Source organism: Pelecanus crispus, chromosome 1 (assembly GCF_030463565.1).
Source record: "Pelecanus crispus isolate bPelCri1 chromosome 1, bPelCri1.pri, whole genome shotgun sequence".
Lineage (NCBI taxonomy): Eukaryota > Metazoa > Chordata > Aves > Pelecaniformes > Pelecanidae > Pelecanus > Pelecanus crispus.
Genome location: NC_134643.1, coordinates 152,444,141 through 152,588,319, shown reverse-complemented (window position 1 = coordinate 152,588,319; position 144,179 = coordinate 152,444,141). Strand labels below are relative to the sequence as shown.

The following is a 144,179-nucleotide window of genomic DNA, read 5'->3' as shown; positions in this document are numbered from 1 at the left end:
AGAGCAGAAATAGGAGAAAAATGCGTCCTTGAGCGCATGTTCAGTGCTCAAATTCAGCTGCAGCACCAGATTTGAATGAGACAGCAAAGTAGGACAATCACCTTTTACTCCTGAATGCTCTTGAGGTCAAAAGGGAGAAAATGCACCATTCAGCTATAGAGATTTCCAGTTTCTGAGGCAATCACTTATTTTTTTGCTGTTATCAGCTACTTGTACGACCGTATGTTATAAAAAATGACTCCCCCACCCTTTATATCCTTGTATTGTGCTTGTTTATGCAATTCTGCTGAAGCACTTATGAAACAACCAGAGGAAGTTTGAAACTAAGCTTCCTATAACATTACACACAGCCGACGTGTGAGTGTATGTGTTTATGTGTGAATACATATGTATTTCTCTGGAGGCTGGTATAGTCAGGCATCCTTGGATACATTTATATATGCCCTAAGTAGAACAGTGTATCTTATAAAAAAAGGCAACCTTGTGGGTTTATATCTATCTATATATCCACATGCAAAGAAAAATAGAAATATACTTGTGTGAAAGGAACAAAAATACAATGTTTATTCCTGGATTTGAAACTAAATCATGTATCAAGGGCTCTGCTTCACCCATGCATTGCAACGGTGGGATCCTTACCTAAGGCACTCTTACATGGACTCAAGCCCTCTGCAGCTTAGAAATGCTCAGAGGGAGACTGCGTGCCCAGTCTATCCCCCTTGTCACGGACGTGTCCATGAAGGTGTGTTACGCAGTGTAGCCTTCTGGCTACCTGCACCGCAAATGTACGTGGTACGTAGGTCTATGAGTACCCCAGAAGGAAGAAGGTGTGTATGTCTTGTCACTAGCTTTCTAGTCCTTATGGGAAACATTATTTCCAGCTTAAAATATACTAAGGTTTAGTAGCCTTGAATTTCTTTTGGGAAGAGGAAGGCTTTTAATCTTCAGAAAGGAGGGTTGACCAGACAACAAGTTTGGTTTGTATTTTTTGGGGAAAAGAAATTGACATTTTTATTATGTGCAAGGACAACACTAACCCCTTCCCATTTTTTTGTGAGTGGTAGGGAAAGCATATTTTGTGAAACATGCTTTAACTGTCTTTGTGCTTTGATGTGCATGACACCCAGCACACCGAATGAATGCGCTTGGTGAAAACAATGGGCAAGAAGACCAGGTGCCAGACTTGGTAGTCTGGCAATGAAAGCACTTTTCTCACCTGTAGTAAAAGCAGAGGTGCAAGTCACAAAGTGCACTGCCTGCTTTCCTCCAATATGTGGGACTCACCTCGGGGGCCACTCAGTTGGATGCAGCATGGGATGTTTGGGGAGGGAAAGTGCTGCAGTGATGGTTATGAAAAGCGAAGGAAAGGCAGGGAGCAGGCGTTGCGGTGCAATTTCTGTTTGCCTGCTTTGGCCAGTTCACTCTGCTGTTACGAAGTGGTCCCTTCTTCCCCCATTTGCAGCAGAGTGCTCCCCCACTGTAATACAAGCCAGGGGATGCAACCTCCAGCCCAGCTAGCAGGATCAGCTCACCAGCCAGCGCCGGTGTATGAAGATAAAATGCCAGGAGGAAGTTGCATGAGAAATACTAATTCCCTCTAATGGTCAAGAGCAGAGGCACAAGCATCAGTTTGATTTGATGCTTTTTCTTCAGTAGTGAAGCAGGTCATCTTGGATCTGCTCCAGACAGCTTATTCTTGGCTTGTAATACAGTGAATAAATATCACTCCTTGCTTGTAATGCTGGGTCCAAGTAGGTGACTTTCCCCTGAGGAAGCTCTGTCAACCCCTTTTCAGCTCTACCATGTTCCTATGATTAGGCTGAGTGCATTATATAGTAATAACCCTCTTCAGTACTTTGAAAATCTATATTAGAGTCAGCAAATAGGGGCTCGCATGACAGTATGGATGGATGGACAGCCTGGGTCTGGTGACAGCAGCAACATCAACAACAGTGGCAGGGTATCATCTCTTGGCAAAGGCTGCGGCAGGCAGAAAACAAGAATGAGTTCAAGGAACCTTAAAAAACATGTCCCTGGAGGTCGTTGTCATAGCTCAAGTCCTTATGTCTGTAGCCACGGGCCATGTAACCGAGCTGTGGGAGCGATCACCCCCTAAGGAAGCTGCTGCTCACCTGCTTGCCCCTTACGCCTGCGCTGGGGCTGCCTCTGCCTACAAATGTCCCTTGTGTGCAAATGACCACAGCGGCCGTATCCATAACTATGTAATTTGCTAATGAACTCTGCACGGGTAAAGCAGGACAGCTCCTCCTGTGGTGATGTAGCCGTGCCAGTAGGAAAAAGTCCTTGTGCTGGAGTTTATTTTTATTTGGTGTAAAAAATCCCTAAGCCACTGCTGGATGGAGGGATGTACAGCAGCAACGCTGCTATACTGCTGCTCCAGCTTAACTATGTCAACCATGAGAAGAGTACATCACATCTCCTGTGCAACCATTCGTTGCACTGGCAAAGCTTCCACGCACCAGGTGCCGCAGAAAAACTGCGAAGGCCCCTGATTGCAGAGCCATCAGACCCTGTGCACGGCTCTCCTCTACATGGCCACCATGTGCTTGCAATGCCTGGGCTGGGGCCAAGCAAAGCCGCAAGGGAAGAGCTGCTGCCACCACTCATGGCTGCATGTACTCCGCTGCCTGCTACCTGTCACCACGGCAAGGGTGGCTGCAGCCATCACATTCTGACATTAATTAGAGACTCTTGTGCACATACTCCTGGGAGAGCAGTTGCTAAGCTGATTACATTTTGAAATTAGCCCTGTGGAGGAGGGGGCACTTCAGTTCTCCTTTCATCATTTGTTCCCCTCCTCATGTTAACAGGCAAAAAAAAAAAAAAGAAAAAGAAAAAGAAAAAAGTAAGGTAGAAAAAATAAGCAAAAATTCCATCCTTCGCTCTCAGAACAGTTCTGCAGCATGAATGCAAAAAAGCCACCAAAATGCCCAAGGCTGCAGGTGAAGATCCTCACTCTGAGGGTGTTGCAGCCAAGCGCACGCCCAGCAAGAGGGAGGAACTGTTCCTGTCACTTGTGCGGTGACAGCGAGTGTGGTGCCACAGCACAATTGCTGCAGCAGTAATACTATTGCTGTTGTGTTTTACAGGGCAAGGAAGCACTTGCCAAGAGGGTAAGATGCGGGGTCAAAGCCCACATTGTGGCTTCTGGCCAGAAAGCTGTGTTCTTGCTGGTATTAAGTACAACCAAGTGGGACCAGGGTGAAGGATGGCAGCCATTACACTGAGTCACATGCGGCTACCTCAAAAAAAAAAAAAAAGGGCATTTCTGACTGTCTTTTTTCCAAGCCTGTTGCAGGTGTGTGATATACACAAGAGTTCAGACACTCCAGGATAGACACACTGACCTCTGCAATTCCCGAGCGCAGCCAGATTGCTCTGGGCTGTTGGCCTTGTGTTACCAACTTCTCAAATGAAGGTAAAAATCTTAGGAAAATACAGAGTTTTCCTCAAAGCCTCACTTTATCCTTCTACAAGACTGGTGGAGGTTTCCTCTATAATGAAGGGAGAAATGTCTACTTCTTTCCAATAAGTGTACCGCCTGCCAAACGCCAGACACCTCTGTTGGAAACAGTTGCATGGAGCAATTTGCACATCCAAGAACAGGCGGGAGCCAAACTGCTGCTGTGGTGGTCTCCTGGGGGTGCAGCATTTTCCTTGAGAGCTCTTCAGGGACTCTTGATAGCCCTCCGGGGCAGAGCCTGAAAGAGTCTCTGAGCCAGCCCAAGGGACATCCTCCAGCCTCAGACGGCCTGTCACCATCTTGTTTCCCTAACAAGGAAACCCTCTCCAGGAAAATCTCTGATCTCACTGTGAGGAGTAATACTCATCACGTAGACCTTGCTACAAAGGATGAAGAGCTCTGTACAGGACTGGGATGGGTACACTTGTAATAACAAACCCTGGTCCTATTGAGCGAGTGCTTTAGGTTTGCTTTTGGTTGCTCAGCCAGGAGGTCCAGCCAGCAGAGTACTGAAGGCTGGATATTTGCAGCCCTTCAGGAAACTCCCAGGGCTGAGAACCCATGCCCTGACCACCCGTGCTTGCTCCTCAAGAGCAGGCTGCTTTCTCATGTCTCCTCTTGCCCGCCTTCTAGATTATGGCACAACGAAAGCTGCAGTGAGTTAAAATCTATCTAATAGAGCTTCGTCTGCAAACAAGGCAGGCTGGGGAGGTCTGGTTGGTCCTGAGAGCATCACATGATATTCAGGTCCAGTTTTAATTTTTTTTTAATCTGCAAGAGCAAGTGTCCCTAGTTTAAACCATGTAAAAAGCCTCTGAATTACGTGCATGAACAAAATAGGTACCAAAAGGAATTCCTGCTGGGCTTTTACACAAAAGCTTTCTGCTGCTCATTGCTAAAGGCAATCATCTCTCCAGCTTTACAGGACTTGTAACCTCAAAGCTCAAAAAAAAAAAAAAAAGAAACCCACAAAACTCTTAGTCATATTTTTGTCCCTGAAAGAGTTCATTACTGAAATCCAGTATCCTGCTTTTTACCTTTTACCAGCAAAAGTCTGTGATTTCAGACTGCAGCTGGTAGCCCCTGTACTTCTCAGGGCTCAGCCCCTTTCTTCTCCTTTCTTTTGTGTACGTGTTTCTTCCAGTTTACCAGCTCCATCAAATAAATAGATGGCTGTTATGATTATGCTCCATGCTGAGTTAAATGTTACTAACAGTGTTAAAGGATTGCTATAGAACAAAATGCCCCCTGGGTGAAAATACAGTAGTTAAATGTGGAAAACGTGGGTGTCTCCACGCAGTCAAAACACAATTTAAAGCAGCCGGGTTTCAAAAGTGCTTTAGTTGGGCAAACATAATGCATACTTCTGTTATCAAAATATATCTAGATCAATATTGCTCTTTGAAATCACACGGTGTCTCTGCTGGAAGATGGCTGTAATGAAAATTACTCTGCCTAGGATTTCACATTGGGCTTTGTTTGCTCTCTGAGAGAGAGGTTAGAGAAATGCTGATGCTGAGGGTCCTGGGCTACCTCTGAAAGTCCTTCAGCTTTTCTTTGGTGTTTGGTGGCCCAGGATATAAGACAATGGAAGTCAGGCATAGCATTTGCTTCAGGTCCTGCTAAGTCTCAAGACACAGGATTATAAAGTCAAGACATTATTGAGCCCTAAAAGCAGGTTGGTTTTGAAAACAACTTTTATTAATTATGATTTTTTTCTCTCCTTGGGATACTTGCACTTGGATTTGTGGTACAATGATACCAACTCTTCACAAAGAAAAAAAAAAGGAAAGAAATGTTTAACAGTACTTTAACACTGTGAACTTCTAAGATTTTTTATTTTTTTGGGGGGAAGGGTTCTTCTGACAGATGTGCATGGTTTGCAAAAATCTAGTAGGAACAGGTGGATATTGAAAAAAAAACCATGCCGTTTCCAACTGTTAATGTCCCATCTGCATCCCTAACCCTCCAGACCCTCTGCAGTTTCTTATCTCATCTCAGCCTTGATGTGGCTTTTTATATTATTGCCCCTGCAGGGATGAAAACAAGCCCCACTGATAAATAACTGTAAGTACCAAAAAAGTGCAGCTTCTGGACCAGCCTCCCCATCTGTACCCTGGGCCAAGGGCCAGGTGCTGGGAGATGGGAGAATTCCCTGAAGGACCCTGATTTATTGTTTATCTATACACCTGTGTGCAATCGGTTGCAGAATTTCCTTGTCGCAGTGATGCAACTGCACACGTTGTCAAGTAATATGAAGGATGGATAATAACTTCCGAACTGTGTTTTTAAGGGAAGTGCATATGTTTTGCAATGCCTGCTAACAAGCTGTAGAGCAGTAGCATGGAAATCAGCATCCCCCTGCCCCCGCTGAGCCTAGCAAATGCTATTCAGAGCAGTTTGGTTTAATTTTAGTGGAGAGAATTCCTTTAAAAGCTTATACTCTCTATAGTATTATGAAACGTATGCCCTGAAAGGTGTGTTATTTAATCTGTTTTCTTGCTTGTGTGCCATTTAATGCAAAAGGGGGAAAAAAAGGGGAAAAGGAACTGCAGAGGTTTTCCAGTGTCCTCTCCTTAGCAGCTTTTTGAAGATGGTTGATGTGTGAAAGCAAGAGACACGGTGTTGCCACTGTGGTAGAGATGGCAAAAGGGGGACGCACTTGGGACGAGCAGGGATGAAACGTGAAGGTGAGGAGCTGAGCTCTGCCCGGCTCCACACTGGGAAGGGGAATTTGTGCTGCCACTTAACACAAACAGCAAAGGGGTCGAGCTTTTTGGCGTTACACAAACACTTCAGCCATTTCAGGGTATGGCAACAGCCTTACAGAGAAATTGCTACCTTGTACCACTGATAGCAGCAATATGGTTAGAGCTGGATCTCCTCACATCTAAGTGATGGGCTCAGTCCAAAACCTCAACCAGAAATTTCCAAAATTTAGAAAAAAATCTGCTTTTTTTTAGCCCGAGCTTTTCAGCGCGGGATTGTTTCTATTCCTAACTTGCCTGCAGAATAAATGGCTCAATAAGCCCTCTCTGGACTGCTTAGTGAAAAGAAATCCAGGGCAATTTCTGCCAGAAAGAGAGGGTCATTTTGGGGGGCCTGCAGAAAGCACGTCTTCCTTTCTTGGTTCAGCTGCCGGCTTTCCGCCCGTTGTACGGCTTCTGGCCTCATCCTGCACTGCTCCCACGGGCTGAACGGAGATGATCGTATTGGCACAGCGCTCTGGGGAGCACCCTCAGCCCCTGCGTTCAGGCATGGCTCCTGAACCATTGCTGGGGTGATATTTTGGGGTTTAAAAATACCCTTGTTGTTCAGGAAGAGCAGCTCCATTTTCCCACCTTTCGCTAGCAGAAAGACAGCAATTCCCGGAATGGCTCCGATGGGGCCCTGAGTGATTCCGGGTGCGGATGGGGCAGCCAGGTCCCTGTTCTCGCTGGAGAGCGGTGGGCACAGGCAGCTGGGTGGACACCGCAGGGAAGCCAAATCTCTTGGAAAGCTTCAGAAATACTGCAAGCAACAGACAGGGTTAATTTTCCTCTTTCTCTTCCCTGTGCTTTCCACTTGACTTTTTCCAAAGGCAGAGCATAAAAGTTCTCACAGTCCATATTGATACCAAGGATGTATCTGATCGCTGTCTCTAGATGCACTTAATCCCTCCAGTACACCTTATAGCTAGGTGAAGATGAATTAAGTCTGGATGCAAAAAGAAAATACATGAAATAAAGGCTGAGACAGTTGGGGTTGTTCAGCCTGGAGAAGAGAAGGCTGCAGGGAGACCTTATTCAGGCCTTCCAGTACTTAAAGGGAGCTTATAAGAAACATGGGGACAGACTTTTTAGCAGGGCCTGTAGTGACAGGACAAGGGGTAATGGTTTTAAATGAAAAGAGGGTAGATTTAGACTAGATATAAGGAAGAAATTCTTTACAATGAGGGTGATGAAGCACTGGAACAGGTTGCCCAGAGAGGTGGTAGATGCCCCATCCCTGGCAACATTCAAGGTCAGGTTGGACGGGGCTCTGAGCACCCTGATCTGGTTAAAGCTGTCCCTGCTCACTGCAGGGGGGTTGGGCTGGATGACCTTAAAAGTCCCTTCCAACCCAAACCATTCTGGTTCTATGACTATGATTCTATGATTCAGGAAAGAAAATACATTAAAACCCTGTTGGTGGAGGAGGTATTTTCCCAGGGTGAGACTGGGAGGGTGCAGGGGTGAAGGAAGGTGAAGAGGAAAAAGGCTTTATGCAGTTTCTTGACAAGTAATACACAGAAAAAATTTCCCATGCCATCATCGGTCTCCTCAGCAGCTGGCTCTATGCCAAGGCGTGACCTAAGCCTCCAGGGCAGGACTAACCTGGGTGAAGCCCAGGGGGCCAGCAGGTTCCCCACCGCTGGCCTTATCTTCATCCAGACCAAGTAGTTCTCCACCTTGAAAAAGCACAGAAAAATGAAACCCCAAACTTCTGCCGACCCCCAGGCCTTTGTGGCAAGTTCATGGTTGTGCAAGCAGGCACAGGTCTAGGCCCTTCGACATTGCTGGTCACCGCAGGACTTTCCCTCAGGTGCAGAGCAGACACCCTCCCAGGTTTCCTAACATGGGACGTGCTTTTGCACCAGGACAACCTGGTGCATCCCTTGCCCTTCCAAATTCCCCAAAGTCCCGCTGTGTCTCAGGCTGCTACTCTCATGGAAAAAAAGCAATACAATGTGATTACTCAGCCGGTGTAGATGCTTTTTTGAGGCACATCAGGTTCAGGAGGAGGGAAGGAAAGAGACTTCTCAGTCTGGATGTGGGAGTCCCAGCACCCCTCACTCCTCAGCTGGGTGGGCACAGACCCTGCCCTTTCTCCAGAAAGGAGATTTTTTTTGGTGAGGTTTCTTCAAGGCTGTGCAACCTCTCTGCTCTTATGGCCCACAGTGGCTTTGCAGGTGGCAAAGACAAGGGACTTCACCTCCCTCCTGCAGCCCTGGAGCTGCACTGGCTCCCCATGGGATGGGAGCACTTCTCAGCCCATCCCAGCATCCCACCCTGCCGGCAAGGGGAATTCCTGGCTGTATTGTGTCACCAGCATATTGTAAAAAAAAAAAAAAAGCAAAAAGCTGTGTTTCCTACAGATTTCCCCAGCTGCATGACGTAGTTGTGATCAAAATACCCATGGCAGCATTTTCAGAGCTTCCAGTAAGCGCATGGGCTTTTTTCTTGGCACACAGGATGCTCCTCTGACGGTGCCTGAAGGAAATAGTCCAAACCCAGACATCAGGCTGGCAGCACTTCAGCTTGAGCCTCCTAAATCCTTTATTGGTTGTCAGTCGGATGGTCCACCTGCCACAAGTGACCATACTCTGAAAAACCCTCGTCAAAATTACTGACAGCAAAATACCTCTTTAATCAACCCAGCATCAGGCGATGCTGGACTTCATCATGCTTCCAGGGCATCCCCCAATAGTGACGGTCCCCAAAAAGATGTGAGATGCCTAGGAGTAACAGCAGCTCTGGTGAGGGAATGCAAAAAAAGATCCCAAATTTTAGTAAAGACTTCCCCAGATATGCAGAGTGCTGCCCAGAGGGATGGGAATTTGCCTGTGGAGCAAGGCTTGGACTACAGCTTCCTACCATGAGAAGAGAGAATAAAACAGGGCCCTAGTTTTCTGAGAGCATGAGGAGGGACCTACTCATCAGGCAGAGATTTTCCTTTAATAACTGAGTCTGAGAACAGACCCAAAACAAAATAAAAAAGGGAAGAAGAAGGGAGTGGCCAGGATTAAAAGCAATATTCAGGGTAGGCTGCCTTGCAGTCATACACAGCTGTGTTCTGGGTTCTTGATCTACATTCCAGGTGTTTTATAGCTGGTAACTCTAGAAGTACCTCAGCTAGAAAATAATAATAAAAAATGCATGGAAATCAGCAGGTGCCTTCCTAAATCAATACAGCTGGCAGCAATCAAATTATGGGAAAGAGAAAGTACTCGATTTTGCCTTAATTGCTTTTTCATATTTTTTAGGGAAACAAACGCTTTAAAAACTTGATGGTCTTTTACTGAGTAGATGAATAAATAAAAAAGAAACCTGGCTTGTTCCTAGACAAACCGACTGCATTCCTGAATTAACGAACGCACTCGAGGAGAGGCGAATTAAAGTGCTGCTAGTTTAATAACAAAAGTCAGATGACTTTTTATGATTTATGGAAGAAAATTGTGGAGTGCCCCCAAGTGAAGGCAGCCTGTGGAGTAACAGGAAAAAGAAGTGTTGAGCTTTTCCCAGCTGGCTTTACCCTTAGATATGTCATTTGAGAAATGCCCCTTCTCAGGCTGGTAGAAAGAGGTGGATGGCTGTGGAAACAGGGTGAAAACAGGGGTGTAAAAATAGGTGGGGTGAGTGTCTCCACAGATACAGAGAGTGGATGCTGAGCATAAAAACTTCAATTTTAGGGTAGTCTTAGTCTGTGTGTCTAGTCCAGCCTTCCATTTTTTTTTATTTGTGCCAAATCGCAAGATGACAGTGAGCGGCAGGTCCAGGATCTGCTTTGATACCAAGCTTGTCACCTTCTCGAAGCAAGCACGTGTGGAAGAAACAAGAAGGGGCCAGCAGCGGGTGCTTCCGGGGGAGGAATTTCTGGCTGCAGAGGTGGTTGGGGCTTTTTGGTGGTGGGGTGGGAGGCAGCACGAAAGCCGGGAGAGCTGCTCTGTGCCCGCTGGATTTAATTTCATGGTTTGAACGGGAGTCCTCAGATGATTTTCCTCCTGGGCCAGCAGCTGAAACAAGCAGGGAGCCTCCATCCTGGTAGTCTGATGGATGATCAGTTCAGTCTGTAATTCTTACATGGCCCTTGAGGCAATTTGCCCAGCCTGCGAATACAAGATACAGACACACTTGGTGCCAAAATGAGATGTCAAGTTGCTCTGCCCTTGTGAGTGAGATGAGAAATACACCTCGGACATTATCGCATTCATCTCGGAGGCCTGCCTGCAAATCCCTCAGGTTTTCCTATGAGGGAATAAATCTGACGGCTGCACATTGAGCAGACTCTCAAACACAGGCATGCCCAGCTCCTCTGCACGTACGCTGGGTTTTTACCTGTGCACCAGGAATTTGCATGGGGAAGCTGGCAGCTGCCTCCGCACGGGTGACCTCCCGTCCCCTGCCAGCAGCCCAGCGAGCCCATGGCAGCATCTGTGGCACAAGCACATCTTGTGCCCTGCCAGGTCCTGCTGCATGCCATGGCATCCCGCAGCATCCTGCAGCATCCCACTGCAGCCCACCACATCCCTTTGCATCCCACTGCCCTGTCACCGAAGAAGAGCTCATTTACTCTTTCGAGCTGTGCTGGTCCACGGAAAAGATACTGCCTTCGTGACCAGCCTTCCCTGGCTTGTAAAGAGATGGCACCTAAATGTAAGCCATGTGGTTTATTCAGTTTTGATTGAATATAGGTCATTGAGGTAATTTAGGCCAGGGAGGTGGCTTGCTCCCCAGCCAGTCTATAAAGGCGTCTCCATTTTGGTTGCAAAGGACCGGAGAGAGGGATGCTGAATGCCAATATTTATGGAACCACATGTGTTATCAAGGAAAGGAAAAGAGAGAAAACGCCTTACTAAAACTAAGCAGCACCCTGGCAGGCAGAGCAAGCTGCCGCTCTCACCGCCCACGCAGCAACATCTGCAGCCCAGCAGGGCTCCGGGGATGGGCCCGGCGGGACCCTACGGCAGCCCTGTGCCGATGGACACCCCCTCGTCCGGCTGCACCCCACACTGTGGCACAGGCAAGTGTGTCATGCAGTTGCCACATTGCCTCACTCTGCTCGTGCAAGACCACTTCATCAGCCAGGCTGCTTTTCCTGCCCGGCTTGCAGCTCTGCGTTAGACTGGGGGGTTTATTTTTTATTAGTTAATTAACCTGGCCCCAGTCTGTGGTTTTGTCGCTGTGACCTGTTACGGCAATTGCTTGGTCCTTGAGTCTGTGGTTTCGCCCATCTGCTCCCCATCCTGGAGCTCCCAAGGTGAACACCTCTGAAGTACGGAATAGCTTAACTTTGATCAATTTTATTTAAATCTCACAGTAGGCATGCACACACCAACACACATACATGCGCCTTTTTATTTTTTATACCTACTAACAAAACTAATTCCCTCCATAATAATACTTTCTCTGCTAGCTTATGTGTTGTTTCTTTATTGGCTTGAAAGCCCGGCTGCTTACCCTGCACTGCCTGGGAAAAGCTCTAGAAAAGACCAGCCCTGCATGGGAAACTGTTAGTCACAGGAGGGAGGGAGCAGACAAGTTTGCTTTGTTGGATGGTTTGTTTTGGAGGGTTGTCACAGCCTGACACACAAGCACCCACCTTGTCCGGGCACCAGCCGGCCCCCGCTGCACTCGTGTATCCTGCGGGGACCCTGGGGACCCTCGGTGCCTTCGGGGTGGGGACGGCTTTCCCAGAAACTCACTCCCTTTAAAACTGGGGAGGAAAAAGTAGCAATTAGGTATAGGGTTAGCTAGCAGTGTCTGTGCTTTTTTGCAAGGCATGAAAAACAATTTTCAATATGGTAGGGGCGTTCCTCCAGATTAATGGTGGTTTAAAAATATCCTGACCTTTTAAAATGTCTTCATAAACCTGTCTCAAATGGGTTTCTTAAGGATAAGCCTCACATAAATCTGAACAAATATAATTGAAAATATTCCAGATTTTTGTTCATGCTTTCTTTTTCAGTTTTGCAAGGAGCAAAATGTGGTTCTTCCAGTTGGAGACTGTTGAAGATGAGCTTTCATCTCAAGGCACCTTGTTACAGGTTTAAAACCTCCTTGTTGTTTTCAAACAGTGTGCCCAGGCAGCCAGGAGGGCAAACCACATCCCGGGGTGCATGAAACACAGCACAACCAGCCAGTCAAGAGAGGTGATTATCCCGCTGTATTCAGTGCTGGTGCGGCCTCCCCTGGCGTCCTGTGTGCAGTTCTGGGCCCCACAATTGAAGAAGGATGTTCAGGTCATAGAATCCCAGAATGCTTTGGGTTGGAAGGGACCTTTAGAGGTCATCCAGCCCAACCCCCCTGCAGCGAGCAGGGACAGCTTTAACCAGATCAGGTTGCTCAGAGCCCCGTCCAACCGGACCTTGAATGTTGCCAGGGATGGGGCCTCCACTACCCCTCGGGGCAACCTGTTCAGTGCTTCACCACCCTCATTGTAAAAAATGTCTTCCTTATATCCAGTCTAAATCTATCCTCCTTTAGTTTAAAACCGTTACTCCTTGTCCTGTCACAACAGGCCTTGCTAAAAAGATTGCCCCCATCTTTCCTACAGGCCCCCTTTAAGTACTGAAAGGCCGCAACAAGGTCTCCTTGCAGCCTTCTCTTCTCCAGGCTGAACAACCCCAACTCTCGCAGCCTGTCCTCGTAGGAGAGGTGCTCAAGGTCCTTGAATGCGTCCAGAGGAGGGCAACAAAGCTGGTGACAGGGCTGGAAGGAATGTCCTATGAGGAGCGGCTAAGGACTCTGGGTTTGTCTAGGTTGGAGAGAAGGAGGCTGAGGGGTGACCTCCGTGCTCTCTACAGCTTCCTGAGGAGGGGACATGGAGAGGGAGGTGCTGAGCTCTTCTCCCTGGTATCCAGTGACAGGACACGTGCGAATGGTTCAAAGCTGCATCAGGGGAGGTTTAGAGTTGGCATTAGGAAGCATTTCTTCACTGAGAGGGTGGTCAAACACTGGAACAGGCTTCCTAGAGAGGTGGTTGATGCCCCAAGCCTGTCAGTGTTTAGGAGGCATTTGGACAGTGCCCTTAGTAACGTGCTTCAGCTTTTGGTCAGCCTTGAAGTAGTCAGGCGGTTGTACTAGATGATCCTTGTAGGTCCCTTCCAACTGAGACAGTTCTGTTCTGTTCTGTTCTGTTCTGTTCTATTCTATTCTATTCTATTCTATTCTATTCTATTCTATTCTATTCTATTCTATTCTATTCTATTCTATTCTATTCTATTCTACCTAAATAAATGATATAGTTTTTGCTTTTAATTAACTTTTTTCCCCTGTGCAGAAGCACTTTCTGCTCATAGCCAGCCTTGATAACAAGTGGCTGAAAATGAAGGCCAGCGCTGGTGAGTGGAGGCAATTTCAAGCATTGGCTGCATTCCCAGCCCTGCTCAGGCCGTAGCGATTGCTCCATGGCCCTGAGCACCCTGTGGCCACTGCAGTACAAAATACTGAAGCATGTATATGAAGACATACAGATGTTGGTGCACGGCCAAGCGGTTATGAAGAGGAAAGCATCTTGAAGCTGACATCCAGCATCCCAGTGCTTCTGGTGGGATGAAGGCTGGTGAAAGGCATTTAAAGTAATTATCTTTTTTTTTTTCTTATTTTCCTCTTTTCTGTCCCATTTCCTGCACCCCCTCAGCTGTTTCTCTGGAGTCAGTCATGGGGCAATAGACAGGTAAAGGCTTACAGAGTTAAAATGCAATGGGCTTCTTTAAGCTGGGGCAGTAGAGAGCTTTGTGGGACTTCAAGTAGTTGATTAAAAGAAAAAGTCCACACTGTGGTAATACAGCCACTCACATTTCTCCTTGTATTTTTTTCCTGCTCCCAACAAACAGCAGAAAACGTAAATTGCTTCTCTCTTCAGACGACACTAAATTACCTCTAAGAAATGTTCAAGAGCCTATTAGTTAAACCTGAAGAAGTCTGCATGCTTCCTGCTGCTTGCTTTGAAAAATAAAAGTTTTCTCCTCTTCAAAACCAGTCGGTGGGCTCTGATGGCTCCCGAGAACAGAGCGGAGCTGCCCCTGGCTTTGCCCAGCCAGAGGCAGTGACCTTTGGGCTGTGCTGGAGGTGCCACCCGCGGACCAGTCCTTGCTGTGTGGCAGAGGATGATGAGCTGAATAGCTGTCCCCAGCACCGAGCTGCCAGGCAGGACAAACCCTGCACTCAGAGAGCAGCAGTGGAAGAGGGAAGGGGACAGGCTGAATTTTAGGGGTTTTTTTTAAGCAGCATTTCTCTCCACCCCATGGTGCCAGGGGATGGAAAATACCGGTTGCGCACCTACGCCTGTAAAATTATTTATGTGGTAAAGCATCTCCTGGTGCACACAGCCTTAGGAGGACTGCTGTCCCAGAGCTGTGACTTGTCAGCTGCCCTCCTGCCTACTAAAATGTGATATTTTGTATTTTATTTTTATAATGGACCTCTGGGACAAAGAATGAACCCTGGCTGCAGTACGTGAGAGGAAACTGTGGTAGTGCTATGCAGAGAAGTAAAATTGGCTGGAGCAAGATCCCAGTGAATGGTTATATCAGACTGAGCAGGGACCAGGGAGCTGGGGGGCAGAGGGGGGTCCATGGGTGCTTGTATGGAAATGTGTGCAGAAATGCATTTCCTCCCCTTGCACTGCTGCTCCTGGAGGGGGGTGCACAGGGGCTGGAGGTGCCCCATGCAGTGAGGAAGCTGCAGATTTGCCAGAGGCTGGGAGAGGGCTGGGACCTCCCTGTCATCCCTTTTCCATGGGGCAGAGGTGTCCACTGAAACCTCTCAGTATTCGATGTGTCCCCAAAACCTTATGGTAGGAAACACTGTTTGACTTCAGGTGAGCAGGAGCCACCCGGCAAGGCAGTCGCTGGTGGGCTACAACAGCAGCCAAATGAATGAGATAAAACCACACAGGTTATTGCTTTAGAAAAGTTGGGGTCTCTCTTTCTCTCTTTAGCACTGAATAATCCAAGAGCCCAGCTTCCTTGCACCATGGGCCCTGGGCTGCTGCTTAAAGCAACACTCAGTGGGCAGAAAATGCTGCCACCTGCATTTGACGGTTGCACACACCACCAGTACGATCAGATATAAATGAATTAATTCATTTTTACGCTTCAAAATTCAGGCAACTTTGGATGAACTGCAGCTCTCAGTGCCTTTGTTCCTTTGTTGATCATGAGCATTTCCATAGGCACCCAGGGGAGAGGAGCCTTTGCCTGCAATGCCTCCCATGGTGTCATCGTTTGCCCTCGGTTTCCAAATGACGCCAACCCAAACTTTCTATTTCCATCATCTTACGTGGAGCTGAAGATTGAACCTCTTTCAGCTGTAACGGTTTTATTGAGTTCTTGGTGGTTTGGCAAAACAAAACAGCTACGAAGTTAATTGTGTCTGCAAAATGACAGGGATCTCACAAACTGCAAACACTCAGCCCACTCGGGATAAAATTGGTTCATGCAGCTCTAACAGTACACACGGCTGATTGAAAGAGTTTGTCAGAAATACTGGTTTTTGGTAAATATAACCCCCACATTTTCATCAGCAATTTGATTAAAAATGAAAGAGCTTTGCATTTTCACGTTTTTAGGGTGAAAAGCTCAATATCCCCCTTCTCGCTCCCAAGTTTTGGAGCATTTGCATGTAAAGAATAGGACAAGAGCAGTGTCAGCTGTTGCTGACCCCCCCCTTCAGCGGGCAGTTGTGCAGGATGCAAAGGATGTATCCGCCAAGACGCTACTTAAACCAGAGCCGTCTCTGCTGTTTTCATTAACACAAGGGCCCTGGAGGCCACACTTTTCTTTTGTTTCCAGGCATATAAATGGTGAGCAGTATCTTTATCGTGGTTTGGGTTTCTGAAGTGGCTCTTTGTGGCCTCCATGTTTTGGGGAGGAAAGCGGGGAAGGGCAGAAAAGCGGGAACTGCATCCACGCAAGCCTGGCCGCAGGGACAGTTTTGTGCCTTCATGCACGTAAAATGGGCCATCTAGGAATAAACTGGAGACCTTAAGACCTACAGCTTTTGGAAAACATGATGAATGAGCACAAGCAATACACCACCGGGAATTTTGAGCCAGGAACTACTAACCTTAGCGACAGCAGTGCAGCATTGGGTTTTAGCACCCAAAGGGCTATGGGGCTGCAGTGAGGCTCCTCGGTCCAGTTCCGAGTCAACACTGCGTCTGGAAACCCACAGCCTGCCCTGGCTTGGGGCAACTGCCCAGATAATAAACAGGAGTTAAAGTCCCAGGACACCTCCCTGAAGAGGGAACCAGGCACTCCACCTGGTCTGAGCAGCTTTTATTCGTCCAGTGCCTATTCTTCATTGACACTTTTACCAGTCTCTCAAAAGGCTCTTTCAAGCGTTTTGTCCTCACTAATGGAGACTATTTCCATGCACGTACTCTGTGTGCTGCAGCAACACTGATGACCACGCTAAATGTTGAAGTCTTTAATCTGCTTTTAACAAAGTTCTTGTTTAGTCACACCTCTCACGAGGCTACATCGCAGACAGGCATTATGCAAGACAAACGGATGGAACAGGACTTGGAGGGCTGACCTAGCTAAAGTCCTTCCAGCAGCAGAGCTGGCTGCAGGACCTGGCTGTCTCTGCCCGCCCTGGCTAGGGTGTGCTAAACCTCCTCTTGGAAGGATTTATGTAGTGCTGCACTTCATGTATCAAGGGAGGCATTATTGCACAGAGCAAACAGCCATACTTAAAACCACATGGAAGCTGCTGCTCAAACCAGAGATAATTCCTCTTGCAGCTATATAGAAAAACCTTCCTTAAAAGTTAGTCCTTTCTTTTAACTGCTCTTTTTCCACGTAAATAAAACAAAATTCTTGTGGCACATTTATCATTTTCAACAGTGGCTTCTCATTCTGGATCTTGGGATTTGGGGGTGGCCAGCCCCCCAGGAAACGCCAGGAAATTTTGAAGATGTAAAGCACCAGAGATCCTTCTGAATGTGTGATGCACTACAGGGTTTCACAGCCTAGGACAGCTGGAAAACACGGTCCCAGTCTGGGTGTCTAGAACTAGAGACATTTGGAAGCCTTTCCCTGCTATGAACCTCTTAAGTCAGGGAGAAAGTATTTTGCTGTTGTCTTTTTTGAACTGAAGATACATGGGCTGTGGCCATGCAGCATCTCCTTCTTCAGCATGAAGGAGCCTCAGCGAGTGGCGCACGCAGTGACTGCTGGAGCTATTGCTAAAAGCGAAGGTGCCCCTCACTCCCAGCACAGCGGTCCCAGGCACGGGCGCTTCAAGGGGCCACTCCTGACGGCAGCAGAGGGCTTCCCAAAGCATCTTTGACAGCAGGAAGCACAGTAATCCCAGAGGCTTTCTGATGGCCAGGATTACTATTGGAAAGCATGGGAGAAACACCAGAGGCATTTATGCAATGGTACAGGAGATTCCTGATGGAGCAGGAAGGATTTCCCCACCACATTATCTGCTGTTTCTCTTCCAGGTCACTAACCACCTAAATTTGTCCTGGACACTGCAAACAAATGTGCAGTCTCAGGCTAGTGAGCAGTGGAGGGCTGCTCGAGTCCTGTGTGCATGGGAGGACACCGGGGTGCCCCTTGTTCTGGCTTCTGCCCTAGTTTTCAACACAAGGAGGATCCCTGGGACTGGTACTGGGACCTGCCCTGGTCACAGGTACTGGTTGGGGAGTGCTCCTGACCATGGCACAGCCAGCACGGTCCTGTTTGCAAAGCAAACACCAACCTACCTCCATATGAGTAAGTACAGCTGTGTTGCTTGACATCAGCCAGGTGTCCGACCCCATTATCCAGGCTCAGCTGCAGACAACAAGCCAAATTCACTCGTGGTGTAGCTCTAGTGAGGTTTAAGGATGGTACAAATAAGCCCACCAGCAGGCAGAGAGGGAGACATGCAGAACCACTTTGCAAACCAACGTGGTTGGAAACCTCTGAAAGTCCCGTCCTACATCTACCCACCTTGGGACTTCCCAATAACATCCAGCAGAGCTTTTCCTTCCCGGCTTTGCTACATCTGCATAACGCTCTCTCTAGTGGCTTCCGCAGTGTCTTTGACACATATCTGCTACCGCTCCATCACAGTGCACGGCCTGTTGTATCCGCATCGCTTTTCTGAACCGCCACGTGCACTCAGTTACAGAAGTCCACTGCTGAATTTAACGTTGGACTGAAAAATGCCTGAGGTGCTGAGCAGTTTGAATGAAGAACTAGATGCTGCAAAAACCTCAGGCTATTTTTTTTTTTAGTTCAGGTGTTGATGCACATTTTATGATTAGGGCAGGAATTGTCACTCCCAGATGATTCAACCACATGCAGTTCTGATGGAGTTTATTTTAAGCTTAACAACTCCATGTACTGCAACCAGTATTCATGCAAAAACCATTTGAGGTAGCATCTCTAATGGATAAACTTCCCCAAATCCTCCATACCTGCTATATGTGGATCGGGTGATTGGCCTACAAAATTTGGGATGTATAAGCCTGGAGCGGAGCCAAATGTGAGCATGACACTAGAAAGCTGGGCCAAGACGTAACGAAGAGGCACTTGTTAATCAAGTGGGTAGAGCTTGCAGAAGTACTGGGAGGAAGCACTGCGGCCGTAAGCAGGATCAGGTATGAATAAATGCAAGTCAAGGCTCATTGCAGGGTAGGTGGGAAAGTCGTATCATGGAAGCAAGAGCAGTTTCTGGTTGAATAATTTGAAAGGGTCTGAGGAAATGTGACTAGCTAAAGGATGAGCTCTCCCCACCAACGAAGCACTTAAATCAATACAGGGTGCCACTGGATTTGGCCACAGTGAGAAGTCAGCACTGTCATCAGCTTTCCGGTTTATGAAAAGCATAAAAGATCATTTAATGGCCATCAGGGGGTAGGGCCGTGGTTCCACAGCTGACTCAGGAGGATGGCGAACAGGTGCACGACTGTCTGGGTGCACCGAGCAGTGATGTATAGCTGGAAAACCTTGGAAAAAATACCAGAATGTTGTTTTGTTCCTGTTTTGACATTTGTATGCTCAGTTCCAGTGCACTGGCATATGTGGGAGATAAAATTTCTCAGACTAGAGTGCTAACCTGATAGAAGAGTTCTGGTTGTTTCTCTAAGACCTTTACGCATCCAAGAGAAATTTATAAAATGGATAAATCATTGGGAAGTTAGTTCACATAAATAAGAGTAAGAAATATAGAATGCTGTTATGTTTAATTCACAACTCTCTTCTTCTCAGTCATTAATTTCAGCCAGGCTGCTTCAGCCAGCAATGTCGAGCAGATGCAGAAATGCTTGCTGAGTTCAGTGCACATATTTGAGTGTACAGGGGGCTGTTGCTGGTAACAGACTGAAACTGGGCATTGTTTTAATTGCCTCGTGGAATCTTTTAATAAACAGTTGCACACTTTTTGAGGATCGGCATCATGAATCTAAAGCTTTGTTTTGTCTGCTATGACAACTGCTCAACTGCACTGACAGGAGTAACTTTAGAAGTTTATTTCTGTTTTATTAAAATCAATGTATACAGCTTCAAAAAGCCATTAGTATTTGCTTAGTTGAAATGTTTCAAATATTAATAGCTGCTTCACAATGTTGACAAGCCCTAAAGCCCAGCAAGTAACATGCTTTGATGTGTTTGTCTTCTGGCAGCTGAAGAGAGAACTTCTGATTTAAAATGAAAAGAATTAGTTTGCTTAATATTTTCTTTCCAAATGCAGAATCTCTTTGGGTTTTTTTTTTTCTCCCAACTGTGGTTTAAATTACATTTTATTTGTATTATTTTACAATTTATTTCCCAAAAGAAAATGGAGACCTCTTGCTTACTGACATCGTACTGACCTGGTTCTGCACCCCTAGCTATCTTGCTGTGTAGTTTTGGCACATGGAGGCCTCGGTGTGGCACATCTTCCTATCTATCTGTAAGCAATGCTGCTGAGGTCACTGCACCATTAAGGTCAGCGGGATAATTTAGTTTATTTAAGATTAAACTCATACACATTTGCAGGATTGCTGCCATAGTAAGATATTTTATCTTTTAGTACGAAGGGAGCATTTACACTTTACACATTTCAAAATATATCTCTCAGGATTTTTTTTTGCAGCAAAATACAGTAGTTATTGAGGCCTGATTCCCAGCTGGGGTAAGTCAGCTTGCAGAAATTGAAGGGGCTACAATGGTTGTAGCAGCTGAGAATCTAGATCTACAGTTTCCCTAAATACATGACACAGATGTACTACTCTCACTCTCACAGTGGCAATTTAACACAACTGTCTGGCAGCGGATGAGCATCTCTCAGTCCCAAAGGAACCCTTTTATCCCTTATCTACAAAAATAGTCTTTGAAACACTGAAAGCACAACTAACCAAATCTTGTACCACAAAGGCATGTCTAGCGAGGAATTTAGGGGTTTTTAGATGAGAATATCATCAAATACAGCTCTGAGCCAAAGCCCAGTGATGTTTCAGCCCTTTCTGCTGCCAGCACCAGGCAGGTCCCATGAAGGCCTGTGGGACACCAAACGTGCTGTCGAAAGATGTGGAGGTGTCAATAAGCTCGAGAGACCCTCACCCGCCTGCTGGGGCTGCTGCAGTAACCGAGAGAGGGCACACACGTGTGACATCCATGGCAAGCTCCTGCTGGGACCCCACGACACTCTTAGACTGAATTTAATGTCTTGCAAACCCATGAACTCTGCCTACCTGGTATCTGACACTGTGTCCTTCCGTGAGATCCTGTTTGACAGGCAGAGGAATGTTTCTAACCAGATGGCAATATTTACACATTTCAAAGTGTCATTTGATTCCCTCTCTGACATTAAAAGACACTGCAACTCCACCCAGGTGAGTTATTTACAATGGCAATCTCTGCACAGTTTGTGTTAAATACAGCCAGCTAACCTTGCAAAAAATTACCTGCAAAGTCATCCCAACAGAGTTACTATCAAGACCAAGGAGGCGGGTAGAGCAAGTAGAGATGTCTAAACTTGGAACTGTCTCACCCAACTACAGACACATGCAAAGGAGGTTTGTCCACCTCAGCAGGGTCCCGCAGGCTCCCTTTCCAGAGAGCAGAGAGAAACAAGTGCTCTGAGGGTGTGGGGCTCTGCCCTGATTTAGGGGCCCGTGTCCGGACACGCACCCCAGCGGCTCCCAGCTCGCATTGGCACCAGCAGTGCAGGTGCCCACCTACCTGCACAGAAACCAAGTGCCCACTCTTACTGCTCTATGTCTATTGTAACAATGTAAAGCAGAGAAATGTCATAAGATTTTCAGCCAGTAACAAGTAAGTCAGTAGGTGTGCTTTCCTCCGCTGAGATCTACATACATAAACCCGTGCTTCTGGTTAACTAGAGGCTAAAAAGAAGAAGTTGTGTTTCAGGTACATTTTCTTTTAATCAATCGTATGCTTAAAGCTGTTCCCAGGAGACTGAAAGTCTTGTGAGTCCCTGAGCGTCTTTGCCCCGTCCCTAGTCAATTCTAATCCCAAAATGTAGTTTAGCTACACGTGTCATGTTTCATGAGGGTAATGTATTTACAGGCTGACAGCTCTTATTTAGATTGCTTGCATCTTTTCCTTTCATTGGCATTTTACAATTTCATATTACCAATTCTGCCTTTGGGGAAGAGGCCTTTTTTTGAAAAAAAAAAAAAAAGATCCCGAGTGGATTAGCAAGTGACACATGGTAGGCACTGTGGCTTAATGGGTTGAGGCGATCCATGCGGGAGCCAAATCGCCTGGCACAGAGTGTGGCACGAACAAGTTCTGGCCTCAACACTGCTGATGGCAAGCAAGGCAAAGGCCGTCTGAAAACCCACAACAAGGAAATGAAGAAGTGCAGCACCTGCTTCATACGTGGTCATGGTGACTAGCTATGAAAGAACCGAGCAGCCCTCCAAGGCTAAATCTCCCTGGGATCCGTCAGGCCGGCGCAGCGCAGCCACACGCCCATCTACCAGTGGCAGTTTGTGATGTACAGCCACGTAGGTCGGCTCAGGCATAACCTCAGAAAGCAGTGCAGCTCCCTGCTTTTGGGACTGCATCTAGCCTGTCCTAGACCAGGCTCAAGTACCTCTGCATAGCACTGCACCCTCACAGCTGGTCATGCCCCTTCCTGATCACCAAGGACTTGATTTAACCTGGCTGAAACAACACCAAAGGTGCCTAAAAAACCACCTCCACTAGCAAGCAGGACCGACTTCTTCAGCAAAACCAGCCCACTCCTGGTAGTGCTCCAGCACAGAAGATCACAGACCCTCCCCGGTCAAACTCTACAGTGGACACAATGCCCCAGCTCTTTGCCACCAAATCATTCCTCACAAACAAGCAGAGCTTTTCTTCAGAAGCTGAACAGCCTGATACAAGGCCATGACCGGCCAAATGCTAGCTACTCCAAGTGAAGGGCTGAACTATTAATGCCAGACTGAGAAGTCACTTTGCAATATGGATGGTCATTTATTTATTGTTCTATCATGACACATAAAATACTATGGCTGCAATATCAAAATACGGTGTCACTTATAAAATACCAGTATTAGTAATACGGTGGTAAGATACTGTTAACATTTACAGAGAGGTGTATAATAATTCGATAGTCTTGCCTATGGTTTGCTCCAGTGACAAAACACCCTGGCAAGCAGATGATGGATGGAATACAGTGCCTATTCATTATCATGGTTTTTCCTCCTTGATTACTGAATGGCCTATAATGATATCAATAATTGTTGCTGAATCTAATCCTTTTGAATATGGTAGATAGGTCCTTTGCTTTTACAGTATGTGTCAGAATAAAAGAGAAGTATCTGAAAAATAAAGAGACGGTATTTCCTTACAAAATGAGATGAAAAAATAAAACAATATAAATGGAACTTTCAAGTGTTTCTTTTTATATTTAAAGCTCTTATTTCAATATACTGTATTTAAACATTCTTAAATAATCATTCTGTACCTTTGATTTTTTGCTTCATCTTTGGAAACAAATAGAGTAATCTCATTAGAAATGTGTGCAAATAGAAAATATATAAATATATTTAAGGCCCATGTCATAAAAAGGTGGTCTCAGAATTGTCATTTGTACAATGGTCAGCTGCGGTCCCTTTCATTTTGTCCTGCAAGTTATTTGAGCTCTGTTCTTTTAAGCCTTTGAAGTCCACATGCAAAGAAGAGCCAAGCACACACATACTGTCCTGTGTTTCATTTTGTAAACTGCTTGATGACACCTGTAAAACAGTCCCAATGCGAGTGAACAGCGGAGTTGATGTGATCCACTTCAACAAACTGAAGTCTGCTTGGTTGACTGCTGAGCTCCATGGGAATGGTGCTCCCACAGGCAATGACTCCATCTCTGAAGTGCCATGTCTAACTTCATGAAATCCCATGGACCTTTCCAGACTACTTGCTGATGAGGAGAGTTTATTTTCCCCATACAGCACCGCACCCTGGGGAGAGGCAGCCAGAGTCTGATCTGTTGTGTGTTCTGCCTTTGTGTGCTCTTGGAAAAGTGACTCACTTGTTTGAGATGCTGGCAAAGGTGTGCTTTGGTTATAAGCTTTATCACAATCACTAGCATTTGAGCCAAGGCTCGGTGAGAAGCCGTCTGCAAAGGGTTGTGCCTGACGTATTGTTTCCTTTACATTCAACTTGGTCAGAAGCTGGGTGCGAATCTCTGGGGATAGTTTACTCAGCTGGCGTCCAAGCTGAAGCTGGGTTGGGAATAGTGTTCCCTGAAGGGTTCTGTACAGAAATCTGCAAGAGGAGAATGTGCACGTGAAAAGAACTGAAAGAAGGAATTACCCAAGGTATTATTAAGAGCAAATATCCAAGACAAAAGTACAACACAGAAAAGTAAGAGAGTTTTATGTGCCTTTCTTATGTTTGACACAAGAAAGCTTGGAGATTAAAAGCTCTGAATGCTGTGCTAATACTTTGATTAATAACAAGTCTGCGCCTTTAGCCAGCGATCCACCTTGTGATTACACACAGTCTTTCACCTTTCCTGATGAGGAATCAAAGACAATGGGGATCAGTCTGCAGGGCAGGCCTCCTACATCCATAAGCAGGCAAGTAAGTCCACAACATACTATCAGAATTTCTGTACTGTGCATGCTGTGGGAGGATGGGCTGAATCTGGAAGCATCATGGAAAACCTCACAGGGTAGCAAATCTCTGCATGGTCAAGAGGTTCGACCAACAGCCTACAATTATGCCACTCCTGTGGCCTACGGCCAGAAGCTGTGGTCTGTTCCTGTGGTCAGGAGCACAGAAAAGGTTAGATGACCTGACTTCATATAATCAGCTGCTAAAAAAACTGACTTGGCTGGTAAAGCAAAAAGAAAGAGAGGGAATAGAAAAATAAATGTTTCTTGCCCTCCCAACCATATGCATAAAGTGCTTTCATACATGAGTAAAGATATGAGAGAAGATACAATACCTGGGTAGCAATGCAACGACTGGTGATATAATGCAAATGAAATAGAACATGGGGTCTCCCATCAGCCTTTCCATAGTCCAGTAGGGATTGGATGGAGGATGGCATACTGGGCAGGAAGCATTGTAAACCAGAGCCACAAAGAAAAATAAAAGGATACTGAAGATGCAAGATGACCAGTGGAGAAAAGTCTAGAACAAAAAACCAACAGAAGAATAATGATTCTTTATATTCTGAGAAATTTGCTGTGATTCTGAATTAATAGTACTTAATTTCTGGAGCCAAATCCATGTACAGCAAAGAGTTTAGAGCCTTGTATTTTCAAAAATTCTTATTATAGATACAACAGTACAAAGCTGTTCACAGATCACTGTTTAAAACCTTTTTCATGTTTGCTTAAAATGCTTGCCAAAAATAGAATGTGCTGAGGGGACGAAACGACCATCTTCTGTTTTTGAAGAATGGCACTAAGAAAAGAATCACGTATATGAGATATGCCAGTGAGTTTCTATGTAGGCTGTGGGTACCTTACCCAAGTTTTGGTTTCTATAGCCAAATGAAGTATGATGGTGAAAAGAGCTATTGTGGTGATGGGAGTTCCCCAGGAGAAGATATCCACCTCTGAATCATAGTAAGTCTGTAAAGAAGATGACAGAATTTAGCCCAAGCTGTGTTGCCAGTTCTCCTCAAAATGCTTGAAATAGAATGGCTTACCCCAAATACTTACGAAATAGGGGATGAAGAAGCAAACCAGGCTTTGATACATAGCATCAATCATGTTCATCCAAAACATGTGTGGTTGGTACTCCTGTGGCACAAAAAAGTTAAGAAAATCAGAGGCTAATGAAAATGCTGTTTGCTGGCATAGATATTTTGAGGCAGATATTCCAATGGGCACTTTTAAGGGCTTGTGCAAATAGCTTAACAACTTTGCCAATCAGTTAGATAACCTTGGGGATGAAGTATGAAGAGTCAACCTGCAAGTCGCTCTGTTCTGGGAAGACACTCTTCTGCTTCCCCCCACCCTGGCCCCCGGCACAGGGTGTAATTTGAATCTGACATTTGGGCCAGCAAACATTTGTGAAGGGGCCAACTTTATGCACTACAGGTAGACCACTGATTTCAGGAGGAGCTCTCTGAGGTGTAAGCACATGAGTAAATGCGCTTTACATCGTGTACATACAAGCACAGAAAATTTATTCACAGGAGAGAAAACAGAAAATGCATGCATAGTTAGAAAAGAAGATCCCCAACAATGATCTTTAGTAAGCAATGCAGCAATGTATGCTATGTTATAAATACATAAATAAACACATATACACACACACACATATATCTGTGTGTCTGGGCACAAAATTGCTTGCTAAGAAACAATATTAAACTAACATTGTGGTTTAAGGAAATATACAATTGCAGAGGTATGGATGGTCATATAAAAGATCTGGATATAAGGAAAAATAGTTTGTAAATGACAAAATACTTTAATTTTGGGATATAGGCTACATCCACAACCACTGGGCTCATCAGGGCTCTTTACCTCTATGGAGAATATAATTGCAGCCCAAAATGAGAATTGAGAGATGCTTAGAAACAATTCTGGTGTTCTTTGGCCTACTGAAATAACATGCGGTTAAGCATTTGAACAGGTTGCTTAGAGGGACTGTGGAATCTCCATTCTTGGAGACATTCAAAACTGGACTAGATAAAGGCCCTAAAGGCCTGAGCAACCTTACCTAGCTTTGAAGCTGCTTTGAGCAGGGGGCTGGATCAGATGGCCTCCAGAGGTCCCTTCCAACCTAAACTATTCTATAATACTATAGGCTTTGAATCGGTGATATCTTTTTGAAAGAGATCCTACCCGAAGCAGGATTTTTGGCAAGTTTTAAAAATGCCTTTTTAGGTAACTATTCAGAGAAAATGCTCACTAGATTTCAAACAAACTTAGAATGGTCCCTGAGCTTGCCTTTGAGAAATATTTGTACTGTGAACCTGGGAGACTTCTCTCCTCAGTTTGCCAGCTGAAGACAGGCAGACACAACTTCCCAACAAGCTTAAGACATTATCAGATTTCTATCACCTTAAAAATGTGCAAGAAAGGAAGGTGTTAATGCTACAGATCTTTAAAGTGCAATGCACTGGAACAGAAGAAATGTAGAAAATGGAAAACAACAGCTGGGTGAAAAAGAGAGAATTTGGACTAAAGCACTAGAAATAAGTTACGCTAAAATTCTCCTTTCATCTTTCCAGGACAGTGTCTAGCAATGTCACTGGATGTGTAGAGTACTAAATGCAGGTGTACAGTTAGAGGCAAAAGACACTCACTGTCTCCTCTCAGAGGGCACAATGTCAGATCCTTTTAAGAAAGGCTTTTGCCTTGGAAGCAATGTCTCCATATAGATAGTCTTGCCAAGCAGAAAGATTTTCCCACAGTACACTGTAGCTGTAATTACCACAAATGGTTTGGCTCGAATCCCTCCTGCAATTCCTTCTATTTTCATTGTACAATTCAAGCAGATGGGGACACGGTGTTTTCAACAGACATTTCAGCTGAATTTGTCATCTGCTGGTGACTACTTGCCTCAGAGTTTAACGACCTCAATGCTTACTCCTAAAGGCATCTTTCTCTTCTGACTGTTGCTAAAGAGCTGGGGCCTGAAGTTTTGATTAAGTACTGTGAGGTTATTCTGTGAAAATCTGCCCTAGTCTACAAGGTATAATCTGCTTTACTTTTGTGGTTATTTGTGAGCCTAGACCATAAGGGAAGTGTTCAGCTTAGGCCGTCTTAAAGCATCCAGCTTCTCTCCTATTACCTATTTAAAAATATAGCTGTTTTTTTTTGTTTTTTGTTTTAAATTTACTTTTGGCATTTAGATACTTTGACTCAGATGAGAAATATAGCAAAACAATAATAGTGACTTCTCAGACTGTTTTTATCAGTCATCCACCCTTTGGGTTGGTTTTCAGTTGAAACGAAAGACATCTAGGAAAAAAGTTACAAAAAGTAAGAAGTTTTTACCTCCATATTCTGGCCACTTTTATAAAGCTGAGGTACAGCAATTAACACTTCAGCTGGCACGTCCTTATCCAGCACACCAGTAATCAGTTGTGGAAGAGAAGAGAAGAGTAAATTAAAGAAGATGAGATACCACTGATCAACCATTGACGAGCCAGAGAACCCACAGTAGAACTGGTACCAGAAGAGAAGGGCCACAAACATCTGAAACAGAATGAGAAATGCTGTCAATATGACAAAATAAGCAGGATCATCATCCATCATCCCTTGTGTTCTCAAAGCATTCTGATTCCAGTTCTGCAAGGACTTATCTATGAATGCTAAACATGTGAGCGATCCTTCTAAGGACACCTAGTCTTCAACTCGCTGTTCCTGATACCCAGACCACTGAGCTAAGCTACACCTCCAAGTCTTTGTGCTGCTGGAACCTCAGATCTCAGATGTCAGGGATGACTTCACACAAAATTAACTTCCAGTTCAAGTGAAACTCTTGAGGTGCAATTTAACTAACTGTAAAAAGCTCTCCAAACCATCACTCTAGGTATCCGAGTACTGATCTTATTTGCACTTACATTACTATTGTAAGAATGTGCATTTCCATAATAATATCCTCTGCTGGCTTGAGATGTTTTGTCCCAGATGTTTGTTTCTGGTCTACAATAGGTAAATGCAGAGCTTCTTTGCAAGACCAACATGAGAATAGAAGCAGCAAGGGCGGTGAAACTGTCCAGCAAAGTTGTCTTAAGTATTCTCTCTCTTTGCTTTGAAATTCAGCAAATTAGTAGTGCTGTAAAGATTCCTCAGTCTCCCTTACTCTTCAGCTGTATAAAGAAATCAGTTGCATACACAGCTGCAGTGGGATTGTTCATGCAGTTGGGTTGGAATCACCCAAAAAGGGACAAACCACACAACTTGTTTCTTCTACAATCTCTACAGCATGGAGAATCCAGAGGTTTTTAGGGCTCAGGAGAGGTGCTGATCTCACCTGTGAGGGGGGATTTGAGGCCCAGAAAAAGACCGGCAGCTTCCTAGGAAAGGAAATAAATTCCTAGGTTTGGTCTTCCTAAAATTGCAATTTTTATTATTCTTTCTAAAGTGATTAAGACTAAACGGAAGGCAACCAGAAAAACCTTGGCAACTGTCCCTTGAGGGTTTTCCCCATTTTCACCAAGAAGGGAAATGACATGACCTCTCCTTTCACTTCCTCCTCTTTTTGTAGTCTGTTCTCAAAAGCTTTCAGCCAGCTGGAGTACGTTAACCCTTCATCGTTTTTAGATATACAGAGGAAAACATAGATCTGTTCTATCTGTACACCAAAATGGGGTTGAAATTTAAACATAGGAGGAAAAAAAAAGCTATCGTCTGCTTAATCAGTGAAAACTGCTATAAGAAGAGTAAGTCTATCTTGTGAAGGGGAATTGCCACAGAATAAGGGGGTCAGTCCTGCTGTACGTAAATGTGTATATATATGTATATAGAGAGATATATTGTATATATATGTTCAGGCAATTTTTGCATACTACATTGAAGTGGCTTGTATATCAGCGGCAACATACGTCTCACTGTTTGTGAGCCCATACTATAAACTAACCTATTAAAAGTTAAATGGTAGTATTTTTTTAAGGACCACTTCTACAAATGTTTCTGTAAATACATTTCAGGAAAAATATCTTCCTCTGGCCAAAACAAGACTGATTTACCAGAGCTTACCCTCTTCAGTACAATTGGCTGGGAGATGGCAATTTCATTTAAAAACTGAACAGATTTTGAAATTTATGTCCTTTGCACACCCAAACCCAAACAAAACTTCCTGAGTCTTTTCTCAAAATGGATTTGCAATAAATATATGAATTTAGATACTTTTCTCTCACCCATTTGAAATAAACAAAATCCAGCTAATCCTGGACCTAAGAAATTTTCCTCTCTAGAACCTTGCTAAAACTAACCTGTCTTGGAAACAGTTTGGCTCTGACAAAAATGGGTAGTTTGATGAAAATGCAGTCGGCTGAAAATTTTTCTACCACTTCTAGCATGGGTCTCAGCCGTGTTGTCAAAGCAAGCTGTACAAATAAATGACATTTCAGTAACGAAGCTTAAATCAGATTTTTTTCCCCTGAAAATTTTATTTTGGATTAAACAAGTGTTTAATTTAATTTCAAATATAATGTTCCCTCTTGCTTCTGTGCATTAACCCCTGAAAAAGTCAAAACAAATTTACATAAAAATTGAATTAGATTTTAAATAAAAGAGATTTCCTTTCTTCCCCCCAGATGAGACTGTTTTATCAATGTGGCCCCAGACGGAATTTCTCAGTGACTGAAGTTTATGTCAAAAAATGTCCAGTGCTGTCTTGCAGAGATAATATAAAAGGGGAAGAAACAGTGCATGCTTGTGCAGGTAGAATTTTGTTTACATGAAATCCCTTTTCATCAAGCTTAGATATATCCAGTCATGCTATGTTTTAGTTTATATTTTACTTGTATTTTTATTATCTACACCAAGCCAAATATCTTCTTGGATAAGTCATCTGAGTTTCCAAATGGCTTTTGCAGCAATTTGTAGTTTAAACTGTGAGTTAGATAGGTTCTATTGGAGAATGGAAAATTTCATAATATGAGCAAATGGGGGAAAAATCACTTGAGGAAACAGAAAACTTGCAAAACATTTGCAGTGTAGCTATCTTGACTCTCTGTGGAGAATCATCCAGAACAGTCTCCTTGCAAAAGGATCAGGTGCTCACATCTTTCATTTTTGAATATTCTTTCCTTAAGGGCAGGCACTGTCAGACATATTCATGTCTGTATGCTGGATACCTCACTACAATTTTAGAGTCAGTAGCAACAAGTATTGCTCAGAAAGCTCTCAAGGCTGCCAAAGCAGAGCCAACACAAAGAGACTTCTTCAGTTATATTCTAGCCTTGAGGCAGCAGCTTCTGAAAATGTCTTACTAAAAATGGCATGAGAAATACTACTCGTAATCAAGGGGAGTTGTACCAAAGGAAATAAAAGATTTTACAAGAGCTGAACAAAAATGTAGATGTATAAACAACATCTCTGGCTGCTGATTGCTGGAATGTCTTATATGTATTACTTCTTTTTTTTTTAATTTTAATGTAAGATGTCTCTGCATACACTTCTTGGAAGTTCAGATTTGATACTGTCAAGCCAAAGGGTATCTTGGAAACATACAGCACTGGGAGTGGGAGTACAGACATTCAGCATCATTCAGGATCAAGCCTTAAAACTCAGGCATTTGAACACCAGCACATATTTCACTGTTGTGCTTCAACAGGTGGCTCTCCACTCAGTGCAGCATTATTTAAATCTGCTTGCTATTTCAGACTCAGGCAGCAGTTCAGACCATCCAAGTCCTGTCTTCCGTGTCTGGAAGGGTGCTTACATGCAGTTTCTGATGAGACCACAGAAGGTATTTTAACACACTTGTGTTAACACAAAGACACTTTATTAATTCCTTAGCTCCCTTAGGTGTTCCTATGATGTTCAAAATTTTGAGCAAGTGATGGTCTTCTCCTGATAAAATACCTACCTGCAGATTGAGATCAGATGGGGATTAGTCAGGCCAAGAGGAATTTGCATTAAAAAGTTGCCACTGATTAAAAAAATTGAGGATTAGATTAAATTTGGAAAGCAACTTTTACAAAACTGACAGCTGCTTTTTTTCTGATATTGAGGGTGAAATCCAGTCTCCTGCTCACAGTTCACACATTGTCCTCTGGAGCAAACAGAGGTTCGAGAGCTCTGGCTCTCCTCTCTTTCCTGCTTCCTCATATCCCTTGCTCCCAAGGTGATTTGTAGGTGTTGCAAGTGAGCAGATCTGTGTGCCTGCCAGTGACTCCCACCCAGCTGATGGAATTCTTAGTCATCTTGTTAGGCAGTTTTCAATCAATCATCTTTGTACTCCAAAATCAATGGAAAGGGCCTTTGTTAGGGCCAAGGAATTGAGCTGCTACTGGCTCAGTGCCCAATACCGGACTAACTCGTGTTTCATACACCAGGGAGGAAATGCAGACCCATAGTCTGTTCTTTACCACAATGTGCTTCCTTTCTAATGAACTCTTTTGGTTAGTTGGGAATAAGATAAATCAAGAAAAAACCTTCCCAATCTCTGCATCCGAGACACAGAGAGGACTCAAATTATCTCAGGTTACCAGGGAATATGTACAGTGATTCATAACCAATGATGAGATAGGGTCAGGAAGAGAAAACACACTCAACTGCTACTTTGGACCAATGCTGGATGGCTTTGGCATTAAAGACTCCTGTGTCTAGCCAGCTAAATTCTGCAAAACTGCTCTACAAAGAAACTTTTCTTAAGCAGTGCTTGTTATTTCTGTTACCTAATTTGCACATTCAGCAGCACACTGTAGCTGTTATGGAATGGGTCCTGTATTTCTGCAAATGGCAGCCAGCTGTATTTCAACTCTGAAAATTTCTTTGCAGCTTATTTATAAACCATTTGAAGGCTGACCTAATGCTCACTTAGCACAAAATAAACCCTGGAAACATGTGGTGGCATAAAGCTGCCAAGTCAAACACTTACTGCGTTTTTGTAGAAGAAATACAGCACCATGTTGGCGAGTCGGGAATAACACCAGTGGCCATGAACAAGCAAGAGCTTCTCCAAATGCCGGAACCTTGGGATTGCAAAGTCGCTTGCCATCACCGCCTTTCATGAAAGAAAAGTTGGAATCATTATTGTAAAGTATCACTTTCAACACCAACAGTGAATCTAGTCATCGTCTCAACTAGTCATCTTCTTAACTCATACAGTCAATGGAAGTTGTACTGATGAAGAATGAAATCCATTACAGTGCATCTGAAATGCAGCTATTGCTGCATTGATTTGGAATACCCGTGAGCAAACCCTGCAGCTTGGCAGAACATGCAAGGCAAACCGGTCTTTGCCCAATGGAGATTACAGTCTACATTCCAGATGGTGACAAGCAGCAGCAAAAAGTGAGAAGTGGGAGAATGGCTGGCAATTGCAGTTGCATGAGCATGAAGGCTCAGGGCCCGCATGTGAACAACTGCATGGCTGTAACATCCTTCTGTGTAAAAACTACAGAGTACTTACAGGACAAAACAAATTTCCAGAGAATAAAATAAGAAAAGCACAATTAAGTGGCTGCATCATAATTACTGGACGTTAAAAGACAAAAAAATAAAAATAATAGTTTTAATTACATTTGCAGTCCTGGCTTATAAAGTTTACTGGGCTGTCCTGAGATATCAGTATTCTGAGGGATTTTTAAAATCGCATGTTTTCTAAAACTGTCTATGAAAAAATCACACTAGATGAGACTCCTCTGGGACTGTGCAGACTGCCAAATCACATTGACAAATTGAATCACCCAGTTTCTCTCTACTTCTGACTAAAATTCAGGGTACTGTACATCTAGATGAGACCTTCTTGTAAATGATGGTGTTATCACAGTTGTTTCATGATTTGCCTTATCCCTAGGATCACATTAAGATTTCATTTAATATTATTTGACATTTCATTTTCTATTTTGGGATCAACTTTCTTCTCACAGTTCAGCAAAAACATGAGGAAAGGTGAAAACCTCCAAAGGAGCAATGTCTTCCTCACTCTCTGCAGGGTATATTTTGGCTGTATTTTTAAATGAGAGACATCTTTCCTTTTAATTTTTCCTAATTCCCTTTCTTGGTAAATCATCAAAAGAGCTTGGTTTTCCCAAGTAAGTGCTTGTAGAAGCTATTAAAATAAACTCTAAAACTATGCAAGAGAAGGTGTAATAATGCATTGTAATTTAAGCAGTAGATGTATATAAGCACTGGGACATTTTTTAATATGTTGACACATCCTGGGATTTCTCAGGTACTGAGATACGCTTGTTATAACCTCCCAGCACAGAACAGTCTGATTTGTCTTGCAGACATACAGCTATCTTGCAGTTTGAGAAGAACAGAGCAGTGCTATGTCTGCTTCCTTGTCCTCCACCCCATCTCAGCCTATTCCAATGTTAAAACTGTTAGCTTTTCATTTGTGCTTCTAACACAGTACTTCACAACACATTGTGAGAAGTGTCAGGGTTTTTTTCTTTTTTATTGCATTTTGATTACAGTGAGGAACACAGTGAGGAAGACAGTGTTATCCAATTACATTTGCAAGTTTATTTCATCTCAAAATATCCCCTTGATTTTCACATTTTTATTTTTTCTTCCAGCTTTTTCACAGGAAGAAGTGATTCATGCTCCACATGCTTCCACAGAATATGGGAAGAAAATAAATCAGAGAGTATTGCTGTTTTAGACATCTCAATGCTCAACGCCTTCTGAGTACCTGCATGTGTAAGATTCTGACAGTTGTTTATAGTAAAGAGGCCTGCATGGTTCCTTAGGACTTTGCAGTAAAGGAAGGGATCCATAAATATTTTCCACTCTGTTGAACTTTCATTTAGAAAAAAACAGGTAGTTTAATGGGTTAATGAGCAAATAGCTTTCAGATTTGAATATACTGCAAAAGCCAGAGGCATTTGAGGACTGGTTATTGTAAGTGTATGAGCTCAAGTGAAAGTGGCATAATGGGGAGAGGAGTAAAAAAAAATGCTATGAGAACTGTATGTCTGCATTAGGGAAAAAAGTGATCTGAATTAATACATAGATGATGGGAGCTAATAAGTTCATAAGAGATGGTAAGAGGAGTTTGGGGCAGACTTCTTTGAACTGATAGGCTTGGAGGGGACCCCACAAAAACAGTCTCCTCTGGGCTCTCTGGAGCCTGGCCTGCCTGCAGAGTGATACTGCAGAAGTTATGCAAAGCTCTCGGAGTCTGGTGAAGGCTGTGGAACAACAAATACACTTGGTATCAGCTTAATCCAAGACTTCCTTTTCTCCTGCCCTCTTTGCCCATCAAAGTCAGACTCATAGGGTCTATGGCTGGCATGCCATACGCGCAATGAATATCTGAGTATTTTTGTGGTACCTTCTTTCCAGTCTAATTTACAGTTGCTAACATGTTTAGAGAAGCATTTTTAATGGATTGCAGGCCTGTAATCTGTCTGTTTGAGAGGCGCTGATGGACATCCATTTGCCCTGGAGATTACTTTGATTGAACCCACTGGATGATTACAAGAAGGAGAACAAGAGTAAGAGCTCCACTGGGTCAGGCTGAAGCCCATCTTCACCAGTATCCAGCCTCCAACAATGTCCAAGAGAGGATGCCTTTGGAAGACTACATGAATAAATAAGAAAAACATCTACTGACTTTTCTCCAGAGTACTGTCCTAGCTTCTGGTGATCTGCATGTCAGAAAATGCACAGGGTTGACATCCAAGTTCACAGCTCAGTTAAATTTTTGTTTCATAAATTTGTGTGTTGACCCAAATAAATTACAGCTTTCATGAAATCCCATGGAATAAAATTCTATAGCCAACTTGCGCACTGTGTGAAGGAGGCCTTTCTTCTCTTTACAGCAAAACATCCTGCCAGTGTTGCAAAAAATGCAATGTGGGTCAAAGAACCACCCACCAGAAACTAAGTTAAGGAGCATGCTCATTTGCTCAGGTCCTCAGGATGGAAACACTTCCCATGTTCTCTGAAGAGCTCTTTGACATATACTCAGATACTCTTATTTTCTCATGCAACCAGTCTGCACCCAGCCCAAATACAACACAGGTTGTGGAAATGAGGTATCTTCCTCATTCTCTGCATCTTATCGCCATGTCTGGTGCTAACACTGCAACTGAACTGCACTAGCAGTAGAGGAGGCAGAAGTAATAGGTAATGCAGTAGGTAATACATCCTGTACATATACATCCTCTCTTCCGGGGATGGGAGAAGTGCCTCTTATACAGTGGTAAATACAGTAATCACAGGCTGAACACATCCAAAAGACTACAGGGCAAGTCCCCTTATCTTGCTGTTCCCTGTGGCAGGAAATGGGGACAAAACCAAGACTTGGAATAGTGTGCAGGGAGCAGTGGTTCTGCAAAGGGCTGCAATTTTCTCTTTCTTCACTGTTCTGCTGTCTGAATAGGCTGAGTGAGTGAGATGTGTGGGTGGCTGGGCTAAGGGCCACCACCACACCATGCAAATAAGCTGCTTCAGCTGGATGAGCTTGTGCAGCTACTCCACAGGAGAAGTATACCCAAGCAGTACAGGAGAGAGAATAAAAGCCAGAATAAAGTGAACCTTTATTTCCTAAATAATGCATAGCTGAGCTTTTTTCCTCCTTTAAACCAGTATTTAATAAATTATTTGTTAAAATATATTGCTTAGATGGATAAGTTGAATTTTCTGAGAAGATAGCATGTTTAAACTCACCACAGATCTGAGAACAAACACAAGCTCAGTCAAGCTGAAAGCAACCTTACGACACACAACTGGCACTCCTGAGCACAACTTGCCACTTCTCCTTTATTTGCGCAGGCTATCCAAAGGCAGCTTGGTCAGGCTGACATATGGGAAGTGCCTTTTTCACTCTTTCATGGGAGTGCTTTTCAGTGAACGAGCAACATTACCTGCATGCCTTCTTGCCCAGAGATCCCCACACCAACATCTGCCACTTGGATCATGCTGACATCATTAGCACCATCACCTAAAGATGACAAGACACAGTTTTGTTGTCAATAGTAGACCAGGAACAGTTAGCAGCAGCAAAGCAAAGGAAAACCAGTTGTTACTGAGTGTTGGCTGAGTATAGTAAGGAAGATGAATATAAGGTTCAAAGCTTGGCAAAGCTGCCAAGCCATTCTGATCTTTGTAGACTTTATTAATCATGGAAAAGCAAAAATAAAACAAATCCCTCTCTTTTTAGTAAGACCGAAAATTCAAGTATCTGGCCTGAACTGCACAAATACTAAAACACTGGAAGGACGAGAATGAGGTTCCCGATACTTCTGCTTCCTGATTAACTGTCTGCCTGCAATCAGGTATGACAAAGAATGAAATGTGCAAGGAGGCCTAAAGCCAGTGAGAATGTCTACACAGTGAAAAATACAATGAAGTTAAAAAGTAGATGAATTCTTGACTTGGGTTGCCCAGTCTGAGATCTTTAATACACCCATCACAAGTAGATTTAACTACAGTGGTTGCACAGTCACCATCCCTTGCTCTGCTTCCAATCATGATACCACAAATGTTAGGTGCCATAGAAAGGATACCAGAATGGGACATGTATCTGCTTCTTAACCTCTTAAATTTACAGGCAGTGTGCTAGTGGAAAATGAAACTCTATTAGCTGATGACACGACACTTGGTTTTAAACTTCAGTGGCTGAGGCATACATTCACATCTTACTCCAGTTTCCCTGCTGTTGGCACATATGTGGTATCTGCTCACCTGACAAAGCTGATGTCTGATGTTTTTGTGACCCCAAGTTAGCTCACATTGGTTAAAAAGGACGATATATACAGCTAGGCCTTTAAGCCAGAGCAGGAGCTTGAGTTCAACTCACAGGCTCAGGATGCTCAGGAAGAATGAAAACACAAGCTGCCCAGTCTCCACTAGTGTTTTTAAGCATTCTGGATAACTCAAGTTAACCAGCCAGATGTTTCTGACAACATATGCAAATGATTATGTCCACAGTCAGTCAGCCAAAGATATAGATTCAGTATGAGGAAGGCATATTTGAGCTAGATATAATATAGTGAGCATGAGGATTATTCTAATCAGCACACATTTGGTGATGTGGATGTTACAGGAGTCTGGCAATTATTGTATGTACTTAGGGTTTCTCAAGGGTAGGTCCAACCCACATGTGTTGCTGCCATGATTAACCAAGACAGATAGATGAAAGCTACTGTGTTTGTGACAATATATGCTGCAATCATATCTTCTAATGCAACACGAGCCTAAACTTGAGATAGGGAAAGAAGAGCTGGTTGACTTTTCTTATGTAAGAATCATGCAAACATTGAAGATACTGCCAGATTTAGAACAGGGTGACTGACAAAATCTCCCCTTTGCCAACTGAGCGATTAGCTGGGAAGAAGTGTAAGCGCTGGCACAATGTCAATCATAAATCCATTCTCTATACCGACAAGGCCAACTCATATCCTATGCTGTATGGCTGACTTGTGATGCAAAACGCAGAATCTTGAGTTTAAATATGATTGGATGAAACAACACTGAGCACAATGTTGTTCTGTGTAATACAGTGATTGCAAAATGGTGTTCTGCACAGCATCAGCTAACCCAACTCTTCACAGCTATGTTCGGACATGCCAAAACCTCATAGCTTACCTGGGTCCCATTTACCTAACTTCTGTAGGAAGAAATCCCTAATACTGCTCCAGAGTTCTATCTTGGTTTTGAATAAATATGTTGGAGTAAGTACGTCAGAGTTGCCCAACACATTTTCATACAAACCTGGAAGGCTATGTGAGTTGTGAGGCAGCTGGAAGGGTGTATTGCAAGTCAAAAAATCAAAATTCTCAAGGCACATCATCAGGTATACATCAAGGCAGGCTAGTTTAAACAGATATTTACCTATTGCCAAGGTCATTGCTTTGAGTTTGTCTCTGACTAGTTTCACTACCATGCTCTTTTGGAGTGGGGTAGAGCGACAACACAGTACTGAACGGCATTGCTTGGCTAGTGCAAGAAATTTATCTTCTAGTGTAGGTTCCAGGGCATAAGCTAGAGTCCTTCCATCAATCACTAGGCCCAAGCTGGAAAGCACAGGGGAAGAGGGCGGATAGAGAGGGGTGAACCCAACAGTCATGTTTCCAGTAGCTTCGTCTATTGTGTTGTTTGAAAATTTAGACTCTACGCATTGCAGACACTGTTCCAGCAAGACAGCACATGTCTCCTGAAAAAAAATTCAAAATAAATATGCTTGAGAGAAAAGAACATGTATTCAAACATTTGTGTTTGCTGTATAGTTAGATAAGGAATATGGCAAATGTGTCATATTTGCTGCACTGTTAAAGTTTTAATTTCTAATAATCTTTTCTATTTGCTCTAAACACACTTAATTCTTGCAGAAGATAGGAGAGCAATGAGGACTTGAAAGGCTTAAAATCTAATTCCTCTTTAACATGCAGTATTGTATGCTAAACTATTTTCTTTTAGCTTCTCAGAATAACAGTGCTGGGAAATGATATAATCAGTATCAGTACCAAGTTAAGTATGGTGATGAACACCATGTACACGCCTACAACTCAGATCAAATAGTTATGCATTGTTAAGGGCCAATTAAAGGTTATTTAAGCTGAATTCTCTCTCCTAGCCATACCCAACTAAAAGATGTTATTGAGAACATATGAACATTTAAAATGCAATGTTATTGGTCTTACAGCAAAGTATGACAAAAAAGAAAGATCATGGAAAATCAATTTACCAGTTCAGTTGATACACTCAAGAACGGAAAATGCTGTTATCTTTTCTTCCTTTTTGAAAGAAATTGGAGCTGGATACTGCTGGCCTACCTCTCCTCTGCTGATTTGAAGTCCAATTTTATCACCCCATTAAAGGACTACAGCACTATCAGTCTGGATCCTTGTATGTTAGACCGTATCAGTAAACTCTTTGTGACTGCTTGCAACAAGTTGAGCACAGGAAAGATCAGTAATTCAGAAGAATTAGAAAAGGTCTGTTAGGAAGCAAGGCATTACTGTAGATGTGGTTTTCTGACTCTCAATGTTAGCATCGAAATTTAAGTATTGCTTCTATCTCCAGAGAAAAAGCCAGCTGAGAAAACACGAATGACTTATCTAAATACTACATTTCAGTGGTGTAAAATAAAGCACAAATTCTCAATAGGCAACCAGTTGTTTTCTTTCTCAACACATGTTTAAGAACAGGTTGCTTTTGGAGGCCCATTAGTGCCAATAAGTAAAACAAGAAACATTTTGAGAATGCATACAAAAGAAAGGCATTTATGCTGCTATGGCATATTTTCATTCATGGTGGAGCCCACTACACAGTTACATGTCTTCAGTAAGTTTATGATACATGACACTATGACTTAGAAGCATGATTCACTGAAAAGTATTCAAAGACATGTCCTACCTGAAAATTACGGATGAAGCAGGAAAAGAAGAAAAAAAAGAGGGAAAGGAAAAAAAAGCCATCAAACGTTTAATTGTACAAGTTGAAAATAAAGCAAAGCTAGTTCACAAGTAAACTTGTGTATTGGATCTGCTTACTGGTGATTCAGCATTCAAAGTGATGATCTCTTCATCGTGATCTAGTAGCTTGCAGGCATATGCAATATTAACAGCTGTTTCTTGCTTGTCTCCAGTAAGAACCCAAATCTGCAACCCAGCTTTGCGCAAGTTTGCAATGGTTTCTGGAACACCGTCCTGTAAACGGTCTTCAATGCCAGTTGCGCCTAAGCACACAGAAAAAGCAAAATATTGCCCATTAAATGAACACCGAGGGTTCACCTCAAATTGTAAGTTTGGATTTTTTAAAAAAAACAGCAGTCACTTTTACTGGGAAATAGCTAAACTACCAATGGTTGTAAGATTCAGGCAGCTTTTTGGGGGTACTAAGAGAGAGGAGCAGAAAGTAGCTGGGGTAATCATCTGCAGCAACGGTCAACAACAAATCCAGAATTCAAAACTTCAAAAGCAATCGGATGCCACTTCTACTCTCAGAGGTTCAGAGGCTGATGTATGTTTGCTTATTGTCTCTCTGCTCTGTATCTTCACCATTTCTTCTGAATGTTGCTAGAGAAGATATTGTTGCTTCTAGGAGATCATTTCAGTTCTTAAGGGTCTTAACTGTCTTTCCTCAACCAGAAGAGGCTGGGTCAGTAGAGATTTCTCCCTTTTGAAGGGGAATGACAGCAGGACTGCAGCTTGGCAACAGCACATTAGGCTGCAGACGTAAACCTTTTCCTGCCTTGTGGCTGCTCTTTGCTCTTGCAGAAAGACACTGGTTGCCAAATGAGATACAGCAGAGAATAAATCATAAATCTGTTGACCATGATGTGAAAGTAAAATGTGGCTTTTCTACACTTTCAGTGTATCTTTCTACCTATTTACAAAACACTGAGTATCTTTCCTACGCTTTCATAAATCAATTGACAGAGACAAGATTTTCAAATACTGTAGCAAAAGCCGCTCAGGACCAAGTTCAGTGTCACTACTCAGGAAATGTAAGCCCTCACTACTAGAGAATGAGGAGATGACAAACATGTAAGTTACCTGGAACAACAGGAAAAGTAAAGTAAACTTTTCTCAGCTGTTATTCCTATTGTTGTTCCTCGAAAAAAACATTTTAGCAATAGAAGTCCACCTTTAGTCTGAGCACCAGTCATGTAGGTAGAAACACACTCTTAGGGCAATGTTGGGAAAGGTATTATTATCCAAACAGTGTACAAAGGAAAAGATATTCCTTCTCCAGACTCGCTTTTTTATTCCCACAACCTGATCAAAACTGATCATTGCAAGATGCAAACCATAGCATGAGGTTCTTGGGGAATGGCTGAATGGGTAGTTTACTTATGGCTAGAGCACACTTATTTGTTTGGCAGTTCAATTTCACTTTCCCCGCCCGCCTCAGAGTGCAGCCAGAGCCAACAGGCACAACCATGGTGGGATCTTCCCGATTAATCTGGTCAGAATAGTCACCACATGCTCCCCTTTAAGTCAGAGGAGAGAAACAGACACTTCAAGGCCATGATTCATCTCATCCTAAAGCGGGTATCGAAGACAGACCAAATGAACTGCACTTTCTCTTTTTGTCTCTCCATTGGTTATATGGGGAGCCTTAGAGATCTGTAGTAGACACGTCAGAAGTTGGGTGAGGTGGATCTCTTCTCCCAGAGATGGCCATGTTGGCAATTAGTGAAGGTTTGTCATCTCCAACAGTGTTATGGCTGTCCCAGTTTCTTTGCCAGAGAAAGCAGTTGGATGCTTGGAGTACTAGTGAATTATATACATTTTAGAATCTCAGCGCTTTCAACATCTCAACTCAGCAGAGGAAGAGTATGACTTAGTTCTTGGAATACATTTTACATACACTGATTTTAACCGTATCATTATGAAGTACTGCAATCCCTTTCCACAGAATACACAGGCCCTGAGTGCATGAGCTGAACCTGATGTATATGAGAGTTGATGCCTCTCACAAATGCAGTTTATGAGCTTTGCTTTATGAGTGTCTCTGATGCCCCTGGAGTCATGGAAGCCTCTGACATGTTGAAATGGCACTAAGCTAACGAAATTCTGCAGACAGTTTGGGCCAAGTCCTCCTCCTGTTTAGAGCAGCAGTTCCCATTTATGATATTGTGTCAAATTAATCTCTGGTATTACTCCACTCACTTCACTAGTGATAAAATGATGGCAGGAGCAAGGAAAACAGGGTATGTCTGTTATGTTAATTATATCCCATTCCTTTGTGGTGCTGCACATGACAGCCACGACAAAGTCCAAAAGAAGCCAATTTCTGTACTGTCAGAAACCATTTAAGGGAAAGAATGGATTTCATAGCCAAGCTTTCAGAATTTTTAACACATTTTATGTCCAGCTCTCACTTTATTACCTAGCAGATGCAGATTCTTCTCTATCCGTAGTGCTGACTGAAACAGAAGTTCTTCACGATTTTCAATAGAGGATTCTGCTTCTAAATGACTTTTTAACCAACAGGCATACTCTTCCTTGCTGAGAACCTATTAAAAAGAGTATGTCAGGGCACAGTCAATGTGATGCAGAGGCATTCATACTTTACAGAATAAAATGAAAAAGAAGTTATGAATCAAGAACAATAAATTAATAAATGCCTTCAGTAATCTTTGTCAAGACTCTCCTTAAAAGCAAACTAAGAGTCTGCATTTACTTACTCTTTTTGCAATACAGAGGGTCCGCAGCCCATCTACAGCATACAGATTAAGGTAATTCTGGGTTTTGCTTTGGATTTTTTTTTGATGTTTGCCCCGAGGGTCATCTAGATAAGAATAAAAAAAGAAATTACTGATTGAAAAATAACAGCAACTGAATGGCCTCAGAGAATAAAAACTTGTCTACAGTACTCACTGTACCGGCACTTTATAATGGATACTTTCAAAGAGATGCTGATGTCTCCTGGGAAACTCAAGTAAAACATTCCATTTAGAAAAAAAAGACTTCTCTTTTTGTTCTATCTTTTCTGTCTTCTCTCTTCAAAAGTCATTGTGAATGTGTGTTAGAAAGACCTTCTTTTTCTTACTTCTTAAGTATTTGTTTGGCCTGAATACTTTAAGAAATCATGATAATCTTCACAGCAAACAATAACGTCAGAAAGAGAAGTATGATTTCAAATACACTACTAGCAAATGCTTCTCCACATCTCATCATGTGCAGAAAAATGACACTTACTTACAAATAGCACTTAGTTTTCCGCCAAGGTTAGTATCTCAAAAGAACCAGAAACAGTGTTCTGTTTTGTGTACCTAAGTGTATGAAGGTACTTCTGTTACTGCTGTACTGATACTACCTATCAGACTGAGTAGATGCAAGAAGTTCTGGGCATAACTGTGATTTCATTTAGAAGAGAATTTACACTTCTGTAGATGTCACAGCTAGCTTCTACCTTGAATGCAGCAGCACAGCTTCCACTTAGCTTTACTTTTCACTTAAAGCCATGTGTAAGAACTCAAACTCAGGACTGAGCATCTGTTTCTTTTCTCTCTTTAGCTGGGATTGGTTCAATGTGCTCACACTGTGATCAAAAAAAGGAGTAATAAATATGATGGCAACATATTTTGTTCCATCTCATTACCTGAAATGATGTCTTCAAAAGTTAAAAACAGGTGATATGCATCTTTTTTATCATCTAGGATCAAGACAGGTTCATGTACAATGTACTGTAGTAGCAATCTTAAATAATATGAATCGCAGGGTTAGTACTAAAGTAAATGTACAAGAAAGTAAGTTTTTGGATTGGAACCATTCAGTGAAAATGACCGGTACCTTATGGCACTATTCCTATTCCCTGATGTCATATATATTTTTTTTAAAGTCTGTATGTTTTTTGGGGCTGTAGAATCATTTCAGGATTATAATTTTGTAATTGGAGCTGTTCCTTAATACAGTGTTTGCGTTACTGGTACTTGCACAGTAACCAGAGTCAGGCGAACGCCACTCATCATCAGAAGTCTGAGCACCTGAAGACACCTACTACATATGATCTCAGTTCACCACTGGATGTGCTCACCTCTCTCAACTGACCATACTGAGAACCTACGGGCACTATACCCTTATATTAAGCACTTAATACATGTATCTAAATTAGATGACACAAACATCTTACTGTTTATACTTTTTGGTGCCCATTTTCCCAGTGTGCACTCATACCCAATTTGATCTTGCTATGTGTGACCATGTATATATACGTCTATCTATCTGTCTATAAACTTACATAGCATTCAGAACTTCCATATTTATACAGCAGCACAGTGTCTAACTGGGCGTTCAGAGGCTCCACCACAAACACATACAAGTATTGATGTTGTAGGAAGGAAGGAGCTGTGAGCTTGGAATCACAATATTCTGGTTTTTGTTCCTGTTATCTCAACCATGTGTCAGCACATTTTACTCACTGTATAGCTATTTTCTCACCTTTAAAGACTGTCCTATCCTCTCCAGGTCTGTAAGGCTGGGAGTGTACACACCCAGCTGTTCTAAGGGACTCCATGAAGCCTGTGGTATTTCATGCATACCTTAATTTCAGTTCCATCTCTGATTAAGGTCGTGTGGTGAATAGTGGTAGGAATATTCTGCTGGGCTTGTCCATCTATCTAGTAGTGCTACCTATGCTATCACTATTGATTTTCTCAAAAGGACAATACAGATATATTATTCCGGAAGAACATCCCTACACATATTATTTGCAATTGGAAAGCCCTTTCTTACACTATACCTTGTGGCTCTGACACACACACCACCAGGTTCCTTCAGAAGCTATTAAAAGGAGCTCACAACTAGATTCAGCTGCAACATGAAGTGGAAATACGCGTATCCTGAACTGGCAGCCTAACACAGTCTCATTTAGCTTCTTTTCTATTTGTGCATGATAATCTTTTTGGCATATGTGACTTGGCTGTGTAATATAAGAATTTTTTTTTTTCTGGGAGAAGTACTGCAGCAAACCTTCTTGGAAGCTTCTTGTATTAGTGAGTCAGCTTTTTTAACTTTAGAAGAATAAAGTAGGCAAGCATTCTTCCTAATTTACTGTGATACATTACTATTCTAGAGAGAAATGCTATATTTTTTGCATATCCCACATGAAATTGTCTTACGGGAGTGGCTATTTCAGTCACTGATTTCAGATGGTGCAAACTTGAATAGGTGCTTAAACACATCAAAAGTTGTTTCTATCCCTTTAAGGTTAAGTGGTGTTAATCACTTCAGATCTGTCTGAACACCATGGGTGCTAACGCAGTGATTGTAATGTCAAATGCTTACACCACCTTCAATGAACAAAGACAGTAATTCTCTACAAGTAGAGACGCACACACCATTTTCTGTGCAAATTCTCAATTCCAGAGTGGAAGACTGCATGTCCCTCCTCCACCAGCATACCAATGACAGCTAAACCCCCTTCTAGCTCTTCATGTGCCTCATCAGTCCTACCCTGAGATTCATCTTGTGCTCAGAAGTTAGAAGGGGTGGGGGAGAAGGAATCTCTTGAAGACAAAATGCAGTTGTGGAGATTCTTTTTAGCTGGCATGCAGTGTCAATGCTGAGAAGTGTGACCACATGCACCACGTCAGTGAAAACCAGCAAATAAGTCGTCTCCAGAAGAATGGTGATAGAACTAGTAGTGTTCTGGTTGCTTCATTTCCCTCCATAATCGCAAGCTGCAGAAAGCCAGCCCAGTCATTATTTTCTCAATGACTTATGTTCACAGTTCCTGTGCAAGTTGGGTATTGAGTCAAACAGTAACTTTCTTATTTATGAACATGGTGACTGTTGAGATAAAGTAAAAACAATACACTCTTGGGAATCATTTCAAGGCTTTTGGAAATATCTGTATGCTATCAGAAAACATCAGGTTTCACAGTCTCAACTAGATATACAGGCAGAGCAAATGGAGTTAATTCAGAATCTTTTTAAGTTTTGAAGCTTAAAGTTGATTTCTGATTTTCTATAAGACACAACTGAAGCTACAACATAATACTTTTGCTTCTGATTTGGGGCTGTTCCTCATGTCTTGTTTTAAAATACTCTTCCTCCCAAACAGGGACCTTTGTGTCTGATAGGACCCAGTCATGCCATGTGATGTTTGAGTTGGGAGATTATGGACCCAGTGTTGCCTTGGTCCTTCAGTCTAAGGGCACAAGTACCACAAAGTCTCAAGATGCACGCTTGACTGGTGTACAATTTACATGTCCCTGAGGCACTAAGACAGCAAAGAGTGAGCACTGGGATTATCTGTTATGTCGATTCACTTATTGGTCAATTCCTTGAAATGATAAACGCCTGAATTCTCGTAGCATTACATCTCCTCTCACACTCACATTCCACCACCACCAGAGAACAGGACCCCGCAATATAGATAATAGCCACAGCATAAATCTTCTGAGGCTCCCTCTACCTGGGGAATACCTCCCCATAATGGCAAAGAGATGCCATTCCCTCAGGAACTGACAACATGTCCACTGACATTACGATACTGCAGGCAGAAACTGTGAATTCAGTTCCAGGAGTGAAGCTGCTCAAGAGAAATGTCAAACGTTTTTCAGACAGATCCGCTGAAATGTACAGAATTATTGAAGCCAGCAGTGGCTTAGAGGGCTATAAAACAAGGGAAACTGCTTATGAGGTTCTAGTGGCTGCACTTTACATTGCTTGCAAAAGCAAAATATACTAAAACTCATAGTTCCATTTGGGCTAAAAAAATTTAAAAAAAAAAAAGAGGCCACAATTTCAAAGCCACCTTCAATTTGCTTGCCTGTAAAGATGGTGGAATCGCTGTATTTGCCCAGCTGCAGAATATGCTCACTGCTAACATCGATCTTCAGGAACTCTGCTTCCCCTTCTCTGACATACACCACCTTTGGTAATGTCGCCATTGTTTGGTTTTCTAACTGGCCTTGCTGTTAGGACCTAGGTGGGTCCTAGATGTGCCTGAAATTTGCCTGAAAATTCCCTGATGCATTGAGTCTACTGTGAATGGGCACAGCAGCTTCAAATATAGCCTGTTATGTGGTGACAAAATAAGTAAGACTTGGCATAAAATAACCTTTCCTTTTCTTTTTAATGCTCAGTTCTCATTCTGAGAACTCATTTCCAAACATTATTTTCTATCTATGTTATTAGAAATTCTCAGTACTACAAATTCTGTTAGTACTTTGGAGGGAAACAAGTTTCCACAGATGCTCTATGTACCTTCTGTGGTATCAGATCTTTACTAGAAAATTATTTATGAATACTTTGTTGTTAGTTAAGGACAAGTTGTTCTTAATTTTTTTGGCTCAGCTTTGATTTATATGGCTGTAAACAGAAAACCAATGCCAACATTTTTCTGTATTTCATTAAAATAAAATTACACAGTATAAGCCTTTCACAATTGTTTACTCCAACTAATGTCAAAGTAACCACAAAGTCAATGCATTAGTGAAACGTGGGAAGTACCTCTAGCACTTTCGGGCTCTGTCCATTCATACTGGGGTAACCTTTAAACACTGGATTAAATTCAGTGTTGAAAATACAGTAAATTAGATACAAACTGATTCATGCAAAATGAAACCTGTGTGTCTCCTCTAACTTCTGAAAGCGCACATGGTTCTTCTTGAATCCAACCGATAACAATTAGCAGCTATTTAAAATTGTCCCTGTTTCTTGCGATATCTGGGTGCTGGAGAAGTACTGCATGATTTAGGGAAGTACTCCGTGTTCACAGCTACATGTCTATTCCCTACTAGTCAACTACATATTTGAAGCCAAGATTTCTTGTCTGAATAGCATCTCTCCTTCTTTGCCACAACCTTTCTGGGTTGGTGGCTGATTGATTCACAGTGCCCTTTAGCGTCATAGTCAAACCAGCATAAATGTGCTGATTTATGCAAACATATTGCAGCAAAAGGACATAAATATTCACAAATTAAAAAGAGAGGGGAGCAGCAATAGGAAGTGCTTGGGTTTCATATAAAATACGCAAATAGCCAAGCACTGCAAGGCAGGTTTTCCTGAAGAAATGTTAAATTGCTTTGGCAGTTTCAAGAAATTCCTTCAAAATAAAGTTTGCTAGTAGAAGATCTTGTACAGAAATTAATTTAACTCATTCTTGTAAGGTGAGGAACCAGTAATTTGTTAGAGAAAATTGGCTATAATAAGAAAGTATTATAAAAGAAGAGAGATGTCTGCCATTCTACCATTCTCTATATTCACAACAAAAGCAGGCAGGTCTACTTGCTAGAGAAAGCAATAAGATATGATGAGTTTTTCAGCAGTTAACCAGAACCGCCTCCCTCCCACCCCTACTCCCACAAAGGTAAGTACAAGGTGTACCTGAAGAGCAGGGTAGAAGAAGATCCATAATAACTGAATCTGCTCCTTTAGTGTAAACATTTATTTCATCTGTGAGAGGATGTCTGACCACTACTGACATCCTCTTCCTGACGGAATCAAAGCCCAATGTATGTAACACTTCAAAGCTCAATGTTCCCAGGTGAGGTAGCTCCACTGATACCTGGTCAGACAGCCTTCCAACCAGAGAACAGTTATATGCCCTTGCTGCATAGACGAGAGCAGCTTCATCTGGACTCTCTGCTTCATAACGGAGTTCTCCTTCCTCAGGTCCACTCCCCACAGCTGTCCGGCTTTGCTGGGAGCTGTAGCCATTGTTATTCATCTGTGCAGAGTATGCCAGCTTCTCTTCCAGTTTTAATAAAGTGCTATCCGTAGATGTAGATGAAAGCACACTTAAACCAAATCTGTTCATTGATTTGCTTGTAGCTAGACTAGATGAACTGCTGCTGTTAGATCCAGAGGTCAAGCGACTTGGAGTGAATCTTCGTATGAAGTCTTCTATGGTTTTTACTGGAGATTTTAGTTCAAATCGATCCCTAACCTTGAGAAGTAAAAAACAAACCAATGAACAAAAACTGAAGAAAAGCTGTACAAGAATTCTGATATTGATATTCAGTGTAAGGAGCTCCAACTAAAAAGGAGAATTTCTGAGAACAAAAAGTAATGGAATTTGTATTTTGAGAAAGGAAAGTAAATGGACAAAAGTGATTCAACAGCAAAAAACTTACTAGAACTTCAGAATTGTGCCACTGTGTGAAAGCACGTATGTTTGTATTAAAAACATTTTTTCTTCTTTCACCTCCTCAAATATGACTAATGGATAGACTACCAATGTTGCACCACCACCAGTAGTGCATACTAAAAACTATTGTTAGTAGGAAACATTGGCATTCTTTGTGCATATTCAGTAAAGGCAGTAAAAAAAAAGTTAATGGAAGAGTTTTCTATTCGGAAGTATGGTATCAGGAAAGTTTTATGAGAATATGCCAATACTGACAACATTCTCAACAGGAACATGTTGAAATAAATAATTTCCGCTGTCTTCTCTTTCAACATCAAAGCATTTTGCTTCACTTTTATCACTCATCTCTGTTTATGTAAATCGTTTTTACAGACACAATATTGTTAATAGTAATAGCATAATCATAGTAATACATATTAATTTATTGTATAAGAGTGTAGCATTCCTGAAACAGCAGAACTGAGCATTCTCCAAATGTTTCCGTGGCACAAACCCATGTCGTTTTGCAGACTAGTTCACTTTTTATTCCAATCTGGAATAGAAACAACTCTCAGAATTTTCTTCAGGATGGAAATTCCAGCTGCTGGCTAGCTTTAATACTACATTCCATTATATTTTTGTCTTACAGATCATCTTGGGATTGCGTTTTTGAAATTCTCATTCATCAATGACACTGGCTTAGGCTGATTTAAGCAGTAATGATCATTATTTCTCATAATGGATGCATCTTTTACAAAATTTGAACGTTTTAAGTGATGTTTTTCAAGTATATTCTCTTTCTAAACTTTTTAAAAATACTCAGCCTTTTCTTAATTTAACCCATATGTACAAAATATTCACAGACAGCTTATATTCTTTTCTGGGAAGTCTTGCACATTTACAAATCAGTTTACACACATACTTACACGCATACTTACACTTACCAAATTAATAAGTTACAGTACAAGAAATTGGGAAAGTTTCAAAAGTATCTTGAAATTGTTGATGAAAGCATATCTTACCTTGCAGGTAAGTGGAACAGCTGACACACTCAATTTAACTAACGCTTAACTAAACCCGCTCGATCACATAGTGATTCTATGAGTTGCCTCACAACTAGTTCTAGTTGTTTCTCTCTCGAACAGGAGGCTTTCATTTCCCCAATTCACAAGATAAATTAGTATCGATGCAGAAGAGGCTTAAACTCTCTTTTGCTGTTTCTTTAACCCACCTTTTGTCGGGGCTGATTTGGTGCAGTAACCACAACTGTATTACATATAGTCAAAGCGATGAAGAAGTCAAAAATGTCACATAGTTCTGGACTCAGATGGGATAATGGCTGTTCGTGGCTCCTCATGACCTCCAGATGCTTTGCACATTCATTCACCTTTTCTAACAATCTTGGGTCAGGTGTGATGTCCTTCTCCTAGTAATAAATAGGAGCGATTACTATCTGTGATTCTGCAAATTTCCAAAGCAGCAACAAGCAATCAAAGCATCCAAAACAGTGTCAATATCAACAGTTTTATGGTGGCCTTACACCAGAGTGGAGGTGCAGAGGACTGTAAGACACCCATTCTAGACAATAAACAGTTAACAATGAGCCTACCAACAGAAATGGAAATGTGAGTAGCTGTGTTATCAACTTTTTCACTACAGATAATTATAGTGGCAATATTCATCTAGTTTGGGGATAGTGGATAGGAGAAGAGTTACATACTAATATTCCTCCCTCTCCCCTGTCTAATTCAAGATATTTATTATCTATTACTAAGGGGTGGTACACTACAGAGACCAAAAGAGTGAAAAAATTAGACAGCAATGACATTCAAAGCTCAGCCTTACATCAGCACAATAACATGAAACCATCTTGGACTGTTTGTTAGAGAACCATTCACACATTTGAAGGTAATTCATGTGGTTTTTTTACATTGAAACACAGAGCACTTTCCACTATTTCATCAGCACTTTGCACTTATTTAATCTATTTCTTGTCAGAGCAACTCCAGTATTTCTTAAGATAGGAGGATGCAAGGATACAAAAGATTAAAAGATAAACCTATCTAAGGCTCTTTCTTCAGTAGAATTTTATCTGCTGATACTCAGCAGCTGATGAATCTGTGCAACCACAGAACCCTGTGTGAAAATACTGCTGCTTGGCATTGTACCAAAAGAGCTTACTCTTGACTGAAATCAAGCAGTTTCACCAGTGCAAACAGCATCTTTCTGTGTCTATATTTGTAATTTGTTTTAAGGGTGAATTTGTGTCAACAGTGCAACAATGCAAAATCCCTAGACAGACAAGACTTGGCTTCTCTGCTCTCTTATTACCATCCAGCTCATGTAAAACTTCCACGGAATTACAATAGTATAAAATAAATTAAACAAAGCCAGGTTTTAAGGACATAAATTCACCAACATTTTGAAATGTAATGTTTTTATTCTTTTAAAATAGAACACATGCAATCCACTGATAGCCTTGAATCACACTAAAAATTATGCTTTGGTGTATGTTAACAGTGTCTAAGAATTGGAATACACAGTGTCCAGCCCAGAATTTGTTAGTTTTAAAATCCTTTGACAAAATAGAAAAGAAGATGCATATGCAATTAGAATTCTTGACCTCAAACCTTATGCTACTCTCAGCTTCTGTAGATAAAGGGAAGGCATACATTTTCTTTTCAAAATCCAGGTATAACTAAAACAAAGGTTTCAGATTGTCTTTAGCTTGTTCCCACAGAGAAGGTATTTAGATAAAATCTTTGGTTTTGTACCAACAGCTGTGACTACAGAAGAAAAAATGCCAAGATAAAATCTATAAGAGGTACACAATGTGCTACAGATTTCTTTACCTTTCCCTTTTCAGGACATTGTTCTATTAAAACATACAGGGCACTGTGCATTTAGTTCTCATGACTTACCATTGGGCTACTGAACGCAGTATGCTTCGAGAGTATGCTTGCTCTTTTTGCTTCAGCTCTGCTACCTGTGCGCCGGTGGGTTTTGGTGCTCTGGCTTCTGTGGATTACTTTGATGCTCTGATGGCTGCAGATACTATCACGCTGGGATAGAGTTCCTCCTTTTGGGATTGCCTCATCTTCCTCAGAATCAGGTTCTTGGTACATTGCTAAGCGTTTGGCTATCAGTAAAAATACAGAGGAAGAAATGTTGCGTTATGTTAAATGTGGCTGAGAAAGAGGGAGAGGGATATGGTGACTTTGTTCAAGTGATCTGATTTTAATATTATACTGTGCTTTCACGGTAAGAATGAATGATTCCATTATCAGGGGATAACAAAGTTTAGTCTTAACTGAATGGTAGTATCTAACAGAGGATGCAGATAACATAATTAGAAATGTAATGCAATACACTGCTGCCCTCATCATCACACTCTCTCTGAAAGACAGTTAAGACTCTGTGGTAACTCACTGCATTCCTGAAGACTATTCCACAGCTCAGCCTGATGAAATCAACCAAATAATTTTGTCTTCACTTGCAGTCTGAGAAGGAAATAAACAATCCAGAAAATTTTCTTGTCCTTTCCAACAGAATAAAGAAATTTCACAGAAAGTATTTTCCAGCAAAAATGTCGCATCTACCCAGTACTAGTTAACTGACATCTGAAATGTCCTCAGAACGACACACCTACAGAGCACTACTGCCCTTATTTTATATACAGAGATGAGGTACAACAGTGTAAAAGCCTTGCTCCAAGTCAGGGCAATCTGCTGCAGAGTGGAGACATGAACCCAGATTCCTGACTCCTAGCCTAGTGCTAAAACCACCCTGGTGTCCATCCCTTCCTCTCTGAACAGCATGATAGGCAGGACAATGCAGCACACAGCATCGAAACCAGGGTACCCTCATCGCCTGCAACACTTGTTTCTATCACAATTTGCTGCAGTGAGCATACCTAGTGTACACAAAATGAAAGAATTTTTCCAAATAATACATTTTAGATGAATGCTTTCCCAGTCAAGAATCCAGCTACAACAGTAAACGTTAGAAACCAATCCTGGCAGTCTGATATACAGAAGTTAAAAAGGAAACAGAAAGAAGAGGTGTGAAACAGCTGTGGAATCCAGCCCCTCTAATGACAGGCTTCGTTTAGCTCTAACTGATGTATAACATACTTTTCCATTCCTAAAGACCATGGGCATTTAGTAATCCGGGTTATTCATTAGGTAGGCACGTGCCACTTTAACAGGTATCTATTTATTCCTTCATTAGGTATTCATTGAAAGGCTTTTCATTATACTCTCAAAAAAAATCCACATTATCCAGATATACAGTACAAGTTACATCCTTGTGGCTCGACTTTGTTTTCCTTCTCTGGTGTAACAAATTAGATTTTCCTAATATCAAATGATAAATCACTAGCATGTAAGTTAATTATTTGGGCATTTAACAAAAAAAAAAAACCCAATCCATGAAGATTTTTCTCCCAAAATACTTCCTGAGCAAAACCTTGCGTTACATATAGTGAGTTTGGCATGGGATCACTTTTAACATAGCTAGCTTTACGATCAAAGAAAAACCCATCCTCGCCATCCGCTGCAATTTTCAAACATGTTTTAGCTGTCAGAAAGCAGTCAGAGGAGCTGAAATCAGACCACACACAGTACATGGTGATAGCTCTATCAGTACAGTATTGTACATCAGAGTGTTTTTTTCAACTCCATTTGGAACATCTACCAGTTCTGTCTGAAATGTGGGAGCTGGGAGAGCTTCCCAGTCCTGGCTGTGAATACACACCCGGTCGTTGTTCTAATTGCGTGCCTAGGTATGCAACATCCTGTGCTGCACTCTGGCTCCTGCTGGAAGAAAATTTAGGCCATGGAGGTAGAAAGGGCCCTAGTGTGTTTGGAGACATGGAAAAGAGACTGCAGGGCACACTGCAGATCACTTCTGCCCCATAGCTCGAAAACAGCCCTGCAGCCCAGGCCCTGAAGCTGATGTAGACTAACTGTGGATGACTGAGGAGTTTCTTTCATTAGCATTATTTGGTGTGATTCATGCTCCTCTGTGTTATGTAGTGGGAAAGAAGTTGAGCAAAAAGCACATTCAGCGCTGTGAGGGCAGCTGCTTATTGAGCCACACAGCTGCAAATGGAAGAGCACAGCACCCTTGCCTTCTCCTTTCAGTGCCTACCTTGTCCTTTGATTCATATGACAGAACCCAGAAGACAGCCCAAAAAATTAGGGAGGTCACCAGTCTCCTTGGCCCTTCTGTTGCATGGTAATGAGTTGCAAGGAAATACAGTTCACTTCACCTGCACAGGCTGCTTCCTGCAACTCGTTGCATGTGCTTTGGGGCAGCGCGGTTCTAACCTGTCCCACCACTCTTGCCCACTAATTCCTGCTTTCTTCTGCTCTGTAAGCCTCTATGCATCCTCCCAGTGGAAGTGCCGATCCCTATACTGTGAATTTAATTCAACTGATCATAGGTTTGTCTATATCAGAAGGAGTCTACACTGAGGGCCCAAAGTGATCTGCAGCATGTCATAAGCACTGACCCAGGCCCTTGATCAAGATGTGAGCCAGGTTGCTCACTGTTCCCCCCTAGCATCCCAGTTGCCTTCCAAAGGAAACCCAGGCATGTGAGGAACGAAGGAGCCATGTGGACGTCGTAGTGTGTCGCTTTAAGAGGATGCCTCAAGTACCAGAATGGAGTGGCACACTGAAGGACTTCTGTCCTTCTCTGCACTGGGGAAGTATCATGGAGTGCACATTTGGGGAAGTATCATGGAGTGCACATCCTGGGATGAGGCCTGTAGAGGGGAGCGCCCAGCCTGACAGTGCAAGCTCTGCCTTAATTATCTTCTGCAGGTTCCTAGTTGCATGCTGCAAAGCCCAGGTTGAAAAACCATTGCTCAAGATGACACATCAGTAAGGTTTTCTGCACTTCACCGACACTTAAGACTTATATCAATCATAAGAAGCATATTTTTGTGCCTCATCTTCACTAGGTTCTTAGCAGCAAACCCAGTCTCAAGAAGTGTTAGCATGACATGTGAACACTCAGCCTCTCTCAGAAAAAGCAGAAGAAAAGCTTGGATTTGCCATAGGGATAGTCCTCCTCCCTGTGGATGCTGGGCATTTGAATAGTAGACTGACAGAATGCTGCACTCCTCCTCGTAACAGCTAATATTCCTTGACTGGGAAAGGACTGGCTACAATTATTCTTTACAGCTTCGCAAAATGTGCCACCCAGTTGTTCCAACTCCCTTCCAAGCAGTTTTTAAAAAAAGGACATATGTTTTCTTTAATAATCATACCTAATTTCAGCTTCTGCTCTGAAAATAGATCTTGAAATACATAACTCCAAAGACCCGGGACTGATTATCATTTTATTCCATGTATAAAAACTCTATGGTTAAGCAGAGAATGCATTTCATGCAAGCTATGCTTGCATACCATATCTCTGTATTCTTCATTGCTCTTTCTTCTTTCTTACATTATATCTAAAAATATTTTGTTTATTCAACATAGCAAAAGCTGTTTCCTAATGCAGCACTCAGCTTATTTATTGGTATTATACCAATAAGCATGGTCCTTTCTAGTCTATGTACTATTAGCTATCTCTTGCTCTCTATACAGGTTTTCATTGTAGCGCATTCATTTAATTGTTCTCGCCACTGAGAAAAAAGAGAAAAAGGGAAAGCAGATACAAGACTAGAATCTCATTTAACCAAGTCAAATGTAAGTCTTTTGATACAAATGGTGTTATTTCAGTTTTATACCAAGGTAAGCTTGATAACAAAAAAACAGGCCTTAGCACCTTTCAACATTTTCTCAAGTGCAGCCTTACATATTATACAGCAAGATTAAGAAGTTTGAAGAAATAATTAAATGCAGTTCAATCGTTATGTTATGGCTAAGGTTCACAATGCTTCAGCTGTGCAAAGCGTGCTTCTTTGGGAACACGCTGTTCTCTCCACCCACTCAGCCCTCTCCGATTCAGAACCTTTTCCTGTGAACATTATAACCTGAAAGACATTGTTGTGGGATGCTTTTCAGTTTCAGCACTGAAAATTGATGGCCTTGATCTTTTGTCTGATAGAGAGTTTTTTATTAAGGGCAAAGACACAAACAACTTTGAGAAGCACGCAATGCAATTCATGAAAGTCAAATTTCACTATCCTCTAGTTCATTTTGTATTTATGGCACAAAGAAACAATAATTAACACTTATTCTGTGAGCTCTCTTCCATCTTTCAGAAGACAACAGTAAACTATAAATAAAACTCCTGTAGTAGCTGCTAAGTATTTGAAGACACATTCTTTTTTTTTTTAAAAAAAAAAAAGCCTTTTATTTCATTACTTATTGTTTTTGCTTGCTTTTGCTTGTTTTTGTTTTACCTTCCATGCTATCTGTGTTCTGCAATGAGGCATCCATTTTGCAGGCTGGCGGAGACACTGTTGCCACACAGCCAGATGTTCCACTAATTAGAAAAGTGGGATCAGGAAACCCTAAAGTACTTCCCTTCAAGCAGAATAAAACTGCAGACCGTCTAAACCAGAATAATTCAGCTGTCAGTGTGTGGGCACTAATTTCACCATGGGATTATTCCATTTTGCCCCAAACCATTTGAATAAGGCTGTTACTGAACATGAAGTAAATCTAGATGTGCAGTAATTACTCACACCACCACACCACCCCATTTCCCTATTATTTTATGAGTGCAAGCTTATTTCACTTTGAAGTGCACTCTAGTGTCTACATAGAGTCAGTTGAGAAGCTAGCATGCTATAAATTTGTAAAACTGTGCTAACATAATCTAATTTAATTTACTTTGCAAGAACTCCCCATAATGACAAATCCTGAGATTAGAAAACACCAAGATTTTCCTTCCTCTTCCCTTTTGGCATCCCCTGGGGTTTAAAATGAGTAACTTTTAAGTCCTTCATTAAGAACTCTTTACTCTACTTAGAAATGGAGATCATTCCTACTTTTCTGGAGATTTTCCAAAGCAATTGTGAGTGTAGGCATATGCTTAGAAAAAAGTATTACCTGTCTCTAAATATGAGTTATTCCGTCTTCTATAGGATTTAAAATGAGGCACTCCCAATGTACTGAGTTCTACATCTGCTGGCACTGGTTGTCTCCTCAGTTACCAATTAAAATTTTTCAAAAAGCAATAACAAATGTAAAGAGAAACTACAAACAAGCTACACAGAGTGCCTGAAGCACCCAGTCCTGCTAAAGGTTTTGATCTTTCTGGGGAAGGCCTGAATCGACTATCCTGATTTCTGAAATTGTCAAACTATAAACCTGCCAGAAGAGAAGTCCCTTTGGAATCAACAGCCACATTTATGGAAAAGGTTTTATTGATTTTTATGCCTTTTTTTTTTTTTTTTAATAAATCCAATTCTCCAACATGGCTCGAATGTGTAGTCTATGTCCTCTTGACTACATAAAAAAAGAGTAAGAAAGTTCCACTACAGAACAGCCACCCAAACTAAGAAAGAGATTTTTTTTAATATAATGCACTTTTCTAAGAAAAGTAGTTGCTGGTCAATCTTCAGCAAGAAGAAATACAGAGCAGAAAGAAACTCCTTCTTTCTCTGATTTAGTGCTTAAGAAACTTTGCTAGGCAAGAGAAAATCACTGACGTTTTCATCATCTGCCTTCACCCCCATGAACTTATTTTCTTATGTTGTCTAGAGTTTTTTTCACAGTCATTGGAAGGAAGGGGAAGGAATGCAAAGACTGAAAAATTCAGATTTTTCAGATTTGTGTGGTTGCATTCATGGAGATTCAACTCGTATTTTGTCAGAAGTTCCATATAATAAGTCACAAAAACTAGAAAAACAGAGATCACACCCCATAGGCAAGAGTGCAATTAATTCAACATTTGGAAAACAACTAGGACAAATGTCAGGCCAAGAGCGTCTAGTTGTAGCTAAACCATATAATGATTTTCAGAAGCACAGTCAGCTTTTGGGCACTTACTATCTCTGGGATTAGCAGACATACTTTGGGCATAACCACTTCCAAGAATTGTTAGAAGCTGGCCACTAGCATGAAGGGAAGAGCTATGGTTTGGCAACGTCATTTTACATATAGGGAAACAGTCCCCTTTTTTTGGTGCTAACATTTGTTTGGGTTAGGAGGAAGTACTGATTAGGCGGCTACTTTTTTTGTGGTGTGTAGCACTCCTTTGCAGTATCATCTTACTGTGGAAGTGACACATGGCAAGGTGTTAGCTTGAAGAAGTAACAGATAGATATAACCCCATCCATTTCTGGGATTTAACCAGAGTATAGTGCCAACAGGTATTCTCTAAATGCCCAGGACATTTATGAATGGGACAATCATTCTTCCACTTGGAGTGGTCCATTACATACCCTTCTTCTGTATTAACACTCTGAGAATCAAGAAGAACCTTTGAAGGAGACAACAGAACAGATTTAAAGAACACAGCTCACACAGACGTGAGGTGGGAATTCCCTTCACCTGTATTTAGAATTCTAAACCACAGAGAAACAGCCATGTATTAGACAACAAAAATAGATGTCTAAAACAGGTCTGATGAATTAGACCTTACAAATGCTTAATTTTATCCATTAACTGTAAAGTCACTAGATGACTATCTTACATACAAATATCTAAAATCAGGTAACAAGAATCCCATCCCTATCAACATAGTCTCCACAGGGCCCAAACTGGCTGTGTGAATTCCCATAGTTTGATCCCTATCAGTGTGTAATCCATCACCAAAATATTACAGGTAACCTCAACAATGATGAATACATCATGGAATTGTTGCTGGGTACACTCACACCTTCCCTCACAGCCTCCACAAGCGTTTCTGGATTCCTCTTCGATGCTAAGCTCTCGCATAGCAGTACCCATGAGTAATACTTTGTACTACCTCCAGTTGGCTAAGAGATTCTGTCCCATGCTGGTGCAATTTACTGGCCCCTATTATTAATGTTTTTGTCACCTCTTGTCTAGACTAAAACAATGCAATACTCCTGGGCATAGCGCCATCAGCCTCATAAGAAACGCAGAGCCAATACAGAATTCTGCAGGAAAATGTTTTCTCCAGCAAATTCATGAAAACTGCCCCTTGCCTCCTATAATACCTAAAAAAAAGTAGTAAGTCTTGTTCAGGGTTTCCGTTTCTATTTTAGAAGCATTTAATTGCTTCAAACCTACACAAGGTCCACATAAGCCTCTCCAATGAAAACCATGATTAACACGTTCACGTCTAATACAAAACAGAACTCTCCCTCCTAATCATAAAGCTCACCTTTCACATAGGGAATTTACATGGCTTTGTGGAACAATTTCCAAAGAAAATAAGGACACTCCCACCACTCAAGAAAAAGACACGCTGCCTCAAATATGCCAAACCTAACACAGCATAGCATACGCCTTTTAAGAAGCCCCCAAAGCCAAACAAATTGTGCACTACATGCATACGGAGAGGAAGAAGGGGAAAGAACAAGCTACATATAAGGAAAGTCACATGCATTGCTTAATGCACTAGTGGAAGGAACTCAGATGTGATGATGACAAATGCATTATAACAATCCCAGTAGAACAGAAAAGAATGGGATAACTGCTCAGAACTGAACAAATTTTAGGGAGAAAAGCTTATAATGCAGCATAGAGAACATTTGTGAAGGCTATGCACAACCTATGGATTGAGTAATTAACAGATACGCAGCAGTTGTAGATCACGCAGAAAAAATACTTCAACAGAAAACTGAAGTTCCAAGCTGAGGAAATTTCAGACCTCAATCTGCCACTGTAGGCATAACTTTCCCCTCTGTGTGTGTGCATGGCTGAGCCGCAGAATACAGGGCCTCTAGGTGACTTCAGAGGAAAGTTTGCCAGAATTTCTTAGCATGGGAAAAAAGTGTGTTACATCTTAGCTGCCTTCTTGGATATGGATGAATGGAGCTGTTCTGACTGAAATTTCTCCCCCAGAATTCATGCCTGAGGCAAACAGCTGGCATGGAAAACTTGAACCAAACAGTTAAAGTTCTGTAAAACTATCTATAACTGAAAACAGGATCTTATCATGAGAAGGGTCAAGCAACTGGAATAACAGGCACTGCTATCCAGCCACAGTAGAATAACAAACTCGGGCCAAAGAGCTGACAAGAAGTGTATTTCCATCCTGAGCTATCTGCTTTTACAGTAGAAAATTACTTGTTTCAGCTTCTGAATCTTGACCCGTGTACAACAATTTTAAATTCATTTCTTCATCTAAAGTGCTACTTAGTGTTTGATTCCAGGTAACAAAACACTATGCATGAAAAATTACTCAGATAAGCGAAGAAAGACACAGATCATCTTTGAATTGGATAAGAAAAGGCAGATGCATTTTACTTGGTTTTCTTGCATATATGGCAGCCTCAGACCACTTGACAAGTGAAAGATTTTAGAATTTTCTGATTTATGAAGTTTTCAGTAAAACCTGAGGTGCAGAGCTGGATGGCATCAATTTTAATATATGCCCCAAAACCTCAGAAGGGAATTCAGATGCTCTGGTATAAGACATAGAAAAAGCGGCTGACAAATCATTTGCAAGCAAACACACAGCAATGAAATGTTGTTTGTGCTCCTCCTAGAACCAGAAAGAGCTGTGATAGACATTTTACCACATCTAAACAGGAAGGTTTCAGAAGCAGAAAAGATACAAGATGGTTAGAAAATCAGACTGGAGAATAGAGTTAGCAAAAGACTTGAACGAAGAATAGTTTTTATTGTGTTATTAATCCTGATTATAGGGAACAAAATCAATAGAAATTATCACCATTTATATATAGAATGCCAGAGAAAGACTCTATTTTCTCTCTGTAGAGAGGAGGAAAAAAAAGAATGAATTACTGTGTCTAAAATATTGTGTATAAATTCTGTGTCAATTTAAAACTTGTATTTGTCAGAAATTTTATACTGACTAGAGTTACAAGAAAGCACAAACATATCAGTACATGAAAAGAATGACTGAAAAAAGAATAAGTTTATTTTATGTGTTTATTTGACACTTCTCTCTGTAGTGAAATTCACCCTGCTTTCATTAACATTTATATTGTAATCTGAAATCATAAGAGGAAAGTTGGGGTGGGTTGACAGCCGGTGTTGGTAGACAGCCGGTTGAACATGAGCCAGCAGTGTGCCCAGGTGGCCAAGAAGGCCAACAGCATCCTGGCTTGTATCAGGAATAGCGTGGCCAGCAGGAGCAGGGAGGTGATTGTGCCCCTGTACTCGGCACTGGTGAGGCTGCACCTGGAATACTGTGTCCAGTTTTGGGCCCCTCATTACAAGAAAGACATTGAGTTGCTGGAGTGTGTCCAGAAAAGGGCAACAAAGCTGGTGAAGGGTCTGGAGCACAGGTCTTATGAGGAGTGGGTGAGGGAACTGGGGTTGTTTAGTCTGGAGAAGAGGAGGCTGAGGGGAGACCTTATTGCTCTCTACAACTCCCTGAAAGGAGGTTGTAGTGAGGTGGGTGTTGGTCTCTTCTCCTATGTAGTTAGCGATAGGACGAGAGGAAATGGTCTTAAGCTGTGCCAGGGGAGGTTTAGGCTGGAAATTAGAAGAAATTTCTTCATGGAAAGGGTAGTCAAGCATTGGAACAGGCTGCCCAGAGAGGTGGTGGAGTCACCATCCCTGGAAGTGTTCAAAAAATGGGTAGATGTGGCACTTGGGGACATGGTTTAGTCTAGTCTACCCTTGATTGGTTTAGTGTGGATTTGGTAGTGTAGGTTAATGGTTGGACTGGATGATCTTAAAGGTCTTTTCCAACCTAAATGATTCTATGATTCTAAAGCATGTACAAACTTAGATTTCTGTTAAATACATTACATTTGAAGAAAAAAGATCTGAAACTCAATACTCAAATTCAGGAGCCTGAGTTCAGCCTATATATCAGCTGATGATATCAAGCTCATAAAAATACCCTTTCTGCACTGTTTTAGTTGGCAGTACCATCATCATTCCTTCAAGGAACAGAGTACACTCTGAAATTAGTATAAACAAGCAAATGATCAATGGCAAGGAAGAATAAAAAAAGAATGGATATTCAGAGTGTCACAAGCAGCATTAGGAGTCCTAAAACATTCCTAATTCTAATTCTTCTCTCTTACCTACAGTACAGAGGTAGGAAGTTACAGCTTTTCCCTGTTTAAGTTCTTTCTGTAACAGTGGGGTAATAACACTATCCAAACACCTAGTTTCTTGAAGAAGAGTGCCTTAAATGTAAGCTCTCAGTACTACTTTGAAGTAGGAGAAAAAAGAATAATCCTTGCATAATCCAAAACTGCGAAATATCTTTTTCCAATTTGGACTCTTATGAACTCACTAAAGCATGTTCTAGATTTTCTAGTCTGTTTTGATTATTTCTTTTATTCTGTATCTTATTTGTAAGCTGAACTTCTGTAATCGTCTTTGAGAAAACTTTCTAATCAGTGATCTTTATATGTTACGTAGATTAAGAAACTTATTTTTTGCAAATAGGAAGGCAATACTGTAGCTATCAATATTTTCCTGCAGAGAGACTATGATTTGAAGAGTTAAGATCTGTTACGTCAAAAAGGGTAACAACTAAATGTTAGAGGAAAATAACACAAATTACAAACAAATCACAAAACATGAAATCACTCCGTAATTTTGAAGGGTGATGAGATGACACAGGGATGACAACCCTCACATTCCCTTGTGACAAAGAGTGACTTTTTAGTGTTTCAAGAACCTGACACATGGGGATATTCTCTCAACTGCAGTGTTCATACCGCAGTGAAGATACCTTAAGGCAGACACCTGTCACACAGGAGAACTGAAAAGAATCTGACAAAGGTACCATAAAATACGCTATTAGATCAGATTATGTTTCTTGTTAATATGAAATCCAGCAGCTTTGTTTACATTTATTTCTCAGCACAAAAGGATAGTCTCATTTCAGGTATTCAATCAGACACTAATCTGGCTGTATGCTTAAAACTGGTATTTTAGATAGTATACTTCAAACACACAAAACAATTGTGATACCAGCAGCACTATTCGATTTGCTTAAATTAGCCATGTGCTTAAGTATTTTCCTAGATCAGGAACTAAAGCCAGAAGCTTTAACTGTCTTGACAACATACTGTAGATGATGTTACAGAACACTTTGATAGGATTGTCATTGCTAGCTGAACATTGACATCAAATTATACTAATCTGGAAACAGCTATTACGGAGTTTGCTGAGTGAATACATGCAATTTCTTTTGTTTTTCTTTTTGATTTAAGATTACAGTAACTTCTATATCTACTTCAGTTTGCCCAAAGTACAACTGTTAGATAGAAAACAAGATCATGAGCTCACCATTATCATCATGGGAATACTCTATTCCAGAAACAGTGCATCTTCGGAAAACCATCTTGTTTTCAGTAAGTGTCCCAGTCTTGTCTGAAAAGATAAACTGCACCTGACCTAAGTCTTCTGTGATATTTAAAGCTCGGCACTGCAGCTGAGAGTCTGTTTCTTCATCATATAAATCTTTATCTTGATGAATAAAGTATACTTGGCAGATTTTAACTATTTCAATGGATACATACAAAGAAATTGGAATCATAACCTGGAATACACAAAAAGAAAGAGAATTAGGAGAAAACAGAAGCAAGGATACAATGAATTAGTAAAATCTAGTTAACTTGGTACTAGACTAGAACATAAAGAGACTTTGTACTTTAAGCATGTACTGTAAAGTTATTAGCATGTTTGAAAATAGTTTATTTACTGTATCAGATGAGGAAAACCCATGGTGAATTGCAGAGCTGAAATTCATTATTATGTCTAGAAGGGTGATTATCAAAACTTGGACAGAAGCAAATCTTTTTTGGGCTAAGAAGGTGAGCTTGAAACTAGCTGGGAAAGAAAAAGAGAAAAAAACCCCAAACCAAACAGACAGTACAGCCAGAATCCTGTAAATGTGGAAGAACAGGATAAATTTATTCTGCATAGATAAGACTGTTTACAATTTTACTTTGCAGGAATACAAGTAACAAAATGAGCAGTGTAAACCTCTCCACAGGAACAATCTTTTTGGCCGTGGCTTTTGCACTGTGGATTATTTGAATGAAGAACACACTTTGTAATTGCTGAAAAAGATATATAAGAAAAAGTTTCTCCAGAAAAGATTTCAACTGTTTCTTGATTGTCAAAACTCCATGAAATACCTAATTTGTACCTGAGTTTTTTCCTGCAGATGTTTTTCAGGACAGAAATTCCTGACTGCATACATTAGTTAGCTTGCTGAATTAGGTAAGAGGGATAAATTATAGCATGCATATAAGTGGCAAATGTGGTTATTTAAACAAAACCTACAGTTAAAGGTTGGTGTTTAAAGAATTCTGTGGGGAATTGTTTTAACAAATATCATAACCCAATACCTTAGAGTAAAAAGTAATCTAACTCATCCTTTTTCATTCCTTTTTCTAAAGCAGCTGCTGTCTCCAGTCGCGCAACCTCCTCTAGTATCCCACTGGGCATACTTCCACATGTCCCAGTGACATGAGTCTCTGTTACTTCTAACTTACCGCCACCTTCACCATTCAATACATTTCTCTTCATGAGGAAATGGGCTCAAGCTGTGCCAGTGGAGGTTTAGGCTGGATATTAGGAAAAATTTCTTCACAGAAAGGGTAGTCAAGCATTGGAACAGGCTGCCCAGAGAGGTGGTGGAGTCACCATCCCTGGAAGTGTTCAAAAAACGGGTAGATGTGGCACTTGGGGACATGCTTTAGTCTAGTCTACCCTTGATTGGTTTAGTGTGGACTTGGTAGTGTAGGTTAATGGTTGGACTGGATGATCTTAAAGGTCTTTTCCAACCTAAATGATTCTATGATTCTATGACCAAAAAACTTTTAACAGAGTTTGTTATCCAGCTAAGGTATAGAGTTGTTAAGAGCTGTATCTTTGGAAAGTGGTTAGAAAAGTATACAACTTACGCTCATACCAGGACATGGTACCCACAGTGGCACCCACAATCTTTTTGAGGTGTTGTTCCACAGTGAGTGGATATGAAGCATAAAGCTTGTTTTCTCCCAGCAGGGCCCATTGCATCATATCTCTTCCTACTTGCTTGAAATAAAATAAAATACCTGAGTCTTTTGGGGAAGGTTCTCAAATGATTTTGTTCTCCAATGGCAATGGAGCTCTGACAGCTTACTATGTGCACCCGTTTGTTTATTTTTCAGAGAAGTTATCATCTTACCACAGGGTAGACCACTTCTTTTATTTAATTTAGCTTTCTGGTTATATACTATCACATTCTCTACAGTTAAAATTTAAAGTGACTAAATGTACTTCTTTTTAGTGCTTGGCTAGCTTCTTACAGGCCTTAGTGGTAGAAGGAGTACTACACATACTGCACATTTATAGCTTTATTACAGCAAGCTATGAACACAGGTGACAGCATGTACAACTCGATTACCTGGAAAACTATGATCACTGTCAGAAATAAATATACTGAAGCTAAAACAGGAGACAAATATTTGCCATCAGGCCCTGGAACATCAAAAATTGGTTTCTTCTTCTCACCATATTGCCACACCCATAGGCCATGACCTGCAGAAAAGTTGAACGAGAGAAAAATGCAAATTAACTCCAAATGCTTATGGTATGAATTTGTTTTTAGAGGTGAGTTACATGGCAAAGTGATATTTGTTTTCAACTACTCTGCATGACTTCTGAAAAAGGCCCCAGACCCATGGTTTTTTCTGTCTTGGGATTTGGGGTTTGGGAAGGGGGTCTGTCTGTCCTTAAGGACAGCATGCAAGTCATTTCACATAACTTTTTCCAAATAAAGTGAACTGGCTAGTCTAAATTAGTAGTTTAGGCTCTTTCTGTAATCAGCAGAGAAATAAAGACTTCTTCAGAAGGTGCTTCATTTCAGTGATATTCATTGTGTTAAAATGAAAGAACTCCATTGACTACACTAGGTATATCACTAGCCAGCTATCACTAAACTAGTTTCAGCTGCATAAAGTCAGAAGAGACTTTAATCTTACCCACCATGTCTACAGAACTAATGAAATAACAGTATCAGCAGAGTCAAGAACATGGAAGCTGAGGAACTAAGAACAGAAGAAATTCTAAGCCTTGTTCAAAATCTTTTTTTTATTGGTTGTGCTGATAACTAAATAAAGATAAGGTTATTATTTTGGGAAAATGCCATTCTTGTTAAAGAAAGTTGCCTTTTTAAGTAGAGCACTAGGATTTGCAATTCTAAAAGACCTAAAATGGTATGCCTGATGTTTTTAAGGTTAAAACGAAGGAACAATTCCCCCATGATACGAGGCATTCAAACTATATTCACTAGCTGTCAGAAATCAGAAAAAAAGGACAAGGGCCTACTTTAAAAGTAATCTTTTGTAAGCCACATCTAACAAGGTCCTTTACATCTTTATACATAAAACCACATTGAACTCTTGAAAAATAAAAACAATACTTAAGCCAAGTGAGCAAATTGTTTTGTCGCTGTGCTGTCAATATGAGCATATCACCATACTGATGTCTTTATTGATGTCTATATTTATATTCTTGAAAGCAAAAATTGGAAGCCCCACACTGAGAATGACCTACATCAACATTTGTTTTATAAGTATCCTGATTCAGTGTGCTGGTTTCGGCTGGGATAGAGTTAATTTTTTTCCTAGTAGCTGGCGTAGTGCTGTGTTTCAGATTTAGTTTGAGAACACTTGATAACACACTGATGTTTCAGTTGTTGCTAAGTACTGCTTATGCTAGTCAAGGACTTTTTCAGCTTCCCATGCTCTGCCACGTGCACAAGAAACTGGGAGGGGGCACAGCCAGAACAGTTGATCCAAACTGGCCAAACGGCTATTCCATACCATATGACGTCATGCTCAGTATATAAACAGGGGGAGTTGGCCAGGAGGCTGCAATTGCTGCTTGGGAACTGTCTGGGTATCGGTCAGCGGGTGGTGAGCAGTTGCATTGTGCATCACTTATGTTGTATTTATTATTATTATTATTATTATTATTTGCCCTTCCTTTTCTGTCCTATTAAACTGTCTTTATCTCAATGCATGAATTTTACTTTATTTTTCGGATTCTCTCCCCCATCCCACTGGGGAGGGGGAGAGTGAGCGAACGGCTGTGTGGTGTTCAGCTGCCTGCTAGGTTAAACCACAACACTCAGATTTTCAAACGAATTAGTTAAGTGTCGTACTTCCACTTATACTGTCTTGACAGAAGGTACAAAAATTGCCTGACTCTTACAGAACACAGCTTTGCATGTCTTGAAAGCACCTCTAGTTTCCAAGGGCTCAAGCAAATTTCTTTCCAGCTGTTTTTGGTTGTTATCACCTCCAGCAGTTTGCTCTGGCCCTCTGCTGGTGGCTTCTAGCCTTGTAGCAGAAGTGACAGAAGGGAAGGCACGTGCGTCACCTACTGTGTGCCACCTCCTGCCATTCACATTCACGCATCTCAGGAGTTTCAGCTGAATTGAAGCCACTGCAGCCCACACCCCGCTGCCGCTGCTCTGGGGGCAACACCTCGGATGCAGTGGCGGAGGGGACAGCTGCAGGCAGGGACTCCCTGCATTTAAGCCTACCATGGCACTTCAGCCCTGAGGACTGGGCTCCCCAACACTGAGACACTACAAAAGAGTGTCATGAACTCAGTGGAAACAAACATGCTGGCTGATTCACAGCTGGAAAAACTCAGCTTTAAGCAGCATTTAACAATACCTGGAAAAAGGCACACAGAGACGTATTAAAATGGCATAAGATTGTTATTTATTAAACTACACCATGGTTGTTAGGAAACATTGTGGTGTTTATGCCATATGACTCACACACAAACCTTACAGAACACACAAACATTAAGGATATGGAATTCATATGCCATATATAAAGAACCATTTGGGTGCCAAACGTAAAACTCAATTCTTTCTCACAAGTGAATAGAAAAATGGCCTGAAGAGTATTAACCTGAACCTCAGCATTTCCTTAAACAGTCCATGAGGTCTAGAGAGTCTTCTACTTGGATTTACACAAATGTAGACTTTTATTTATTTCTTCTATGTTAAAGCTACAGCCTTAGGGACAATGTGTCAATGTTGTACACTGTGCCCTTGATTTAATAAATAGTACTGGGGGATAGCACTGTGCTGATTATGTTTATTCTCTGCTTATAAATTACTTTGTTGACTGATTAATGGCATGTTACATTCTACTTACCACCTGTAATTTTGAGGGGACTACATATATAACGGCTTCTTTTGGACTTGACATTTTTGAATGCTATCTAGGGTGGCAGAATCTATGCCTTCAGGTCTCTGGTACTAATAGCATGTATTTGGTTGATACTAAGAAGCTATTTAGATGAGCTTATGTATCAAGACATCTTGATTTCAAAGAAGAAAACACAACAGAAATTAGACAGTATGGAGGCAGCTTTATGGATTTCATGTTTTGGCAGATACATATGTTTTTTGACAAAGCTAAGCGCATGAATCCCAAGACAGTCTGATACTTAAGTTTCTACTTTTAAAGAGCACTTACCAATGGCAGAAAACAGACACATGACTAGAAGTATGAGGACACACCAAAGGACATCAGCATTCATCTGTCTTTCAAGCTTACTGCGTTTGTAACGGGGTCCATTATTATTTAACAAAGCTTTGGTCTCATGCCCTGCAAAAGCAATTACATCAGATGATGTCATGTGAATTTTTGTTAGTATTTTAAGGAAGCTATAAAAAGGCAGTATGCCTTGTCAGACAGAAAAACAGCTTTTACCGGCATAGATTACTATTCCTGCAACCTCTTCTGTATTTCTAATGGTACATCCACGTAACAAAAGATTTTCTTTGAACAGTCCATCCTTTTTTCCACTTTTATGTACACTGCAGAAAATTTAAAAACAGAACAAAGCACAGCATGTCAAAACATTAAGCTTGTTAAATCATACTACTCTGTAACATAACAAGCCCAGGAAACATGTTCAAAGTTTAAGAAGTTTTGTCAACCTGATGGTGAAATATTTCCCTAGATCTTCCTTCTGGGAAGATTCTGGCAGACTTTGAAAACCAAGAATACCTACCCAAGAATCTCAGACATGCAGCAGCCCAGCTGGAGCAGTACCAGTTGTTGCTGGATATACAAATGTACTGGACAAATGCTCACTAGAGATACGCAGGCCAAATCTACAGCACGTGTGCAGCCTATCTAATGCTTTGAAAATACATTGGACTTTCTGTGCATGTGCAAATTGGTTGTGCAATCAACAGTTAATCTAGTCCACCCAAGAGCAGCTGTGTAGTGCATATGATTAATCCACTATTCACATGTTTGTATCAAAGAAATCCCAGAAAGAAATACGGTGAAATTGGGAAAGGACTGTGCTTCAGAAGCAGTGATACTAAGGAAGATGTGCCAGGGATAATATGCATCAGTTCAGTGAAAAAGAAAGGAAAAAAATTCCATGTGTTCATCAGTGAGAACAAGAGAAATTCCTTTCAGAAGTGTCTCACCAACTCTCTAAGAAAGACGAAATGGCCTGCGCCCTGATGATTCTTGTTGACTAGCACCAAAATACATGAGAAAAACAGAACAGAGTAACGTTTCCACCACAACTTATCGTCTGCTGTGTATGAACTGACTCAAATTTCAGCTGACAGAAATACAGAAAACAGCCTTATGAGAATTAACAGCCACCAGGAAAATGCTAAACAGTAACAACAACAATTAAAAAAAAAGCATTAGAATGTTTTATTATGTTAAAAAGACAAACCAAATAATAATTTCAACCTTTTCTAAATGCATAAAATTTAATCAACTGCAGTATCCCAATTTCTCAGAGAAGAAAAAAGTGAAGTCTGAAATGTTTAGATGTTCTGCCTTCACTTTCAGAGCATCAAAACTATCACACTTCCAAAGTCTAAAAAACGGACTGCAAAAAAACCCTAGTAAAAGTTGGGAGTTCAAGCGAAATCCTGGAAAAACATATGTGCTATGCTAAAATTAACATTGTGCTGTTGCAACGTTGAATTTTATGGCTACCTGGATTTGAGCATTTAAAATCCTGTGTCCCTCTAAATCTGCAAACTGGCTTAAAATGGTGTCTTTTATAAAAAAAGTGGAGTTCTTTTTATTTGCTTCCTATTTTCTAAGCCTTCAGACCTGGGTTGTATCTTCATGCTTTTCTCTGATTGTTAGAAACTTCTTCTAAATTCTAACTTTAGCACATAATTCTAGGATCTCAAGCCTTAAGACCTATATCAAACATCCTGAGATCTGCAAGAAGAAAAGGTTCACGTCAGTGAATCCTTTGTACTCTTCCCCAGCCTAGCAGGACTACTTGCAGATTACGCTGTTATGCTGGTTATGCTATGTAGCCTCCAGTCAATGCTCTTACTGAGTAGAATATATCCATAAATAATACATATAGACATTCATACATATGTATATGTATAGAGATGCATATACACAATCCTTTTTAGTTCAGTATAATATATTATACCCACTCCCTGCTCAAAAATATAAATTAAAAGTATTGGTGGTATAACAGGTATGCTTAGCTTTTCACTGTAGGGATGGAGAAAAAGTGGTGGGTTTGACAGCTGAGGTAGCTGCAGCAGTGATAACATCTGACTGGAGTCCAGAAACAAACAGAGAAGGAAAGACGTAGATAACAAGTTGCGATTCTGATACAAAAATGAAGGTTTTTTTTTTTTTCATCAGGGGAGAACTTCCCCTGCTTAGCCCTTCCTCCCTGCCGGCCTCAGACACAAGAACAGAGGTTTTGCTTCTGTCCTCTTCAGCAAACCTCCTTAACCCACTACCTCACTCACCTTTTGCCAAAGGAGCTTCAAAAACTGGGGGCTGTCCAATGGCCCTCTTGCAGTATGCCAATAGGTATAAGCACTCATTGTCAGATGGAGAATTACCCAAATTTGGCTGGGCTTAAACTATGGGAAATAATTTCTTAATGATTCCATACTCTAGAAATTACACTATTACCAGGATCTGCCACTCCTCTGCTTTTTAAGGCTGAATTCTACATTAGCCTTTCTCATAAATCATGAGGATATTAGTCTGAATTTCCAATAAAGTCTCCAAATGATAGTTGATTTCTGTTAATAAATGGGACTTTTTAAAGATAAATCTACTTAAGAAGTAATTGCTCTGGCTTATGATTTTATAGCCTTCATCAATTATTTACACTTGACAGTCACAGTGGACTGTGACAGGTATATTGTACATGGCAATCTTTATATACAAGTATTTGTGTACATGTTCTACACAATTACATATTTGTTCTTACTATCTTAGCTTATACAATGTCTGAACTTGCTCCACAGCAATGGTGCAACATCTGAAGTCAACCTGTAGGTGTCAAGACCCCAGTCCACTGCCCTCACCCACAGACTGAACCTTCCCACCACAACGCATCCTTACAAGTGTTTGGTACTGCTTTTTAGTTTTTCATATCCAAATGAAGTCATTCAACTCACCTGTTGCTCACCACACCTTTAGAAAACATGGATGAAATAAAAATCTGGGAGAAATAAGCTGGCAGAGGCTGGAGGAAACTCATTGTTTCCTTCTTGTCTGCACTCACTCCCAGTGACTCACTAACAGGACATACACATAAGGCAATGGGGCACTGATGATGAAAGGAAGAAAAAATTACAGACATAAAGGTCTGGATTAAAAAATAATGAAAACTAGATTTGGATACAACTGCTCACTTTGATAACAAACCCGCTGAAGCTATAACTTTATGTCCCGGTGGAGAGATGGCTTAGATCCCATTTCTAGCCCTGCACAGTTATAAACCTTAAGCTTGTTACAGAGGCTGAACAGTCTGTTTTTCCCCTTTCTGGATTCAGGCCAGTATAATTTTGAAGGCAAAGAAGGAAACTTTTCTTTGTCAGTATTTAAAACAGTGGCCAGCTGAAGCTGCTCAGACGCCTGGAATGTGAAGGCTAACCCACAAGGAAACGCGCTGGCAAGTGCAGGTGCAATGCTCTTTTTCTCTGCAACTTCTCACACAGATGACACCGCAAAAATGCAGTATCTAAACATCTAAAATATACATGCACCACGAATTAGGAGAAATGGGAAGACCAGATGCAGTTAGCTACTACTTTGCTATAGCACTCTGAAAGTTTGTGTAGAAATATGTAAAATGATTTAATACAGCAACACAAAAATAAGTCCAATGGTAGTAGCTCACTTCAGCCTTCTATTATATTTTTCCTTGTTCTGTGTTTACCAGCATTAAACAACAAGCTGATGTATCAAGACTGTATTCAAAAGAGAGTATTTTCTTTCACTCTCTGGTTTCTTAAGTGTCTTACAAAGCAAATGGTAGAGCTGGCACTACTTTCCAAGGCTTGACACTCCCAAAGAAAATATTCAACAACCTTAAACATAGTCTCAGTGCACATCATCAGTCAGAATCTTCCTGACTCTCAATTCTGATGAAACTTAGTCTAGGGTTTTTTTCCCCAGGAAAGGTGGTGTCACTATAGCACATTAAAGAGACATCACTGTATAGATTTATACATTTTTTTCTTTAAAAAATTGTAACATGATTTTGTATTAATTTGGTTATCTTATGAAAAGCTCTGGAATTGAAATACACACATGTATTCATATTATTATTATTATTATAATTCCTTGCTACACTTATTTTGGTATGTTCAGATAAAGTTTTCTGTTCTTGTCTAATAATAAAATTTTTACTTTCAGAGAAAAGCTGAAAAGCCAGAACACCAACTGCTACTTCTCCTTTTCCCTTGCCCATATACACACAAAAAGCTAGAAACAAGATTTTAAAGCCAATTTTGTTATTTTTGGAACCTGGCATGGGATTTTTGAATGTTTGCCACGCATACTGTACATATTCTGGCTAGACCCATACAGGCAGGAGGCATGTTAGGTTTTATTCTATTCTTTTTACACAGAAGACTTATTATAGGGGAAATACAAATGAGGAAATACGCTTGGGATATCTCAGGGTGCAGAAGCTGCAAAACAGTATTAAAGCAAGCACCTGAGTAGAACTGGTAGCCTGCCTGTTTGTCCGCACACCCAGACTGTATTCAATGTATGTCATAGAATCATAGAATCATAGAATCATTTATGCTGGAAAAGACCTTTAAGATCATCCAGTCCAACCATTAACCTAACATTATCAAGTCCACCACTAAACCAATTAAGGGTAGAGTAGCAATTTCGTGTTTCCTGGCTTGGTGGCTGGATTATTTTTAATGAAAGCAAAAACTAGGTTGTGCCACTACAACTGAAAAAGTCATATGTAGTAATGTGCATGTTACACTTTTGCAGATACAGGATGGGGCCAGACCTGTCTCAATGCATTTTGCAGTATTTTTGTGATTTTTTTTTTTTATTATCATGTGTCCTTTTACCCTGGCCTGCCTGTGCTACATTAGTTACCTATAGTGATCACATTTCAGAATAACTGTGGGGAACAGAATTTTTACATGTTTACAACACACACACACACACACAAAAATATTTCTATTCCCTGAAAGATTTTCAGCACAGACATTAGAATCAAAGGAGCTCTTCATATTTCAAACAGAAAAAAACAGTCTTAATCAAAACTGGAAACATACTAAGTGGTCAAACCTTCAAGCAAACTTTGACAGTAATGTCTTAGCACAGCTTTTACATATAGATCTCTTGAAAGTCTACTATTTCATAGCATCCCTATTTAAATATCTCAGTAACATTTCTTTTCAGTTGAGCTGTTATCAGCTGGGAGCTATCTGAACCTTTCTTTCAAGCAGTGACTACTGGTAAGATTTTGAACAAGAGTTAAGACCTGAGTTTGACATGGCAATGACATGTTTCAATTCAGATGTGCTAATTACTACTCATCTTGCTATCGTATGACTTGAAATAGACCCATGATTTCATGATACTGATGAAGGAAATCCAAAAAGAGGGGGAAAAAAGCCTTCTCCTGTGATAAATTGGGAGACTGAGACGAGGGGTTGGTCCCTGTTCTTCAAATGCCCCATGGTCCTTTAGTTGTAAATCTCTTGCAGCATAGCTGATGAGACCTGGAAATCACGTGATGCTTTCTGCCAGATTCAAAACTGATGTCTTGGCTTTTTGCTGTGTCAAAATATATTCACATAATTTGTGGAACATTTAAATATAAAGATTAAATGGAGTTAATATTGAACAACAGTCTTCTAAAAGGTACTACCATGTTTTCTGCTACATAATTCAAATGGTTCTGTAACTTACATGCTACAGACGTTTTCCACATGGAGTACATAAGTAAATATATAATGAAAGACAAATTTATGCATATCTTCCCCAGTATTCAACCTCTGCTCAATATTTTGGGGACTAAGATTCACACACATGAAGTGTGCCAGAAAAGCTGCCAAACTTTCCATTTCCATATCTGGAAATGTCATTTCTGCAGTAGATCAGGCTCTCTATTAATACAGACAGTTATACACCCTCATGCAGTAATGTCTAATGCTAAACTTTTATCTTTAAATGAACTGTAGGGCTTTGTGCTGCTAAATAAAGGAACATGTTTTCCCACACTACAACTTGATGTAGTTTCAAAAAAAGCTATCCTGATTTACACCAGCTGACAGTACATCCTACAGAATCTGTGACATCTGAGAGTAGTAACTGAGGTGCTAAATAGCATCACTATAAAAAAACTCCCCAAGCTCCAGCAATTTACCTTGTGCCATTTATGCAATTCAGTACTGCTTATCGCTCCTAATCAATATGGGTAATAAATCATTGTATTCTAAACAGAATTAGTGTCTGTTTAACTCTCTTCATTAAAATTTAGACAAAAACTAAATATCCTGGGCTCTCACTCTCCATGTGGTTACAGACTGTAGAAAAATAAGTCATGCAAGAGTGCATTTCCTAAGTCACCCCTATTGGCATGCCTACACACTACATTCCTGGCTATGTTAGAAGCAAAGTGCTTTGCACATACTAAAACAGTCGCTTCTGAGCAGGACTGATTGGCCAGAGATGAGCACCCTGTTAATGCAGTTCTGTTTATTTAGTCAAGTGCCCATAGGTGATTCTGTGTGGTAATGTACAAGCACATCATGTGAGCCAATTGTTTTATTTTGTCTGAATGAGAGGAAAGGAATACTGCCATAGCTGGAAAAATATCAGTTTCACCTTCTGATTTTCCTCAATCACACTTATATTAAAAGAAACATCAAACAGACCCATATGTACAACAGAATGTGTGTGTTTGTTGGCTCTCCTGGACCAGTTTTCTATTTCCTCCCATTTCCAGATGGGCTTTTTTGACCCATGGAGGGAAGGAAAGGGAGAAGAGTCTCTGTAACTGTAGTGTTTCATGCATTCATTTCTGGAGTGTAAACTGGTCAAAGCTAACAACTAAATCCATTCTAAGGAAAGGAAACGTGAGGGTCCCATCTCACCCTGAAGTGAGGATCCTCTAAAAGGGCCTTAAATATGCAGCCCTATTTAGATGTGAAGATGATGCAACTAACAGAACAGAGCCCGAAACAAACCAGCATTTGTTTTATTCTGTATTAGAGAAAGGAGTGTATACTGAAGGATATTATATGAAATACTCACATGTAACCTCGAAACCTACTTAAGTCATTATTTGGCTTCTCGCATTCAATGACACTGGTGAACTTCAAGGGGTCAAATTCTGAGCCCTGGAATAATAAAAGTGTTAATTACTTAGGGCAGAGACTTGCAACTTATAGCCAAAATCGCTTTCTTTTCTAGCTTTCATAATATATTAAAGTCCATTTTTTTTTCAAAGGCAATCAAATGAATGACAATGACTACTGGCACTGAAAATCAAAGGGCCCTGGGCACCAAAATTCCTTAGGTGCCTTCCAAAACCTCCCTTACAAGGATGACTTTTTTGTTCTGCAAGTGGAAGAATGTGAGTTTCTAAAAGCATTAGATAAAAGATGCCAAGCCCAGAAGTCAAATGAATTTGATCTGGAGTGGAAAAATGAAATTTATCTGGGAAGGCTCAAAATATTCAATAGTATCACTATACTTCATGTTCAGTGAAGCTACTGAAAATCTAGGACAACATAAGTCAATATACTGCCAATTATGAAAAAGCTAATATGAGCTTTTGAAATATTAGCAAGGCTTCTTAATTGCTTTATGCCAACACAGATAAATTAATCTACTACAGTAAATTACACACATATAGCAGAATAACTTTTTCCTAATTAACACTTAAAAACCTTCTTGGTTCTCTAGCTCATTAGTCTGAAGTTGGTATTTTTGCTGACTATATATGTTTACCTCTAGTTAGCACCTTGTTGTGTCTGAGGAAAAACATCCTATCACAGCATAATTACTTGATTTTGTTAAATAAAAATTAAAGTTCTCCCTTCTTTGCCAGACCAGACAAACTACACAGTGAAATCAGAGATACCCTGTCCTGGTGCTGCTGAGAAGGCTGTTTATCTCCATCAATGAGGACTACCTTTAGAAAACTGCTTTGCACACCATTTGAATGAAAGAACCAATTGTGAACTCTCATATTATTAAGCTTGCAACAGTGATAACACTGCAAATGTTATGTTTTATAATGGTTTTGCAGAGCAGCTGTAGACCTTGAACACTACTTTTTAGAACACACTATGGGAACAGCTGACTGAGAATCAGTAACTAAAGGACAGACACAATCTTATTGCCAGCTTCTCTGAAACACACAGGTGTGTCTGTTTTTTTGATATTGAGTCTGCTCAGAAGAGGTGAAAGAAACTAGATTTTAAATAAGAGAGAAAAGAAACTAGAGGATATGTCAGCATCACCATCAACACCCTCCTTCATTTTTCTACCAGTTACACCTGGAAGAAGGACAGACTTACAGTATATAGGAGACAATTCAAATCACCCACGCTTGACACTTTTAGAAACCTTTCCCATATTTTCAGGAAACAAGAGATGATAAAGAGAACCGTGAAGCTGGGCTGTCACTTAGAGACAGCTACAGCCCACTGGAGGAAAGAATCACTTTTACATGCAGAATTCAGCAAGTAAACAAGGGGGGGGAGGTGGGGAGAGGGGTAAAAACAAAGGACATCTCTGAGCAAAGAAGATTGCTGTGCTAAGAATCAGACTCTAAATTATGTCAAAGTCAGCAGTCAAGTACCTTAGCCTTAGCAAGAAATTCAGATCATCTTCTCAGCACCAAATACTGTTGATATTTAAGCTCGTTAAATATTTCTCCTGGTCAGCCTGAAATTTCTCTAGGTGACTGAAATGTGATGCTGGGAATGCTCGGAAGTACCTAGTTCTACAGAGGCACCTAAGACATCATTGGGCTGTAGAATGGGGCAGAAACTGTAAAGCCACATGTTCACCCGCTTTGACCCTCGTTCCTCAGCTGCTCACTTCAGACAGGCACAGACACCAGCAGTCACAAGGAAGGAATCACTGGCTAGAATAGACACCACGAAGCTTTCAGGCCTTGACACCTAAAATCTGTACCACAGCTCCTAAACGGTACACTCTGCCTGTGTCCTTGCCTCCAGCAGTCAAAGGTTCATGTTGCAGAGACACTATAGTAGCAGCTACCTGGCGCTGTCTTTACTTGAACTTGTTGGAGAATGTGAAGTTCTCCCAAGTCACACCAAAGCTTGTTGTGCTGTGAAAGCCTGTGTTTCTGCATAACGCCTGCTCTGCTGCCCCAAAACATGATCTTTTCCTTCCTTGTCCCAGTATGTTCCTTGTCAGAAAGAAAAAAAGTATAGGAAAAATAATCTACAAACACTGCTCAAGGTGTTTCAATAATATACTGTCCGTCTGCCTAAGTATTGTGTTAAAGAAGAGTCACCACTGTAGCTTAAATTGCATTTGTAAATTGGAGGGAAAAGACTAGAAAGGGAAACATTTCTTGTCTTTTTATTATAACATACTATATATAATACAGTTAATTTAGCACAAATTTTCATTCAGTGGTCTTAAAAAAAGAAATCTTAGCATCTTTGATGAATGCCACTGAGGGAATCCTAGAGACACCTAATAACAAAACCCAACGTAATCAAATGCAGGTTTTCTGTGGCTGCTGAAACCATGCAGATACTTCTAGAGCAATTGGAAGTTTGCAGACTGAATTCCCTTTCTGCTAAGAAAGCCTGCCAGCAAAGCCAGTGCCTTTACAAATAAGAAAAAACCTACTCTAGAGCTAGAATTTTCACAAAAAAGAAAGATCTTGTCAAGATCAGAGAGGACTAAACCTACCTGACTTTCCCCTACCACGCAACATAGTCTTTCTCCCTCCTCTGTTTGTTGGTTTCTTTCCATTTATGACTCAGCTTTCGAACTAAAAGTCCTTTATCGTTAAATCTAACCGTCTGTGTATTTGTGTTCTGCTACACTTAACTTGAAATATGTGATTATGGTCTTTAACCAGATAATATCTGGGAGGGGAGAAAATCCAATAGAATAGTAGTTTACGTAAGGAAACAAAGCTGCTGAATTCTGATTTATGGCAAAAGCTCTTTGTTTTATTAATAAATCAAATAGCTCCATCTCTTCCCTTGTGAAGTGTAAATATACACTGTACATTACAGCTGATGACACTGTTTTGATGTGAAAATGCCTTTTGGTAAATGAATGAACAAATATGTTAAACACTGCCTGCGTGTGACTGCTTTCAGTGGTTATAAAGAAGCACAAAGTTAACATAAGATTTCACAATGATCAAAGTTTTGTTCCTTTTTATACTTTATATAGTGATACACACACTTCAGCCGCAAATGAAACACAAACTGTGATGGCGTTCTCATGTATTAACAGCTAAGAGATGCTGCAGCTAGACAGAAGTCAAAGCCAAAAGTGTTGCTTTTACAGTGCACAAATCATGATTTGTGCTGTTTTCTGGGTAAAAGTCCATGAAAAAATTAAATTCTCCACCACTACCTTTCATTGTTCTCTTAAAGTGCATTTCTGCATCACTGTTAAGACACAGAAAACAAGATCAAAATATGGTCAAAAATAGCATTTCCCCAGACCTTTGTGCAGCAGTTATCTGATGTGCCTGATTTGCAGTGTCTTACTTCCCACTTACAAAACTGCTGGGCATTAAAGCTGTCCGAGCCTCAAGAGGGATGAAAAGCTCCATGCCTAGACAGACTGCAGTCTGAATTGAGGCTTTCCAGTGCTTAATTTCCCTAAAAACTTGACTTATTTGGTCTTCTCATGGTCTCCCAGTGCACATCAGCAAGACCAGGTCACTCACAAAAAGCAGCTAGAGCCATTTTTTTTCTTTTCTGAAGGTATATAATGGTGTTATATTTACTATATGGTATCTCTGCATGTCTCCCAAACTTGTGCCTTGTGCACTGCTGATTTGAAAAACTGACCTTCTGGTTGATACAAACCTGAGAGAGATTCACTGATTGCAAATAAGTTCCCTGAGAGTATTTCACAAACCTGTTGGATGGCAAAGACCAGGGCTAAATTATGTTCACGTCAGCCAGATTTTTCTGTTAAACAACCTGTAGTCTCTTTGCTACAATGTAAATTTTAATTGCCATCACTAGTTCTAAGGATGAGTCCCTGCAAAACCTAACTAAGGCAAAATACCTTGCTTACGCTTAAGGCAGACTTCTTACTACTAGGTGGGGCTTAATTTGGAGCACAGACTGTTAAGACATTACAGAAAAACTGTACTTGAAAGGATACATGAAGGTCACTTGGAGAAACGAAGACCTAAATGAAGGGCCAGAAATGATTATACTAGTTTCAGTGAGTGCCGACTTTGAAAAAAACCAATATGAGCACAACATATGTCAAAGTCTAAGCAAAGTCAAGCACATCCAATTACTTTAACAGAAAAAAAGAAACAGCAACCAAAACTCAGTTTTTACTCCTGCATTAACACTTTATGGCTGCACACAATCATATTCCCCCTTGTGCTCTCTCCCTCCAGGTCAATCAATCTCAAATTCTCTGAAACAGTGAAAGAGCAACAGTATGAGAGATGGATGATATTTGGGAGTCAAGAAATGGAAATTTGGCTTCCATGAAGCTGAAAAGGGAACTGAACCCTTGTTTCCCTTTGTTTTGAGCAGATGGGACTACTGTAAACCTCTCTGCCCATGTTATTCACACGATCTTAGCACTTGCAGCTCTGAAAAATTAGTACCTTCAGTCTTCTCCAAATGTTAGGTATTGCCCCTGCTTTTTTGACACAGTAAGCACAGATACAAGCACCATTCATATGGGCTCCAGTCTGGTTCTCTGCTGGTCTTTCAGATGGATGCTGTTCCTCCTGATTAGTTTGAATTTCACATCACCATCATGGTATCACAGCAGTGTCACTCTGCAACAGGGCTCCCAAGCTGTACTGCCTGCACACTGGCAACAGGATGCAAGTTACTTCAAAGAGTAAAAACACAGAATGTGTCTGTCTGCCATTGCTCTGGAGAATGTAGGGGATGGCTGGATGGTTGGCAAATGCTGTCTGAAAAACTGAATGACCACAGGCCTGCACACAGGGGATGAGAAGGTAAAACTGGTGGCATGCCTTGTCCAGTGCTGTGTGGCCTAGGCAAACACCAGGAACCTGTTGCTGTGACCACCACTGCACAACACAGTTCTTTTTCTGTGGGTAAGTCATAACAAGGTCTTGAAAGATGTGAAACAGAGGTTTCAATCATTTCATCCCATATGGTTTGAGAGTTTCAGAAATAAAGAAATACATTATTTTGGCAACCATGAATGCACAGAAACATTCACATATATCCCTATATTGTGGTCGTTCACACCCTGCTTTCAGAAGCCTTCAGTGACTAAATGTTATCCGCTTCACTGTGGAATTCTTTCTTACCAATACCTTTTTAAAAACAGGTCTTGAAGGTTTCTGCAGTATGAAATGATGCACAAGATACATTGGAGGAGTGAAGACCACTTCTTGCTTAACTATTCTGCCATATTATGTCATACCAAAATGAAAAAAAGAAAAAAAATGAGAAAAAAAAGAAGGGATTGAATTCAATAATAAGAAACCGACTTTCCTCAAATACCTGACTACACATTTTGACTTTGCCAAAACAGCCTTAGTTCACTGCCTTCCTCTGAAAAAGTGCTGACTTTTTAGGAACTTGAAAGTATATCTGAAAGGTTAAAACTTGTCAAAAAGACACACAGTGATACTTATATTAGGTATTTTATAGACTCAGGGATTCCGCAGAATAGATTTTATTTCTTCAGGAGTCTTCTTGCTAGGAAAATGTTTAACACCCTATCCATAAATCCTATTTCTTCCAATTTCTTAAAACTTAGAGAAATTCACTCCTACTCTAAATGCAGCAACAGAAAGGCTTATTTTCCTTACGTAAGCAGACTTAGATTGCAAAAATCTGCTAAATATTGATTCCTTCAAAGCTGAATTTCAAATTAAAGTTAAATTGCAGATGTAAAGGGCTTTGTGAATAGGCTTTAACAATGCTCTACCTGTTAAACCTGATAAAGAGTTCCACTCAAAACAATAAATTAGGTCTGCAACAATTGGGCTGTGTCTCTGGGGGAAGCACAAATGTACACAGGAGAGGAAAACATAATGGAGAGGTGTTTTCTTTAAAATTTTCCTTAAAATAGACCACTGTCCCTTATTTCTCAGGTGACTATTGACATATCCCCCTGTGAAAAACTTACGTCCTAAAAAGGCAAAGTGTCGAGGGAAAGAAAATGTTACAATGCCTCTTTTACAGAGTGGGAAACCAACGGGTAGACGGATGAAGGAACTATAGAGATCTGTCACAAAAAAAGGAGACTGAATTTAGCTCTCTCCAACACGACTTTGGAGCTTCAGCTGTAAGATCATTCTGAATCTCTACAGTGAAATGCCAACCTTTCTGACTTTGTTGGCAACCTCACAAAACTGTCATAGCTCAAGAAGCAAAACATGCTGCTCTGCTAAATGAGTTAGTTTGACAATTACACAGTGTTCAAACAACATATTCCCCTTCATTAAATACGTGTTGTATGGGTGATTTAATGGTCTGCTAGTGATATTAATAATGCACAGTTATTAAAATGTTTTCCTTTATTCATCTGCCCTGCTTTACTGCTGCAGAAACTAGAGTTTAATGTTCAGTCCTTCCTTCCAATAGAACAGCATGAGTATACCAGGATGCCCTTGGGTGACAGTGACAGTTACCCGCTTATCACACTGTGTTTACTGGCTATGCTGGGGATCTTATCCAGACTTCTCCCTGCAGTACAATGGCTAGATGAGGGCTATGGGATTTGTTTTGGCATATATGTCTGGAGGAAACAAAAAGGGAGAAATAGAGTCATGGGGACTACTCAAAGGAAATATTTAATAGACAAAAATCTGCCTCAGCCAGAAAAATATCTTTCCAATTTAAAAGCTTTTAAGTGCAATAAGAACACATCCTCCTAATGTATGAGTCCATCCTATTACTGCTTTATATAGCAGTACCCTGCATTTACCATCTAAAATTAATCTGACCTTTTATTAATATGCAACTAGAATTACATATTGATTTTAAGTATCCAAAGCATGCAGACTGTTTATATACTAAAAGAGTGAAAAGTTTTAATGTCTAAACTCCATTAGTCTCTCTGGCAGAATTTATCTGTGCCACTAATTCACAAGAAAAGGAAGAAACAGTTTGATCTACGCTATTTAGGAACTAAACAGATCCAGCCGTACATCAGAATGTAATAGCTTTGTTTTCCACACTGACAACTACTACTATAATTGGATTTTTTTCAGTACTCTCTGTTTAAATGGAACAGAGATGTTCAGTACTCAGAAACACTGGAACAGCTGAGCAAGCCAAATACATGTTAGAGGGCTGATCCTCCTCTGGCTGACCTAAGTAAAGTGTTCCCCTTTGTAGAAAATAATACAAGGGAACAGCGCAATATCCAGCCTGCAGGAAAATAAATGTGTTGCTTGCAAGGCTTATGAAGACCTCAATAAATCTATGACAGCCAGCTGAAGAAACTGCTGTTAGTCAATCACAGGACAAAAGTACCAAAAAAAATGTCAATAATGCTAAAAATACACACATGCAAGTTCTTATGTCCTTTGGGATGATGGTCATCCTTAGCAATGCACTGAAAATTACAGTGGTGTGAATGAATCTGTTCATGGACTATAGTAGCGCTGGAGCATGGTAAGGGAACAGAGTATGTCAAGTCTGAAATACGGACCTAGACCTGGACAATGAAGAAAGTGGTATCTGCCTGTTCCAAAAGCCAGCCACTGAAATAAATGAATGGGTTCATGGTCTGTAAGAACTGACCTCAGCATTAGCTCAGTGCTTCCAACTAAATTACAGACCAAGCCTCTCAAGGGTTCGCAAAACTCTGCATACAACCCGCGCTGCTCCTCCAGAGGCTTTTCGCTTCATGCTCACAGACTGGGTAAGACACAACTCTCCCCACTCTCCAGTGCTTTCCCCTTTCTGGAGAGATTTCTAGCAGTCTTTCTGCTGCACTTCGTTAACTGCTGGAAGAAAATTTCACTTTAGTGGAAGAAGGACTGTATGGTCCTTTTAATTTAGTAGCACAACATCTCAGCTCAGCTTCCGAATATAGCTTGGCCTACCCCAGGTCTAGTCCGGGCTGCTGGCCAGTCTGACTTCTTGTGGGATGAAGTTCTGCCAGAAGAAATGGGAATGGAAAGGACTAAGACCCTTCAACAAGAAGAGGGAAATGCCAAGCACCTTCCTTACGTCATTTCACAAATAAAAACCAGAACACCAGAGTCCTGACAGGAGAGAGAGAGTGGCTGGTAATGAAGGGTTTTCCTTATGAATGGTAAAACCGAACAGAGGCAGCTGTAGTGTTAGGACGCAGTTAAACACACCAAAGCCTGAAAAGAGACCTTTTATACCAAGTAGTACAGGGCAGCATTCATATCAGCTCTATCGCGGGTTTGTCAGCCTTTCCACGAGCATCTCCAGTGCAAGAAGGCTAAATAACCAAGTAAAATCTCCCTGAGCTGGACACTGGCATGCCGTCTTCGCTTGGAATTGTATCTTGTATCAACATGCATCATTACATGCTTGCCCTACTAATGCTCCTAAGGCAAACATGGCATTCAGAGTGCACCTTCTCTGCTTAATCCCAGCTGTTTCTGTACTTCCCTCATAGCAGGGAGGGTGGGGGCGCAGCTGTGAAGATGAGCAGTCAGTCTGAGGGCAGCAGGGCTGTGGTTGGCATGCATGGTACGTGGGGGAAGTTGGGATGGCTGCAGAACACGTAGGGTAAGAGCTTCACTCTCTGGTCTGTCTATTCTCATCTACTCTCTATTTTACTGAACAAGTTACTTTTCAATCAACATGGTAAAGTCTCCAGTAGTAAAGTGAAAAACACATTTTCAAAAACTCAAGGGAGTCAAAGGTGATTTTTTTCAGACACCAGCTGATTGCATAGTTCTTGTGAAAAGAAATTTATAATGGCCTTGCCTTGCCAGTTCCAAAACTGGACAGCAGAGCTGGGAAAGGAGCTGACCGGGACAAACATGTATTGCTGGGGTAGAGACTGAGGTTTGTTTCCCTGTTCAGCACTCTAGCCAGCCTCATGCTTGGGGCACAGCCAACGGTTACAAAGTTCCTGCATGATGTTGTCTTCAGTAATCCATATGCTTTGTTCAGTTAAGTGTGGAGTTAAAACAGACATTGTTGAATGTCATCTACCTGGACTTCTGCAAGACCTTTGATACATTTCTGCACAACATACTTGCCACTACATAGGAGAGATATGGGTTTGATGGGTGGACTGTTAGATGGGTAAGGAATTGGCTGGATGGCCATGTCCAAAGAGTTACAGTCAATGGCTTGATGTTCAAGTGGAAACCAGTAACGAGTGGTGTCCCTCAAGGGTCCGTACTGGGACCAGTACTATTTAGTATCTTCACCAATGATGTAGACAGTGGGATCGAGTGCACCCTCAGAAAGTTTGCAGATGACACCAAGCTGAGTGGTGCAGTTGATATGGCTTGAGGGAAGGGATGCCATCCAGAGGGATCTTGACAGGCTTGAGGAGTGGACCCATGTGAACTTTGGGGTGGTTTGACCCTGGCTGGATGCCAAGTGCCCACCAAAGCCACTCCATCACTCCCCTTCTCAATTGGACAGGGGACAGACAATATGATGAAAAAGCTTGTGCGTCGAGATAAGGACAGGGAGATCACTCAGCAGTTACTGTCACGGGCAAAACAGACTTGACTTCGGGAAAACCAGTTTAATTTATTGCCAGTCAAAACTGAGTAGGAGAGAGGAGTGAGAACATGTGTAGGGTAATGAGAAATAAAACCAAATCTTAAAACACCTTCCCCCCATCCCTCCCTTCTTCCTGGGCTCAACTTCACTCCCAATTTTCCACACCTCCTCCTCCCGAGCAGCGCAAGGGGACTGGGAATGGGGGTTGCGGTCAGTTCATCATGTCATCTCTGCCGCTCCTTCCTCCTCAGGGGAGGACTCCTCACACTCTTCCCCTGCTCCGGCACCTGGAGCACCTTCTCCCCCTCCTTCTTCACTGACCTTGGTGTCTGCAGAGTCGTTCCTCTCACATATTCTCACTCCTCACCCCAGCTGCAGTTTGTGTCCCCGATTTTTTTTTTTTTTCTTCTTCTTCTTCTTAAATATGTTATCACAGAGGCACTACCACTGCTGCTGATGGGCTCGGCCTTGGCCAGTGGCAGGTCCGTGCTGGAGCTGGCTGGCATTGGCTCTATCAGACACAGGGGAAACTTCTAGCAGTTTCTCACAGAATCTACCCCTGTAGCCCTCCCTGCTACCAAAACCTTGCCATGCAAACCCAAGACAACTTAATGAAATTCAACGAGGCCAAGTGCAACGTCCTGCACCTGGGTCAGAGCAATCCCCTGTATCCGTACAGACTGGGGGATGAACAAGCTGTGCCAGGGGAGGTTTAGATTGGATATTAGGAAAAACTGCTTCATGGAAAGAGTAGTCAAGCATTGGAACAGGCTGCCTAGAGAGGTGGTGGAGTCACCATCCCTGGAAGTGTTCAAAATATGTGCAGATGTGGGATTCGGGGACACAGTTTAGTGGGCATGGTGGTGTTGGGTTGACAGTTGGACTGATGATCTTAGAGGTCCTTTCCAACCTTAGTGATTCCTAGTTTTTTACTTTTTTACTTTTTTTCATTTCTTTTTCATTTACTTTCATTAAAAAATAATCCAGCCACCAAGCCAGGAAACATGAAATTGCTACTCTACCCTTAATTGTTTTAGTGGTGGACTTGGTAATGTTAGGTTAATGGTTGGACTGGATGATCTTAAAGGTCTTTTCCAACCTAAACGATTCTATGATTCTATGAATGGTTTGTGAGCAGCCCTGCAGAGAAGGACTTGGGGGCTACTGGTGGATGAAAAAATGGGTATGTGATGGCAATGTGTGCTTATAGCTCAGAAAGCAAATCATATCCTGGGCTGCATAACAAGAGGCGTGGCCAGCAGGCTGGGGGAGGTAATTCTCCCCCTCTAACTCTGCGCTGGTGAGATCCTACCTAGAGTACTGCATCCAGCTCTGGCATCCCCAGTACAAGAAAGACATGGACTTATTAGAGTGGGTCCAGAGGAGGGCCACGAAACTGATCCAAGGGATGGAACACCTCTCCTGTGAAGAAAGGTTGAGAGAGTTGGGATTCAGCCTGGAGAAGAGAAGGCTCTGGGGAGACCTTATTGCAGCCTGTCAATATATAAAGGGGGCTTACAAGAAAGATGGAGAGTTACTTTTTACCAAGGCCTGCAGTGACAGGACAAGGGGCAACAGTTTTAAACTGAAAGAGAGTGGATTTAGATTGGATATAAGGATTAATTTTTTACTATGAAGGTGGTAAGATGCTGGAAAAAGTTGCCCAGAGAAGTTGTGGATGTCCCGTCACTGAAGTGTTCAAAGTCAGTTTGGATGGGGCTTTGAGCAACCTGATCTAGTGAAAGATGTCTCAGCCCACAGCAGGGGTTTGGACTAGGTGATCTGTAAAGGTCCTTTCCAATCCAAACCAATCTGTGATTCTTATGCAAATATTCATTATTATAAGCATTCAATAAATGTGAGATGTGGAAGTGCAACCAATGAGAACAAATGTCAGGAATAAGACCATCAGGGAGAACATCACTGAACAAAATAGTTTGTATAATTTTTCTCCCATGTCATTATCAGTTATCTGTTCTGCAACCTTAATCAAAGATTGCTGAAACAGCTTCTTGTGGAGCAGCAGAAGATACTTCATTTGCTTTTTGTTGCTCAATAGCTGACATGACCCACCTCCGTGTAGTTAGTAGGACAAAGCCATTTTTATCCCTTCCTGTTACATTGCAGCAGCCTGTAAGTCAGATCCCCGTGACCTTAGCCATACAGGCCACATTGCTATACAGGTATATGAGTATACTTAGTCATCTGAAACATGTTTTTGAATCTGGTATTTAATTAAGTCAAGCCAAAATTATAATAAGCAAACAAGCTTGGAAAAGTTAAGCAGAGGCTGGTAAATGCTCATGACAACTTCTACGCACGTTCTAACCATGTTGTATGCTAAACACCAAATTCTCTTCCTCTTAGAAGCCAAAAGGCTAAGCGTTCCCTGCTTTGATGTAAAACAGTTCATTACTGTGTCATTAAGAAAGCTGGATTAGTGTATTAGCATTGCTGTCTATAAGTCTCCATGCACTACTGATGTTTTCAATTCAAAACCAAACAGAAGTATAAGCACTATATAGTTCTGTGTGAACAGTATTTTCTCCAGTCACATAGCTACAGGACAATCATGGCTTTCTCTCGTACAAGCACATACACATATGTAAAGTGTCTGACCATCACAGAGTCATAGAAGAGCTTGAAAGTATGAACCTGAGTATAACCAATGAATGGAAATTTTCATAAGTTTATTCAAATAACAGTTTTGAGACATATGGCTAGCCACTTCCCATATAAGTAACATTTTAATGCAAATTTCTACTGGCCTCCGTGCCATTATCAGTACTAAAATGTGTAAAAGACTTGGAGGGTAGCAGGTGGAGAAAAGAGAAGTGGGATCAGGGTTCACATCCTGGATGCTGAGATAAATACAGGAGTTCCTCATTCTGTTGCTCTGCCTTTTCTGGCAGAAAAGTAGACTCCTTCTCTACATCAGTGCTTCCAAAGGAAAGTGAGATCATACCATCATTGCTGGGGTTATATGTGGCTTAATACTATGAACCTGCTTGCCTGCTGTGGAAAAGAAGGTCCGTCTTTTCCTAACCACTGATACTGCCAACTGGGTTGTGGTATCAGAGACAAGCGTAGCATGACGTGTTTCCAGCTCAAAAATCCTGGCCCTAAAATCAGGAGTTCTCAGCATGATATGAAAAATTCTCATTTCTGAGAACTGATATTTCAGATATGTCCTGTTCCCAGCTGACAGGCCAATGTATGGCTAAGGAATAAATAGTTCCAGAAGTAAACTTTTGTTCAGTAAAAGTGAATTAGGCTAGGAGATCAGAAAAGCCATGAAAAGAAAAAAAAAAATTGGAAACTCTCCTCTTAACTTGCTTTAAATGTAAATGTTTACTTCTCTAAAATGGGAAAGCAGTAGAGCCTTTTATTTTCTCTATGGACCTGAAACACTTTCTTGTTTTCTAATGTTTTTTTCAGAGGAATAGCAGAACAGAGAGATGCTGGACTAGTGATACAGAGAATGAAATCTCCTGCCTCTCCAGAGGTCAGATGCAGCACAAGCACTGGCATAATACATGTCCTTACAAGGCTTTACCAGTGTTCCACCGGTGCTGGAAGGATTACCCTCGGGATGGGTAAGACAAGACATTCAAACTTAGATTCATCAATTTAGCCCCTTAACCTATATTTAAACACAAAAAACCCCCAGCCAATGCTAATGGTAAAAGTCAAGTACTCAGCACTCTTCAGAACTGGATTCCTTCCCCCCCCCCCAGATTAAGATATCCAAAATTTTCTCTTACAGTTATTCAAATTCTTTGTCCCTCTAATGAAGCTCTCTCGACAGTCAAACTTGCAGCCTGGACACCTGCACAATGGAAACTAGAAAGAGACGATAACCTTGCTCAAAGCTGACCAAGAAGCAAATGAACCATCATTCTTGAGTTTTTTATTTCCCCATACCTCCCAGCGTGAGACTGCTGACTAAATGCCACAGTAAAATGGTAGAGTGAAAAATTGCTTTCAGCATTCCTTTAGGACTTTTAGCTCACACAAGAGTTTGCCAAAGCACTGACTTGGGTCCTGCTCTGCACCAGGCCGTTCTGCCCACAGCTGCTATATGTTTCTCTCTCTGTTAGAGAGACAGTAGTTGCTTCCTCTTTAACTAGACATGTCCACAGTTTCCACACAAGTCACATCTGAACATGGTACTACCCAAAAAAAGATGTAATAGTATAGGTGTAGAACTTTCAACCCTCAACAAAGAAATCTACTGAACGTTCAAGGCATGACCGCAAACAAGGTCTCTGCGGGGTCTGACACGCTTGCAGTTTGCACTGACAAATGCAAGTCTTCTTACAAGAATTGTTTCACTAAAATCTTCAGCTAAAATGTAAAACTAAAAAAATGGGTTTTAATTTAATATTCTGGTAGTGCATATGGGAAAACATTGTTTTCTTTTGCTTATTTAGGTTTTTTTTTTAACTTTCTTTTCCCTCAGGGAAATCTAATTTTGGCAACGTGTGGGATGGAGCACTAACCTACTGTTTTAACATGTGCGTATCTGGAATTTTTGAGCCACTTTTCCTAGCCTTGTGAACCTTCTCAAAATACTGCAAAAAAGAAAGGCACAAGGGATAACCCCCAAAAGATGACAGACATTCACTGTTCTTGTGGCCTGATTCTACCCTGTTAAAGTACTTATAGTCTAAACAACACTGAGTATACTGATTAGTTCACATCGCCTTGATTGTAACAGTGCACTATTCCCACTCATTTCAGGTGGATGACAGCCTGAGGGTATTAGTGCGACAAAGAGTGACAGGGAGAGTACAGCTATGCCCATTCTTGTGTTGCTTTAGAAGACTCAGTCAGACTCAGATAAGCAGCTTGTATCAGCAGATGAGTTGAAAACAAGTCTGCCTGGGAGTTGTGCTGGTTTAACTTCAGCTGTTCTCTCAAACTGGGTTAGTTTAATCAATGCAGATGGCTGCACAAGAGATCTTAGCTCAGTTTAGGCTAAACCAAAATTTGAAAATTGTTTTCTTTCCTCTTTTTTTTTTCCCCGGGGGAGAAAAACTGAATGCAAAAGGAACATCTGCACTGAGATACCAAGGCTGCCCTGGGAGTTATTTTCATGCAATTTGCATGAGTTGCCCTTCCCAGTGTACCTCATATATAGAGCAGCCTGTAGCCACCAACAGTCAGGCTTACAGTACAGCCCTTGTCTTCTCTTCCGGACCAGTTTCTGCCTAGGACTCACAGGGAAAGAAAAAGATGGTATAAATGGCTTCATGCTTGGAACACAGAGCTGTGGGACTGTTCCTCTAAGTCCAGCTGTACCAAATATGCTTCCAGCACTGTGCAAAAACAGGTAGGGCTGGAATGAAAGCTGGATCTGTCAATTCAGCCCAGCTTCCAGGCTGGGACAGATGAGCAAACGTACCTGCAGTAAGCATAGGCTCCAAGTTTATACATATTCCAGAAGGGTTTACATACTGACTTGTGAGGAAATCAGACTGATGAGTTATTTTGGTGCTAGTCTGCATGCAAATGAACCCTCCCAAACACGCAGACACCAAATTCAGATGTGCTTTTTAGACAAAGAAAATAAGCAGCCACAAAGTCATTTGCAAGGCTTACCTAAACCTGTTTAATCATGCTAGTACAAGCTTGTTTTGAACAAAGGTCTACTCTTAGGAGAAAATGAGAGGGAAAAAAATCTATCCCCTAGCCCCACCAGCTCTCAGAGGGATACACGCACCTTCTCACAGGGGATGGCAGCTGCTAGATTTAGCTTAGCTTTCAGCTGAACTGAAGCTTTCCACATAAACATCCAGGACATGGCCAGTGGTTAATAAACCATAAGCTGCTCCAGAATCCACAGTGAGTCTTTGCGGATTTTGTTAAAAGGCACACTGAGTAAAAACAGTGGAGTATTTTGTTTGTTTTGTACTACAAGGCAGCAAGAAAATGTAAATGTTTTTTTTCATGAGTCTACATTCATACTATCAAAATATCCTAAATCAAGTTTATGAAACCTGAAAGGGAGTTTTGAGCTCTCACAGCCCAAGCTGTATCTGCTTATCCACTCTGAAGAGTGGCTGACACTACGTCTCAGATGGACAGAAAACATTCCATAAGCAACTGCGGAGGGTGTGGTGGCACAGCAGCCTGCAGAGTAGCACAGAAAACACATTGATTCCTCCTGCCTTCTGTGTCTCCTATTAGATCCAGTGCACCAGAAATGGCTGCTGTGACTAGGCAGCAGCGAGGGTAGTTTGGAAATTAGAAGGAAACTGGTGGAATACCAAGAAATGCTCATTTTTTCCAAGAGATGCTTACTGGTCACTGCTAACACCGTTATATCACTCACACTGGGATTTAGCCCAGTGCTTTCTCCTAGTTGCACTCGCCAGTGTGTCATGCTGCACACATGGATCTCATCCATGTTTCAGTGTGAAGACAGTCCACTATCCTTTTGGCTTTAACGACAGAGCATGCAGAGTACATTTCTGACTATTTTAAACATTTCCAGCACATCCTGTCGCTGTAGTAGCTGAATAACAAGACGACAGTGTTTAAAGTCTTGGAGGAGAAAATGTCAAGGCCTTTGAGAAATCTCCTGTTTTCTTTTTTCTTTTTTAACCTACTCACTGAGTGATCTTTTTTCTTGACTGACTATTTTGAGTGTACAACAACAAGGTATACATTCAAACTGGTATCTTCAGACATACAAGCCACAGAGGAATGTATCAGTGACTCTTCTCACAGCTTGTGTATCGACAGGGTGTAGAATCGAGTACAGAAAGTACAGGTTTGTGTCAGACAGATCACATTCGTTAACAAACACGCAAAGCTAGCAAGCAGTATGTTCACAGCCTACTATAAATTACTCAGACAAATCAAAGCTGCACTAAAATAAGCAAAATTTCTGGTCACTTGCACTATAAAGGAAAACAGTTTCTTGGAATTCACAAGCAGAGAGGTCCAATCCAAGCCCACAAATGCTGATCTTGGATCTTCTGAGCATATGTTTAGAGTAAAATAATGCCTGCAAAGTGCTAGAGGCAAGGATACAGAACAGCTTCTATAATTGCTTATTGCTGCTTCAAGAGTCGGGCTAAAAAGAGATCAGAATGGTACTTTTCTGAACAAAGGTTTGGAAGGGGGAAACTTTAAGACCTTTTACTCTCTGAGACTATGCACCTGATATGCTGTTAATGCTGAAGAGGCACACAAAGATCCTTCAGAGCATGCTGGCAGAACAGGTGCCCTTCCAGAGGACAGCTGTACCCAACGTAACAGCGCTGGGCTTGCTGGCCTCTGGAGAGGGCATTTGGAGGGAGCGCTGCAGTTCCAAGAGGACTGCCCAGCACACACACCCACTTCAGCAACTTCAAATTGGCAACCAGGCTCTCTATGGCAAGCAGCTTGGCGCAGACCTGTGGGACTGTAAATTGCATGGGTGGGTACAGAGCAGGGACAGAATAAGGAAAGCATAAAAGTGGCTTAAAACAACTGTTCCTACCCCCACCCCACTCCTTTCCCATGCCCAGCAGCGTGACGGGTATAGAAATAGCTATCCCTCATCGACTTGCTTCACAGGCACGTGCTTGGAAGCTATCAGTTCATGTAAGAAACACAGAAAGGCCAAGCTTTGTAACACAGCTTCTTTTAAATGCTTGAGATACTGCTACAGAGACATTATTCAGACAGCTATGGCCAGCTGATATTTTAAGAAGAAGCTTCCAGAAAATCTGTGTTTCTTGTCCTATGATAAGCCACATGACCAGGCATGTCATCCTGTAAGGGGGGTGGGGGAAGAGTTTAGCAGTGTGGGAAAGAGAGGGTCAGGACTACATAATCTATTTGTTTGTTTTTCTGCTTGAACAACAGGGCTGCAGAATGACACAGAACCAAACAGCTATAAACATAACTGAGAGTTGTTCTGCTGAGTACAGTGGTAATATAAAAATGCAAAAGCATTCTTGTCCAATGCCTGAACAGGTTGGGATGCAGGTCCTGTAAGAGATTTGGGAGCAAACTTCTCTGAGGTTTGGTAAAAGGATGGCCAGCATTTGGTGCAAGAAAATTTTGGTCTTCCAAAGTATGTCATGAGATCTTACAATAAGCTCTCTCCAGTTGTGGCAACTTAAGACATACCCAGATAGGAACTGAACTTCACTCAAAAAAATGTGCATCACCTTGCTACTCCATGCTACTTGGCTGTGGGCCTACTATCATCCAACATCTCAAGCAGCTCCCTCTATCCCACTGCTGAGTGTCTCTCAGCAGGGCAACACCTTCAGGAACCAGTAAGAGCCTATCCCTACTAGTATGGGGTGAGGAAGCTAATGCTGCTGCATGAATTAACAGCATGCTCAGACAGGTTTTGGCCAGGACTTTAATGAGGATGGCAAGTAATTCTGCTGGACAACTTACAGGATGATGTTACAGAGAGGCTCTGTGATGCTGCAGCTGCTGAGGACTTGGTACTTGCAGGTGTGTACTTTGCCTACAACTTAGTTGACACAGGAACCCGGGCTTGGATATTTCCTGCTTTCTCAGCTATTTTAAGAGAGGGGAGGTAGTCACATGTGGTTTTCTTACAAGCTCTCTTTCAATACTTGGCTTCTTGGGGCCCAGTCCTGTTTTCATTGGAATGAATGAGCTTTCTGTCATTGACCCCAGTTTAGTCCCTGACAATTTACTGTGGACCTCACTGCTATTGTAGCTGGGCATCTTGTGATCTCAAATTTATTTTTAAAAAGTATTTATGCACATATTTTGGAGCACACTTCTGAGATAGAAAAGTTCCATAATCACTTTATAATACAGAGAACTAAGATACAGAAGGAGGAGGGGCTGGAAGTGCAAAGCACATTAGGTGTCTACAAAGCTGACTGTAAGTATCTATATGATAACTGATTTCCTCAGTAAAGCAGAGTATGCTGAGCAAGCCATGCCATGTATACCCTGATGTGCTGAGCTGCTTGGCACATAAACCTAGCTCTGCTTCCCTAGGTAGGCCATGTTTCCTCAGCCTTCTTCCCTAACGGGACCCAATTCAGTCTTTGACAACCTGTTTGAGGAGGAAATGGCACTGCCACTCACTTCCACAGAACACTAAAGGTTACAGGTGTTGCCAAACTGTACAAACCCCAGACTTGAAGTCTGTAGCTGCCTGCTTTTGATCAGCAATTTAAACCTCAGCAAGTATGCCAAACGCAAGAGTGCAGGGGTGCTCCCTCCATTTTCCTGCTGTATTAATGCATGCATGTGTTCGCTGGTTAAAGACAGAAGAGTGACTCCACAACTGATGGCTCAGGCACACACACATCTGGGCATCACAGCTCCCAGCAGCAGGGGAGTCTGTAGGGTCAGCAGGTCCCCTCCCAGCATGCCAGCTTCCAGGAATCACACTCTTAGTGCTGAACTGTGACTCTGCTGCCAGGAAGCTGGGGATCCTGACGTAGTATAAGGGACTCCTCTGGGCAGCACGGCTCTTGAAAGCCAGTCTTGTGATGATCTGTACTTGCACGCATCAGTTCCTTTCACTGTGTTTACCAACACCTCCTGCTGTGTGTCAGATGGTCTTGGATCACAGAAATCCAACCATCTGCTGTGGGTGAGTGGAGGAACTGGTGCCTTCCTGGGTCTTCCTTTCAGATAGAGCTGGGACATGTCCTTAGCTTATAACAGTACCCACAAACACAAAAGCATCCCTGTATTCAGTAGCCTATATGCAATCCATAGTTTTTGTCCTACATAACATGCCTGAGGTCATGTGGGAAGTCTGTGCTGGCAGAGAATTGGGACACATCATCTGAGTACCTCCCTGGAGCTCTACCCACTGGGAGAAATTTCCTCTCAGTGGGAACGGGATGGGACGTTTGAGAAGCAATTCAATTAGCTTCTTTGAAACAATCAGAATTTTTGAAACATTTGGCCTGTAGCTGATTAAGCTTCTTGCTGTGGCAGTAGCTGCTGTGTCATGTCTAAATTCTATGTGGAAATCACTGATGATTAAACAAGTCTTTATCTCACATTTTTACAAGCTATGCAGAGAAAGGCTCTATCTACCATAAAGAACTGTTTGGAAGGCACATTGATTTTTATCCTGTCGGTTTGATTGCAACTTTATTAATGCTGATCTACCTCAGTACAACTATAGGTTTCTGTAGTTACCTTTGATGACAGTAAGGGCAGCAGCTCCCATTGTTTGCAAAATCTCTCAAATGAGAAGAGCTACTAGGAAAAAAGATGTAGCTGAGTTCTAGAAAATAATTTATTTTTTTCCTGACAAAATACAGGAAACTGTGGTCAGCTGGCAAGAGGGATAGGAGAGGAGGGCATACAAATAAATACTATTTCAGTAAGATTATTAAAGCAAGTAAAACTTCAGGTAATTTCCTCTAATTCTGCTGACAGTAACTGATCTGGATTTTGTTTTGTTTCAAAAGAGTGCTGTTGGGGAGAGATAAACACAGCGAGAGAGCGGCAAAACAGTTTTTCAGCACACACACCTCCAGAATGCATGCATGCTCTCCCTTTAAATCTTACAAGCTTTAATGCTCCAAGGGCTGGAGGGATATTCTGCAACATGGAGTTTCAGGCAAAATTCCTAATTGAAACTGATCTGGTTTGTAGGCAGGAAAAGTAGTTGTTTATATTTAAATATCTTCTCACTGGGAAGCTAAAATGTGTTTTCAAAAATCAAGCTACAATAGAAGCCATTAAAACCCCCCAACATTTTCCAACCACACACAATTGCCCCAAATAATTCCTATTCAAATTCAGGGAAAAATTATGGTAAAACTTCTGATACTATGATGAGGTCAGCTGTTGGCAAATGCTAGCATTTTAATGACAACCATAACAGTAATTCATTAGCACTACTAGAACAAGCAGATTTAGCTGGTGTGGAGTGGATTTTTGAACAGTTTACTTACCTGAAACAAATTCTTATCTTAAATGAGAGTTAGGAATGGTGACTTACCAGCTCTAGGAACCTCCTCACCACCTGTCTTTGTTTTAAGTTAGTTTCACCATCCAGGTTAGCTGTTTCTATATGGCACAGCCCATCAGGATCACTTGAGGAGAGCAGCAATATGTCAGCAGGTATAATTTCATTACAGCGAAGCTGCACGAAGTCTCCAACTTTCACTTCTTTCCAGTATCTGCTTATATATTTCTTCTCATTTCTGGAAAAACAAGACATTTACAGGACATATATAAAAAAATGCACAGACTGGGGTGTCTCCGAAAAGATCTGGTTTGATTTGTAACAGGAATACAGTGCCTTTGGAAGGTCCTCGGGTACTCTCAAGATACACTGGGAAAAGGCGATGCAGACTGCCAGGAGGCCACTTCTGACCAACTCAGAACCACGTCTAAGTTCCCAAGACACTCTTTTAAGGCCCAGAGGACAACATGTGGATGTTAGACCTGGCTAAGCAGGGTAAGCAGGAGCTTCACACACTCTCCCTCCCTCCATGCTCCAAGCCATCTGTCTGACCCCATGAAGGGGAGCAGGCTGTTGTCTGTACCAGGTGAAAAGGAGACGCAGACTTTCAGGGTGAGGGGGAAAGTGAGAACAGGCTTGGGCACAGGACAGCTGCTTGGAATGGCTCCTGAATGTCCTCCATCAGCACCCCCCTCTGATGCTGTCTCAGATAGCTTCCCTTTGTTCCCTCTTTCCAACAGGGACAAACTCTGTATAGTGCTGCACGTGGTATTTGCACAAAGAAGCCAAAAATCTGTAACGGAAAGGAAATTCCACTGTTCATCACTAAACCTAGAATTACAAGGACATGTCATGTGGAAATTGAAAGACTTACCCACCGGAAACACTGATGCGTATGTTGTTCATTTAGATACAGCCACTAAACCTCTCTAGTTTTAAAGGTCATGCTAGTTCGCTATTTTTTTATTTTTTAACTTTTTCTTGAGAGCAAGAGGAGAAAGGAACAGGTGATGGCTTAATTAATTCTAGCTAAAATTCAAGGTTTTAGTTTCACGACACGCACATACATACTTTTTTGGCATTTGTGTAAATTGCTTTCTTCTTTTGTGTTTTTGAAAGAAATTAATTTCAAAAAAGCCACGATATTAACTTGGTAAGATACCTCCTGAAAATGCTATGCGGGCACTTTTCTAAGCTGTCAGAAGGCCTTTTGCCATGTGAGCACCGAGATGGCTGTCAGTGCTGGCACCATCACTATCACCAGAGACAGTCTTAACTGGCAGAATGGGATTCTGATGGGGGATGGGGGATGGTGGCGGCTATTTTATGTTCTTTAAAGCATATTATTTTAAAATACATCACTTTCAGTAGTAACATGAATAGATTTGTAAGCAAGTGGAAACATGCAAGTCCTGCCAATGTTGTTACTTCGGAGTTACTGATAGTCATGCCATGCCTAATTCATCCTTGTCATGCCTTCACTGGTGTTACAGGAATTAGTAACTTAATTGGCTTTTATTCATGTATTTAGCCTAAATCCTGAACAATAATGTGTCAGGTAGCACAACAAGGATGTATCAGATCAGGTTTTACCTCCCAATATTTCTTCATTGTCCTTTCCTAACATCTGGTTTATAAAGGGAGGAATGAAAATTATGGCTGTGGTTTCTATTTTGATAAAGCCTGAAAAGGATTGATAAAGGCCAAGTGTAAAACATGATATTCTAACAAGGGAAAGTAAGTTACATATTAGCTGCTGATATTACCCATTCCCTTCACACCCAGGCTGAAACCAACATTTAACTTTTCCTGCTAATGAGTATGAATTGCTTTGAAACCCAGCATGCCATAATGTAGTACAAATCACCGCACCACAGATCTGAAGGGTTTGCTAGCCATGCAACCTGTAACTCCAAATCTCTTCACACGTAGCTGTTGCTCTTCATCCTTTTTAATTTAATGGTGAAACTGGGTGATGTTCAAATGCATGTACAATGAGTAGCAGTATAGAAGTATGATCAGGCTAAAAATAGCGCATAGTCCCATACTATGCTATAAGCACTACAATTTTTTATTTAACTTCTATTGTTTGAAAAGCATTGCTATTTCAGGATTTCCTCATTTCCCACATGCTTAGCAACTACTACAACTATATACTCTGTGGCAGGAAGGGTGGATAACGAGCAACAGAAGGCCAAATGACTCTGCTGGGATAAATGAAGTTGTTCAGCTTGGAGAAGAGAAGGCTCCGGTGACACCTTATTGAGGCTTTTCAATATATAAAGGGGGCTTATGACAAAGATGGAGAGAGACTTTTACCAAGGCCTGTAGTGACAGGACAAGGGGCAACAGTTTTAAACTGCAAGAGAGTAGATTTAGATGGGACATAAGGAAGAAATTTTTTTATGATGAGGGTGGTGAGACACTGGAACAGGTTGCCCAGAGAAGTTGTGGGTGCCCCATCGTTGGAAGTGTTCAAAGTCAGTGTGGATGGGTCTTTGAGCAACCTGATCTAGTGAAAGATGTCCCTGCCCATGGCAGGGGTTTGGACTAGGTGATCTTTAAAGGTCCCTTCTAACCCAAAGCATTCTGTGATTCAGTGAATCTAGGAATGGAAGACCTCCTGCACACGCACCAGGACCCCAGGGCAAAGCCCCTTTCATCAGACACATGGGAACAATTTGACCCGGTATTCCACTTGATCAGCTCTCTGCTAACAAGGGCCAGTAGTGGATGGAAAATTACTGTCCACATAGAAAATTACTTCCTAACCCTCTCAGCCAGGGTTGCCCTATGTCCTCTAGCATGGCTCTGAGCTCAGGCTTGTCTCATTGCAGTCAGTGAGTGGTCACTGCAAGCATTCTCTGCAGAGTATGGCACAGATGGGGTTCAGATACTAGATGGATTATAAATGCATCAGTCCTTTTGGTGCATTCCTTTAACATGCTCAGCCTACTCTTCTGAACACGCAGGTTAGCTCACCTCGAGACAACTGTCATACCTCTACCCAGTACAAACTCGCCAAGTGACCCTGTGGAAACAGTTACAATTTTGCCACTGACTTCTGCAGAGACAGGATTTGGTCATCCAAGTTTTGTATCACCTAGTAAATGTTTATTCTTGCTGGTATTGTGCCAGTAAATTGCAGAAGTTATATGATATAGAGAGTTATGATTTAAGCTTTCCTTTGTGTTTGTAAGGTGTGGCATACAAGAATGTTGATTTAAATTTTATTTGAAATTCAGGGATTTGAGCAGTTTTGCCTCAGTGTGTCCTCACAGACATTATTCTTCCAGTCGCTCTTTGGAAGGGGCCCCTTCCATGTCTCTAATGATGTACATTGCATTGGCCTGCTGTGATAGAAAACCTGAATTAAACACAGTATATCCATATACTGGGTGGGCATATGTGCATCATCATGTTTTTGGTGGTGTTTTCAAACAGTTAAGTACACTCTTCAACTTCAGAGCAAACATAACATTTAAGCAGATGCTTCAGCTGAGCTTTTCATGGTCATGGCCAGGCTTGGAGGATACCAACAGTTCGACACACAGGACTGGAATGAATACCAGATCTCAGGGACCACCTGCAGGCATTTAGGTAATGGGGACCACACCCTATGCACTCTTACAGAACATCGACAAAATGCAGCAATGTGTGTACTCCAACAGTCAGCACGATTTTTCCTGGCAGCGTCCTGTCTGTCCATTTACCTGGTGGGTGCTTCTGAAAGGCCTTCCTGTCTCTGGTCTTTAATATCCTAAAATGATCTGCAGATTTTGCTATCTTTCCTTTTGTAATTACCCAGCTGATAATGTTTCAAACACAGATGCCTTGGTCTGTTTCTCTGGGACCTTGCCATGCATTCTTGCTTTGTCCTGACTCCATCGCTACTGTGTGGTCGATGACAGTCCTCTGCAGTCTCAGAACAGGGCTTCAGGCACTGCTTGCAAAGGACTCTTCAACAAAAGCTTTTGGCAAGTTGAAGTAAACATCACATGACCTCGTGGAATATTTTGTCAAATGGCTCAAAGAATTCTGGCAGGAACACAGGACTGGGAGGCAGCATCTCAGTTAGTGGTCCAGCCCCCTCTCACAGTCGCAGGAACCCCTGCCATGGATAATTAGGCCAGAAGCTAACACCCCACAACTCTAGTTCTACCTGCCCTCGCTTATCACAAGCCTAAACATACGTTTTAGTACCTGTGACAAACTTAATGTCGATGCTACAAGAAGCCAAAGCTGCAAACTATGATGAACCACAGGAAGAGGTCAGAGATACTAATTCTTATCTTTCAAACCTGGAGAGTTAGATAAAAGTCTTCCAAATCAATATGCTGCCATGAACTACTGCCATACTGCAAAAAGAATAGATACTGTTGGCACTCTCCAGTTAAATCACCATGATGAACTAGTAATTTCAGACAGCTATGCCCAGCTACTGTAACGTGTTGTTTTGGGCTCATATATTAAAAATGTCCAACCTCCTGCACACAACCTAATCTTTATCAACACATCTGCACTCAAAGAATGTGTCTGTCAGCTATGGTTTAAACCCATAGTCATGTAGATCTTCATGCTCCTCTCTGCTACAACTGGATGCAGAACTTGCCAGTGCTTTCACTTTTCTGAGCATATCTTTACAGGTAGACATTGACTGAAATCTAAAGATGCATGGCTGAAAAGTCAGCTGGTGCAGCTGCACTGACATCAACACTTGTTAGCCAACAGCAAATGTGGCCCTGGCAGGAGTCAACCTCCTCTAGAGGTTGATGTTCTTTTGCAAAATGAAATGCAATTATCCCAGCATATCCTCTTTCGAACATACAAGGGAAAGTCTGCAACATCCTTTCAAGTGTACGACCATAGACAAAATTACTTTAATTGCTATTAAAAATTTGTATTAGTGTACCTACTGCATAGATTTGGCCTATGCTCTGTTTTGAAGCGGAACAGTCTGCAGGTTTGTGCCAAATTTGAGACTGGCTTTGGTTAACAGCAAAACCTAAACAAAATGAAAAATATTGATGATTTTTTTCTTTAAATTTCAGTTTTAAATTTAGAAACACAGAAACTCAGAAATTACATTTTCTTTTCCTATTAACCATGCTTTTTCCTCTTCTGGTCCCCTTTGCAGCATGAGCTGATAAAGATCATGCCCATAATTTTGCTTTTCTGGCCATGCAGACATCAGTTTTTATCTACAAAAGGCTGAAGATTTCAAACTGTCTCTACTTAAACATGACAAAAATAATTGTTTCCCTCTTATCAATAGCTTTTAACTCTTTTGGTATATTCAAAATGACCATACTTAAAGGGAGATAACAAAACTACACATACAGAAAATTTAAGAGGAATCTTCCCTCTTCTCTTTTTTTTTTTTAAGTCTGGGAGGAATATCACAAGGAATACTTGGTAGGAAATGTGAAAGCCATAAAGCTGTAATCTGTTGCACTTGTGCAATACTGGACCTGATGGTCACCAATGCAAGTGAGCTCATCAGTGATGTCAAGACTGGAGGCAGCCTGGGCTGCAGTGATCATGTGTTGGTGGAGTTCACGCTCCTGAGGGACATGGGAAAAGTGAGAAGTACAGTCAGGACCCTAAATTTTAGAAAAGCAAAATTCCAGCTCTTCAGGGAGTTAGTCAGAAGGACCCCCCTGGGAAATGGTCCTCAGGGACAGGGGAACGGAACAGAGCTGGCATATCTTTAAGGACACCTTCCACAGAGTGCAAGAGCTCTCAGTCCCCAGGTGTAAGAAATCAGGAAAGGAAGGGAAGAGACCAGCATGGCTGAGTCGAGACATGCTGGTCAACTAAAGAGCAAGAGGGAACTGCACAGGCAGTGGAAGCAAGGACAGGTATCCTGGGAAGAGTACAGGGAAGCTGCCTGGTTGTGTATGGAGGGGGTTGGAAAGGCCAAGGCACGGCTGGAGCTGAATTTGGCAAGGGATGTAAAGAATAACAAGAAGGGCTTCTACAGGTATATCAACCAGAAAAGGAAGGTTCAAGAAAGTGTATCCCCTCCCCCCGATGAACAAGAATGGCAACCCAGTATCAACAGACGAGGAGAAGGCTGAGGTACTCAACAACTTTTTTGCCTTGGTCTTTGCCAGCAACCTCTCTCCTCACCCCTCCCTAGTCGATGGGGACCAGGGGGGTAAAGTCCCTCCCACTGTAAGGGAAGATCAGGTTCGAGACCACCTGAGGAACCTGAATGTACACAAGTCTATGGGACCTGATGAGATGCACCCCAGAGTCCTGAGGGAATTGGCTGATGTAGTTGCCAAGCCACTCTCCATGATATTTCAAAAGTCATGGCAGTCAGGTGAAGTCCCCGGTGACTGGAAGAAGGGGAATGTTATGCCCATTTTTAAAGAGGGAAGAAAGGAGGACCCTGGGAACTACCACCCTGTCAGCCTCACCTCTGTGCCTGGGAAGATCATGGAACAGACCCTCCTAGAAGCTATGCTAAGGCACATGGAGGACAGGGAGGTGATTCGAGACAGCCAGCATGGATTCACCAAGGGCAAGTCCTGCCTGACCAACCCAGTGGCTTTCTATGAAGGAGTGACTGCATCAGTGGACAAAGGAAAAGCAGTGGGTGTCATCTATTTGGACTTCTGTAAAGCCTTCGACACGGTCCCCCACAACATCCTTCTCTCTAAATTGGGGAGATATGGATTTGGTGGGTGGACTGTTTGGTGGATAAGGAATTGGTTGGATGGTCGCATCCAGAGGGTAGCGGTCAACGGCTCGATGCCCAAATGGAGACCGGTGACAAGTGGTGTCCCTCAGGGGTCTGTACTGGGACCAGTGCTGTTTAATATATTCATCAATGACATAGTGGGATTGAGTGCACCCTCAGTAAGTTTGCAGATGACACCAAGCTGAGTGGTGCGGTTGACACACCAGGAGGACGAGATGTCATCCAAAGGGACCTGGACAAGCTGGAGAGGTGGGCCTGTGTGAACCTCATGGGGTTCAACAAGGCCAAGTGCAAGGTCCTGCACCTGGGACGGGGCAACCCCTGATATCAGTACAGGCTGGGGGATGAAGGGATTGAGAGCAGCCCTGCGGAGAAGGACTTGGGGGTACTGGTGGAGGAAAAGCTGGACATGAGCCTGCAATGTGCGCTTGCAGCCCAGAAAGCCAACCAAATCCTGGGCTGCATCAAAAGCAGCGTGGCCAGCAGGTCAAGGGAGGTGATTCTGCCCCTCTGCTCTGCTCCGGTGAGACCTCACCTGGAGTGCTGCATCCAGCTCTGGGGCCCTCAGCACAAGAAGGACATGGACCTGCTGGAGCGGGTCCAGAGGGGGGTCACAAAAATGATCAGGGGGCTGGAACACCTCTCCTACGAGGACAGGCTGAGGGAGTCTGGGGTTGTTCAGCCTGGAGAAGAGAAGGCTGTGGGGAGACGTTATTGCAGCCTTTCAGTACTTAAAGGGGGCCTATAGGAAGGATGGGGGCAATCTTTTTAGCAAGGCCGGTTGTGACAGGACAAGGAGTAATGGTTTTAAACTAAAGGAGGATAGATTTAGACTGGATATAAGGAAGAAAGTTTTACAATGAGGGTGGTGAAGCACTGGAACAGGTTGCCCAGAGAGGTAGTGGAGGCCCCATCCCTGGCAACATTCAAGGTCAGGTTGGACGGGGCTCTGAGCAACCTGATCTGGTTAAAGCTGTCCCTGCTCACTGCAGGGGGGTTGGGCTGGATGACCTCTAAAGGTCCCTTCCAACACAAAGCATTCTATGATTCTGTGATTCTAAGGCCTGCATACTAGAAATTTTACATGTCAAACTGAGAAGATGGGACTACTAGGCAATCATTTCTGGCTTCCTATACTTCTCCACTGACAAAAATTACAGTTAATGAGTGGGAATGGCTGACACAGATTTGCTCCACCAATTCCAGTGAGTGGTTGGGGCACCTGTGCTTCTGTGTAACACTGCCCTAGCTTAGTCCCAACATAAGCTCCTATATTCATCTCAGCAGGGCTTGTAAAAGACCTTTACCAAAAGACAGAAGGATGTTCTCTTGTACCTTTTGGGGTGCTCAGTCTGGCTTACACAGCATACCACTTCCTACACAGGTTGCGGCTGCAACCCAGAGGTTTTTAAGCCTCTCAAAACATCCAAATGAAATGTTGTTTCCCAGTCCAAGCCCATCCGCTGACCTGCTTTTGAAGTAACAATTGTTTTCACTTCAAAAGAAACCAGAATCCTTTGCCTTCCCTGCCAGCTGAGGCTGGTCATTGAACCAGTAGGCTTTAAAAGAAACACAGCAAGAAATTAAGTCCCTGGAAGAGGAAAAGCCCTCCACAAAACACAGGTCAAAGAGTTGTTGTGTACAGGGCATGCTTTGGAGCTGATTCTTGATGTCAGCCGAGTCCTTCCTTTCCATCTCAGGAGGCAGAACTAGACTGGGGAAGTGCTAAAGAATGTATCAGGCACATCTCTGCCCCCAGTGACTTAAAATGTGTTCAAATCAGTTGGCTACAAGTGCCATGACAGGTCTCCTGGTTAGGATCAAGCTAACTAAAAAAAATTGAGGCTAACTGGCAAGACGTAAGCAGAGCAGCAACTCCAGAAGGAGAACTTTAACTTGTAATGTAAGCACAGAAATGCCAGGCCAAACTATCTTTAGGGAAGCTCCAGCATATAGCTGTTTCTCAATGGGTCTTTCACGCTCATACACTTTTCCCAAATTGTCTGTTCTTTCCCTCGCCTGGGCTGGAGCCCTTGTGCTCAATCCTCCACCTCTCCTCCCAGCGCTCCTGCAGATGCAGAGAGGGTTCACACTAACTGAGCCCATAGCGCTCTATTAACACTTCGGTGGCAAGCAGAGATTTTGCATAACTCATCACAGGCTACAAAAGCAGAGCTGGTGGACAGCACTGAAATACGTGCACAAAACTGCAGTGTTATAATCAGTACCAACTACAGTTTGAAAACTACAGGTGTAGCAGATCTCAGAGTTTAAAAACAAGAGCTATCTATGAGACCAAGGCATATATTACACAAAGTCTGAACATGCTAAGTATCTATGGAAACGCGTTGAGAACCATTTGGGTACAATTACAATGTTGTGGCAGAATGAAGGAAAAACGTGTAACTTAAGTTAATGCCAAAGCAGGTTACATAATGCCCAGAATATGTTTCCATTCCACCACAAACGATAACATCTGTTTCTATGAAAATAAATCACGAAGAGGCTCTAAATCTGATATTAATCAGACAAAACAGATTAACAGAGTGTGTTCTTGAGAAATGTTGAAGATAACAAAGTCTCTCCATGATCGAAGTTTCTAAATAGACCCCTTAATCTTCACATTACTTTAGGGGCACTTAACATTTTATTGTTTTCGTGGACTTCAAGTATTATTCTTTTTTTTTTTTTTTTGGATTAGCAAGTGCAAATGTATGTTACAGTTGCTAGAAGCAAATGTGTGTGCAATGATGAGACATAAAGGTGCCTTTTATTAAATTCACACTTTCTGAAAACTGCTAATTTTTCTGTTACAAGTCAAACTTGCTATGAAAAAAAAAGTACCCAGGAAATCTCAGTGATTCAGGTTTATAATGTGGAAGTAATAATTTAACTTCTCTTGGCACTGTTATCTCCATTATACCTCATGTTGAAAGAAACCTCACTATTCTTCACTATAATGAAGCATTTACTACCCGGAATAAATTATTTTTCAGCCAAGAAACTTGTTGTTGTGATAACCACATGAAACATAAAAGCAGAACATGTAACGAAACTTTACACAAACTGAAGAAAGAAAAAGCTGCCTTCCAGAACTTGATTTTAAAACTCTAAGACTGTTTCAGAGAGACAGCTAGTATTACTTTGAAGTTGTATGATTCTTGACACTCCTATGTTTCCTGCCAAAAATGCTAATAAACTCCTATCACTCTTCCAGTAAACAGATATATTGTGAGAGAAGACTATCAGTTGCTTATACTTAGCAGGATGGATAGGTAATGGTTAGTATTGAGGCTTCCTAAATGGATATCACACAAGGAGGTGGAAGAAGTGGAAGAATGGCCTGGATGTAATTTACATCCAGTCCTATAGACATTAAAACCCACAAGTCAGGCACCTCCATGCTAAAGCCACAAAGCGTTTGATAGTTTGAAATATGAGAACTTCTCTCCTGGACAAAGTAATGCAGCAAGCGGTCATCTTCAGATGTCTCCTGAGCATCACCAAACACAATCCTTGCACTTGACAACGTTGCTTACTGGTAGCTAGAGAAAAAAACCACAGATGCAAAGGGGACAGCTACCTAAGCAGTGGGCCCACAGCCAGATAAGGTTCTCATCCTGAATTTCAGAACCATCACAGATATTAAGATTGAGTATTTACATTACAGTGGTGTCCCAAGCCACTGCAAAAAGATTCAGCTGAGCTTGGTATTGTGCAACCACGGAAAGAGAAACAATCCCCTGCCTGAAGGGAACCCACTCAAATTATAGACACCTAATGACACAAATCTGTATCTGGGCCTGCTTCCTAAACAATTAAAGAAAAAGAAGGAACTTTTCCAAGGGAGACCTTAGGTGCCAAATTTTGGTAAGACATGAGCTCTATGTAGAAACCTTCCAGGTTCCTTGTCCTCTAAACTGATAATTAATGGCATGAAGACACTTAGGAAAACTGTATGAGTGCCTGAAATTCGGGTGCAAGCTAGATGCATAAATTTGGTGGACTAAATCCTCCATTTGGTGCTCTCCCACTGCATTTAAGACAGTGTAATCATTAGGTGACCATTTCAAGGGAGTTCTTCATATCTCAGCTGTGTATCTTAAAAGGTAAACTTAGCATCGCTCTGCACAGTTAATGAGGGAAATCCCATTCTTTAACAGATTCAGACACTTCAATGGAAATGTTTTTCCTCTGATTCTTCTGGTTCTACACACCTGCCTGATTTGATCTCAGGACTGCCTGACCCAGGCCATAAAAATGCATTAATATATTCACTACGTATACACAAAAAGCCATTTGTAAAGAACTGCTAAAGAGAGGTGCTTCCTAAACGCAACAGCTTTTATTTGAAAAATCATTCCAGTTCTTTTAGCTAAGCATGTAACACTTGAAAGAATTTTTATCAGGAAAGGTGTTTCCTGCTCATGACATGCACAGCCCTGATGGAGTTGTTCACTGATAGTCAGTTTGGGAAACTATTTTTCTCTACCAAACTGTTAAACAAACAATCTCCTTCAAAGCTCTAAAGCTCACAAGTTATCTAATCACTGCACAAAAGCACTCTAGAAGTTAACATAGTTCAGCTATTTTATGTTAACAAGACAATTAGTGAAAAGAATGTTAATAATTCACCACTGCTACATTTAACAGGCAAAATCAATGTCTCAGACTGAAGTGTAAGTGTTCAATCTTCTCCAGTTCCTCCTGAAAATTGTAAAGTTTTACATTTTCCTTCCATTTCTGTTCTTATCTGGGTAACATCCATCCATGACATCCATCTCATCTGGATGTTCTCATCTGTTCTCATCTGGACAATCAGGATGAGGACAGGAAAGATATGTACCTATCCAAATATCATCTGACATCTCAGTGGGTCTCAGGGTGCAATGCTTACATTCTGAACAACTGAGATGATGCTTTGCATGTTGTTGCCTCTAAATTTCTTCTGGCTGCAATTCCAGAAATTCGCTTTAGCCCATACACAACACTTTGCTACTTCCAGTGCCACACAAAAGTAAACACCTTAAAGAACTAGCAATGATTTTTAAAAAGTAGAAAAAACCTTCTGGCTGTAATATTATTGGAAGAAACTTACAGAAGAAAACAAAGTTGGATGCTACTATATATTTGCAGAACATGTTAGCAGTTCTTTCTACTCTGAAACTAAGGTGTGGAACTGTGTAATATGTGGGTTACTGATTTGCAAGGATATTGGAAGCATGTTTCATTGTACTCATTTGTCAATTCTTATGAATTTTATTTAACTCTAGAGTTACTAAGGAATTACTCTCTGTCTGAGGACATGCATTCAGTGGAGATTGCAGAAACAGGGAAACCTCAAACTCAGGCACTCAGGCACACCTCTGTTGACACTGAGAGGTATAAAAGGAGATTTAAGGTGCTATCCTGGATAAATCTGTGGTCTACCTCCATATCTATTCAGTCGGATGCATTAAACACCCCCAGGCAGGTACGCAAAGTGGGCAGTGTTACCTGGCAGTTGCGGATGCCAACTGGCTAACAGGCAAAGCAATCCGGACACATCTGTGTGCTTCTGTGATGGTGATGGAAGAAAGGTTTGGCAGGATTTGTGTGCAAATACTGACCTTACCTTGAATGCTACATTGTGAATAAAAGAGGCCCCAGAATATTCAAAAGTTGGCCAAATGTGTATCAGTAGCATCTCGCAAACTTTTGTTCATCAGATGCTATACACTGCTTTTAGAGTCCTGTCACTGGTATGACTGGCTGCCCTATGCCCCAATACAAATTTCCAGTTGGGTGAGAGAATGCTTCACTTGTGAGCCACTGCTCATGCTCCATCACACTTACATCTTCCTAACTATCTATGGTGCAGCAGAAGGGAGGTCAGCAATTTTGAGGTAACTGGGTTCTCAGAAGTTTCTTCCTAATCTGGAGGAACAGAAGGGTCAGCTAAGGACCAGAAATATGAACATAAAGATCTTTTAATTTAAAGCCTTTTTTTAGTATTTACTATTATTATCTCTTCTTCGTTGCTATTTCTCCATGCAGTTTCTTAAACACCAGAGCTATGAGACTTCTCAGAAGACACATCTCTATCACAGTAACTGAACCAAACATGGAAGAGCTGGAGGTTGATGCAGTGCTCTGACTAGTGCTTGTACTGGTAGCCAGAGAGGAAGAACTGCCTGACATTTTTAATTTAGATCTACAAAGTCACTTTGTGAGGAGCAATATCAGTATAAATCCCTGAGGACCCTCTGATCTGAAGCATAAACATCTATCTCCAGCATCAGTACATTCCCAAGAGTGAAGGAGCAGTAAAAGGCATTGCAACTCAGAAGAATCCTAATTCTTCCATGTAGCTGGCAGGAGAATAGGCCTTAACTTGTACTTCAGGCTGATCTGAAAAGCACAGTTGGAGTTTTAAACATAGTGACTTATCCTAGGCTATATGTAGCCAATTTCTCTATATTTAGGTACTCTCACAGGTTGTGTAGCCTGTCTTTACATTTCTGGATCATCGCTTGCCCCAACAAGACAAGAATACTAATGCAAGGAAAAGCAAACAGCCTTAGGCTATATCTTAGTACTAAGAGATGTTTAAATTACCATATTGTTCTCAAAATGAATAAAAAACTAAAAGTCTCTAAAATTCTGCTATGAAATAATAACAAGGTGTTTCCCGAGAATGCTTTCCTAATGAAGACTGATAAGGCTACATCTAAACTGGGACCTGGGAGCCCTTCCCCATATTCATGACTGACTATACACACTGGGTGTGCGTAAGTCTCAATTTGCTATGCTCTAGGTCCTGATGCAGTTTGAATTCAGCCTTATGTAAGGCTGTTTTACAGAAAGTCACAGAATATAAAACATGTTCCTTACTTCCATCAGAAAAGAACTAGAAGACCAAACTCCATGTAAATCATATGCAGTGATACGAATCTTTGAAGGTTTGAGTCAAAACAAGTATGTCTACGGATGCAAATTTTATATTCAAAATTCTTGGTGAGAGTAAGTAATAGAGATCCATATTGAAGAAGTGAGAACCACAAAATGCAAAATTCTACTATTTAAAGGAAATGTAAGATGCCTTTAGTAACATTTGAGTAGTTCAGATTCAACAGCTTGACTACTGTTGGTACCTACATATACAAAATTCAGGGTAAGAATTCATTTAATGCTTTCAATGTTGATTTGACTACACTGAGAGCCCCTGTTTTCACACTATCTGTTGCTTCCCCTGAATTAAAGATGTTGGTCCTCATCTCATTAATATTCCAAACTTACTGGAGCCAGTCAGTGAGTGTAGTTGAATATGAAATACAAAGCTAGAATACTACTTTTGTTTTCACAGAGATAAATGCACTCTTTTCCTGTCCCACTGATTTACAATCAAAATGACTATAGTCAGCCCAATGGAATTACAAGGTACAGTCAGCTAACACAGACAGTACCACTCAACCTGTTAACATAGTTATTCAAAGACCTTGTAATTAAAGAGCTCTGTAGGGAAGCAAGTCACCTTTGCCACTTGTCCACAACTACGGAACTACCATCAATAAAAATGGCAATTTGTAAAGAATGACACACCATCAATATAGATAGCCCGTTTCCATCAGTTTAGTAGACAATATGTTTTCACAACAAAGTATATCTTTCCATAATAATTTCCATAATAATTATCCACACATTTTAAAAATTACTGAGGCAGTTACAACCTGAATATTTTCAAGAGCTTGTTGGTTGACAGATGTGTACATATTTCTACATATTTAAACAAAAACATGCACGCTCACAAATATAAACTCTTCTTCACTATTGCCCTATTGTAAAGAAATAGTGTCATTTGTGAACACTGTTTCGTGGAAACTCTTTTAATTCATTTTCAAGGATTTAAAATCTAAGCAGGCCAACTGTTAGGAATGGCTATTGTGCTTTGGTTCTTTTTACATGAAAGGGTTACCTCATCAAGCTCAATCTTTCTTGGCAATTACTAAATAAATTATTTGCAAATACTATTCTCACAATTAGAAGAAATGTTCGTCCATGATTTTCACTTACTGGTCACTGAACTCCAAAACCAGGCTACAAATCTTGGCCCAAATTCAGCAAGGTACCTAAATATATGTCTAAACTCAGGCAGAAAAACACTCTTTCTGGCCAAACTCCAGGGGAAAAAAACCCAACTTCTCTATAGTTTGCTTTCATACCTTCCTTGAGGGAAAAATGATAAAACATTGAAATTCAATACCCTAGCAAAAAATACATTTCAAGGTCTTTACTGCAGCCAAAAGAAGAAAGCAACTGGCTGCAAACAGCTCCGCTTCTGAAACGCCCAGAAACTGAGCTTAGAGCAAGCAGTTACAAAGAGACTATTGAAAGGGTCTGAATCACGGAGGGGGAGCAAACAGCCTAAAAGAGCTGGTGAGATCTGAAACACCTCAGCAGGTGGCAGGCCACCCTGGTCATGGGCAGAAAAAGCAGCACTCAGCAGCCTGGTGCAGATTGAGACCAAAATGTTTGTGTTACAACCTCTAGGCAGAAGCTAGCTTAGAAAGGCAGGAACATCAGTTTTAAAACTGACCTTCAATCTGATCTCTCAATGTGCTATTCCAAATTAAACCAATCTAGTCCTGCCGATAAAAGTTGCAGACGTAACAAAAGAATTTTTTACCCTGAACCCTTCTCCCACAAGTCTGTAAGAAATTCAGAAAGAAATGAAAAAACTTGAATCACAGCTTTTTTGAGAGAACACAGGTCTTTAATTTAGCTGAATTTTAACACATTCAAAGTCCAGTTCTTAAACTTCCTTTGCAGACTTCTGTCTCTCCCTTGTTCATCAACATTTTAATCTCTGTTACTGAAACCCATAACTGAGGGTTATTTTTCACTTCTTCCCTCCCTGTCATAAAAAAAAAAAAAAATCACATAATGTGTGCCTTTCTTTTTCTCCCTAATGCCAAACTCTTATCAAGGCACTCATTTCCAGTCTTGCCTCCATCCTTTTTCCACACTGGTTTTGCTACAGTCACTTTCCTTCTCTATCCTCAGCAATTAATAACTTTGAACCCAATGGCTCCTCTTGCTACATCCAGTTGAAAGCTAAATCCTCTTCAAAGCACCTTCCTCCTCCTTACCTAGCTTTTGCTACACCTCTGTAGATGGTGATCTTTCTTGTTGGCACCTCATGATTGATGTCTTTTTTATGACTCCTCTTCTGGATAAAACACTTTTCCAGACATTAAATGGATTGCATTTAGTACCATAACTGTGAGGTTAACTAAGGAGAATTCTTTGTAAGGAAGACACCCCAGCTTGCAAAACTCCTAAAACTGAAAGTCATGGTTGCAATCCCCCTGTGATGTGGGTCTTACTCATCAAAGGAAAAGAATCTTTTATCTGCAGGCACTAATTTAGACCAAGCTGCTTTGTAAATGCATAGTACAAATTCTGAAAATGCTTTCCTGACTATCCTCAGAACAATTCATTTCTTCTGTAAACATATGTCAAGAGCTACTAGTATCACCAGGACAGAAATTCAGTCTAGATGCCTTCCAGCATACAGCAGGTCACTCCATCAGCATGCTGCTGGCTTGTGTGCTGCCTACAGCTCGGTCTGTCTATGGAGACAAAAGCCATACACCACTGGCACCTTCAGAACCCCCTGACCTACTCTGTTAGTTGAGCTGTGGTATTAGAACAAGAGAGTGGTGTGAGAAAGATGTATAAATTCTTCAGGGTTAAACTAAATATTGTAATTTTTTTTTTAGCATAATCCAAACAAATATGTTTCCTTGACATTTTTAGACTTATATTCATTCATTCTGCATAAAAATAAGCAGAATGTTTCATGGAGGACTGGAAGGCATCTTCAGTCATTTTTTGCTTAAGATGAGAAAAAAAATTGCTATTTGTTCAAAACCTTGTTTGAGAACTCTACATATAGAACATCATTTCCCTTCATCTTTTCAAACAACAGGACAAAGCAGAAACAGTGACATGATCTTAGTCTGAGAGGCAATGCTGTAGGCAGACCCAAATTCTTCCTGTGACTACAGACCATGCCTTCAAAAAATCCAACCTGATAAATTCTAAAAATAAATGGAAACCAGCGTGTTCTGCAAGGGTAAAAGTGTCTGTCACATACCTATTAATTTCTAACCTACAGTTTACTATGACATATTAATGATGTGAATATTTAGTCTCTGGACACTGTCAAATGAACCATGAGAGAGGGTGGCATTGTCTAGCAAACAGGTTTCTACAGCCCATGCTACTGCTCATATGCTTACCATCTTCATATCAGTACGCCGATCCCTTCCAGGCTGGGTTTACATCCTTTTAGAATAACCCAGATTTTACACGTCTCAGACACTGATGAAGAGACAGACAGCAGAAGAGCCTGCTGGACGGGGACAGAAAGATGAGAAGAGGTACATGAGATACATACATACAGAAGAGGAAGGTGTGAGGTATATGTGGAGGAAAGCCTGTAAAGAAGATTAAAAGCAGAGAAAGGGAACTAATGGCTATCTGAAAGCATAGACCAAAGGCTGTTAAGGAAAACTTTCTTTAATTTAAGCAGGAGAGCAGTTCTGGTTTTGGAAAAATTCAGTCAGCAATTTGAAAATGGGGAGAAACCAAGGGTGGCTGGTAATAAAAGGTTGTTGCTTCTGTGACTCTACTTTTGCTGGGGAATCCTAAGCTTTATTGCTCAGACTGCAGAACAGGGCAGTACTATGCAGCTCTGCCTTCTGGATCTGCCACATTAGTTTTGAGACCCATCTGTTTGTGGGCCACAGTGGTCTTTGGAGATGTAGACTGCAAAATAAATTCACATGCTGAATATATGTTGAGGGCTGCACTCTTGGAGTGACTTAGCAAAGCAGACAGGGACGTTAAAGAGAATCTCAATCGACTATTCATGTTCAGTTTCATACACGGGGCATACTAGTTTTCAGAGAGAGGCTACAGCAAAATGTTGTATTTTATTGTCAGTGTTGCAAAGATCCACCTCAGAGCAGCTAGCCTTGCTCAGTTTCTCCTGAGAAACCTAGGGAGGGAAAACAAATTTCTTGATTTGTGGCTTTCACAGCCAGCCTTAGTTCACATGGTAAAGTGAGTTCTTCACATTTAGTGCCATATAAAACTAAAGGAACCAGTAATATTTTTGTATGCACAATATGTACGATACATCCTATTACACTTTGTTATCAGTCACACTTTGCTTCCACATCAGTTCATTTGGGAAACATTACAGAAACTGTACAGATCCATTTTTCCTGCTTTGATACTGAATTAATTTGAACTACTATTTTTTTTTTTAAAATCAATCTGGAAAATGAGGATGGTGAGACTGAATAGTCTTCCTGAAGGATAAAGGTAGAATGACATAATCCATACATTGGGATTTTATGATTAGTACGGTTTATCAATAGACTCCTTCTATTTCCCCTTCGAGTCAATTTCATGCAAAGAAATCCCACAACTGGAAACTCAAGAGCAGACTGTATTATTCTAGCTGGTCAACCCAGATACAGTAGTCTTTGTGTCTCCTTCAACCCTTAACAGAGATTTAAGTGAAGCATGGCAGCAGATGGGAAAGCAGGAATCCAGCAGGATCCCCCAATTTTCAGTGAAAATATTTTATCTTCTCACATGCACATACAGATAGTTATCTTTGAATCAGAAAGCCTCAAATGATTTCATCTTGCAGTGGAGTATTCTTCACTCAGTTTAACGATCGTAAACTTTAATGCTGACCTTAGCAGAGCTCTGTCTACTGACAGCTATCACTAAACTTATCCAGTATTTAGCTGGACTCGGGTGCTCAGGGCTCAGGCTGGACTCACTATTTCCCCAGCAAAACATTACAAGACATTTCAAGCCACAGAAGCCCAGATTGGACTTCAAAACCTGTTTATATCAAGTGATTATTTATTTGAGCTAGCATACACAGTACAGCTTCAAAATGAAAGGTTTTAAATATGGGTGTGGGAGTTAAGCAGTCCTAGGTTTACTACAGACTGTGAATCTGTCCAGCAAGGCACTGAAACTGGGAGAGTCTTAGCCAAATTCCAGCATCTACCTGCTACAAATTTACACATATGCTAAGTGTCAAACTAGTGACAGTCTGCTGGTTAGAACTGACCAGTCAGCCTAAACCAAGGCAAGTTGTGTTTGGCATGAGGTCAACACCATCATCATCTGAAATCTAGAGAAAATGAACAAAAATGACTCCTTGTTTTCTGAAAGGAAAAAAGTATGAAATAGTAGACAACAATCAAAGTTGCCAGATCATAAAACACTGAAATAAAGTATTTTAAAATCATATAATCTCACTTTTAAGAAATCTGCAGAAGTAGGTAGTTGGTTTGCATATTCTCCCAAAGTGTCAGACCTCCCTATCTCAAAAAAGCTGGGACATTTTAATAATGTTGCTGTCATTTTGCTTTCAATGGAAACTTGTCTTAAGACCTCAGGATGTACAGAATGTCCATATTTCAACAGAAGATGAAATAATACCACCTCTAAGTATCACTAAATCTATTATTCCTGCTCTAATATAATCTATTGCGTATAGATCAGAAAATACAAAAAGATGTTTCTCTAAGGTTAATCAATTACTTTGAGCAAATCTAAGAAATTAGCCAAAGTTAAAGTCCGATAATAATGTCTACAATCTAAAGAGGTGAGTTCTCTGGTTCCTTTATGGTAAAAACCTATGGCTCCTTTTTATACAAAGGCATGCATTCCTTTCTTCAAGCAGAATCACATGCTTTTATATTTTCTAAACTAGCTTAGTGGATAAATGAGAAAAGATGTAACTGTCTGGGCACCGTGACTATTTTAACTGCTCATATGCCTCATTCAACTTTGTGCCTAATGTAGATCACTTACAAAGGTCACCATGTATGTCTTTGTATGGAGCAATAACTCTCTGTAAATGAAACTACTGATTGTATTGTACCAATTATTATTTGATAGTATTTAGCCAATTTTTAACTAAAAAAAAAAAAAATTCTGTTGCAGTCTATGAGAAACTCTGGAACTTATGGAAAGTTGTGGACTGTTATGGTGGTTTCTTAATTGAAGTGACATAATGATGAGAGACATCAGTCTGGATTTTGTCACCAGTGTAACAGGGGATTACACAGATATACTCAAAATCCTCACTTTTTTTTTTTAACTTTAAAAAAGAATTGGGCACTATGAGTTTCAAAACTTGCAATCGTATTTTTAGGGTGACAGTATAATACGTGGAGAAATACATTAAGCGCCAGAATGAATAACAATGACAAAAGAATCGCAGACCTCTCAAAGAGTTAGGTGTCAAAAATCTCACCAATGACAATTGCAGCTTTTTGGCTGGCCTCTCTGGCAATAAACAGCTGCAGAAAAACACCTACAAGGACATAATTCTAAATGTGACTGCATTTCCAAAAGTTTAAAAGTACAAGAAGAAAAGAAAGTACATAGAAGTCTGACTGTAAATGCTGTCATCAATATAGTATTTCACGAAAGCTTTCTGGAAATGTTACTTGTAATAGTAACAGGTGTAAAGAGCAGTGTAATATGGCTTATAAATTACTGGAAGGGCTGTTGACATTGGTTAATAATAAATGACAGCATATGGAGTAATGAGAGAGAGTCACAGAGGAGCGCTTGATTAACTCCAGTTTTAGTCACCATCAAAGCTAATGATCTGTAGGCAGTGGTATGCACCATGGTAAACTAGACCCATGAAATACATAGAGTACAGGACCTACTGAGCTAAGTTATCTCATATCTGCTTTATTACACAGGCATAGCCAAGTTAAATTAAACTAATGGCTTTATTAGCACTAGGCTGTATTCAGTCAGTTTTTAAGACAGCTCCTCATTTCAGAGAGAGATTCCTAATTCAGTGCCTGCGGAAGGACGCAAGATACTCAGGTTAAGTATAAGACTTCTTATCACTATAAGCAGCACTGAGGAACCCCTCTGCTGAACACCCTCTGGAAATTATGAGCATGAAGAAGAAAGGAAGTGAGCTACTAAATACAACACATAAGCATGGGCTTGTAGAGCATGGCTGGAAGAGGGCTGTGATATCCTCTGGTTAAGTCACAGGTCTAGATGTCACAGAAATTAGGACATGAGAAGCACGAGTCCTGCTCACGCTAGAGGAAGGTGTGGATGGCAATGCTATCTTGAAACACAACAGTTGAAAGTCAGCACAATTTGTTGGTAAACACAGAGATGATCCCATCATCTAGCAGGGATTTCTACTCCTCTTACCACTCTGCAGTTTGAAATACTGCCAGGGACCTCAACAGTGGAATGAAAGGGATGAGAATCTGGGCAGAGTTCAGAGAACACAAACATGGAAAGGTCTTTATGAGGAAATATAAAAATAACTAAGTGTGTTGTACTATGCATTCAAATCATCTGCAGAGATGTGATAACCTTACAAACACTGGGAGCTGTTATGTGAAAGAGGGAAAGCATATTTAGTGTGGTACAAAGGGGCACAAAGTGCAAAAGAATGAAAGTCCATTGGGTGTTTTACCTCTGGGCAGCAAATACACTAACATAGACTACTAGACTGGGACTACTAGACCAGGACTGCTGTTGTACCCAAGCAGCACAACATCCACACATGTTGATAGAAACTTGTATGTTATTCACACTTGAGGAAGGGAAAGGCTGGATAGCCCTGTGGCTCATCCCGAGCACTAGGACAACAGAGGCAGTGGTACGTTTTCCCTGTGCTGCTCTAGGAAGATACTGCAGTGGCTTTGCCTGTTCTGTGTACTGCTGGGCCAAGTTGAATGGTTACTCTCTGCAGCTCATCGCAGACTGCTCACCACTGCCTTCCTGTGATAGGCACTCCAATCGCTGGCACAACTGCTGGTGGAGCTGCTTCTTAGGTCAGGTCAGTTAAAAAAAAAAAATCCCACTATTAGAAGTGCTGGAGTTCATCTGCATCATTTTGACTGAACTGAGCTAGAAAGTGACCTTAAAAGCAGTTAAGATGAGCAGCTGAGGGGGTGGAAGAAAGTCCTGGGGGTAACCACATCTGCAGGGCTCAGCTGCAGCTAGAACAGGATGTGTAACCACACTGCTGTCCCCTGATCTATGTTGGGGAGGATGTTTCTGCTGGAGAAAGGCAGTTCTTTCTCCAAGCCTGTTCAGGCCCTCTCAGCTGAGAAAGCATCACAGTTGCCAATAACTGTGGTGGCCTGTCCACTGCCCACTAACCTAGGACCACAAACTATCTGACACTTCAATCGTTATCAGTAAATATGAAATGTTCCTTATTGTTACTAGACTGCACAGGATTAAAAAAAAAAAAAAAATCAATCAACCTCAAATAAGAAACTCTACCATGTTTCTGATCCCCTGCCTCATCCAGTATTTTACCTTAACCGAGTATGAAATGAGGAAAACAAAAACAACCTCCCTGACTCCTTCACACTCTCCAAGACTTATTTTTCTGGGGGTTTCCTTGGTACATAGCTTAAAAATGAGGTATTAAACAGAACTGCTGAGTGATGATGTCTGTCATGGACAAGCATCCTATGAAACTGCTAGTACAAACCCAAACCTGACCGGAGTGTCTCCTGCTACAGCTACTGTCTCTGAGAGCCATGACCTTTCAGCTATCCAGCTTTGTCCCTAATGCACTGCAATACCTTCAGAACGGTCTGTTAGGAGCGTAAATGAGTTTAATGAGTAGTTCCATTCTGGGAGACTGTCCCTGCCAGTATATTCTGGGTTGTGTGGTTCGTTTCTTAAACTATAATATTCCCTAGGAAAAAGAAGGACAATTCTTGGCTGCAGGGTGGATACCGAAAGGTGGTTTTCCTAAATAATAAATTAGATCAGTCTTTAAATAAGTCATCTCCTTCTCCCTGGGTAAATATTTACTCCTTCCAAACTAACACTAGGTTTATGTGTCTCCCAACAACTTTGTTTTGTTCTGGTTTTCATTAGGAGTTCTTGAGTTAGCCATGACAGAAATCTACTAGATATCTTCAGGGGATTAGAACAAAGAAACACCAAAAGAACAAAAAAAACCCCGCTTGGGCTTCTAGTTTTCAACAGAACCAGCCTCTGTTAACTCAGCAGCTAGGCACAGCACACATTTTAACGTAAGTTATTTCCCCAACATAAATGACCACTGGAACAAACTAGAAACAAGAATCTCCAAATGGAACTTAACAACTGGAAGGTAGGAGTCTGCATTTTCAGAAACAGCTGATGATTTATTAGAAATTGAGTATTAGAGAGGCCTTATCCTTCCAAAGCCCAGGGCTCCAAAAGGCTGGTGTGTCAAAGGCAGGGAGAAAAGCATTTCCAGGGCACAAGGCCCTGCTGTATATGGCATCGTCACCTGGGCTCAGGACAGAGCCCAGAGGACAGGTGTCAAACTATTAGAGAAGGGCAACAGGGAAGGACTTAGAAGGAAAAATTAAAGGGAGGGCTATTCCACAGCAAGCAGTGAATCTTAAAGATGCCTGATGGCAGACAGATTGCCATTTTCAGAAGTTTGATGTTTTTCTGGTTTAAAACAATTTTTGTTTCAAACTGTTTTTCCATAATGATTTTAGAATTTAAAAGTGTTTCATCCAGAATGAAGAACAACTTCAAGGTTTTCAGTGATCAAATTGTGGGAAAAAAGATCATTTTGTGTCCATCAAAAAGCTTTTGATTTCATTTTGAGCTTTTAAAACAATCTAAAGGTAAATCAAAGAAAAATTCCTTTTCACCCACCTCTGCTTGGTTTTCTTGGCATACAAAACAAAGCCCAGAGAGTGGCTTGATTGCCTCCATGAGAGTGAACATGAGAGGAAGAGAATGGCTACTTAACCACAAGATAAATCCTTGGACAAGGCCAAGTAGGTATAAAACTGTCCATGAAAAACTAAGGCTCGAAAGAATGTGATTTCTAAGGACTGAAGAAAGGTACAGTAGGGCACCCTTCTCATAGCAGTGGTCTGGACAAGCAGCGCAAGCACTTTAAGGCAGAGTGCGATGCACTCGGATAAGAGGCTGTTCCACAGGTAGCATGGCCAGAGCATCATGAGCCAGTTCCACCTCAGCCACGCAGTAATATATTTTCTGAAAATGAAGACCCTGACACCACAGTGAACCCTACGCAGTCCTGTGCTTCTACTGGCAGGCAAGTTTCTGTCCCCACTGAGCTCAGTAAGGCATTGACACCTATGTCTTTCCAGTGCCTAGGCAAGTGTCCTTATTTTCAAAATGCTGAGCACCAGTAATTTGAAAACGCACCATCATATGGTCAGCTAAAAGAGCACACAGGAGCTTATCATCAGGCACTGCTGTAATTCACAGCTCCCCCCCCTCTAGAGAAGAAAGGCTAACATCAACCAGAGGAACAGAAATTTGATCTTTTACCCTTGAATTTTAGGACAAACAAGAAAATTTTCTCATCTCTATATCTTCTTTCTTAATGTTGGCAACTGTAAGAGCAAATAGGCCTGGTATCAGTAGGCCTTACACACAACAAAAGCCAAGCAACAGCAACGTGAGTCAGGTTAAGTTCTCAGGAGCTTTTACGATGAGAGTTTTGAATGTAGGGTCTCTTGTTCTGGACCAAGTACAAAGCTGTATTTGTTTATCCTTTCTGCTATAGAGTGTATGCTTAGCTGAAGCAGAACAATCAGCTTGAGGAAACATTCCTAAAAAAAAAAAATGGGTTTCATTTTTTTATTATTCAAAAAAGGGGAGAAAAACAAACATGAAATTTCAGTATACGCCCGAGAGCTTTTTTTCCAAGAACGCTTGTATTTGTTATTAGATCAGTAAGTATGCTTTGCTGGCCACATCAAAGCTCTTTAGTTTATCTGTGATCAATCTGGGGTAACCTTGTAAGAAAATACCTTTTTTTTCCATCAGTTAAAAAGAGTAAGCAGGAAAAAAAATATCCTAGACATCAAACTAATCAAATTATACAGGGTTTTGGTCTCCAGCAGCTCCTTAAAAGTGATTTTGGAGAACAAAACGATCTGCTTTAAAATTACTTACAATTAGAATAATGTGCCATTTTTTTTCCTTTCAGGAAAGTCCCAGTGCTTTATCCCAAACTCACTGAAGTCACTGAGGTTCTTTGCAGTGACTTCCATGTACTTTGGAACAGGTCTCTGGTGTGTTCAGATTTCTGACAAGCAAAAGGCTGTGAACTAACCCTATGCTAGCATGGGTGGGAATGGGTTTGATTCTCACTGTGCTTAGGATATCTTGCACAATGTTTAACACTGCAAATTTCCCCCTATATTAATAGCTGATTTGCATGAAAACTAAAGGCAAAATATAGTCCTTAGCAAGTAGTGAAAAACAGAATACTGTGCTAAGGAATAAAGCAACATGTATTTATGGTCTGAAAATATGACAAATAGATTAATTTTATTTCCTTTAACTGTCCACATTACTTCTGATTCTTACACTTTTACCATGCAAAAAGAGGGAACTAATTTTGCATCCATTAGAAATAATGGGACTTGTGCTATTTGGTCCAAGTAGGAGAAGACCCTAGATTCTTTTGATGCTATTCATAATTTGGGTTGTCAAGAATGAAGTAACATTTAAATGAAGAACTTTGCTTGGTAAACTGAATAGATAATGTACAACTATGTAGGAGGAAAATCTAACCAAATCTTGAGCTTGTGGTATACCGTGAATGACAAGGATAATATTGGGTTTCTATACCATGAGTCAATTTAATTAATTAAGAAAGAGAATGATGAGAAGTGATCTGATCAAAATTTGTTAACAGCTACTCGGGGCAAGGCTTTCTGAGAGGTGAGCAGGCAAGGAAAGAACAAGATTTACTGGCTAAGAACTAAATCTAAACAAAGTTCAGATGGAAAATGATGTGCAAATTTTTCATTGTAGCATCAGGACGATTTCAAAAGGGATGTGGTGAATTTGCATTCAGATGAAATCTGTAAGACAAGGCTTTGTGCATGGAACAGCAACTTGATGCAGAAATCTTTTAAAGAAATTGCAACCTGTGCCATGAAGACAGCATAATTATCAAACAACAGTTATTTTGGTATCACTAACTGTAATCTATTTTCCATGGTGCAATGCCTGTAAATTTTTTTAGGCTTTGATCAAAGCATAAGTTTTTGTACCTGGAGTGGCCATCAATGCTAGGAACATCAAGCCCAGGCATGGAGGTCCTGAAACTACATGTGGATGGCCTTCTTTCTTCTAGTGATAGATCAGAAATAGGAAGCTGCTACTTTGTAGAAGAATGTCTTTCAAAATTCAGTTTCCTCACACCCTTTTCCCCCTCTTAATTAGGAATGCAATAGTTAAATTAGGCATTTGTAGATTGTGATTCGCAGAATTACTGGGATGCCTCTGCAATCTGAAAGGTTAGAGCAGCTTTCTTTCAAAACACCTGTGGTGTTATTACTGGAAATAGTGCTTTTCTACAGCAATTCACACCCTAATCACTTCCCATCTGAGGCATGTCTGACTATCACTGTTATTCCTCAAAAGCTGTAATGAGAATGAAGCACAGTGTGAAAACAAAACTTTTACAGATAGTTGGAACACTTCCATTTTCTGTTCATTTGTTTGGTGTCTTTTTTTTCCCCCCAAGAGAAAGCAATTGAAAGCAATTAAGTACTCTTTGGAGGAAAGAGGCTTTCCTCATCATCCTTACCTGCTGAGTAAGGATCTCTCTATTTGAGGCATGCTGCACAGCCCTCGTTAAAGAAAACATGCACCTCAGCCCTTCCTACAAGTCTGCTCAGGTTGTATTTATAGAATAAACTTACGGCTTCTCACCCTGAAGAAACACCAAAAACCTCTTTTGTTCATTATCAAATGGTCTGGAAATAAACAATGGGGTGACAGCAGTAAGTGTGGTAACAGAGTGATTGAGTACATCTTTTTTTTCAGTAGAGTGCACTAAATTAGATTTTGTCCACTTGTTATATTTCTGATGTTCCAAAATTGCACAAAAAGGTGCTCAGGCAACAACTCAGCTGGGACGGATCAAAAGAGCTGAACTGGAAAGGTTCAAACAAGCAGACTCTCTCGTAGTCTTTGCAGTTTGAAGCAAGCTTCAGTCACAAATACTAGACATCGGAAAATTTACCATTTCACTTTGCATAAGTGATAGCAGAGGTTTTTGAAGTTTGTTGTATTTTTTACGTGCAAGCATTTTTCTACTGAAGTACAAATCCAGCATTTTAAGCCTACTGACAATAAGCTTGTTTTTACTTTTCACAGAACCTACGCGTAATGCCTCCCGCATCTCCTGGAATTTGTAGATGCAGGTGGAAAACTACTGCTGGGTGCATTTCAGGAGAAAATGTCCAAGAGTACACAGGCAGACTGTCAGAGCTGGGGAAGGGAACAGGCTCCAACACTGCTGAGTCCCAGCATTCATTCCTATACCTGAACTGCTGTAGTCCAAAGCTCTTCTATAGGCCTGGTAGGAAAGATGTCCTTCATTTTTAAAGTTTAAATCTTGTACATATGGCTCATTTTTCTGGGTTGGTTAATAACATGCATATTCCATTCTGAAAAATACAACTGCTCCTTCTTTTCCCATCTTATTTATAAACTTGCCCTCCTTTCTCCCCCTCCCCCCTGCCCCATGAAGAACAAAACAGAAGGAGAAAACTGAAGGCTTGGAAAGAGGCAAAAAGATGTCCCACTACGACCAAAAGAACCTAGAGAAAATCACACTGGATGTAAATTTTCCATTTCTGTGTTTCTTCACAAAACAATATATCTCTGTCAGCTCTTTAGCAATCTCTCTTTCCCTTCTACATAAAGCAGAACATTTGTATTGTTCAAAATCGCCTAATGTTTACAAGATTATTATAGAGGTACAGAAGACAGCATGGGCAATGGGCAGACTCTTAGAATTACATAACATTTTCAGACATCTTCCCATTTTATGGAAGATACCATTCTGCAGAGATGTCAATGCTACTGAAAATGGAAAAGCATTTAAAATGCCTATATATCGGATAGGGGAATGCTTCCTGTAGCATCATCAACATCTTTGCCAGAAAGACTTTAGCACTGACTATTCATAAATTTCAACTTCTTAATTATGGATGACTATAAATAGCATTTTGGTATCCCAGTTTATGTAAGAAAACCTGAGTACTATTCAGGAAACGTAAAGTCTCCCAAGTCATTTTTTAAAAGGATACCATAAAGGGTTAACCTAACATCTTCCTTCTGGCAGTAGATCTGAGTGGACTCAGATATGTCCACAGTTTTTGAAAGTCTGTGTGTCTTGGGTGAGAGTGGTGGCAAAGGTACACAGGCAGAAAGGCTCCATCCACGGGCAACACGAGGTTGGTGTTAGAGGGCTCCCTTGGCACCATGCTGGCACAGGGCTGGGGACGGCCTGGGTCTGGACTTCTGGCTTGCTGCTGGGTTTGCTAGCTCCTGTCACACTTGACAGGAAAAGCAAAGTCTCTCCGGTGAGAAATGAAGCATGACAACTGTTAGAAAAACAGGAGATGCACTAAAAAAATTACAGGAGTTTTGACAAAATTGGGCCTATAATGGAGCACGGGATTTGGTGCTGATGAGCAGCTTAGTGATACACACAGCACGATGAGAAGAGCTCCTTCTGAGAGAACACATCCCTGGCTTGTATAAAGGAATAGAATAGCAGTAATTAGGCTTAAAACTCAGTAACATTTAGGCTAAAATTCGCAACAAAGTTTGATATTTACAACAAAGTCAAACAAGCAGGTGACGGGTCTGTTAGTATGATTCAATTTTCTTATCATCAGTACAAAGGTAAAATACTTTCCTGTTAAGACCACCTTTACGCACATCCACATCCACCCTCCTGGTGAGACAATGTTTTCATTTCACCTTATTTCAGCTGTCCAGATGTGAGGGATCTCATCTGCCCTATTTGCCTAGATGTCTCCACAGCAGATGGCAAGGCGGGTGAGGGCACTTCTGGCGGGTGATTCTTCGCAGCAGAAGATGGATGGGACAAACAGCTCTCTGGAGATGCCCATCTTTCTGCCTAGGCTAGTGAGGAGGTCTAAGAGTTTGGTGGGACTGAATGCCTAATATCCAAAGAGCTGAAGCCAAGCAAGACAAATCTCACGCTGCTCTAGATGGTTTCAGAGAACACCAAGCAACTTCAGCAGTTTAAAGGAAGTTTGGCTGGTGGATACAGAAGGTGATAAATGCCTTACTCTCACCCCTTCTGGGAATCCCATCTTTCCCTCTGATCAGATACTCATGTGGAAGTCCTTTATTCTGCTGCATAGAATCACAGAATCACAGAATGGTTTAGGCTGGAAGGGACATTCGAAGACCACCTAGTCCACCCCCACCCTGCCATGGGCAGGGGCATCTTTCACTAGATCAGGTTGCTCAAAGACCCATCCAGCCTGACCTTGAACACTTGCAATGATGGGGCACCCACAACTCTGGGCAACCTGTTCCAGTGTCTCACCACCCTCATCATAAAAAAATTTCTTCTTAATGTGCAATCTAAATCTTTGAGTTTAAAACTGTTGCATAGTCCAGTCTTAGGGAAGGTAAGTGAACACAGAATTTGGCTTAATTAGCTTATTAGCACATCCTTCAAACAAGTTTTCCAAAAACACACACCCCATTTTTAGTCTGATGACATAAGTGATCCTAATGTCTAGGTGTTTGCAGAACTCCTCATTACCTACAGTAAAAAAACCTATGAGACATGAGAAAAGTTTCTCACCTTCTGAAATATTTTCAGAATAAACCTGCTAAAGACAGTTTCAGTATTACCCTTTTTTGCTTTGAAGTCTTTTTTTCTGTTTGACCTTTGGAACAAATATTTCACAGGATTATTTGTAGCTAAGGAACATGATAGAGAACTTGGAATATTCTGTCTTTCTGCCCATAATTTGTTACTGTATAAACTTTTTTGTTCTGTGTTGTTCCTTTCTTTCTAAATTCTTCCACCTCTACCAGCTAACAACTATTACTGTGCAGTAACATTTTTTCAGTAAAGAGGCATTTTCTGAAAGTGGTTATTTCTGCATGTGGCACCTCCAGACGTTGTGCTTTGTCTTAACTAAATACCCAACTTTTTTCTGGGGTGCCTGACAATGCCCCTTTAAAATCTTTTTTATTTCAGAGTTTCTCTGAGAGTCATGGGAGAAGTAGAGAAATTATAATCCATTTACCACAGTACTGTGGGGACTAATCAGTTCCTTACAGATGGTCGATACAGATTTCTTTATAATTGAGTCTGTAGTTTTTCCATAACTTATTTGTTACTCCATTTAAAGAGATTTTGAAATCAGATCACTAATAACCCAAAAATCCAAGGAAAAAAATAAAACCCCAAGCTTTTCCACATGAGACAGCTGCTTTGAAAATCCCTGAAATGAGAAAACCAAGACATTGAACTCCCATTCAGTTTTAAAGTGAAGAAAATCACAGTAAAGACCTTTTTTAAAAATCCCAGTTCAAACCCCCAAAACCCTGTGAGAAAAATCATGATGTTCCCCTTTTGTAGACTGTGACTTTGACCCACAGAAAGGGTTACAGAACTTGCTCAAGATCCCATTGAAGACCCTGGTGAAGATCTGCTGACTCCCTGCGTGTGTGTTTAAGATTCAATGCTGTCCTCTTTCCCAAAATGCGTGAAGGCCTTTCAACATTTCAACAAGACACTAGACCAAACAAGAAAAGAAAAAAGGGGGTAGGAGGGAACACGACTCTAGTATAGAGTTGGGATACCCCAACAATGGGATATTGAACAGCGCTCTGGATGAAGAGGAAGGATACGGAAAGCACATCTTCATTCACCGATGTCCTTAAAGCCCTGACTTGGGGAGGATATAGCTTGCCTTGGGACTGCTGACTTTCTCTTACCAGTGATGTTCTCATCTTGTTGCAGGGAGAGTTCATGCGCTTGTGAAGTAAAACTAGTCTGTCATGACATAGAAAACTGTCCATCAAAAAAGAAATCAAGGCTGAATGTAAATCAAAACCATCGCAGAGCCCCAGTCTCCTCCCAGGGTTCATTTCAAGGCCCAGTTATAAGCACTAAGTTCATTTTTCTGGCATTAGAGGTCAGAACCACATTCGTCTTTTGCCCTATTTTTTAATTTATCTTAACATTGGTCTTATCTTAAGTGGCCTTCTAATAATCAAATTTTGCCTATTTTTCTCCAGTTGTCTCTCCCATAGCTGACCTCTGCAGTACTAACTAAAAAGCCATCAGTTCATTGATCTTGCAGACACAATGTTTTGTCCACAGCAGCTGGTAAGAAGCACTCCTCTTAGAAAACATGTAAGCAGGAAATAAACTCAAGAATGCTGATGCAAAAAATAACTTGTTTTGGCAAGTTCAAGTATTTTGTGCATGTATATCTGCAAGGTGTTGGTAGCAAAGCTAATTTCCATTTAATCCTAAATATTGCAGAAGAATAACCAAAACAAAACACAATACCCCCAAATACCAGTGCTTGCCAAGTGGGAAAAAAACCCAAACCATGCTGGTAGAAGAAAAATATTTACTTGCCAGCATCTAAAATTATTATGGGTATTAGAGAGCATTTAAGAAAATGCCTTTTAAAAAACCTCTGAAGTGTTCTTTTAATGACTTGAAACAGAAGACAGAGCCAGTGCTACTGATCCATGAAGTCTGGCTCTGTTCTTCCCTCCCCTAGCAGGCTGAATTAAGGACCACGTGTACTACCCTTGCAGGCTGATCTCTTTGTCAACTATCAGCCTTCTCTGTACTATGAGAGTTCAAAGCACAACTTCAGAAGTAAAGCACCTCCCCTGGAAACATAAGATCAGAACCAAAGGTTTGAGCTGGCCAGAGCATAATCTCAGGTCACAAAGGAAAGACTGGACTTCCATGTTCTTGGCTATTGTGCATTGCCTGCTTTCAGTACCATGAAAACACTGTGGTTATTTTGGCCATCAGTTTCTAGACTCTTGGGAAGCCTGCAGAAAAAGACCTACCTCTGCTTTTGTAATGGTTACCCATTTGGTGGCTGTTCACTGTCTATTATTCAGAGGTTTCTTGGTATACAGCACAGTTATGCAAAATAGACAGCTGTCCTGGCGTACAAACTGCTAACTTGCTAAGTGTGAAGTCACATCTTCTCTTGACAAGACAGCAAAACTGTCACTCTGGTCATTTTCTCCTTGTACCCATCCTGTGGCAAAGCAAACTAACTGATGTTTAAAATGCCCTCTACTTCCTTACGGAGAAACGGCTATGGCTCCGCTTGTAAACATTTTAAGACTTACTAAGCTCCCAATCATCTTTTTAATACTTTCCCAGTCCAAGGACTGAACATTTGATGGTGCTATCTACAGCTGTAAACATTTTAACCTCAATATTTCTTCTTGATTAGAACGCATATGTAAACCAGGCTCACAGAGTCCTCCGAGGTGCAACATAATCTTGAAACTCAAGTTGGAGACATTTGAACCAATTGCTGTACAGCCAGCTTTCCACTCAAAGCAGTATGACTGTAACGACGCATTACGTGCCTCACGCAGACTAGCTAACAAGCCTTCCTGAGCAGCTTGGAGACACTAATCTGAGCAAAGTTGCTTTGGGCTCTGCCCAAACCGACACACCAGCCTGCCACAGCGCCAACACAGACCTCCTTGCTGGGCAGCATAAATGTCCCATTGAGTTCCCTACACAAATCACCAGGGATTGCCCTTACAACAGGGACAGATGCAGACAGACATGAAGTATGAAAGCCAGTGTATTTTAAGGCCATGGGAGGTGATCCCATACATCATATGGAGGGCGTCAGATTGACCAAAGGAAGGTCTGACTTGCAAAAAGGGTCTTATTTTAGAAAGCCAGGGGAAAACTCATGGCTCAAAGAGAGTTCTGCTGCTGACTTCAAGCAGGGTAAACATTACTCTGGAACATGAACTGCCTACGCTGCTGTGGCACCGACAGGTTACTTTTTTGATGCTTTGGAAACTCCTAAGAATGTTGTGCTCCCTTCCTAAGAATTAAAAAGCAGCTTTTTCACTTAAGTTCTCAGTAAAAATGGATTCAGATGGCAGAAATACGGTAGAAGGATAACAACTTGCAATAGCACTTGTTTACGTCTGCTTCACTTGAGTATCTTAAACCTAAATCCAGCTTGTTTAATTTGCCTTTCAACCCTGACTCATGAGTCTTCTGGTAATTTGATCTGTGCTGATGTGGTAGATCACACCTATTATACACGTGTCTCAAAAAAACCCAGGTGTTTTGACAGGGTTCTATTTTTTACAATTTACTCCATGTGGTGGGTTGACTCTGGCTGGATGCCAAGTTCCCACCAGAGCCGCTCTATCACTCGCCTTCTCAACTGGACAGGGGAGAGAAAATAGAACGAAAAGCTCATGGGTCAAGATAAGGACAGGGAAATCACTCAGCAATTACCATCATGGGCAAAACAGACTCAACTTGGGGAAAATCAGTTTAATTTATTGCCAGTCAAAACTGAACAGGGTAATGAGAAGCAAAACCAAATCTTAAAATGCCTTCCGCCCACCCCTCCCTTCTTCCTGGGCTCAACTTCACTCCCAGTTTTCTCTGCCTCCTCCTCCCCTGTGGCGCAGGGGGATGGGGAATGGGGGTTGTGGTCAGTTCATCACACGTTGTCTCTGCTGCTCCTTCCTCCTCAGGGGAGGGCTCCTCACACTCTTCCCCGGCTCTAGCGTGGGGTCCCTCCCAGGGGAGACAGTTCTCCACGAACTTCTCCAATGGGGGTCCTTCTCACGGGCTGCAGTTCTTTACAAACTGCTCCAGCGTGGGTCCCTTCCATGGGGTACAGTCCTTCAGAAGCAGACTGCTCCAGCGTGGGTCCCCCACAGGGTCACAAGTCCTGCCAGCAAACCTGCTCCAGGGTGGGCTCCTCTCTCTCCACAGGTGTCACAGCCTCCTTTGGGCACATCCACATGCTCTGGCGTGGGGTCCTCCCCGGGCTGCAGGTGGATATCTGCTCCACCGTGGACCTCCCTGGGCTGCAGGGGCACAGCCTGCCTCACCATGGTCTTTACCACGGGCTGCAGGGGAATCTCTGCTCCGGTGCCTGCAGCACCTCCTCCCCCTCCTCCTTCACTGACCTGGGTGTCTGCAGGGTTGTTCCTCTCACAGATTCTCACTCCTCACTCCAGCTGCAGTTTGTGTCCCTGGTTGTTTTTTTTCCCCCCTTCTTAAATACATTACCACAGAGGTGCTACCACTGTCGCTGATGGGCTCGGCCTTGGCCAGCAGTGGGTCTGTGTTGGAGCCGGCTGGCGTTGTCTCTATCGGACACAGGGGAAGCTTCTCGCAGCTTCTCACAAAAGCCACCCCTGTAGCTCCCCCCTCCTCAAAACCTTCCCACACAAGCCCAGTACACTTCCTCACCCAGAGTTACTCAGGAAACACTGCTGCATTAACTGCCAGTAATGGGAATCACAGTTAGGATCCATTTGGTCACAGTTAAACTGACATAACACCCCAAAATTAAGGGTAGTCATGCAATTTGCATCTGCATTTAGTGAACATTCTTACTGGCTTTTTTCAGTCTAAGGACAGTAAATTAGAGCAGGGTGCAGGGTCCCAAACTCCCACCAGCTGTGCCCCATCCACAAACAGAAAACTGTTCATCATGTGAATTTGGCGGCGTTTGAGCTGACAAGCCCTGCTACGAAATAGCACAGCAGTAATGGCCCATATTGCTTCCAGAGCAGCAAGCACCTCTGCATGGTGCTCTGAAGGTATTTAGATACACCAGTTGGGACAACCCTGCTTCATGCTGAATGTGTGCTGTATAAACACACTTTTTACAGCTGAGAGTTTTAAGGACTGGCATTCATGTAACCAACTGCGTAGGAAGTCCCACTTAAAAAACAAAAAAGTCTCTTTTTCTGGGCTTTGCTTCTTACTTGAGTTATACTTGGGCTAAAAGATGAACAGACTAAGCTTTCTAAATTCTCACAGTTTCCCACTGTGTACTGCATACCACCTTAGCACTCCCACTAAATATGTACAGATGTGTAGCACAGTAATAAAAATTACAGGGAACACTGGAGACCCTTCCTTTGCAGACGATATTTTCATATTGTATATGATCTCCGCTGTGGAATCTAACTGTAACTAATGAGTTACAAAAGCAGGTCAGAAAAGAGTTAGACATGGATGAGGAGACCTCCCACAGAAGTGCTGGACATCTGGATGTATATTCAGTAACTGGAAAAGTAAGAACTCCGCTCCCAAATGATCAGCCATCAGGTTTGCATGTAGTTTGAATACTCCTTGACTAGCTGGGGCAATGCACCATTGGTCTTAACCACTTCTGTAGATGTGGCTGTGTTTCTAAACTTTCTTCCAGTGACAAAGAGTGCAGAACAAGTATTGTATTTTTCTTGCTTAAAACTTTTTGGTAGGGTGCAGCACCATCAACACAGGCATGTTTTCTGTAAATGTGGATAGTGGTTAAAAAACAAAACAAAAAACCCCTAAAACCTTTCTAGAAATTGCTGAAGAGAACGTTATTATGACCAAGAGGCTGGATTCACTGCACAAAATAGCTATTTCTAGTGATGAAGCATAAAGGTTAAACAACTGAGGACAAGATTGCCAGATGTAAAATGGAAAGTTTCCAATTTAGGAGCAGCAGAGGAAGAACATGAATTAATATGCAAGGACCAAATTAGCAGTAGAAAAATCCTCCAAGCCAAACCAAATGCCATTGAAAATAAACTCAGGAACTCTCCTCCTTCTCTTCTGCTCCCTGAATTCCAAGGAGGATTGAGTTTAGAATAACCATGGGGAATTTTAGAGAAATCTTACACTAAAATGCTGAACGAAGGCTTTAAAAGGTAGAGACACTGTATGTGCTTAAAAGACACTATTTCTGCCTTGCTAGATTCTTCTTCGGTACTTCTGTCTGAAAAAAGAATAAATGTTTTGGACTTAAGCTTTCTCAAGAGTTTTATCTTTAGTGAGATTGGTAATGATTCTTTAACAGTTTTGAAACTGAGGTAATAACTGATAATTTCTACCTGGCTTATTAACTGGAAGAAAAACCAAACACAAAAAAAACCCAAAATAGAAAACACATCAACAACCAAACACTAGGCAAATATATAAAATCCACTGGTCATTGACTTTTCATCCTAGACTACATTTCAATGCTGGCTTTGTTAGCAATACGTACAGCGATACACTGTCAGGCTGGGGATCCTATGCTGCAATATTCTTTGGCGGATAGGTCTTACAGGTCTTACACACATTTTTCTGGCATGAACTGGCAGATGTCCCACTCCAGAAAGAAAAGCTATTTCATTGCTAATAAGTCAATAACACGGTAGGACTTAAAAAGTAGAGTCCACTGTGGTATTCCTCAAACTGAGGGGTATCATGGATTGTTCAGTCCATGACAAAGGCTGTTATGGACTTAAGTTGGACTCCTGGAAAATGGGTGCGGCAGATTAAACATCAGCACCAGTAGACTGATGGGTGGCTTAGCTGTGGTGCAGCTTTTCTGCTGAACTTGCATTTTGGAAAGCTCCCACAGGATCTGACAGAAATAGGAGCTCCCACACACAACCATGATCCTGTCACAAAAAGCAGACAGACACAGGGAACTGCACTGAGAATAAATGAGAGACATGTAAGAAAAACCCGATAGGAGACAGTACATTTAAGCCTGAACAATCAGGAAGAGCAGAGCGTCAAATGCTGCAATCAGATGAACACAGCTTAGGACTTACAAGATAGCAAACAGTGGCATGACATCTTCTGGTGCTGCACCTCTTACATGGCTACATGGTATACCTGCATGTGCCTATGCTCCCATATGGACAGGCACTAAAATTCCAGCATAGAAATTGGCAACCAAGGGTAAATCAGTGATACTCAAAATGAGCAGAGCAATTTGACCACTGATCCCTCTGATTTGATCCCTGATCACCTAGCAATATCCCTTGCAGGTTTTAACATCTGATCCTACTGGACATAAAACATAATCCCAACAGCCATATGTGATATTTGTGAGACACCTGACAGTGAAGCTCCACTTTCACTCTTGTAACAGCCATGATTATGTCAAAACACACAGCTGCCCTCTGCATTTTAAAAGACACAATTTGCAAAGTGGTTTTAGCTGACCTAATATTTAGATACACCCAAACACAAGAAAGCAGAATTAGGAACCTCCTACCTTACGTTTCAACACTCCTCCCCAAAAGCTGCATCTGAGGTTAAAGAGCAAATAACATCCCAAAATACCAAATTCCTCACATTATATGGGCAGCCTGAAAAACTCCACAGAAATGCAAATGTAATCAGTTATTCAAAGAGGAAAATTATTTATTGATAACAACTCATCTCTTACATTGTTCCTCAGCACTGAGATAAATTATATAAATACATTTCACAAGCGTGAACAGCATGCTAATGGCTAATGCTGAAGGCAGAATGTGGCAGGATATGAAACAGTGGATACTGGGTTATCCCCTTCACCTGACAGGTGAACATACTTGCATCTGTGATTCCAAAGTGTAGTTCTTAAATAAATCATTAAATATATTCATCAGGACAGCCTACTCTTCTACAGTCCAAAAATCATATGGAGCATTAACAGGAATTAAAATCTATCCCTTCTGAGTTTACTAATAGGATTCATCTTACCTGAACTTAGCTGTATAAGCAAGTCATCTAGTTCAGCTTCACCTGTATCATCACTGGAGAAAGGTAAGGACCCCCTAATTCAAACTAACCTAAGGTAAGTGTCTCAAATAAACTGGAAGGATTTCCCCTTTCCCCCCAAACTGTTCAGTGCTCTCCACTGATTGTGGCACAAGTGTAGATGACTTGGTCAGACTGGACACATACCTTTTAGCTAAAAGAAATGTGAAATAAATCTCACCTCATGTCCCAGAAAGAACCTGACAAACTCCTTCAGGAAATACCCTTGTCAGGTCAGACAGAACCTAATTAGCACTTGAGAGGGTTTCCTGCCAGCCAGCTACAATCAGGAGCTTGCTACTGTTTACAGGGAAGACAACTGATGGCATACACAGAAGAGTTAAGATGCAAATCAGCCTATCAGGAGACAGGCACTGCTATCCAAGCATCTCTGATAAAATATGAACATATGATAGTGAAGGAACGAAGATCAAAATGCTCTCAAGTGTGCAGATAAAAACAATATATGTCTTTATTCTGGTAAACTGTATAAGATCAAGCTTTTGCTTCACAGCTTTGTAGGTGTACATAAAAGAGGGAAGTATAGCAAGGGGAAGCTGACCGTGAGAACATGGGAATTCTAAAGGGAGAAAAAGAAAATATAGAAGGCATCTGAACCCCCAAATATAAGTGTGGGCCCACACAAAAATAATGCACTACAACTGCAAGATCAGACTTACGTGGATTAGATTTGATTTCTTATAATCTACTTTTGCCCCAAACAGATTACTTCTTTCTAATGTACTTACTGAACTTCCTGCATCTTCCAGGGTTTGGCTGCTAAATCTGCCTGCTAAAATTTGTCCACTGGCATCTCTTCTAAGGCATCTTACTCCATGTCTGGATTTTGAGAGATTCTGAACATGCCCACAGTTTTATTTAGGTGACTGCTGTTCAGCACTTCCTGCATTGGCCTCAGTGTTTTGGGAGATTTCACAACAACTTGCCCAACAACTTGTTAGTGAACAAACAAAATCAGCTAACATTGCCAAAACAGGCATATTCAGGTTGTTACTGGAAGGCAGGAAGGTGAACAGACAAGGGGCAAGCATATAGGTATATGGCTGTCCAACCTAGAAAAAGCCTAGCCAGCATAAGATAACATACAAAGGTAGAGAGCTATGGTTACAAATGCTGTCACTTCGTAATGGACTTTCTCTCCAAAAGGTCAAAACTAAAACCTCCATCAAAACCACAGAAATACCAAATATTCTGCAATAGTGTTCACACCCTCAGTGTTAATGTAATAGCAGCACAGATACATAAGAACCAGAGTGCAGTTGTCAGTCAAACATTTAAACTCTTCCTTGAAATAGGTCAGTATTTCCAGGCAACCAGAACATAAAAACAAAACAAGTGATCTCCATGCCTATTATAACAAATCTCCAGCAGAGTCTGGGTTTATGAAATGACTGGGCACAATGCAAATGTTGGTCTCTGGAGAGACTGGCCTACTTGGTCACTCTAGAGAAATTGTGACCAGACAAGAATAAAATTGTAATAAAATAGCAGAGGAGATGGCAGATGTTTCCCACCCCTAAAATGCATACCTTGCCCCTGAAAATGCATGCCATGCCAGTTCAGGACTGTCCTTTGACCATACAATATGGCCTTAAGCATGTAGGCTGACCACAGCAGAGACCTTCACCCGCAACACTCTCAAAACAGAATAAAACATTGCTCCTGTTGGAGCAAAGAACTAGGTGGTAGTTTGCCAGCTCATAAGGGTTAGATATCCTCAGCAGTTCACAGGACAGAACACCCTATTAGCTGGGTAGCTAGCAGCTTTCTATGGATGGGCTGTGTAGCTGTATCCTAGAAACAGTAAAAGAGAGAAAGTTGTTCTCAGCTTACATCTTGCACACACTGAAAGCTCTTAGTTTGAACTCCCCTCGTTCCCACTTCCTGGACATGCAGTAAAGATTAAACCAACTCATTCAGAAACATGCAGGTCATCTTCCTCAAACTACATCTAAGGCTTGCTGTACCAAATCTTTCAGAATCAAAGATATATTTGCATATGTACGTTTCCTCAGCTGAGCTCAATATTACGGCCACTCAAGCTCCTGGAACAGGATGACACTGTTATGCCCTCTGCACCTCCTTCCCCCTCCACACCACCACAAGCACCTACCTAGGAAAAGCTATAAGCTAGCACCTTTCATACATTTGTGTTGTGGCTGCATTTTGGATGTGGGTCAACTTTTGTGCTTGACATATATCAGAGGAAGCTGCTGCCCATACCTATGCGCAGTTATCAGTAAGAGGTCAGTGTCCTGGCTTTTAGCATGGAGTCAGCTCCACACTTTGTGATTATGCCATTCACTGAAATGCGCTCTCCCTGGCCCAGTGCGTGGAGACTCCCACTGTCTTGCTTCCACGTCCTGGTGAGACAAGGTCAGGCAGAGTGTATTGCTGCAGGGTAGCAGCAGGGTTTGGATCGTGTTTCTGGTGCAGATCTCTTCTGGGTACAAACATGACCAGCCACTAACATAGTTGCATTAGTGCCAGCTACCACGTGAAAACACTGAGGCTGAAGGTAAGCCATGGAAACTGCTTCGCCTCCCCAACTATGTGAAGTGAAACAAATTCTTCTGCTTTTCATGAACTTAATTGCTCTCAGTAAATGTGGTTGCTAAAACCAAGCCTGCACAGCGTAAATCCTGCAAATTGGGCATAACCCTGAAGCTGTGCATTTGGCTTGCCAGCTGCATTGCCCTTACTGTGTATATACACAAAAGGTCCACATACCCAAAAGGCCTACTGTTGCAGGGGGAGAGGAGAGGCATCTCTTAGACTGCTCTTGGGCAGAGCAACTACCCTGCAAATGGGGAGCATGCTGGATTACACGGCTAGGGGCAATTTGGCACTTGGACTTCTCCTGCTGCTGCATCAAGGTAGGCAGCCTGTCCATCCAAAAAGGTTGTGTAAGCCTGGACGAAGCATCTGAGCAAGTCCTGCCCAGTGGCAGGGAGCCTCCTTCTTTTTCTATTTTCATCTTCCTTATCAGCCAACATTAGTCAGAAGAAGGAGGGAAAGCCCTATGAAGCCATTTAAGTCTTCTTCATTCCCTGGAGTACTCCAACACTCCCATAGTAAAATTAAGGCCTCCCAGACAGAGCTTGAGAGCGCTACTCTAGTAAGTACTTCTGGAGGACTGGTCTGCTAGCGGGAGGAATGCCCCGGCTAACTTATGCTATGCTAGCTAATGAGCAGTTCCATAAAACATTGATCTATACGATGGTTGTCAAGGTTTTCAGTTCTGCTGACTAGATGACACATAGAAGGTGGAATCTGGAATCACAGTATCAGGCAGAGTTGAACAATACATGCTATTCTTTCCTCTTGCATAGTTTCTTTGGAAATGTACTCTGACAGAATCAAGTAGAGCTGTTACTCTTCTTTCGGCCACCTCTAGCAATAATCATGGTCTCAATACCAACACATCAGAGCAAGTAGATCTGCGCACAAGGGAGCCACCTATACTTCTGGGCTGTGGTCTGCTCAACACAAGCTGTAGCGTCTCTCCAGAGTGCAGCACGTATCTGCAAAAATTAATTTGGGGACATTGCTACGTCTTTCAGTGGAGATTAACAGTATTTTCTTTAGCAGTTAGCCAGAGGCATGTGAAACAGCCTACCACTGCTCTCATGACATCCTATACAAACGAAAGAGGTTAGTAATGAGGCAAGCATTTTTCTTTTCCAGTAGTGAAGCTCAGGCACTTAGATAATTTGCCCTACACTGAATAGCAAATAAACTGCATACATATAGTTGGACAGACAGATGGTTCGCCAGTGCATTACAGCTGGCTACATCTCAGAAGATTAGCCCAGACATCCCTTGCTACTAGGATAAACTCTACTACTGAATGAAATCGCTCCCTATCAGCCTAACAGGAGAGCCTCTACTACATCTCCCAGTCAGCCTGGCCCAGACTGAAGTGAAGGACAAAGACACAGTAACATGAACAGAGCCACATGTCTCTGAAACTCAAGGAGGGAACACTGACTTTACCAACAGATTCAGACCGCTACTTTCTGCTTTCAGCTTTCTGTGCACCAAGCTCACTCACAGAGGAAACTGAGTAATCCCAGGTAGTTTCCTTTTGAATCACATCTAGTGACATTTGTGTTCTGGAAGGGATGAGACAAGCTTATTTCTTCTGGTAAGAAATGTCTTACCCTGCCAGTACGTTTTGGGACAAGAAGCTGCTCTCCTCTACTCACATAGTAGTGGGAGATAATCACAACCCAACTCCCCAGAGACTGGTGTTGCCAGCAAAATAAAGCACCTAAGAAGTGAAGTGGTTGCAGGGCAAGTCATCATGTCACTATTTTAGAGGCCATGAGTGGGATCTGCTGTGCCATTGTGAGGATTTGGTAACACTGCTGTATCTTTTTTGTCCAAGGCTGGAATTGCTTTCACTGGTGGGTTGACAGAGGGGAGGACGAAAGGAGCATATTTTGGAAATTGTCTGAAACACATTGCCCACATCAAACTCTCTTCTTTCCTCCCCTTGAGTTTTGCAGAAAGAAATTAACATTTAACATAAAAGAGCATGCTTTGATAGGTGCCTGAGTGCCCCATTAAACATTTTCCACACCTCAGGGGAGACAAATACCCGGTCATAAATTCCAATTTGTCATGGATTTTCTAAGTCACAGGTTGACAGAAGAAGTAGTTATCACTCTCTGATCAGTATGCAGAGACCATTACACTCTTTTGCAATACTCTTCAATGGACACAGCAAGAGTTAGAGAGTAGATTTAAAAAGCAAAGCCCTTTGGTTTTGAACATAAGGCTCCTAGAAAAATGTTAGCAGAGATTATTTCACCAACACAGCACTGAGTCAGTAACAAAATGTATTTCCCTGCTGGACCAGTGCCATTATTTGTTGTGATTGCAGTTATCACTATTCATCATCTATTTACATACCATGTATATGTATACCATACTTTGTAACAGTACACCAAAAACAAAGCCCCTGCTTAGAAGAGTTTTAACACTTCCGCTCCAGTGACAAATTCAGTTCTATCAAATATTTAACAGTGGCAGCAATGTGTGCATCCTGGAATTATTTGGAGCAAGCATTTACATGTGTGATCCACAACTCCAGCCAGAGCTGGTGAGCACTGGAGGACAGTAACTGCAAATTAAAAACCACCTTCTCATCCTCCAAGTCCAAGATAATGAAGCAGAAAAGTAACTAGCCAAACATGACTTTACCATTAAGATTACAAATTTGTAATCTCCGGCCTTCAACCTCCATCTCTGGGTGATGGATATGAGGAAGAGGAACAAAGAGAGGAGACTAAGATGATGCCAGGTTTGCGAAGGTTATGCACACAAAACAATTTTCTGCAGGGTGGGCTCTAATGCCTTTGTAACTTCCCTCCATTTAAACCAACTAAGAAAGAGTTTTGGCTGTGATCCAGCATTCCTAACTTAAGCACCTGCACTGAATCTAAATTCTAGGTGACCTGTCAAACTGTCCTCCTAAAGTAAGTGCCTAATTTCCTCTGTATTGCCAAACAGGAGAGGTGCCCTTAAAGGCCTCCAGAGAGAGGCCCTATTAACTTCTCTTTGCTAAGAAACCTCCCCTCTTTACCTATCAAGACCCTGACTACTCTTACACGCAGATCTGTAAACTCCATCACAGAACAACACAAGTCTGCAATTCTCCAGTGTGTTTCATTCCTCCACGTATGCTGCCAATTCAAACTCAACAGCTTCTTTCAGTATATTCAAGGAATCAGGTCTTTTCCTTTTCCACCATCTGACTCTAGAAAGCAGTATCTTTTGAGGGACACTCGAAAACATCCAGAATTTCTAACCGAGAGCTGTCTTCTTTCTGCGAAAAGAAGCTGCATCTCTCTTCAGCTTTTTACTTTAGGTTGCATCATCCTTTGCTGCTCTATCGTCTGATAAGTGTTGCCAACTATGAGCCACTGAGTCATTGATTCAGCAGCGGCTGTATGGGAATGGGTCATCTGAGTCCACACCACTGGGCAGGCGGGAGGAAGAAGGCCTAGTCTGCGCACCAGCTGTCAAGCAGTCAGCATAGCAGGAGAACAGTATTTTCCCCCGCATCAGATTACTGACATGATCTGCCTGCGTAGGCTGCTCCAGGGGACCTCGCAGTGGACACTGCTTGCATGCTGCTGAACCTCCTCCTGATGAGCTGGCCTGAGTAGCACTAGGCTCTGCCTACCCCTGTAGCTCTTGCATCATTAACTGCTGCTTGTATCTAACAGGGGACAGGTACTTCAGCAGCCAGGAAAGCAGCACGTGGAGGATATATGACAGAACACAAAGGATCCAACTTGCATCTTTACTTGGTCACTAAACAGCATATAATGTGAGATAGAGGGCTTTTCTCTGCTACTGTGAAGCAAAAGTCCCTGTCTCAAGTTGCTGACTGTTATAATTTGCTGTCATTTGCTGTAGTCTGTGTTTGAATGCTGTCGTCCACGTTTGAGGTGGCTCTCTTGGAGCTGTGTGGGAGGCTGGCAGGAAAGGGAGCCCATCACAGTGCAGAGGACTGCCCTGCCACTCGGATACATCCCGTCTTGCAGAAGGCCTCTTTTAGAGTTACAAAATGCTGATCAGCAAGAGAAGAGTCGCTGCTTTCTGGCAGCCCTAGGGGAGCACGGGACTGCAGCTATGTTCATTAGCCTGCCCTACGTACAGAAGCATCTCTATCGAGGACAGCATTTGCATCACAGTCTGCCTCCAGGACACAGCAAGGAAGTGGCGTGGCGTGGGGTGGGGTGGAGGGGGTGGGGGTGGGGGCGGGGGGGCGAGAGAGAGAGAGAGAGAGAGTCTGGTTTGGTCAAAAGGTGGTAAAACTGATAAAGTGATCGGCGTAAAACGGATGTGGGGAGAAAAGCTGTCATTTATTATTTCCTTATATGACATTTATACTTCAACATTTTTCCAGAAACAAAGAGTCTAAGGAAACAACGTAAAAGTCACATCCAATCACTTGCGTTTCTCCTGGCATGACATCTTTCTGAGCGAACAGCTTTTCTGAACTCAGCCCAGCAACTTTCATGACCTTGATACAAATCTCTCAATCTTGGTTCCCTGTCACTCGAGTTAGTGAGAATCTTAGTTTTATCTCCAAAAATAGCAAGTTTCTAGTCCCGTCTTGCTCACTGGGGCTGGGGGATGTTCAGAAAGGTGACTTGGTGAAGTTTAAAAAAGGCTAAAAAGGAAGAAGATGGGGCAGATTAAAAACATACACACAAATTATTTTAACCTCCTGGTTTATTTTTCTTTTTTAACTGGGAGAGAGGATCTTTTCCTCGGGACTGCTGGTAGGTAGAAATAGGTGAGCTCCTACCAGGGACTAGGCTTCTGCAGAAGGCTGTAAGGATGCATCATCGTTCAGCTCTGCTCCCAGCCAGAAAGCTGTGCCTCAACAGGTGACAGAGTTCCTAAGCTTCCACGTTCGCTGCCCCAGAGGGGTTAGGCTGACACGCGCCTTTGATGCAAAGGCAAAGGCAAACTGCTCCCAAATTAATTTGTGTAAGTGTCACTCAACAGTAATCCAAACTCTGCAGTAAAAGGAACAATTCTGACTTTTCCTCTGGCACAGCATAAGCAGTACAAAGGGCAATGCACTTTGCTGGGAGTCCCAAAAGAGCACAAGTGATATTAATCCCAAAGGTACACCTTTTCTCATAGTCATGTCTACTTTTGCAGCAGCAGAGAGGGATATGGAAACTTGCAGGGGGGAAGAAACATTCCAGAATTAATATTCCAGTACTGGTATTCGTTAATATTTTGAACAGCTTCTGCAACAGGTACTTCTTTCTTTTCAACATAGGAGACACAAGAGCTTATTTCTAAACTAATTTTGTTTGGCAAAGGCTAGATGAACCATCCTGATTAGCAATATTTTACTTAACTGCAAGAATAGTCCCTTACTAGCCCTCCTGCCACCCCATCTCCCTCAACACCAGAAGTGTTCAGAGTTAAGGACAACTACAGGCAAGCAAGGTGCTAGGCACAACCTTAGGTTAATGATGCTTATGTGTGTGATTTGGCTAGGTTATTTTTTGTTTCGTTTAAAGAAATAAGGCCATTTTACTTGTGTTCCCATGCATGCATACCCACTGGTGGGGGAATATCCCAGGGTGAGATTTCTTGTGTGCTATGAGTTTGTGAAATAACAAGCTGAGTCTGCTGATGTTGAAAACGCAGCCTATTCTGAGTTCTTTTCAGCATTTTTTTTTTTTACATGCCTTTCTTGCAATAGGAGAGTTGCTCTCTGCCTCAGTGGTTACGTCAGCCCGGAGGACCCCTCCCAGACAGCCTGTGGAATCAGAGTGTAAGCTTCTTGGCACGTGTTTAGTTGCTGTTAGACTTAGAAGCATCAGGGAGAGAGCTAAAACCTGCTCTCTTGGAAAATATGTTATTCTCTCAGTCCCCAGAAAACCTTAGCCTTAGCTACTATGAGATGACTATCTGGCAGAGAGAAAAGCAAAAGAAAAAATCTGTAAAGCCAGATTCTGAGCACATAAATGCTGGTGCAAAAGTCATTTCAGTCTGATTTACGGATCAAGGCTGCGGTCTAAATGTATAGACCAGACCATTTAAAAAAAAATCTGAAGGAGCTAAATGACCTAAGGCTCCATCCATGAGCTTTGGGAAATAGTGAAGTCACAGGGAATGATGACACTTGAGACAATAAATAAAAAGCACTCGCTTAAAAGTAAATGTTCAGTGGAAAGACTGCCTCACTCTTCAGAAAAGCAAACATAGCTCAGGCTCGCTAATTCGCATGTCATGAAACCTCACAGACCTAACTCAAAGGCAGAAGCCTCAGGCCTCTATCCTTCCTTCGCTCAGTGAAGATTTAGTAGATTAGTTGAGTGAGGTCTCACATTGCTAAAACCAAATTAATGCCTGAAACTATACACTGGTGTAACTGACCGCCGACACTGGGAAGTGTTTGCATAAAGGCTTGCAAATCAAACACTGCTTGTGACGCTTACATTCACTTTGCTATGCACTGTCCTTCCTTTAAAGCATAAATCACTAACAAGCCCGGAGCGTATGTGTAGACCTATAAAAAATGTTGCTTACTCATAAATCAGTGATTTACCGTGGGACCCCATCAATCAGAGCAGATTCGCTTTCACGTGAAGGTACAGGACTGTAGGAACTCCCATGGCTCTGAGTAAAGAGATGGGAGACACCAGCTCCAGGGGCAACTGGGAGTCTCTTCGTGCTTGGAGTGGAAACGAAAGCCCTCCACAACGGTTCTGCTCGCTGCCCCGCTTCCACACCTCCGCTCGCCCAAGCCCCCGCGGCCGGCGCGGGCCCACCGCCGGCTGCCACCGCACGCCCCCCGTCCCCGGCGCCCGCCTCGCCTCACCTGCTGTACACCAGGCACTCCATGTGGTTGATCTCCTTGTCGGAGCGGTAGCGGCTGTAATCCTCCCACAGGTCCTTGATGGCAGTGACCGCCAAGATGAAGAGCACGGGGGCCAAGGCCAGCTCCGGCTGGAAGGCATTGACGGCCGGCACGAAGTTGAGGAGCGCGATGAACACGAAGTAGACGTTGGCCAGGCGGTGGAACTGCTCGAAGAGGTTCTTGGGCAGGAAGGAGAGGGCCGTGTACTTGGTGGTCTTGAGGCGGTTGCTGGCCAGGACCGTCCTCTTGGACTTCTCCGCCTCGGCCTCAGGTAGCAGCAAGTTGGAGCGCACCAGCCGCGTCTTACTCTCCTTCTTCTTCCTCCGCCTCCTCTTCCTCTGCCTCTCCTTCCCCTCCGGCAGCACCTGGGGCGCTCCCTCTCCTCCTGCCGTGCCCTGGGACATCGCTGCCGCCCTCCCAGCCGCCCTCGCCCGGGCAGCTCCCACCGCCAGGCACGGCCCTAAGTTATCATCATCCTCCGCCGCCCGCCACGGCGCTCCTTTCCTCTTCCCCTGCGGGCTGGGAGGAGGGCTCTCTCAAACCCTCTCCTAACCGCTCTGCCGGGACCTCGCTCGCTTTCTCCTCCTCCTCCCCGACCGGGGAGGGGACGTGGGCAGGCGGCGAGCCGAGCCCTCCTCCCGCGGGCCTCGCCCCGTCCCGCTGCCTGCCCGGGCCCCGGGCCGGCCCAGGCCGCGGGGGATGCGGCGGCCGCCGGGCCCCTCCGCCGTGGCGCGGGGCCGGCGGGGCGGCGGCGGCGGCGGCGGCGGGCGGGAAACGGCGAGCGGCGCTTCCGCGCGCAGCCGCCGCCCCGCTCCCCGCGGCGGGCAGCCGGTACCCGCCGGCAGGGGCCCCCCGCCCCGGGAGACCGAGCCGCGGGGGGCATTGTACCGGCTGCGCTCGACTTTGCGTTAGGCGCGGGGAGGGGGGGGGGCGGCGGCGGCGGCGGCTTGGGTGGAGGAAGGAAAAATCGCCACTCAAGCGTTCGCGGCTCTGCGCCGGCCTTCATCCGCCGTCCCTGAGCGGCGGCCGGCGGGAGTTTTTTCACCGGCCGGCTCGTTTCAAAACGCTCCGCTTTCTGACTGAAACCGTGTGCCGCGCCGCTTCCCGCCTCGGCGCTTAGCCCGGGCGGCGCGGCGCGGCGCCTCCCGACCCCCCGCTTCTCCCCGGTGCGCTTGGGACAGCCCCAGAGGTGGCAGCCAAAAAAGGAGGTTTCCGAAGGGAAAGCCTTAGGCGCCGCCGGCTCCGCACACGTCCCCGCGGCGGTGTGCTGCCGCGCCCGTTCGGGGGTGCGGGGATCTTCCTGCTGCCTTGCGGCAGGTCTCCCCTGCGAGGGAGAGCAAACGCTGCCTTTTGCGCCGGGCTTTGCGCCCCGCGCTTTCTGGAGAGAGG

General features: G+C 41.9%; 1 protein-coding gene across 1 annotated transcript; it reads right to left on the bottom strand.

Annotated features, from left to right (window-relative positions):
* Positions 1–23,236: 23,236 nt before the first annotated feature.
* ATP10A (ATPase phospholipid transporting 10A (putative)) lies at positions 23,237–143,194 on the bottom strand. Its single transcript, XM_075727802.1, has 21 exons — positions 142,752–143,194; positions 95,979–96,183; positions 75,405–75,490; positions 68,568–68,674; positions 68,331–68,462; positions 65,234–65,367; positions 63,124–63,376; positions 51,724–51,941; positions 50,034–50,228; positions 48,061–48,622; positions 42,411–42,514; positions 42,113–42,239; positions 39,769–39,953; positions 38,108–38,429; positions 36,139–36,215; positions 32,196–32,321; positions 27,638–27,838; positions 25,349–25,429; positions 25,154–25,258; positions 24,625–24,812; positions 23,237–23,939 (listed from the first exon to the last, which is right to left on the bottom strand). Exons 1-21 carry the CDS (start codon positions 143,192–143,194, stop codon positions 23,237–23,239), a joined length of 4,554 nt encoding a protein of 1,517 aa, XP_075583917.1.
* Positions 143,195–144,179: the final 985 nt, after the last annotated feature.

Excerpts from the sequence above, each read along its gene's own strand:
- ATP10A (XM_075727802.1), bottom strand. The coding sequence starts at position 143,194 with ATGTCCCAGGGCACGGCAGGAGGAGAGGGAGCGCCCCAGGTGCTGCCG. Across the intron at positions 42,515-48,060 it reads TCTTCTACCCTGCTCTTCAG|ATGACCCTCGGGGCAAACAT; the intron begins GTACACCTTGTA and ends ATTCTTATCTAG. Across the intron at positions 25,430-27,637 it reads AAAGTGGCCAGAATATGGAG|GAGTACCAACCACACATGTT; the intron begins GTAAAAACTTCT and ends TTTGTGCCACAG.